This window comes from Apostichopus japonicus, chromosome 3 (genome assembly GCF_037975245.1).
Source record: "Apostichopus japonicus isolate 1M-3 chromosome 3, ASM3797524v1, whole genome shotgun sequence".
NCBI lineage: Eukaryota > Metazoa > Echinodermata > Holothuroidea > Aspidochirotida > Stichopodidae > Apostichopus > Apostichopus japonicus.
Window position 1 is genome coordinate 23,302,342 of NC_092563.1, and position 133,777 is coordinate 23,436,118.

Below are 133,777 nucleotides of genomic sequence, written 5' to 3' on the forward strand. Positions count from 1 at the left end.
TTTGTTCCTTTTAAGAACAATGCATGGCTTTGATTAATGTTTTATGGGGATTTTTTTCCCCCCCTGTACCAGTGAGGGGGAATGCACTTTTTACCCAGTGACGTATTTAATAAGTAGAAAAAGAAAGTCTGTAATTAGTCCTTATCCACGGAATGTCAGAATGGTCTTTGCCATATAGCAAGATAGGTTACTGTGGTGATCAAGCCATGCATACTTCCTGTAATTATAATTAACTCATCATGCACACATGATAAAGTTTTTAAAAATAATACAATATCAGGATATGAAGCATTACGACTGCTTTTATCAACCCGTCTGCTAAATGTTTGGACTATTTAAACCTTAAAAAACGAAAGCAGAAAGGCAAGAACAGGAAACGACCGCTAGACTCTTAAAATAGATTTCGAACGATGAACATTGGTCATCTTCTGTGGATGAAAGTTGAAGTAATATAATAGATAGAAATAGAGGGACCTGGGGAGGTGGGGGATAAGGGGGATTTGGAAACCAGGAAAAAGGGGGTGGGGCGTTGGGAGGTAGAGTTCACTATGCCCACTGGAATGCAGCTGAAGAAAGCAATGCAGTACATATGAATAAAGCACTATTTGTAAAGTTAACAACATGAATTTTAGCCTACTAAGTTCTTACTCCCATGTTAATAGTAATAGTATGCAATAAACGAATAGACTTTATTTCTTCAATAAGCTTGCATGTCTTCTTCTATCGGGGAACGTGATACCACGATTTCTTCCAAATGGAATATTTAGTACCTTTGCAAGTTACTGAGTTGCGTAAAACCCTTTAAATTTGTTTCAAAACTTCCAACGAAGATCATGTAGATTTTGCATTTCAGTTGACCGTCAGTTGTTTTTATACAACCGAATAACATCAAGTACTAGACTATTCATCTACCTGTATATAGTTTGGTCAATTATCGTTATTCAAGTGAGAATGTAGGACGTAAGCATATGTACATATTTAGGGTCTCCTACACTTTATTCTTGTATTTGCTTTAACCTTGCATTAGTATACCACCTTAAAGTTTAGACCTTCAATATAAACTGACCAATGCATGTGCAGATGATCAACTTTGTGAATATGATTCACAAAATACATTGAGACTTCACTGACCATCAAGGTCGTCGTCGTTGTCGATGTGGTTTAATAAATTAATATGATCCCGATATATGATAGTTATAAGTCACAGATGTCTTCGTTGCATTTCCTCTAGGGCGAATCCTCTCAAATTACATCCCAAATGTTTTTAATACTGGACATCTCATTCACTGGGTCAACGGACCATTGATTTAGTGACATAATCAATTTCTTCAGTCAATACGTCTGGGAGAGGATTCATTAGGGGAAAACAATTGTTTTAACCTCCAGATGCTGGGTCCAGGCACTATGTATATATATCTATAGAATCAAGGCAAAGTTGTGATTGTGTGTCAGATATTCTCGGTATATAGTGATAGAAAAATATATATATATGTATAAAAAAAAAATATGCTGTTATAGCTGATAATGAATCTAATTATGAAATGGCATCATGTACCTATCATAGGTATTCGTTCCCCCAATCACGGTTATTAAGGCATCCGAAACGCCACAAACAGAGTAAGAGCTTGTCGTAACAATTTCTTCTCTGTAGCTGTGGTTGAGGTTGATATTTTTTGAAGGAAATTTCATTCTCAGACGTGACATGATTTTCAACTGTACAGACTGATTGGAATTCTTTAGTGTTAAATTGACTGAGTCTTGGTGTGTCGGTGAACCTTGCAGTAGGTTTCACAAGGAATGTTTCATTTGACACATGTATCCACAGACCGTTCAGTGACTTCTGGAAACTGTATGCCAGAGATATGTAAATGTAGGACAAAAAATATCATCTTCCCGACTTGAGGGTCAGGTCATATCGCAAACTCGTGTCGCTAGCTCGTAGCGGTCCGACATAGATTGAGGCGTGGACTTTGGAAACAAACAAACAGAGACAAAAAACAGACGATAATCGAAACTATTTAAACCCTAGTTTGCTAGCATTATACAATTGAATGAGAACTATAGGAATGGGAAACTTTGAGTAAACTTTTTTATCAAATTACTGTAGTGTGACAGATGCCTGAGAAAGTCACTTATGAATGAGAGTTCAGTTTATGTGTCTGTTTATCATACAGCAATGCAAACTGTTGTTGACATGTACGGGGCATTGTGGAGCAATGAGGGGGGCATCAACAGAGGGTAGGAGCAACTGAGGTGTGGCTCTGAGCTTAGTAGAGATAACAACAGGTGTCTTACTACTGTAACACTTCATCTAATGGAAATTCTTTATACAAAGGAAAGAAACTGAATTAGAGGCAGGGTCACTTTTTAAGGTTCTCTCTCTGACAACCAGGTCACTGAGATCGGTTGTCCATTTCTCTCCCTCCCCATCTTTAACCTATCTTTGCCCTCCCCTTCTCATCTCTTCCTCCTCCTCCTTACCTCTCTCCTTACCTCCCTCCTTACCTCCCTCCTTCCCCTCTCCTTCCCCTTCCCACTTTTCTTCATCCCCTCCCAATTTCTCTACTTTTATACCTGTCTCCTCCATGTCTCTCTCCTCTCCCTCCCTACCTCTCCCCTTCCTCTCTCCATTTCTCTCCTTCCCCTTCCCACTTATGTTCTTCCCCTTTCAATTTCTCTACTTTTACCTGTCTCCTCCATATCTCTCTCCTCCCCCTCCTTACCTCCCCTCCTTCCTCTCTCCATTTCTCTCCTTCCCTTCCTTCTTATTTTCTTCTCCTTTTCAATTTCTCTGAGCTTAGTAGAGATAGTCTTCTGTGTATTTAAATGTGTACTAACAATTTGTCTGAATAATCTGTTGGAAATTCTTTATACAAAGGAAAGAAACTGATTTAGAGGCAGGGTCACTTTTTAAGGTTCTCTCTTTGACAACCAGGTCACTGAGATCGGTTGTCCGAACAGCAAAACTTGGTTGTCCGACAAAATGTAGCAAAGAATTTAAACAAAGAATGGTCGATATGGACACTGTAGAAGAGATGAGTACAGGTTAATGTGGTGAATGTACAACACCAGTGTTAGGCTAGATAAACTCACCTTCAGGTGCATCATAGGCCTAAACCAAAATAGTTGTTTTCTTTGACAATCACCAAAGTGATGAAAATGTAACCATTTCCCCTATTTGGTTATATTTATTTACAATGCAATCTGAATTTAATGTAAACAACTAAGTGGTCCGCGGGACATCCTCTTACTGATTCCGGTAATCCGAACAAAAACTTTGGTCATTCCTTATGACAGGACGACCAATAAAAATTACCCTCGAAGGTCTAATTTCTGATAAAATTTCTCAATAGGCTGTAGACTATTATTGCACTTCATCTTTTAGAATGATTGATGTTAAAATGTCTTTACACCAAAGAAAGAAAAATGTGTAAATGTAAAATTGCTAATAATTTTTTTTTTATCAATATACTGAATATACTGATGTGATGAAAAAGTGACTTTGAACCACAAATCTGCAATGTCATCTATTACCAATAGCCATGCAGATGTTTGTAAGTTAATGTGTGGCAAGTGTGGGATGGAACGGAACTATAGTAGGCCATAGCAACGGTGTGCGTGTGTGAGAATTTAAGCCAGGAGGGAAGGGGAAGATCATGTAAAGCACCACATTGTTATCAAATGTTTCGATAATACTAATAATAATTATAATAATAATAATATGTGAATGGCCTCGTGAAATGTATAGAGGTTATAGTGATTGATGATATCACCGACAAAAAAAAGTTTAAAAATGTGAATAACGAAAGCCCTAATCGAGGTTTTTGTCAATTCCTGTCATCACATTCTTTTAAAGATTGAGTATTTGATCCTGACATCTGTTTCCAAGCCATTAAGTCATATAGCTTTTATGGATGCCTTTTATCAAAGTAAATTTTGCCATTGGCTGTAATGCAAAAATAATCCGGGCAGATTCATCTCAATTTTACCGGGCTTTTAAAAAAATGTTGCTTTTTGAATATTTGTTCAGGTGGGGACTTTTATCATGCATTAACCTTTTATGACAGTGGTTTGGTTTATATACAGTACAGTTTATATCCAGCTGTGTATATAATGTCGGCTATATGTAGGAGACAGTGTTCTGCCATCGATATTTTGGTAGTTGAGTAAATTGAGGTTTGTTTATAACCCAAATACTAAATAGACATTTTACAAATCGATGAAAGGGAAACATAGGTGTGGTATATAGATGTTCCAGGGATCTGTTTGGTTCTCGCAGAAAGTCAACCACAAAATTTTTTTTTATAAAAATGCCCTAGCAGTTACATATGTTTAAAAATAACCAGTTTTCTTCAGCTGCGGAAATTTACATTGCTTCTGTTTATTTGACAGTCGAACGATGTTGTCAATGGGCATGATGAAATTCTGTAGGTCTTGTAATATTAGTATTTCTAGGAATTCATCTATATGTAGACTAATTGTAGTATTTATGAATACACCAGCATGAGTATGGGTACAACGGCATGAGTATGAGTACAAAGGTATGAGTATGAGAACATCCGCATGATGAGTACCAGTACAACTGTATGAGTATGAATACAACAGCATGAGTACGAGTACAAGTAGAGTTTCCCTTGGTTTGAGTACACTGTACTCCAGTACAAGAACCATTCTCTAAGCAACAGTAGGAGTATGAAATTATAGTTATTATATTTAGAAATGCACAATTGTGTACTCAAAAGCGAACAAATCCACAAGTTTGAGTACGGGCGTCATAACTATATATTAGAATACAAGTAGCGACTCCCTTCAAGTGTGCAATGTATGTGATATGTGATAAACATGGGATATGTGATCAATGCACGAATGCAATCCTGTGTTGTTCATATTCATATGTGGTATATCACCCCCGTACAGTATACCTCTGCATGGCAACACCCATACTTGTGCAAGAGCAAGCACACTATATATAATATGTTTCTACACACACATTATCTAACTTAAAACTTCCAATGCTCAAAATATGACATCATGGTTATTGGTGGGTGTCTGATGCTATGAGACAATCTTAGGTTTATATATTATTATGCTATGTAACAGACTTTGAAGGAAAGCAAGGGTGTCATGTTTCCTTGTTTAGGTATATGAGTTCTTTCAAACAATCAAGTAGAACACAGTCGACGTAGAGTATTAACACATAACATGTTATTATTTATTGCGTTACATCATGCTGTACAGGACAGATATATAGGACGACATGTCCAAGGTTACTTGTTGACAGATGGAGAGACAGGGTGAACAAGGACGAGCAGACGGCATGCTTTAACTTATATATCAATATGCAAATACACAGCTCATTAGCATACAGGTGCAAATTATATAACGTAGTGCACACGTACATGTGAATGCATATTCAATAACATTACAAAGGGCGTATGCTATCATGGGTGGCAAGTCTCACACTATGGAACAATGGTCCAACTCCTGCCCAGTCTACCCCAGTCCACCCCCCCCCTTTTCCTCCCTGTCTTACTATCCTCTCCCATCTCAAATTTGTTCCTGTTGTCATGATTATAGGCTCAAACTGTTTAAATTAGGTAATTCATGAATCAGAATTTGAAAGTCACATATGTTTAGACTGATTCTGGTGTGATTATAACTGTGATCAATCAGCCAGTCATACCAAATTAGCTGTATCCTGAGAAATCTGTGACAAGAGGTATATATAAGGTATATCCATGCCTATATGTGTATCTATATACTTCCATATGTATACAATTTCTTTTGCAACGTATAGTGAGGCGAAAAGTGCTACATTAAACTTACTGATTTCAGTTGGGAGGTGCTGTAACATTAGAAAGTTAGACCGGATATAGCTGTAGCATCACAAATTTAATTAATCAATGATCGACAGCAAGGGGGAAAAATTTGTAGGAGAGTAGTAAAAGAGGAACGCGCAGGGGAAAATTTTAATTTAATGTAATAAAGAATTACTATATACACGAGTACACTGCCCGCATCTAAATTCATGTTTGTCTAGAGTGAAGTAGTATTACATGATTCACTCCATCCTCTGCCCCCCTCCCAACCCCCTCCACTCCTTCTGGCTTCTTCTCTCCCTTCCCCTCTGTCCTCCTATCACAATGGAGTTTATTGACTTTTAATGATAAAGAAAATTTCACCTTTCTTTTTGAATATCTTAAAATTGTCTGTTTGCAAGTTTTTTACAATAAACATATATGTAAATGTAAAAAAACACCTCAACCTAACCTTAACCTAATTTTTTTTTGTTTTATTGTAGTATAAATACTCAAAAGGATTGTAAGGCAAAAAAGAAAGAAACTGGAGTCGACTAACGACAAAAACTTGCTTTAACGACATTTAACAACATTTAAGTCCTCTTCGATTCTTTTCTCTCTGACAATTTTGCTTCCCTATCTCTCTGACCTGTTCATTCCAAGTCTACATATTCACTATTCTATAGATACCTAAACTACAATATATACGTCCCATCCTTGTAATTGCTATCACATCATTGACTTTAATAATATAATTTGCATTCCTATATATGTATACACCCCATCACAACTTTCTTTTGCAGAATGTGAGATCAGCTGTCACTTCAACCTCAAAAATGTTTTCTCTTCACCTTAAATATGATTTCATCCTTCAAATATTGATGAGATCCAGATCGAAAAAACATTACCTAAACTTTGCCCAGCAGGCAACATAACTGCGGGTATTATCCTATACCTCAATTGCCTATAACTGTAGGGTCATACCTCTTAAAGTGATATAGTGACCTTACCCTGTATTCTGTCTAGTCGTATATCCACTATCTGTCCAGTCTTATGAAGAATAAAAGAAGTAATTTCATCGCAACTTTTTTTCTTTTAAAGAAAAAAATCAGATAATAGATGTCTTGCTTTGTTAATTTCTTTTTTTTGTCAGTATATTCTGGAATTTAAATGAATCCATTATTACTTGAAACAATGATAGCAAATATAATCAGGGTAACATGGTTTACAGTCTTGGTGTGACGGGACTGGGGTTGCGAGCGGATAAAGTTCTTTTAGTTTTGTGCACAGGCTGTAACTTGGGTGACTTTTCTAACGTATGAACATATACTCACACTCTCAAAGACTCGGTCATTGTGACATTTGTATTGCCTTGAACTTGTAGCATGGTGTAAGGTCTAATAGTTTTCAAATATTTATTCCCTGGACTGTCCAACATAGACTTGAAGTTAGCATGTACCTTTCCTTTATGTGCATTCTATATAACTTCATGAAAACTGTCAAGTCTGTGCAAACCAAATTCAGTGTAAGAAAAAAGCTTAAACATCAGTTCCAAGTCTGAGGTAGTAAGAGAGTTGTCAACTTCCTGAATTTTTTCCCATAGAATACAAAAACAAAAATAAATAAATAAAAAAGCCCATCTATATAAAGGGAAGATGAGACCACAGTAAGATAAAAGGCAATGGGGTGGTAAAAGTACTAAAGTCAGTCTTGTCGAAAAAATATACCATACCTCAGAAGTTTGTGATACATGGAAAAATTAAGTGAAAACGTGACATATTTTCTATGACACAAATGGAGAACTTTTCTCTTTGTCGCAGCTGCATGTCACTTCGGTTAATTTTTAATCTGCATAAAAGGTTGTTGAATATTTAAGTGCCTTCCATTCCTTATCATCCTCCTTTCTTTGTTTGCATCAGCTATGACATGAGATGTGTCAAGTTTACTTGAGTTTTTTCGAACGAGTAATTTACGCGAATTCCGTAAAAGCACAATAAGATGAAAAGTGTAATGATCTTTGTTTAAATGTAAAAAGCTTGTCTTTCTTTTTTTCTTTTTTCTTTTCTTTTCTACGGTGGATGAATTCCTTTGCAGTAGTCACAAAATCAGGGTGGCATCTCATTGTTTCTATTGATGAGTTGGTTTTACAGTAAATGTTCAACAGGAACATATACGTGAAAAGCCCCAGTGTTGTTTACAATTAATCGTGTCTATACTGTTATTGTTGTTATTCACTTAGTTTCAATAATTTTGTTTTCTAGTTTTAGTTAATAATTAATTAGTCCTATCGTAGCTGTTAAAGCAATCATTGCTACCTCAAGAACTCACAGGTCTGTAATAAACCAACACTTTAAGACCACATTGCCCATCATCACTATAGCTTTGTGAAATCAGAAAAAGTGAACAGATAGGAAAGAGACCATTCAATCCCTCCCCCCCTGGAGACCATTCAATCCCTCCCCCCTGGAGACCATTCAATCCCTTCCCCCTCAAATTGAACACCTTCTTGTTGTATAATAATCCGATAATTCCAACTGTTAAGCTTGTAATAATCATCAGTTACACAAAGACTGTACAAACAATGGAATCCATGGTAACAGTATATAGTATCCATCATCATCTTCCATATAAATATCTCCTCTCTCTCACCTTCCCCGGTATCTTTCCTTACAGCCTTCCCACTTATACTTGCAAAGTTCCCCGCAAGATTCCCCCATGTTATTCCCTTTGCCCCTGCAGTCATCCATTGCAAGCTTCCCTAACACTCCTTGCTTCACCTCCATTGCTCCTTTTACTTGCCCCTTTCCTTATACCCTTTCCCAATATCCTTCCCTGATGACAGATCCTTTATATCCTCCCCCCCCCCCCTTCTGTTCAATGCACTCTTCCCCAGTTCCCTCTGCTCCCCCTTTTGGGTTACAACTCTGCCTTCACCCCTTACCCGCATTTTGTCTTGTTTGATTTGCAGACGACTGTTAGCAGGTTAAATCCAAGCAATATTCAAATTGGAGACTTTCTCCTTGGTTTCATGTGTATTTATTTGAATGTCAAGAAATGACATTCAACTCTAAATATAATCTACTTGCCATATGTTTAGATGCTTCCACTAGGTTAGGTGCTTAAATTCTGATCACCAGATTATAATAACTACTTCTTCATCAGTTACGTCTTAATTGAGTTTGACGCGTACGTACTGCTGCTTTAATATATACTAGGGGGAAACTCTAGGTAATTGTCAATAGGATAGAAGGAATGATTTATTAATACTGACAGCTACACCATCAGGGAGGGATTTAAGTTGGCTTTCCTTCCTTTTTTTTTAAGTCCCTAGCAAATCATTTACAGCTATATACGCCATTCAAAACTTTGTGCTTCAAAAAATGCTATCCTTTTGTCGGAAGGTTTTACCATCGTTACATTGGAGAGACATGGATCCCAAATCTAGGAACTGCGTGGAGAGCACTTCAAAACTGAGGAGCGCAATCAGCGATAGATCGTGAACATTAAATAAAATCTTGTTCATGTTACTTCGATGTATGTATCTACTTTCAGATGTGAACATTTCCTGTCAAAACTTCGATTTTCAAACAACCTTTGGAGTTTGGAATTTAAAGCTGCCGTAAGGTATTTCTTTACCTTTGTAAGGATACAGTGTTATAGTTTTATCCTATGGAAAAGGGAAAATCATGATTCATTCCTTTGTCTTTTTAGGAGAAGTGAGGTTTCCGCTTTGAGTTGTGGTATTTACTTTTGATGACGGTTTTTATCTCTTTTAAATAATAATATGTGAAATCAAAGGTTGTGTTCAACTTTGATCTTTGTCACCACTCATTTTTTCTCACATCTTTGTAAGATGGATGCTATTTAGCAGTAATATAGTGCTCATCATATGTCTGTTCTATGGAGACTGAAGGAATTTCATTGTTAAATATAAAGCCCTTCCTTACAAGTGCCCTTTTTTGTCATTTGGTCTTGTGGAATTGCACAGTTAGCACTGGCAGGTGAGTTATTTGCCTTATATTGCATCCAAATTGTTGGCAGACTGCAAAAAAATTGCTGAGAGTTTGAAAATATTTTGTTTATTGACTCTCCTCCCCACCTCTCTCCTCCTCCCCCCATTTCATTCCCCCCATCTTTAACCTAGCTTTGCCCTCCCCTCTCCCTTCTCATCTCTTCCTCCTCCTTACTTCCCTCCTTCCCTTCCCCTTCCCACTTATCTTCATCCCCTTCCAATTTCTTACTTTTACTTGTCTTCTCCATATCTCTCTCCTCCCCCTCCTTACCTCCCTCCTTCCTCTCTCCATTTCTCTCCTTCCCCTTCCCACTTATTTTCTTCGCCTTCCAATTTCTCTACTTTTACCTGTCTCTTTCTCCATATCTCTCTCCTCCCCCTCATGGCCAATCTTCCTTCCCCTCCTTACTGTACCTGTCTCCTTATCCTTCCGTTTCTCTTCTCCCACTCCTTACCTGTCTCTTCCATATCTCCCTCCTCCCCTCATCACCTATCTTCCTCCCCACCTTATCTCCCTCCTCCCCCACCTCATCTCCCTCCCCCCTCCGTATCTCCCTCCTTCCCCTTACCTGTGTCCTCCCCCATTTCTCTCCACTCACTCTCCAGCCCACATTTCCATCCTCTCTGGACAATTATTAAATAAGCACCGACAAATAATTACCAGTTATTGATGAGGATAAAATGAAACAAATGTCCAAATGACGAACATAGATTTTATTGAAAATATTTGTTTATGGTAATTAAATCAATATATTTGTTATTAAGTGTATAATTAACTGTATAATACTCTAGGGTGATCATTTTTAATAGCATAGTTGAGCAATATCGTTTCACTTTAACAAACTTGTTTACATACCTAAGTAACATAATCTGATTATTAACAATCATATAAATTTATGACATCCAAGAATCGAGAAAGGAATCTAACACTGTGCAGTGTAACTAAATTCCGCTGTTTATACCAACCGAAAAGTCTCGCGGTAGTTTATCAAAAACTGTATCCTGTCGTCAGACATAATTCAATATTTGAACAATATCATAGAAACTTCCATACTTCAAACATTATATTAACTAGAGTAGACATATGAATGTTCTATGTGCAAACACTGCTACTGCAATATTATCTTTCTCAAGAATTTTTGTATGTATAGCGGTTATTGATACTGTTTTGAATATCAGATTAATACGTTGCTGTACCACTTTAATATTAATCGTCATCGAGTTTAAATATGATCTGAAATTCTGTGTGTGCAGTGCTGTCTACCTGTTTCTTCCCTGTTGCCGGGCACGGCGTTCTTCGAAAAGGAGCATAAAATTTCAGTTAATTTTTGTGTAATTGATTATTTTATTCCAATACTGTTTGAAACAAATATCAAATATCATTGGACATTGTTCATGATTTCTGACCATATAAAAGTTCAGTTTCAAGTGACAAAGTGCAACCTTTAAATAATAAAGTATGAGTACAACATATAAATCCTGATTAATACTTGTTAGATTTGGTCAAAATTTTTGACCAAATACAAAAAAAATAGATGAAAGACAGCAGAGCTCTCTGTATTGATAACATCCTTCTTGTGAAATTTATTTCAAAAATAGAAACTTATTTAATTTTAGCAGCAAATACTGTTGGTTCATCCACCTATTATCCTCCAACCCAGATATTTTGTAGTTTTTTAATATTCTAGTCACACCTTTAAAGTTGACGTATCTAATATTAATCATATGGCACCAAAGTATGTAAGGAAATCATCAGTTTCGTTATTATTGTTTTAAAAATGTGTTTTCTTTTATTTATTTATTTTCCATCTTTTCTATCCATTCGAAAGCAAGTTTTCAGATGACGTTGGCAAAATAACACTTTTATGACTTTTTAGTATATCAAATACGAATAGTATAAAAGAAATTAACATTTCATGCAACAACACCCATGAAATCCATTTAACAGGAATGGCTTCAGGAATTGTGGAATATATAGATATGTATAAAGTCAAAAAGAGAACAATGCACACAGGTTGTGATATATGCATTGCTTCGCTGGACAAGCTTTCATCCACATTTTCAGGCAATCCTTTTAACTACTTAGTATAGACATCTTATTTGCAGTAATATGGATATCCATTTTGTAACCAAACTTGATGTGATAAATATGTTTTAACAAAGTGTATTATTATAATAATAGTAAAAGACATAAAATTGCCTTTTTACGCCCTATCTTGTACCCCAGTTGCAAATAAATGAACAATATGATAAGCTTTTTGCCTCAAAGTTTACACGTATTGCTAAAAAAAATTATATGATCTTATTTTTATGATCAGTTTTTTTTTCATACTTTATGCACACAAAAGTTGCTCAACCAAATATACTGGTAATAAAGTTTGTCAAGACTGATAGTTTTGGTAAGGAAAATCACATATGTGTGATTTTATTATGATTACAACATCTTATATTGTAAACGTTAGCAACAAAGGACTTTTTCATGACAGTATTATATATTTTAAGTGGATACTTCTCTTAGAAAATTGAACATTTATGAGAATGAATCTTTTGATGTTCCATATTACGAGGTCATCAGTATACCCACAAATATGCTAGAATTTACTTCGCTCCTCGCTTACCTGTCTCCCCACAACCTTAGCACTCTCGTTCTACCGTTTCTAGAATGAACTGGTAACCTTTTATCACTGTGCGCCCTCTGTGACCAGACCCCTTCGGTCAGTTCTGAATGAATAAGAGATAGAATAAACTTCCCACACAAAACGAACGTCTAGACACTTTGGGTGGTAGAATGACAAGGGCATTGACCGCAGAGGTCTGGCCATAGAGGGCACAGTGTTAAAAGGTTACCAGATCATTCTAGACACGGTAGAACGAGAGTGCTAAGGTTGTGGGGAGACAGGTAAGCTTGTCACACGTAAATATCCAAACCAGTAAGTTTTTGAATAAGTCAAATCATGGTCTTTCATGCTCATGCTCAAACTTCATCCAGCATATTATTTCTACACTCAAAGCGTCAAATTCTCCCAGTGAGAAATTTAATCCTCTACGATTTGAATACTCAACAATATCTGTGCATAATTTGGATTGTTTAATTTACCTGTTATAAGACACAAAATTTGGAAAGAAAATCTAGCAATTTGAGCATGTTAAGATTTGGAACCATGCACTGATGAGGTATAGGTTTGTGACTTTTGTGGAGATGTATTCATTTGGAGATAGACATGTGCGAATGGCTTCCCTTGTTTTGCATAATTTGCAAAAATAAAAGAAAACAAGAAGATGCTTACTGTAAAAACCTAACAGTGTTGTTTTTTATTTTATTATATTTGTATATATTGTTGGAAAGTTTAGTTGGAAATGTCATGTTCAAGCTGCTCTAAAACAGCTTTTTGCATTAGGTCAGCGACTCTTCCAAAACCATTTTCCCCGACTTTGTGATGACCACTAACTTCCAAGTTACAGTTTGCATTGCATGGGGTTGTTAACTTGGTGGTCACTTCCACCATGCAATCAAGTATAAATATTCACAAAGACTTGGATCTCCCTTGCTCTGACCGATAGATAATCTATATAGCTGCCACTCTAATTTGGCTGCTTCTAAATTAAAGAGAGTACTTCAACGGCATCGAGGCCAGTGCAGAAATGTTTTGTGTCGATCATGGCACAAAGTTTGTGCAATGTTTGATTTTTTTTTCAATTGCAAGCCCCTGACGTTTATAAAACTAAGTCGACCGATTGTTCCCATTTCCATTTCAGTGTTGTCAAAATAAGTGACCAACAGTGCTCTGGTAATAAATCTCTCCGTTATCGGTCAATCACAACACCACATGATTTTATCAGATTATGCAATACCAAAATGTAGTCGATAAAAGTTACGTACCATGTAGACGGTAGTTGATTCAGAGATTTCAGAATGTGACCAATTTGTCGACCGATCACTCAGGTATGAAATCTGCCAGAAATTGATACTCCTTAGGGTTTTTTTTCTCTCTCTCCGTCGACATACATACACTGCGGTTAATAATTAAGGGCTAATGATTATAGAAGCCGAGTTTTTTGACGTAGATCAAATAAAAGTGACATTTCTCTTGATTCAAGAGTTAATTTCCCATCTCTGCAGACACGGGGGATTACGGAGACCCGGTTTATGTGAGCATCAGTTCCTTCTCTGATTACATCTGTAATAATAAGCTGCTTTTGTACGGCTAGGGTTTATTGAATTTGGAAAATCCATCCGAGAGGTATAAGGAGCCACAATAGTAGGCTAGTGGACCGGTGGTTGATGTGATTACGGAATTAGCCGGTAGTTGAAAGCGTTTCCTTTTTTCGTTCAGCTCTACATGACTATATAACCTTGACGGCTGTCCGCTCCAAAGAAGTTCACTCCAGTGATCTCTGCAAAGAGAATCGACTAGTCTTAATCTGGTTCCAACATTTCCGTCCTACTTTTGTTTTTCCTGTTGTTTTTCCTGTTGTTTTTTCTTTCTTTCTTCCTTATTTTTTTTTTTTAGTTTTGGTCATATTTTGTGTCATCGTCATGGTTTCCTCTTTCTCATGCAGATTTTATGTCGAGTCTATTGAGACTGACTGGAGGTAAAACAAGCCTATTGTAAGGAACTACTCAAGATATTGGATACAGAGGTTAGTTTTATGTTACAACTTATTGCTTGTAGTATAGTTACTCAATGTCTGGCGATTTAGTCCACAATATTGCTATATATGTCTAGGTTAAAACTGTGTATTCCATCTTCGGGGTCGTTTTTGTGATGTGGATTGTTGGGGATGACAATTACGACTGGCATTAATATTCATTTGCATCTTATGGTTCATTTTGTCAGCTTTTGGTAGTTTTATGTCTCTGTTTTAGGAGTACATACATACATGTATGTATACGGCTGTAAATTTTGCATGAAGCTTTAGTATGTTAGGTTACATGAAGCAATAATTATCCTCATTATAAGACTCTGTGCATCATTAGGTAGCTATAGAGTCAAAGAATATTCAAGGTCTAAAGGCAGAGAAAATTATATAGGCAGAAGTCAAATGAAGAAAGGAAATGTTCTTTGAGATCCAGTAATTGTGTCTGCATCATGTGAAGGATTAATTGTGTATTGTGTATTGCGTAGTTAATGTAGTATGTATTTCTGTTGTGTACATTAACTTTACAAGTTGTAGAATTTCAAAAGATATATGGTCACATACCAGAGATTGTTTGCAGCATTTTGTCAGAATTTAACTCTATGGCATAGAGCAATAATGATTGTTGGATTTGTGTCTCCTAAAGTGCAGTACAGAGAAAATGAAGGCCCTGATCTAGGAAATGTCCAAACCTAAGAAATACCGCCACAGCAAGATTGCCAGAATGCAACTTATGCAATTTCTATGGATTTTCCATTGTGGTGCATGAATACAGTTTTCACTTTGAGTGGTGGATTCAAGTACTCATCACATTTGCAATTATGCTGGTAGTAGGTAATTAAGGGCACTACTTGACTTATTGTTTATTAAACAGTTATTACCTAAAAACTGTTTGAGATTGTTCAGAGCTTTGCTTAAACTTTAGCTCAGTACACAATGTATATAGTCTAGCTGCCAGCGTCAAAAGCTGATGAAGAACCTTGCAACCAGCAACAGGGTGGGGTGATAGTACTGGACGTCATAATTTGATATCATTGTAATTCTGTATATATAGGCTCGAGTCGGAGGTATTTATTTCAAGAGGTATGGATTGAAACTGTTCAGCAGCTGTGTTCCTGGAGGCTTTTACGTTTCTGAAGTGTGTTTATTGTAGTCAGAGGGACAGAGTTCTTGTTAAGAGATACTAAGACTTCATGATGTTTAGTTAAATTAGCGATTTCAACAGTCGTATAATGCATGGTGTACTTTTACCACCATTCATCGTCACGGCTACGCCCAAGCAGACTTGTAATGAGTCGTGGATTAATTGTAGAAAAGAGGATCAACCGATCTAATCCTCATGGCTTGCGATGTTTGTTTTGCAAAGGGGTATCATGAGTAGGCTAACAATTTTTAAGAGGGGCACCAATGAGGTATTCATACATCAAAGGGCTCAATTGCACAAATTATTAAATTTTTCAAAGTGCATTGATGGTGTATGTCCATATGCTTGTACGTGTATTGTAGAATAATTGCCTATATTTGTACCTTTATGAATATGTACTCTTGCCTGTGTACTGAGCTACACAGACAAGAAGATTCCCCAAATATGTCAATATTTCTGGTAAACCAGCTATACGCACTTACTCTCTTACTAAGTTGTGGCTTTCCCGATATCTCGATAGGCTTTAATATTAGAACTATTAATACTTTTAAAGACTTAGACAAATTATGTACAATTTTGTCATTTTGATTGAGAATGCATATAGGAATGCCAAGGCAACAGCTCAAACATATATAGGCACTGTGACATCTATTGGATACTTTCTCTTGAGAGGCAAACAGATTTGTTGTTGAGGCTATAGAACCTGAACATGTTAAGGTTGACTTAGGCAGTTGTTGTGGTTTTGGAATCTGTTACCCAAAGACAGAAATAAAGAGAAAAATCGAGCAAATATATGAAAGGCATTCATTATTTCCGACTATAATCATACTCCTTTAAAGGAAACAAATTTGGGGATAAACATCACTTTCTTCCTTCAACTTTTAAACTCAATATCTGATCTTATCATACCATCATATATCATCAGAGCACCCTTTTTACCTAAGGGTAGCCTGGAAAGAAAAGAAAAAATTCACAGAGTCATGTAATATTCATGAAAAAAACCTTATAAAGTCCCCAAGATACTGTCTATTACAGTAGGATTAGTTCTTTGTCATTCAAAAAAAAAAAAAAAAAAGAGAGAGAAAAGTCAAAGAAAAATCCTGATGCGAATATGTTAATTATAGTTCCCTGATGTTGTTTGTCTTTTGTTTTCTATGCATCCTGTTTACTCATTTTTGTTTTTCGTGCTAGGTATGTACAGTAGGCAGACCTGTATTGAGTCCTTATCTGAACTTGTATTGTACCATGATTGACTGCATACTGTTACCCTCCCTCCCCACTCCCTTTCCACCTCCTGCCCTCCCCTTATGAATTTTTACTCAAACCTAGATACTTGGATCAGTTCTAAAATCTAATATCTAGATGCAAACTGATTACATATAGTCTCTTAGTATAGAGTCAGTGGAATGGTTTGCCTGAGAAATTTGTACTTGCAAGTAGTGTGAATGGGTTTAAAAATGCTTCGGACAAGCACTTTAAGCATTGTAATCGGGTCTGAGTGTTTGTGTCTTCAGTTTTTTTTCTCTCCTATAGGGGGACTTGAGTGTCCCTCCTGATCCTTTTCTCTACTAAACTATTTAACTAAACTATACTGATATTTGTATTACAAATTAGGCTACAACTCAGGCGCGTAGCGAGGAATTTTCCAAGAGAGGGGCAAAACTGTAGGCAAACTATCACAGCCGTAGATAGGGCATTGCAAACTATCTAATTGTAGCGCCACCATGAGTTGGCGCGAAGCGTACAAGAAAATTTTGGCTGAAAATGCCTCCCAGATCGCTAGAAATGGCACTTCCCAGGCCTTGTAAGTTGCATCTTAGCATTTTCTATTTTGAAATTACTAGCGATATCATAAAAACATACACAAAAAAATATGCTCAAGGAGGGGCGTCCGCCCCCTTTGCCCCCCCCCCCTTGGCTACGTGCCTGGTACAATTGTACTTTATCCTCATATTGTGGCAGTTGCATTATATATTCAATCACTATTCACTAGAATAGAAGATGTGGTGGTCATGTATGTGATGATGTCCTTCATGTTTATATATATTTATATTCAATCTTGTGATGGAAAAAGAAATAAATGAAATGAAAATGGGACTTTCAGTTTATACAAACAGTGTACACAAAAGTAGTGTTCAGTTTGGAAATTAGTACAAGCCCTGCATTAAACTTTGGCATTAATGAGAAACATTACATTAAATGTTGGAGGAGGAGGAGGGGGAGGAGGGGGAGGAGGGGGAAAGATGGAGGGTGCTGGGTGGAGAGTGAGAGGTGGGGAAGAGGACAAGGGGAGTTGGACCAGCTTTGGTGTTGCATAATTTAAACTGAATTTATTTGTTCTATAAATAGCATATGATTTTATATTCCTTGGCCATTTCAATGCAGTCAGTGGCTAGCTAAATTTAAATTCACTGGACTGGTAATTGTACCGTTTGGACAAAGTACTCATGCACTTTGGTTAGCTTCAACGATTAAATCTTGGTGCGGGGGTGGAGAGAGAGCTTTGGGCGTGAAGGAAGGAAGGAAGACAACAAGGAGGAAGTGGACCATGCTTTGGTCTGACAAATGTTTACTTTAAACTGAATGCATCCGTTCTTTAAATAACATTTCAATGTTATTTTATATTATATTTTCTTAACATTTCTATTGCCAATCATCATGCAGTTGCTATGAAAGCTTTTTGAATACACATAAATAGTAACTAGCCATTCTGGAAATGGAACTGAATGGTTATATATTTAGCTTCTTGCAATTAAATCTCGGAGATGGGAGGACAGGATGCGTTGGAGGGAGAGGAAGGAAGAGGGAAAGGAAGATTGGATCAGACTTTCAGTTTTTGTTTTATGTCTTTCATACCGTTTGATGTTTTTGTTAAATTCCTTTACAGCATGATCAGAATTAAAATAATGCTTGTACATATATATATATAAATTTATATATATATATATATAAATATATATATATATTCCTTGACCAATTGAAAGTTACTAACTTTTAAATATGCCAGAAAGGTAAAGTCTATATGGTCACACTTGTAATAACAATTTAACTTAATTTAACTCATTTGCACTCGCTTTGCACTTTTTGCCACGTTAGCATTCTCCATTTCTGAAGCATCTCCTTTCTCCCTCTCCCTTACATTTTCCATTTCTGAAGCATCTCGTTTCTCCCCCTCCCTCCGCCTCCCCCCCCTCCCCACCAAAAAAAAAACATCCTGGGAGTAGTTTTGAGAATTTAAGAACAAACTGCTATTTGAAATTTTATTTTAAAGGAATATTGAGATGACCTTTAGAAGCCATTTTCTACCATTCCATTAACTTGTATCACTTTATTGACGAAAGTGGTTGTTGTGAATGTGCTTCGTGCCCTGTGCGAACCTGTTCTCATTCCCTGGAGGTATCTCAAAATAATTAGTACATATTCTAAATGGATTTTGATGAAGACCGCTGTTAGTCTGTGAAAGCAATTTAATGCCATTTCCTTGCCTGAAACAATAAAAGTTGAAAAGGGGGGGGGGGGGGAGATAATAAAAATAATAATAATAATAATATATTAAAAGTGAAAGGAGAAAGCAGGAAGAAGAATAATAGTACATCCTGTCAATATTAAAAGGGGAGGGATCATTTTATGGAAAGAATGTGTTATTATGTTTAGTTCTTTTAAAAGGATACTATTATAAGTCATAATTCATTATGATTGCATTCTATTGTTTATATATATATTTTATTCATCATCAGCCATTTGATTATAAGGATGTCATCATTTGTACATTAGCTGGCATTTAAGCCACCAATTTCAAAGATTTCCATTTAGGTTTGATATTTAGAGATCGACGACGCTGTCGGAGAGAAGTCGATAGAAAACAACTAGATGTTTGTTGTACAACTGCATTTAGTTGTTGATAAGCTTACATTTATAAGCTTTTCAACGTTGGGATCGACATAGTGTCGAGTTATTAAGACTCTGCTTTGGTTAATATTCACTCAGGCAGCAGGCTTCCCATCCTCCCTTCCAACCCACCCACCCACCCACCCACCCTAATTTTGTTTGAAGAATTGCTGATTGGGAAGTCATTTACAATTTCTAAAAATTCCTATCAAACTAATTAGGCCTGTTAGTTGATTATCTAAATTAGATTAACATGAATTATGAGCTATTAATATATCAATTGCAGGAACATAAAGAAGGAAATGTGTTTATAATGTTATGCATGGAACGATAAGTATTGATGTTGATATGGTCTATCAATGCCACTTTTCTTTTAGGGTATCATTTAAATGCCTTGGGAGGGGGTGGGGAGATTGAGTGGGAGGGGTGAGAACACCCTTGAAGCTGTTGAGTCAGCTGCTTAACAGCAATGTGAACACCATGCAATTTGAAACAATATATTATTTTCTTCTAAAATGTGTGTCAACTTTTTTTTTTAGGATTTATCATATCAGAATTCATCAATTTGTGTAGGAACACGCATTATGAGTGTTAAACATATTTGTCATATTATTAATAGATGGATTGATTTTGGTGCGGGTTATATATCAATTGATGCCACTTTTTCATTTATGCAGGTTTACATTCCCTGGGCAGGGGATGGTGGAGGGGAGAGAACCCTGTCGAGGGTTTTGTGTCGGTTCCTGACCAGAGCTATATATAACCACAGTAGTAAAAACTACGACTTGTTCACGTACAGTCAATGAGTGTGTTACAACAACAAAAATTCTCAGTATTTGTCTTGGCAGAAATTTCTACGTTTGTTGCCTGGTCATCATCGTTTGTGAGGAACTAAAAAAAATAGTTGTTAACAGGGTTCGATTTCCATAACACAACAGGTGCTATGCACTTTTGTATAGCAGTTCCCATAGTTTGATTAAGCAATTTTTATACCAAGCAATGACAAATTTCATCGTAGTTGAAAAAGATATCCACCCATTTTTTTTTTGCTGTGTGATAAACAAAACTTTTTTATTTATATTTTCCTAAAAGAGAACTCTTCTGTCTCTCTAACCATATTATTCGAGTGTTTGTACTCTGTATTAATACCAAACGATTATCAATTTGAAAATGTTTCAATGAACAAAATAGCAACGACATACTCAGGATGTATCATGTTTCGATGAATGACGGACGAAACATTGCGATGTTTCCTTTTTCACTAGATAAAGTTATAGGAGATGTCCCATTGACTTAACTGTATGTGGGTCAATTCACACACTAATTCGGCGTTAAGAACATCGCATTCCCCGATTGGCTAAACATTCTGTGTGCACATGTACTGTAGTCTGCTTTATAAAATCTGGTATTTTAGAAGTGCTTGTGAAAGAGGAATCTCAAGTTATATCCTATTTTGATGTTGTAGCAGTGATTTTATATACAACAAAAAAAGCTAGGTTAATGCTTCCTTCCCATGAAGCTCTGCAAGTCTATACCGGTACTGTAGAATACTTATAATGTGGTTGCCCAACTGTTTGATTTTGTGCGTTTTGCGGAAAAATGGGAGGTGCTTCGTCATTTCAACACGTTCAAATGAAGGTCCGTTTTGAATTATTGGAAAAAAAATTCTAATTAAAGAGTTCATTATTTAGTAAACTTTGCTTTTGTGATTATGTCGGTAAATTTTCGTGACTTTTAGCATTTAGGATTAAGTGCCATTATCATAAATTTGTGACCAGAATTGCATTCGTGGAGGTGACTAGCAATTGCTCCATTTTGCTCTGCATTTTGGGATGCGATACCGGAGAAATCGAACCCTTGTTGTTAACGGATTTGTAAGAATTTATAGAACATTTAATTAGCATAGACAATTAAGCCCCCCTCATCCCTATCCCCTCCCTACCCCCCTCCCTCCCTCCCTCCCATATCCATCTGGTTGTTCACCGCAGTTGCTAAGTTTTGATTGAAGAGATGAATGCACATCACATTGTGTGGTGTTTTTTCACTCTGTCTAGACCCTGCAGTACATACGTGTGTGTTATAAAGATGCAGTTTTAAAGAAAAAACCATCTTGATATTACTTTTTTTTTCCCGTTGTATTTTGGGGCTTGCTAGACGACTAAGTTTACTAAAGTTTGATGCAATTTATAAAGAAGGAAAAAAAGCAAGACATATGAAATTCTGTTTGCAGTTCCATCAAGATAAATTGAAGGGGAAAATAAAAAAACACAGTTGTTTACTTAAGAACTTTCAGATATGAAATAGATAATTAAATTTATGAGTAACTACAGTACCGTGAAGTGTGTTATATAGCCTTAGGTTCTCCTGTTCATGCATACACATGTCATAGTCAGGAGTATTTTTGCTTCTAGTTACTTCTTCTTCTTCTTCCTCTTCTTCTTGTCATCTCAATGCTGGGACAGGGAGCTCCCGAACGTGAAGAAATTTTGAAATCCAAACCAATCAGCTAATGTAGAGAGATTATTCCAAAAACAGAGTGTGAAACACACCCAAAGGAAATTCAGTACGGTGTTTTAAATTAATTAAAGAAAGCTGTTTCTCTTTTACATTTTTATTAAACCTTTGAAATATGGATATGGAAAGCAAACATGGTTATCCATTAAACTGCACTATTTATAGACACACTGTTTGATAATTGTGTGTTATAAAGTCAGAGCCAAACAAGAAAAAAAAAAGGAACTGAATTTGTATAGAGATTAACACGACGACAGTGAACGTCACTGATTGTAAAACATGATTAGGAATTTATTTAGTGTAAGTCTTAAATTTTATGATTTCATAAGGTTCTTACAGTAGCTGTGTGTTATAAAGTCAGAGCCAAACAAGAAAAAAAAGGAACTGAATTTGTATAGATTAACACGACAGTGAACGTCACTGATTGTAAAACATGATTAGGAATTTATTTAGTGTAAGTCTTAAATTTTATGATTTCATAATGTTCTTAGCTCTTTGTTGAGGTTGTCGAAATATGATTCAGAACTCCATAATATTTGGTACATATGTGTGAATATAAGAAATTGCAGCCTGGATGAGTTTTATATAAATTGTAATAGTGGTGAAAAGTTTGTAAACCATCCGGCATTTAAGTTTAAAGATTGTACGAAAGTAAGAGGATGCCGATTCCTTCCCTTTCACTTATCATTTGACTGTCTTGGTCCAACTTTATTGATTTGTTTAATTATCTGTCAAATTTGCCTATTGGAGCTCAATGTTCTCTCTTTTTCATTTTAGTCTGTCTCTGAAGAAGATCCTGCAGACTCTTTTTCCAGCAGACACACAGTTTTGTTGACCATTTTGCAGACTGTTAATTTATGTAAGCAGATTTGCTGTATGCTCCACACTAATTACTAATAGCCAAACAACATAAACTTTCCCATCTAATGTAATCTGTACAAATCGTTAAAGGGTGTGAAGACTCGCGCAAAAAAGAAACGTCTAATGCCGGTAATCTGACCTAGTTTCGAATGAGGTGTAACAGAAGTGTTATAGACACCACCATCGATCCCAGCAAATACACACGCAGCTTGCTACCGTCGGTAATTTGACATTAGTGTACAGTCAATACATACAGCTACGGTCAATACCCACAACACAGTGTACAAACGATGCAGCGATGGACATCTCATGTCTAGATAAAATATAACAAGGTATCACTTTTCATTACTGTCTGCATTTTTGTAGCGACAAGCAGAAAACTTCACTTGCAAGCAACGGAAAGTTAACTTTTCCAGAGCGGGGCACATGGTTTGGGGCGAGTCTTCAATGCCTTTAAAGATTGGTAGTGTTTCTAGCCACCCTCTGGTACCATTGCGCCCTCTCTGTGTCGACTCACTTCCAGGTCGACATCCATTTACCTTCCTTCCGTATTTACCAAATTTCAGCGGTACATCATGCACGCACATAAGAAGTGTTGCATACAGAAAGTACCCAGTGGAGTTTTCGTTCTGGTCTTTTTTGCATCAGAAACAGATCTCTGTTATCTGAAATAATTGCCATGTTTTAAATACATAATTGTAATTGATGTAAAGTGGGAAATTATTTTGGCTTATTTTTGTTCCACAAGCGTCAATGAAGTGTGACCGGGTTAAGCATAACTTTTGACAATTCTTTTATTTTCACTAGTATATTCATACTTTAAAGAAGCCATGAGTAGTCTCCAAGTAGGGGACGGGTTAGGGATAGAGAAAGGGGTAGGGGTTAAGGGTTGTCTATTACTGAGTGCTGATGTGCAGCAAAATACATTATATTGATGAATGACATGATCTGTGAAAGTCAGGTATTTGTCAGAATTATTCTTGATTGTTTGAAATAAAAATTGGATTAGCTGCATTAATAATAAATTGCCTTACTTGCAACGAAAGAAATCTCAGAGAAACTGGAAAGAAAAAACAGAAAAAAAAAAAAAATGAACACTTTTTGAAACATTACCATCACATGGCCGAAGAAATTATTACAATTGATTGAATTTTGCAGACATTATTACATACATGTCATGTTAACAGACAGGTGTGCAATTTATTGAAAGTTAATTTGCTGAAATTTTTGTTTGTGTGATTCAATAAACCATTTTGGTGACAACGATTGTCAAATGTTAACCATGATAAATAGCTAAAGTGATAAACCAAGATGAGGTTTGTCTCGAAAGTGGTGAAGTTTTTTTTCCGTAGGCAAAGCATAATAGTACAGTCGTAGTTGTATGACTGTATGTACAATCCAATGCTGGTATGCTGTTGGGTTTTATTTAACATTGGGACTTGGGGAAAAGAAGGTAAAAAAGAAAAATATGGATCGAGACAACAAAAAATGATGACCAGGAAGCAATTTTCTGAGTTTTTCTCTCATCTCTAGTGATTTGAATGTTGTCAAACTGGGTCAAAAGTATGGGAATATTTATGAGGTCAGACTGCCTTAGAAAATAAAAAGGGGGTGGGGGCGGGGTACAGTAGGTCCGGTTTGGATTTATGTAGATACTAATTGGCATGGATATGGAGTTGTTTTTTGGGGGGCAAATATACCTTTTGGCATTAGTCTAGATATTTTCAGTGCTCTTATAAACAGAGCTGAAAAGATGGAATTTCTTTGTCAATCTAACTTTTATTCAATTTAAATTAAATGCCAAAATGTGAAAAGTTCCTCTTCCACCTCCCCACCCCTCCCCCTCTATCTCTCTCCAACATTAACTGAATCTATTTGTGTTGTAGCATGCAATTATGCCACATTCATAATTATAAGTGAATTAACAAACATTGGTATCATGCACTATTTGTCATGCACAGCGGCTCTGAAGGCAGATGTCTCATATTAGTCTGTCGTTTTTTTTACTTGAAGTAAACTAGGTTATTATTTTATTTTTTCACATTCATAAATATCATTTTACTGTTGGATATAACATAGTGAGACTTAGGTGTAGAGGGGAGGGGGGGGGGGGGTGAATGTGAGGGGTGAGATCAGAATGAAAAAAATTGGAGGACCATGCAGTTAATATCGTTGCATTAATTACCAATGAAACTCGGGCTATATCACTTTCTATCAACTATTTGCTTATCATAGTTTGTTTAGTCAACAGTGAACAAAACCAATACTAAATCATAGACAACACATGTATATATAACTTCATGAATATGTTCTTGTGTATGAACGGTTTATGCAACAAGGAAGTTTTACGGACACATCCATCTCTCATCATTTGTTATTGCTCTTACAACAACACAAACGAAACATGTTTATCTCCATGATTCAGATGTACAATATAAACTATCATTTGTTAATGAATCGTCCTGTGTTGCGTGCATGGTGAAGTCTTAATTGATACCTTTGCGAAGCTAATTATAGTCTGTTTTGAGGAGAGCGGTAAAACCCTGTTTATCCAACATGTCCCAAATATCGCATGCTCTTACCTTGCCTTTTACAAGTCACTAAAATGCTTTTCAAAGCAATCTTTAAAGGACCTCTCATTCATCGTCGTTTTATCGCTTTCTTGAAAAGAATAAAATAGGAACTTACAGAGAGGAAGACAAAGAGCATTAACTAATTTAAATAATTGAAGATAAACACATTTCCTTTATAATTAAAGATATATATAGAAAGAAGAAGTTTTTACCTTCCTCTTTAACTTTGTGTTCTTAAAGATATCCTGTTATTGCTGTCATAAGTGCATTGTTGGCAATATCCATCCATTTCTCTTCGACTCAAAGAAAGGAAAACATCGAGGAACCCCCGAACTATTTTAGGCTTTAGCTGACGAGTAATGAGCCGGTCGTACGAGGTAAATGAGCTGGTCGTACTAGAACTAGTCCGTAGAAGATTTCGCTGGCCAATTCTGTACGGAGGTGTTTTTCTTTCTCGACGGGAGTGTCGACATTCGCTGCTTCAGGTACGAAGAGAGACGTGGTTAAAATTATCGCTTTATAATTCCAAGGATATTTGCCTCACCTACTTTCCAGTTTTGACTCGAGGAATGTCGTGGCTTTCACCTTCACTGTGTAAGATTAGCTTCTTTTGAGGTGTCTAGATTACTTTGGGAGATTGACGGCACAAGTTCAAAATCAAAACAGGTTAATTTTAATATATGAAATGTTTTCAGGGTTAATGAGGTGTTCAGGATAACATCTTTCCAGAGCCTTTTTTTTTCTTTTAATAGCTAACAGGGAATTTCGATATGAAACGTTTTCTTCGTAATGTGGCGGCCTTGACAATGTGCAAACTTGCTCTCCTGTTGTCACAGCTACTGTAGATGTATATATGTGTATGTGTTTGAGAATTTGTAAGGTATGATTTTCATTCCTTGCCATTATTCTTACATACTTGTATATATTTCCTTTGCAAGTATCCATTTATGGAACAAATTAAAATAGCACTGAAATTGATTTCATCTTATTCTTGTGAAATAGTTTTGTGATCCTTTTCGGATATAAATTGTGTGGATCGAAGCTTTTCAAGGAATATTTTGATATTCTGTGAGTTTCACACCAATTGGAATATATGGAAATTCAAAGGGCCATTTTGTGGGGGGGGGGGGGAGGGGGAAGAAGACAAGGGCTTTAAGATTCCATGACAAGGGCATTGCATGAACTGTGTGAATTTCTTTTTAATTGTTATAAGTTATGACTAAGAAGCCCCTCCAGTAGTCTGATTTGTAAATTGATGTTATTAAAAACTTAGAACCAATCTCAAAAATAAGAATCAATCAACCTGTTTAGAATATATCTTATTTGTATTAAACTTTTACAAAATTTCTCTCCCCCCACCCACCCCCAAAATAAAACCAGAGGTTAGAGTTCCACAGAAGGTTACCTTTTCATCTAATATTAAGTTTTGTATTGAAGATTCTTTTAGACTTATGGAGAGGGGCTTTGAGGAGGAAGGTGGAGGTAGTAAGGGAGGTTGGGGATGGGTGGGGGGGTGGAGGAAGGAACGCAAGTGGAAAGATTGTTAATTTACATCTATGCATGAGTTTCTCCTTGGTCTGAATATTAAGGTTTTGTTATGAAAACCCCTTGTAAGCCATATGGGGAGAGGGTTTAGGAAGGGAGATTCAGCGAGTTGTAGGGAGGGAGAAAATTTGGAAATGGGTGTCGGAGGGGGCTAGGAGTAAAGAGAGCAATTTGATTGCTATTATACCATCTGTTAGTTCCCTGGTGTATTGAATGCTCCTTTAGGCAATCTTGCAGCAGATTTAAGAACACACACACAGTCTATAAGTGCTAGGCATGGTTAAGTAATCCTATTTTGGTCAGTTGTAAGCCAATAAAAAGTTTCTAAATTTAGATTTTGGTACTTGGCTCATAAAAAGCAGCTGCAGGACTCTGTTCTTTGTCAATGGAACTTATCTGAGTGGATGAGTACAACTTTCAAGGTCTGCTAATTGTATTTAGTTCAAGCAAAGTGAAAAGAAACTCATCTTGGAATGGCTGTAATGTCAGATATTTGAAAGAGAGCAGACTCTGAATTAGGAAAACTTGGTCTTCTAAACTACTGTAAGTAAAATACTATCGAAATTCTACTCTCTTTTTCTTATTTTAAATATACAAACAATCTTTTAGTCAAGCTTCTTTTATGGAATAGATAAAAGTTTATGATAAATGTTTCGGACGTAGTCTTTCCTGTGAGTTTCCGTAATATTCTAAAGTAAGAATACATCCATCGTTCATTATACAATGCAGGTGTGCACGTTGGCAAACTCAGATCATGTATGTATATTTTTTTTAGATCCTCCTGCAAGCAGGAACTCGCGAAGAAGCCATCATTGGCTTATCAAAGCCGCAAGCTGACTGAAGTCAGTCTCTTAGATTCTTGCTTTAACATCCATGATTATGAATTGTCAGTTGTCAACAACTCTGTATTACTGGACCGCATACATTAATCTTGGAGTGACTCGAACTCGAACTTATAGGTGGAACTCGTATGTAAATGGCTGTTGAGAGCATCCATAGTGTTAACTAAGGATACAGTATATTTTTTGTAAAGAAATGGAAACTCAAAAGAGTCCATGGTGTAATCAATAATTTTAATATTTTATGTAAATCAACGTACAACTGAAACCTACAAAATATACGATCACAGAAAAAGAGGGGAAAATGGGAGAAAAGTTTGGCTAGAAAGGGTATCAGACCACGCAGTGACCAGCTGAGAGCACTGGGCTTCTATAACCCTGAGGTCACTGCTTTCGTATCCCCTTTCTAAACAATTGTTTATCCATTTTTCGATTGATAATATTATCTCATAAATGTTCATAAATTTGTGATATCAGTTTTGGACAGTAGAATTCAGCTTATGAAAAGTAATTGTAAGGTGTTTGTGTTCACTTGTCTTTGTTGATGACGACCCTATATGACATCACAAAACAAATGTACCATCTGTATTTCTACATTTTCATTAGTAAAATCAAAACTTTCAACAATGGAAAAAGCTGGAAAGATGAAACAATGGGCTTCATGTTTACAACCTCTGTATATATATATTTAAATAAATAGTACTTTGTTCTACTTTGTTCATTTTTAGCTAAACTGTTGGAACCTTATAGTATTCCTTTGATGAAACAATGATGAAACAATGGGCTTCATGTTTACAACCTCTGTAATATATATAGAAATAGTACTTTGTTCTACTTTGTTCATTTTTAGCTAAACTTTGGGAACCTTATAGTCTTCCTTTGACGTACATAAATGCTTAAAGAGATTTATTCCTGTCACACCTTGGCAAGTTTTGTTATCTGACTGGATATTTAATAACTTGAAAACGTCACGCCTGGATCACGCAAATGATGGAAATATTCCTCCACATTTTTATTCTTCAAATGTTCCTTTGGTAATATTTTCAAATCTGTAATTTTAACCTCAAATCTATCAATTTAAAATACTAAGCATATATGCAATTTAGGGAAGTAACAACTCCCCCCCCCCTCCCCATGCACCCACCATCCACATAAAAAGAAAAAATCAATTAGGTAATTGTCTGCTAAAAAAGAAAATTATGAAATTAAAGGCAACTGCCTTACATATTGAATACTAGCAAACATGTTTACGTTAAGGTGATGATGTTTGTCTAATATTAAGAGGTTGGTGAATTAACTATTTTCTTCAATCGGATGAAATTTAAACCTTTGAAATCCTAGCCGGTGATACTGCCGCTTCTTGCCGATTCAATCTGTCGTTGTGAATCTTATATTTTAATTGGTTATCAGATTCCAGTATGTTATCGCCAGCCATGGGCGTCTGTAAATCACACTCTCCCACAAAGGAGAGATTAAGAAACTTGGCAAGTGATTGTTATGTTAAGTGCATTTTTTACACATTAGTATATAACATGTATATAACATTCATTATGAGATTATGTGTGATGGTATCAATATATGATATGTCCGTCGCTAATACTGTGAGTCTGCTGTTGCCAGGCCCTCACGTACGTGCAGGGTTTTCTATGTTGAAGAGTGTTTACTGAAGGTGTACATTTTCATTTGATAGCTGTACTACGGACAGGGAGTGGGGGGTTGCGTATGTACCTATTGTACCCCTAGCTTTCACATAAGGCCTAGTTGAACAATTGATGCACTAATTGTAAAGATTTTTAACAGATTTATAACATAACCTATAAGTATTTGTCCAGTTGCAACTGTCTGACTCATCTAGCTATTTACATAGAACTATCTGAACTACTTTAATATAATATATAGAAAAGTTAAAAGTTAAATTTTATTTTCCCTCCAAAATATTCGCCATTTATCTTGGCATGAAACTTGAAACTGTTGTCCATTACAGTATGTAGAAATTTAGTCAGGTTTGTCAGTGGTGCTGTTGGAACTTAATAACAATTTAGTCCAGTAATTTCTATTACTGAATAGTACATTCATTAGTAAATGGTTTGGTTGCATGTCAATTTCATACAGTACAGATCCATGCATGGTCCACTTCATGTATAACAATTAGATTCACTCAGGTAATGTGGTGCAATGATCCCATACCACGTGCCATGAGGTCCTATAGCCAGCTCCACCTGCCCATACCGGTGCTGTATGGGACTTGGTATATCTACTGGTGCGGGTGTTGGGGGCTTCAACCCCCCCTTCTGCCCATACTTGTGATATGGGGTCCTCTCTGCCAGCTACACCTATGATGTAGGATCCTTCCTTTGCATGTACAGGTGCTATAGTATCCTACAGTACATCTCCCCATACACCTAGATGTTGTTATGTTTTCCTCTCTCCCCGTAATTATACTATTGGGTTCATTCCCATCATCTGCCCATACAAGTGCTCGGCTATGAGCTCTTCCCTCTGCCCATACTAGACTTACTATATGATGGAGGTCCTTCCTGTCAGAACTGCAGTGCTATGGGGTCTTCCCTCTGCCCGTACCGTTGCTATGGGATCCTTCTACTTCCTGTATGACCTTGCCATCCCCATTTCCCCTATCCATCAAGTCTAATCTGTGTTTTTGAGGTAAATGATGCTTATTATTATCACTTTCAATCTAGATAACATTATTAATATCGCTAATATTTCTGCAATACAACCTGAACAGACAAAATTTTCATCTGTTCCATGTATTGCATTTAATTACAATCAATGTCACCTTGAAGAACTGCAGTATTGCAAATGACTGCATCAAGTAAAATGAACAAAAACAAGGAACAAAAACATCTTTTGAATCTGAGGTACTCATTTGATTGTATCTCTGTGTCGGCCTAAAAAGGATATTACTTCTGTGTTATACCTGTTGTAATTGGATTAGTATTCATAGTGTCTATGCTGTTAGTCAGTCCCAGTGAGGTTATCTTACTGATCTATGTGGTTCGTAGATTTAGGTCACCATACTTTATCTGATGATTGAAACTTTCTGTACTGAGGCCCGAAGGTGAATCAAAACATGAGTAATTAATTAAAGAGATATTCAATCACCGACGATGTGTCACTTTATATGGAAGAGAAGAGATACACATATTTACAGTTGTCGAAATTCCCCATCACAACCTCTTGTTCCTAACTCAACTCAATGGTGATATGGCCTATTGAATGTAATGTATTGTAACCTATTTCGGGCCATGGGGGAGGGCATTCTGGGGCAATGATCCCCCAAATTTCAGTTATGCTCCCTCCCAATTTTTTTTTTCCTTCAAATTTATGGTTTCAGTAACGGACCCCTATGGTGGAGCCATGCTAATTCCCCCCCCTCCCCCTCCTCCCCCTCAAACCAAAATTCTGCCCGACCAAACAAACACTCTGTCCCTCCAAATTTGACAAGCAGGCTACAAGCCCGACCTATTTTGACTCCAGGAAGTGGAACATAGAAGCTGGTCTGTGATGTCATCAGCATGGGAGATGATCTTCAAAAGCTTTACTTTTTTCATTGTATGATACTTTTATTAATTTATCCTTGAAATGTAAAGAAATTTGAAAGTTTGCTTTATAGCTGTTAATGTTCTTGAGAAATTGCATCGGTATGCAATCTTTTAGTAAGAATATGTTTTGTTTAAAGTACTACAATTTGCCCCATATTCAGTAAAAAATGTCGAAAAGCTCTTTTTGATTCCAAGATTTACACATTTGAAGTTTTGATAAATCTCAGTACTGTCAATTTGTGCTAACTATGATTATGATTATTTTAGTCATTAGTAAATTAATCCCTAATTGCAAGCCCACATATATCAATTGAATAATGTGATCTTCCGCTTTTCAAAGAAGACAATCAAATATTTCAGAACATTGCTTAGACCACAAACCTGTGTTCAGTTTCCTTGAAACAAAGTTTGTGAAATCAAAGGGATAACGTAACAGAAAATGAGACAGTCACTCCCTGTACATCATCAATGTACATAATTAGATAATGTTTATCCATAAAATAGAATTGAACTAGAATTGAGAAAAGACTTGAAAAATTGTCAATCATTGATGGATTTTGATGGGCGTTTGCAGCTATCCAGGCTTTCTAATGCCTATGAGAGTGACTAGGACAATTTCCAGTGGAGAAATTATTTGTGATGAAGCAAAACAGAAAACTTGTACAACGCAATTGCCGAGTCGACATCTGAAACTCCATATGCAGCCATCAAATTTCACCAAGTTTTTAATTTTGGTATTTCCATGACACAAAATACTAATGGGCTTTGGTACCTTTTGACCTAAAGATAGTAAATTTCCAGCAATTCTATATTAAAGTCTCAATGTGTGTTTGCCAAATTTTAACTTCGACCTTTACAGCTAACTGCCCTAAAATATCAGTGAAAATAACACCGTTCTATGCAATTTTCATATCAATATTCATTATTTTTATTGAGTTATCTGTCGTTAAACATTTTTTGGCTGAGTAAAATTCGCCAGATTTATTAACGAGTCCGTAGATTCCACAAACTTCAATCAAAATTTGCAAGCCCCGCCCAACAGATCATGCACCAATCAAATCTCTGTTTTGTTTACGACCAAGTTAGGTGGCTTAGGCCTATAGGACTATTTTCAATTTCGTGGCTAGCCTGTGTTAGGTTTCTTCTCTTGAATTGTATCTTTATTTTGGTCTTACCGATGTAGCTTGCAAAATTGTGTTATTTCTTTCCATTTGCATTGAATAAACAGGTGTTTTCAGACGTTTCCTCTGTGGAATTTGGTCAAAAAAGGGGATGGTACGAGTATCAATTAGTTACATTTGTGTAATGAACATGTTGATATGGGCGGTCGCAGTGATTTTACGGTAAACTGTTCGCACAATAAGGGCAATAGAAAAATAAATTTCTTGCTTTCGATTGCGACAGCTTTTTTCAATTAAACCCACCTGGTCAGGGTGCATTTAGAATAGGAAACATTGAATCTGCTTCGAAAGTTTGTTTTCCGAAATTCATGAACAAACATGTATTGAGACTTTAAACAATGAACTGCATTCAGCATTAGTATATCCCTTTAAATGCACAGTAGTAAAGTCAGGAGGCTGCGACTCCTTATCTCAAAGAGAGAATAAATCTTCAACTCCTTAATAATTAGATCTTGGAATCTCTTGATGATTTCTTATCTGGACAAGGGGGGAGAACAAGGCCTATCAACTCACTTTCAGTGTGTGTGCATTGATAGGCTTGATGAAGACATTTACACATAAAAATGACACAGAACTTAACCAGTTATCTGCATTAATTACCTCACATTTTGATCGTATAAACATTAATGATGCTGTATTTACCCTGCTTAAATTAGCTGGATTTACTTTCTGGTGAATCGTATATGGGGTTAGTGGATTTAATGGGTTTGGCAAACTGTCGTCACTTCCAGCTAACGAGGTGAAATAAAGGTTTGTCAACTTCATGGTACACAAAAATTATGCATATCTGTGCCATAAAGGAGTCATTTAAAGCAACAATAGAAAAACGGGAGTTTTTTGGCCTCAAATATGACCTGGTTTATAATGTGTTAGAATTTTGTCAAGGAGAAATAGCACAAGGTTGAAGCAAGGTACCATGGTCATCCCAAGAATTTACCATGAGGACAATGTTTAAAGAGGGAATGTTTGATGGAACAAATGTTCCTTTAAGTTAATATTGTATAAATAATTCAAGTTTAATAAAAGTCACACTTAATTATTTGTTTTAAATTTTCAATATCAATTTATGTCCTGCGAAAAGCCCATTAGTACCATCTAAGAAAATGGTTTTGGACAATTGAGAACAAAATCTGTCGTAATTGAGATTATTTAATCTGTCGTAACAGATTCTTTATTCTGTCATAATAGATTATTAAATTTTCGTTTCATCTGTCGTAGTGGATAAATAAAGTGTTACGACAGATTGATATCTTTTCCTTCCTTTTCTTGAGGGGTGGGGGCGGGAAGGGAGACTAATGGGCCAAACTGTGTTTGTTTCAATAGCAATCTCCTCTTTTTTTTATGTACAATGGCAGTATAATGGACTCGTGATTTTCCGAAAGTTTTTTTTTAAGGGAAGCAACATTGGCATCATTAGCAGGCAATTACTGTGTGAATGAGAGGGCGGGAGGGGGGGGGGGGGGGGGGAAGGTTAGTCAGATTTTTTTCCTGAGGAGTATGTTCTATATTTGCTATTAATTGGCACAGAAATGAACTGCACCTATGCAAAACAATCTTTCCTCAGGTTTCAAAACACAAGATGCATTAACTTGTAGGCCTACTTTCATGATATTATTGCATAAATTCACTGTGATATATGAAAAATATGCTTTGTGCTATGAAAAGAGATTTTAACTTAATTTATCATTTTAGCGATTGGTATTTTGTTGTCATCGTACTGTTTTATGTCATAGTATGATTTGTCCTTTGTGATGTCACACATGGTAGGAGCAATATGTTACCACAATTAGCTGACAGACACTCCTCATGTACCTCCTCCCAATTTGAGAAATACTTGTTGTTGACAGAATTAAGAGGAGAGGGTTTGCCAAAGAACAGAGCTAGCATACTGAGGGAGATGAGGAATGTATCAGGGAGAAAAAGAACCCACAATAGTTGACAGATTGTCACATTCTTCTTGAAGAAGGACATTAAAGGGATCCTATGGTGGAGGACAATTAATGTGACACTTTGAAGGAGAAAATATTCTATTCTGTAGTGAACAAAAGCAAAAACATGTCAACATCATGTTCCTAACTCTAGAATTGGTTGTTTGAATGTAAAATATGTTTGACGAGATAAAATCCTTCCTTGTTCCAGGGAGTGGACCATATATAGTATAGTAAGTGGCCTAGCTGGGATATGGCCAGGGTAGGTGTAATTCAAAAATGTTTACTTTCCGTTTTATGAGGTAGTTGGTGATTTATTATTGAAATGTGATACATTTGAAAAGAATATTATTTTTCCTCATTGAATAAAATTATCTGCACATAATATGAATAAAACCCAAAAGGAAAGACTTGTTTTGGCTATGAGTTGCCATGGCAATTCTGTTGCCAGATGGTATTCATAAAATTGTAAAAGAGTTTTATCTCTGACTGATATACAAATGATAAAAGTGTGTCGTTTTGATCGAAATATGCAGACAATTTTCCAGCAAGCTTTGATAAACGATGAAAGTCAGCAAAATAAATCAGAGTCTGTTGCTTAAGAAACGATACTCGTGACCAAAATTATCACATCTCATGGGCCAACTGGTGACAGTATCTTTGTCTAAAGTGTACTACCCACGAGGGTATTAATTCTCACCGCCAAAATTTCTGTTTTTCCATGTCTTCCTCTTTTTTATCTGATTACATGTTTGGATATAAATTCCCTTCCAATAATTTGTTTATCTCTTCGAATGTATACTTGAGGGATTCTTTTGGCATCGTTGGCCGGTGAAATCTTTGGGGCCGTCTGACGATGTTCCGTTTCATCCAGTCGTTTGTTGATCATCAAAGTAATAGGCCTCTTTGTTGCAAACCTTTCTACTTCTTTTTACGTTTCTTTTTAATCAGATAAACTTTGAGAACTCTTGTCAAATTTACTTTAAAAAAAACAAATTGTTTCCCCCTTCCCCTCCCCCTCATTTTCAACAACACATATATAGCAATTTTCACTAAAAACTGTCGATTATCGCTCGAAACGAGATACATGATTTCAATATAAAATGAATATTCATTAGCGATTAATTACAGACTCTGCTCGGTTTCTGAAGATATTTTTTTCATCGAAACAGCTTTGCATACATTACTGTATAATTATGATTGTTGGCGATATTTGACAAAGTATTAAATTGTTCTGAATTGAGACCATATGCAGAGCATACTGTAAACACTGTGCAGTTTAATATGAATTTATATAGACAAAGTCATTCCGATACATATTATTTTCATCAAAATTCAAATAGTATTGAAGTTAAAAATCATAAAATGGCATGTTTATCATTCTCATTTGCTTCCATCCCCTTGTTTTCATTTTTTAGTGACCTTCCAAGGTCTTATGAATTATCTTGCTTTATGTTTTGTCTGCTTCATCTATTGATTTAACACTTTAATTAAAAACCAAACAGTGCGTCCCTAACGATCGATCCTCAAGCCAAAAATCAATAAACCCTTGTCCGACACTAAGATATATGTTGGCTTTTGTAATAAGAGAGGGTGATATCGGGACCTCCCGAGACCAGGACTGTAGGTCTTGACTGTCGACTAACGTCCACTCTGCGGTAATCTAAATTGAAAAATCGATATATCTTTGACAAGATCAGACCGCAGCAGGTATTCTTGCCTTCTTGATTTGAGATGTTCATTTTTTCGGTGGATGCTTAGTTGACAGGTTCAGACTAATGAAATCATGTTTATTTAATTTTCACATTGTTGTGATACAGTACTCTATACATTTGCTTCACTAGATACTTCTGAGGTTATGGATAAATTTCATATACAGTAAACTGTTAAATACAGTAGTGTTGGATATGATATCCAAATTTAACAGTTATATATGTTTGTGCACTTTGTGATGTGGAGGGGGTAGGATGGAGGGGTGGGTTGGAGGGGGGAACTCAAAAGTAATATAATCTCTTTTACATTTACGATGTGATCATGTGGTGGATTTTGAAGCATGATCAACTTGGGAACAAAAATTCATTTATCAGACAAGATGTTGACGTCAAACTTTAATGTACAATATTGTGTGGATATGGTATAAAGACATTATATATTTATCTGTATGGTGGGGAGGGATGTGGGGAGGTGCAGTATTTGCTAAGATTATTACCCTAACATCTTGGTCTTGTTTAATCACAAGGAAAAATATTTAATTTTAACTCAGCAAAATGCTATGCAAAGGTGCAGTCATCACCCTACATATGTTAACATTGTATAACAATTTCAGGAAAAATCTTGAAGGTTTTTCCTGGTTTTTGTCTTTGGACAACCAAGCCCTTACATTTTGGTTAGCAAAATTAAAAGGGAGCAAAATAACACAAGACCATGCAATATGTACACTGTAGGAGAGATGTGCAATTTGGTGAACAGAACAGCATGTGGTATGGTGTGGTGAATAGAATACCAATATGTACACTGTAGGAGAGATGTTTGGTGTGGTATATAGAACACCAATATGTACACTGTAGGAGAGATGTGTTGGTGTGGTGTGGTGAATAGAATAACCAACTTTGGTGTGATACCAATTTATCATTTTTCCTGTAGTTTTAGTTAGTTTACTGTACAACAAAGTCTGAACTTGATGTACTAAAACAACTAGTCATCCATCAAACAGCATGCAAATCTGATTTTGGTTGACCAAAGAGAAAATATGTATGTCCAGACAACCTGATGACTAGACGATCATTAACAATTTGCCTGAATTTGTAGACAAGAAACCTAATTATATTCAGTGTTTGATGGAGATTCCTATCCACTGCTATAACCTTCATATATCATGAAGCTATAAGCAGTCAATATCACTACCTAGATGATAGTAACTATTAAACAGGCATGGATTCACAGGGTCATTCTACAATCCCTCCCCCCCCCCCTTCCCAGCCTCTCTCCAACCCCACTCAAAAATTCAAAAGTATCATTTGTGCACAACCTTGCATTTAGACCTCAAGGCCAACCCCTTCTCCCTGCTAGACATTTTTTCTTCAAATTGTCCTATAAGGTATTCTAGTTGCATATCTCTACCTTTTCAAAACAACGCGATGATTATTTCTACCAAATTATTTTAGCTAAGTTGTTGATCGAGGAAGCTCTTCTTTCTGATAGATTAATGTTGAAACATTTGCAAAATCCTGGATGATTTCACAGTGAAAACAATTTCACAAAAAGCACACACACATACACACATATATAAATATATATACAGTATATATATACAGTATATATATACAGTACATATATATTATATATATATATATATATATATATATATATATATATGTATAGCTTAATTACTTTCACCTAAGTGATAAAGCACTGAAGTACAGCAATAGAATTGTGTGAAGGACTTATTGCCAGGGTACATTTCCATCAATTTTCATCAGTTTGTACTTTCTGATTGCAGATAATCCTCTCTAGAGTTAAGGTGTACTCTTGGAATGGATCTAAATTGGGGATTAAGTATTCATACTGTAGCATCTAAGTAAATTTGATGTATCTATTACTTCGTATGATAGTGTAGTGGAAAAGTGTTTTTTTGTTTTGTTTTTTTGATGGCACCTTCAATAACTGATATTTGTAATCATTTGCCTCAATGGGTTTTTCGATTGTTTTATTGAGAAAATATAGTCGTCGAATATCTGCAATACAATAGAAGATCAACAATGAGACAAGAACATAGAATTGTATATAGACAGAAATGATAAATACCTCGGACAGTTTAGGGAGAGAGGCAATATAGTTTAGTTCAAGGAGATCGTTGTTGGAGTCGTCGCATTAAAGGATTTGTGAGATATTCGGACCAAAATGAGGTATTGTAATTGAAAACGTGACAAATATAGAGACTAATTTTGCAGAGATGGATAGCTTCATGGAATTTACAAGAACAGGCGAGGGTTATTGTAAACAATAACAACATCCATGCAATTTAGAATGCAATAGCTGCCTATTAGCCATGATTGGAGAAGGAGGCCTTTGCATTTTAAATTCTTTCCAGCTTAAATGCAGAATACTATATCGGTAAGGTTTAAATATTAAGGACAAAACCCAGTAGAGACCCTGTAGCATTTCTAAGGGTATCATAGTGTGTATAGAAGTATTTATTTTTCTCTATGTAATACTGAGTATTGTGAGAAGTCACATATGTAATGTTTGCCCTAATTATGGAAAAGTATTGCTGTTAACAAACTTAATATTTTTCTAAAATTTATTATTGTGTGCATTAATTCTAGGTAATTTCCAGTGTTCCTTTGGAATAATATCCCATTCATGAAGCATTTTGAATGGTCCATTTTCTTTTCAAATACTGAAAGAAATTTAAAAATTGATTGCAGTTATTTTTCTTCTCCCTTTTCCCCCCATGTCACTTAACACTAGTTAGTTAGGAGAAGTTTCCGTAGAATGAATAAGCCCCCATGTGATTTTAACACTAGTTAGTATGGAGAAGTGTCTAGATTTAATAAGAACTGTCTTAAATAGAAAATTGTTTCTCCTCACTAATTAATCATTATTCATTTAGTGATGTAATCTAGCTTGTTGTCTTTGCTTGATCATTTCAAATCTTGGGGTTGACTTGTATTGTAGGTTTGATGAAATTGCTGGCAATATCTCATGACCAGCTGCAATCATAAAATAGCTGAATCAGGCAATGGGGACACAACATACCTTTAAGTTAAGCTCCCGATGGAAAACAATCATGCTTATGTATTTATAAACAAAAAAACATTTCACAAGCTTGAACAAGATACTGGTAAGGCCAATTTACAGATCTTACATTGACGTGCATTGCCGTGAGATATCGTGTGGGTACTTTCAATTGAAGGAATAGGTAAGATGAGAATTTTAATCCGTTACATTAGTAAGTTCTCTGAATTAGTAAATTAAGGGTTAGCCAGGGGGATGATAAATTAGAGACACATGGTCTGTTAGGCCAATACTAGTAAACATCATTAAATCAAGGCACTTGAATGTGGTAACAGCGATTAGCCCAATTGACACCTACCTTGGGACCTAGTGCTGACTATAATACATTATACAAATATAGCTAGATATGCAAGAGTGGCTACAGAACATCTAGTGTACCTCAGTCAACTGTCAAAAAAAAAGTTTTGCAGAAACAATACGGCTTGCGTTCGACGTATTTTGACGTTTGTACCGAATACAAATTCATGTCACATCTTTTTTATCTGCTATAAACTTTGCTGTCATCAATTTTTTATTTCCTTTTTACCAGACCTTAGGTGTGTGTCATATTTGTCAAAGACTACATACTTTTATATATATCTTCTGTATTGGAGCAGGAAAAAGAAAAAACTTGGGCCTCTACTCGTTACTTTACATTTTCGGCTTAGGGTTAAATTTCCCTGCAACTGTTTTGATTAGAAGTATTAGGCTGATCGATGACAAGAAGCTATCAGAGCTTCACTCCTTTCTCTTCTCCCAGGGCAAGATTTGTGGCAATGTTATTTCAGCCACATTAATGCAGGCTCATAAGCTAGAGGTAGACATATGTGAGCCTTCTCTAAACATGACTAAACATTTCTTGATTTGTAATAACTGATGTTTAATAATGGGAGGGGGGAGGGGGGCGGAAAGAAGTTATCACAATTGTCATATTAACATTTCCTAGAGTATCCTCATTTCTGCCTTCTCTGTCAAAATTGCCTGAAGAAATCAATTTTAATAATGGTAATGTGTCATTTTTACTGCTCTGATGTGTTTGGAACTTTTAAACCTTGCAAAATAGCTAGCTCGTCTGTCAAAGTATTTTTGTACAAATTCAGTGTGTGAATAATACTACATGGTGGTGTTCTTCCCATTATTAGAAACAAAAATCGTCAGGCGTGTAGCCAGGAATTTGCCAAGGGAGGGGCAAAAACTGTAGACTCGGCATTGCAAACTATCTAAGCGTAGCTCCACCATGGTTGGCGCGAAGCGTACAAGAAAATTTTGGCTGTAAATGCCTCCCAGATAGCTGGAAATGGCACTTCCCAGGCCTTGTAAGTTGCATCTTAGCATTTTCTCTTTTGAAAATACTAGCGATATCATAAAAATATTAAAAAAAAAAAAAAATATGCCCAAGGGGGGGCGGCTGCCCCCTTTGCCCCCCCCTTGGCTACGCGCCTGGTGGTCGTAGCGTGCATCCTTTTGTCGTACACGTCTTCGCTGGTTTTACGTAAGTACTACTAATTTTCCATCCTTAGATGTCAACTTTGTTTTGGATGATAAATACTGACAGTCCAGAGCTTATACATGTAATAAGTGTAGCAGATGGTAGAAAATAAAGAAAGCTAGAATTTGGATGCATTTTATTTGATTCTTATCAAATGAACTTTATATTCTGACAGAGTTGTAACTAGATCGTTTTCACTGCAAATGTTTCGTTGTGTTTTAATGCCAAAACAAGAAGACCAAAAGAAAAGGTTTACCAAGGATACTGTGGCCTGCAGAAGTGTGAAATCTTGGGACAAATATTCTACCAGAGCAGTTAGTGTGTACATGGGAAGTAGAGTAACTATAGCAACAAGCTGAACTGAGCGGTAGTTGGAGTTATGAAGGATATCTAACATTGTTAAAAGTTTGAATTAATCATGTGCAGGTTACAATGTTAACCTCCTTCACATCCCCCTCTCCCAAATACAATGGCACCATTGTAACAGTCCATGTGCACCATGTGCACAATGCACCATTTGCACCATTGTAACAGTCCATGTGCACCATTGTAACAGTCCATCTGTACCAGTGCACCATTGTAACAGTCCATCTGCACCATTGCACCATTGTAACAGTCTATCTGCACCATTGCACCAGTGCACCATTGTAACAGTCCATGTGCACCATTGTAACAGTCCATGGCACCATTGTAACAGTCCCTCTGCACCATTGTACTAGTGCACCATTGTAACAGTCCATGTGCACCAATGCACCATGTGCACCATTGTAACAGTCCATGGCACCATTGTAACAGTCCATCTGCACCAGTGCACCATTGTAACCGTCCATGGGCCTTCTAGTTGCAAGAGTACACAACACAAATTGCGTGAAAGAATTAAATGAGGGAAGGTAACGGAATTAGGGTTAGTTGTGTGATATGTTCATAAATCATTTCATGAAATACTGTACACTGTGTTTTCCAACGCTATCATTGCTTGCTCACAAAAACTAGTGGAATCCACATTTAAATATCTTTTTTATTGTAGATCTCTAAAGTTTAATTATCTGTAACAACCCAGTATTAAGGGTGGATGGGCTCTTTTTCATGTTTACTCTTGATATATATATATAGTTTTTTTTTGTTGTTGAAAGATTCCACGAGTGTGGACAAGGGGATGGCTAAGTTTCTTCTTTGACAATCAAACCTAAACTCAGGGGAGCGAACTCCGTCCGTGACATCTGATGCATTTAAAAGTTGAGGCAGGGTGCCTCTCAATGTCAGCTAGAATTGCTTCCAAAAAGGATAATATGATATTTTATAATTATTGAACATATATATACCGATAATCTGCAGAGAGATTAAATGTCATGATACAAGTTATACACCCTTGCATAGGCCTTCAAATCTAACACTGACCTGCATAAATCATACATTATTTGGTTGAAAGGGGATAGGATGAAACCTATTGAGGCACAATTTCCTACTTTGCAAGATATGATGCAAAATGTGAGGAAATTCTCAGTTTAATTGTAAGCCTTGAATTTCGATATGATAAATTTTTCTCATTTTGGGAGATGAACAGCTTACACTATAAGCTGCTTACAGTAGTCTGAGTTATGCACCACCTCATCAATCTTTCATGAACTTTTTGCTTTGTAAGATGTACAGTATTGCCTTGCTTTGTATGATTGTAAGATGGCTTATTCCATAAACTAAAAAGAGGGGGGGGGGGGGGTTAAGTTTGTGACATTTGTTATGTAGAGTTTCAGTAACTTGCTGAACCAACTAACTTTATCGCATGTCATCTATTAAATATTATTTAAGGGTTTTAGCATCAAATTACTCTTTGTTGCTCTTTAATTTTTAAAAGTTAAAAATGTTGATAAACAAGTATAGATATAAACTGGGACATAGAAGATTTTTGAAAGTTTTGAACCCATACTCACATGGAATGTCCCTGGGGCTTAATTTACCCTGCAGTGTCCTTTTCTGATCTTTGTTTACTGACTCTGTTTATTTGTAATCTACCTTTTCTCCTACCTCTCCTCTTCCCCTGTTGGTTTCTTTCTTTCTTATCTCCATCCCTTGTCTACTAATCCCCTTAAATCTATCTCTTTGTGTTCACCATGCTCATTTACCTGTCTGTATTCTGTGATTGTTTTTGTTCCTTCTGTTACTGTTACTCGTCATTTAGCCTTTGAAGAAGATCCTGCTAGGATCGAAACGTCAGGCCAACTTACTTTTACACATATTTTTAATCTTGGTATTTTCTATAAATAGGGATGTGATTTTGGGGACACATGTTCTATAGCAATTACTGAGCTCCTATCCAGCCCTCAGTTGGTGGCAACCCCCCCCCCCCCTATTAAACACATGCTCTTCCATGCAGGTGCAACTTAACTCACTCCCTTTGCTTTGGTTTCATTAGATACTGGTACCGAATATTGTAACAGCAGTTTTCAAGAAAATTTTCCCTCTTGTAATTTTTTTGTTGGTATATGCCTGTCATCACTACTGATTGGAGTCATTTGTTGCTCATTAGCAAAAAACATTTGTCCCCAGTTTTTATTTTTTTTAAAGGATACGGACAGCCTCCATCCCCCACCCCTTCCCCCTCCCCCATGCAGACTACTGCAATCCCTTATCTGAGCCACCATCATGTGTACAAAACCTCCACAGCTTACAGCTAGGACACAAGATTGTTGTGCCCCTCCTTAAATTTTTGGTGCCCTTCCAAATTCCTGGGCTATACCGGCCTCGGCCATGACCCCTCGCTTTAAGATCATCTCCAAATTCTCTTGAATCCTTCACATTCTGGTAATTTGGATTGTTTCCAAACCTTCTGAATGGTCTTGGCTTTCTGTACATGGTGCCCTGTCATTTTTCGTCTGATCTTCATTGAGGATGCTTATTGTCTATTGAATATTTATAACCTCTAAGTTTGAGTAGCTTGGTTCCACCCATCTTGGCTGATAAATCCAGCACTTGGGACAATGACCAGCAACCTATCTAGCTGTGAATCTAATTAAAGACCTTTTTCTTTGAAAGACCACATGGTTGAAGAATGTTAATGGTGCAGGCAACAAATTTTCTAGCAGTTGGTTTATCCGACTGTTATAGTTGAATATAGCTCACTGAATGAAAGGAGAAATCATAACGTGCATACTGCATTCTCAGAAAACAGTTAGCATATATGTTTTAAGTACAGTAATGAATTATTTTTCTTCGCTTTCAAAATCCCATTGGACACACTCTGTCTTTATTTTCTAAATATCTGTTAAAGAATTTTGTTCCATTTTGAACGGATCTCCATATGACAAAATGAATGTCCAGCTCTTTACTTGTATCCATATTTTGCCTATGTTGGCACTTTTGTAGTACTGTAGAATTTTTCAATTTCTTAAAATCTCTCTTTCTCCAAATTAATTTGCCTAATTCTGAAATGATTTCATCGACTTGATGTCCTTACATTGCAGAGTGACAAAGCTGGCCTACCGGAGCATGAGAGAATAGTCAGGTGCTGCGAGTGTTTCCTAGGATAGACATACATCGCATGAAACTTGAACCGCTGGCAGAAATAGTCGTGCTTTTCTTGTATGAACTTACGACCAGGAAATACGTGGGTACATGATGTCAGTGGTGTCCTCTGGTTACGATGAATCATGAACAACATCACGGAGTCTGCCGACACGACGGTTCTCGGAAGAGATGAAAGTCGAGAAGGCGGTATAAAAATTATTTAAGAACAAGCCTTACTATAAACTATGCATAGAGATTAGATTTCAATTTTTATCTATCGGAAAGTGTGTGAGCGCACGGAATTGTAGCAGCCAAAAAAATGGACAAAGAATTTTACCAGATGGGGGAGTTCCACGGAGATACGGTCAGCTTTGCGCCGTTGGACGAGCTGCTTGAGGAGCAGGACCGTGGGTCCAGCGGATGCGTCGACTGCTCCATGCTGAGACTCAAACATAAATTCCGGAGCATGGACCTGGAATCTCTCTTTATACGTTACTGCACGCAGCTGAGGAAATCCCTGGTCGGTATGCTATGTCTGGTGGGATTCATCCAAGTCGCCGCCCGCCTCGCTGTGTGCATCTTCGTCGATGAGGTGAGTGAATATATCTTTGTCCGTTTAGATTTAAGGTGTTAGAGGTTAGATCGACAATTTTAATATTAAGCTGCTGGGAAGATTATAGTCCTTCATGCTTGGGGAAACTCGAACATGGAAGTGATGTTACATTCTGTTTTAAGGGTATTTTAAAGAATTTTCTTGTGGAGATAGAGAGGGTACTGGCAGAAGCTTAAAGGATCCAGTGGTGACCTGGAAAAGATAAACATTTTGTTGTGCTTGGTTGGAGCTCAGAAGAAAGACACTCCACTGTTTGAATGACCTGGAAAAAAATCTGGGGACCACCAACGGATATACGCTGGTAAAAAATCATGCATGCTGCGTAGTGTTGACTTCTTTGTAGGATCTTCCCAAGAAGCAAGCACGCCAAATATTATTCTGTTAACGACAGAAAATTTAGCAATCATTTTGCAAATAATACTAAGACAGGCTTCTAAAATCATTACTATAAATAAAAAAGTGGAGAAAAGTTGGGACTGGGTGAGTGATCTAGAGGAGAGGTCCTTGGAAGGGGCCAGGTTGGGAACGAGTTGTCTAAGGCCCTGGTAGTAAGTGCTTTAGCTTGGTGACCCCAATCTTCCACCTTCACCATCATGGCTACCCTCCAGCAGTGTATGTTGTGGCATGGGAAAGGGGCCCATGGCAAAGAGGTATCCCCCACACATTTGAGGGATTTCGAAGTACTTGTGTTTCAGATTTTGTTTGTTTGTTTGTTTCAGATTGTGTTTAAGATGTTTCAGATTTTTGCTTTTTTCTTCCTTGAAATATCGGCAAATGTTTTGTGTTTTTTCCCAAAATATTTCTTGCAACCCACCAAAACATTTTGGTGACCCAAGCAAAGGGTGGGCTATAACTGCCATTTTGAACACCAACTGGGGTCTAAAGGCAAACTCATATTCTACAAACTTTCTGTTTATAAATGTTGTCTTTCTTATTTCTTGTTCCATTTCCAGAGAGGCGGATCGTCTATGAAAGACTACTTATCTGAAATATTCCTCCTGATGGCCTTGCTAACTCTGTTTTTACTCTTCGTCGTCACGTGTGCCGACGCCGTGGCCCTGAAGTTCTACCGTCTGATGGGGCTGCTGATTTGGCTGTCCCTGATGGTAGCCATCTACATAGTCTACGCGCTCCACCTCAAGCCGGACGTGTTTCCCGTGGGCGATTTGGGCCTGATCATCTTTACCATTCTTACTCTCTACATGATGCTTCCCCTATCTACAAAGGGGGCCATATTAGCTGGCTGGACCACGTGCATCCCTCATATCATTCTCATGTTTGCCGGAGAGTTCTGGATCCCAGCCAATCAACTCAGCAACGGGACAGATTCCAGCCAGAACCAGTCTATACCAGAGCCGGAACCAGAACCATCGAGCACAACACAGGGATGTGCATCAAATGTGCGTACCACACAAAGTAAATCTGTATTCTTTCCTTCCTTTCTTTCTTTGAAGGTCAGGTTTAAAGTTTGGAGGCAAAAGACATGTGGCAGTTTATATACTATTTATATATATACCATTTAGAAAACTTATTATTTTGACCTACCTGTTTTCATGATGGCGTTACCATTGGCAACTAGTCTTCTACTCTACTCCATTCAGACTAAATTTTCAAATATGATTAATATTTTATAAACAAAAAAAAATTGACGATAATGAGAAATATGACGAGAAAATTATAGGCCCTGAGAGATAATTTGTTTGCTTGAGGAATGATGTGTTAACAGACGATTAATGTTTACAATGATAACTCTGTCACCATACAACAATTAGTTTGGTGCGTATAATTTCACTACATGTGTTAATAAACCAAAGCGATTTTAAATGATCAAAAGAATTATCAGCACTTCGCATCGCAGTCCACTAATATACTCATGAATGCTAAGATTGCAAAAAGCATTTTCCTATCTGGTATCTGTATAATACAGCATTGTCTTTCACTTGGAACATTATATTGAATAATTTCTCCAGAAATGTAGGCCTATTTGAGAAGTTTCACAACTTTTTAGCATGCTGTACATTAGTTTAGAGTCAGTACTTGGCAACCTTTAGTAACAGCACACCCACTGCACAATGTTAATATGTCAGTAGCAAATGAGAGAGGGCATCTGTGGCATAAAATAACAATGTATTGTCAATGTATTCAAATATATTCCGATATATTCAATTGTATTCGAATATATTCAATGTATTTGAATATATTCAATGTATTCAAATGTATTGAATGTATTGTAAAGTTTGATAGTGTTTAAGTTTGTCCTACTGTATCCTGGCTATTATGTGAACATTTCGGACAGAATAATTGGAATATCTGAAGCAGTGGATGAACATTTAATAATATAGGTCCCCTGAGCAGAAGAATTGGTTTCATTTTACAAATTTGCCTTAAAGGAGCATTCCAAACAAATAATTTGATAAAATGATAAAAATCCAAAATGGCTGATCTGTGCCTGTTTTGTTTTTCTTTCTATTTCGTGTGGATGTTGAAAAAGGACACCGTAAAACTATTGAAACTCAGCTAATAAAATGAATGTTTCTTTGTTTGTGTATTTTTTTATTAAATGCAATATAAGGTTAAATAGGATGGTATGATTTTCTTTTCTCAGTTTTCTGTGCGACTGGTGATTAGCATATTGCTCCTGATTTGTGCAAATTTTGTCGGCTGTTGCCACAAGCTCCTCCTCGATGTGGTCTTGAGGAAGACATTCTTTGACACAAGGACTTGCATAGAAAGTCGAGTCAAACTAGAATACGAACAAGCACAGCAGGTAAAAGTCTCATTTCTATCTCTTATTTTTCGTAATTGTAACTTAAACAAATCATTTTGCAATTTTGCCAGCGTTTGTCTTTCTCCATAAAAACAATAATTTTCATCACGTGGGAAGAAAAGAAGGGAAAAAATAACAATCTTTGGGTTTATTATGAGTTTCATTTTGTTACGAATATACCAAGTTTTCAAGATTTGCCCATCAAATCGTGGAATATTAATAACACATCCAGAGTTGAGTGGCCAGTTTTGTCGTATTGCGTTGATGAAACTACTGATCAACATACTAATGGTAACCCAAGGTAATGATTAGGAGATCGAGTAGAAGGCCAACTTGATTATTGAAAGCTGCTGATCGAAATTGGCAAGTCTCTACCCAGTACGGTACATATCCATGCCTTCATCGTTTTCTCTAAAATTACCGTTACGATCTCTCAGGAGATGAAAAGCGATCAGGCAACTTTTACCGTCGACAGCCGAGTAGATCTCTAAGTTTCGTGTGATGAAGGATTGACAAAAGTTAGTTATCGCTTAAGAGTTTTCCGTAGCTGGGTATTTACTCTGTAGTCTGTAGACCGAGGTATGTTCAAATATACAGGAATTGCAGAAACATTTTGCAAAATAAATGAATTTACAGAGAAATGAAATTCATGTAGGTACAGTGAGATGATATAAATAGTAATTTGTAGGTTTATTACTCTGTTGTTAGTTTTAGTGTAGAGCTCCTAACAAGCCAATTTGGGTACAAGGAAATATTTCTGTTTTTCCATTGGGAAAGAGAATTTCACTCAACTTTAATTTCCACTGCATTTTATGTTGACAGTTTATATACATAATACACAGTGGAATAAGAGTCTGTTAAAATATTTTGTATCCAAACCAGTGATCCATAAAGATGAAGACGAATAAATGATTGCAAAATGTACAAATTGCTTTACCATTGCAAAGAGGTATATCAGCCTTTGTACATAGGTGGTCTTGTACATGAGACCAACTAAAACTTGGACTAATCGAACCTTCGGTACTGAGCCTGTACAACATTGTAACGCTACATCATTCCCTGCAGAGGGTGACAATAACTGTTTGCACAAGGATAGGAATCAACAAATGGAATCCTTGCGGAAATCGACACTAAACACCCCGTTACGCAGCAAATATCGCTACAAAATAAGCACATATTGCGCTAACTCTTTTCATAACTTTCTGAGTACAGCACTCAGAAAACTCTTTCTTATGTCATTTTGAAGAATATTGTGTCCTCTTTACAATGTTTTGTCGTGATTTATTATGCGTGTGAACTAAACCCCGTACTTTTTAATCTGAAAAAGTAGAAACCACTTCGGAAAGCAGTGAAACTCTTCAAAATGTCCCTATCTCTCAATGCTGACATTGTGCTCGATGGGAGTGTGATTGCATAACCAATTTCAAAGAAAAGTTTGTTGACTCTTCTCTATAGTGATATAAAATTCGACTTGATTGGTCAATATTAAGGCTCGTCTTTACACGGCTATAATCTGAACACAGCACAGTATGCAATGCTCTCACAGCAATTTCAGAGTGAAAGCAGTAAAGCTTCCTGTGCGTATACAACAGCATTTAATTCTCTGACAACAGGCCGTTTATAGAGCAAAAATCTCCATATATGTTGTAGACATGCTGGTAGGCCAACCACTGTTTGCAGTAACTTATGAGCGATAAAGGGCCACTCTTATCTGACTTGGATTGGCTGATAAAGTATCGTTGAAGGTCTACGGACAGCTATGAACAACATTGTCATCAACACTCTAATAGGCATTAGAAATCATGTAAATAGCTGCAAACTCCCATTAAAATCCAGCAAAGATTGATCATTTTACAAGTCTTTTCTCAATTCTATGTTTATTTATGAATAATCAATTAGCTAATTATGTACATTGATGATGTAAAGGGAGTGACTGCCTAATTTTCTGTTATGTTATCCCTTGGTTTTCACAACCTTTGCTTCAAGGACACTGAACACAGGATTTTGGCCTAAGGCGATGTTTTGAAAAATGTCATTGTCTTCTTTGAAAAGAGGAACATCACATTATTCAATTGATATATGTGGGCTTGTAATTACGGGTTTACTTATTAAGGGCTAAAATAAGAAATTTTGATGCTCAGCGCAAACACTCCACTTCATAGTTTGCCAATATTAAGTGAGATTTATCGAAACTTAAAAAAGAGCTATTGAAAAATGTTCTACAGATTTTGAATGAGATTATCACACACAACATTTGTACTGAATATGTGGCTAGGTGTGCCTAGTACTTGAATCACTTCAATCACTTACAATGATGGTAACTGAAAAATACATTTATCATGCATAAAGACAACCTCAGGAATAGACTGTCTTAACCAATTTGGGAACTTGCGTATCAATTCCTTGTGGCATATATACTTAAATCATCCAAAATGTCAGAGTTATCAGTTAGATCTATGACTCATAGCTGCTGTATGTAAAACCTACAGTATGGAGTCAACAAATGCACACTGCATTGTTATAGTGTATAAATCCCCTACACTGACATGATTTGGAGTGATTTAATTCAAGCAAATCTAAAAGAACTCCCGATTTGCCAATGTCATGTCCGGTAGAAAATTTCAACCAAGCAGAACCATTGTGACATTTTCTGAAAGACAACTTATCTATCTCTCCAAATCTGTTTCAAGGAAATTGATAGTCATTATTAAAGGGGAAGAGCAATGCTGTTGAGACAGCCTGCCCTCTAAAAAGGATAACCATAAGCATAGTTCACTCTGCAGATTGAATAGGGAAGTCTGGGTAAATGGATAGCATGGGACTTTCTCTGTCACCCTCCAAGTCCGGTCGTAAACAGTCTTTGAATGTGAGAAAAGTTAGATGATTGGAAAGATAGCCTTTTAAGAAATCATTTTCCATTCCAAGCTTAAAGAAAAGAAAGAGTCTTAGATGTTAAACGGCAAGTTGAAGTTGGGTCTCAATGATGAAGCCACAGGAAGCTGAAGATGTTTCTATCGCTTCAGCTCGTTGCTGCATGGGAGAGAGCGAAAGGAATCGATGAGAAATATATTATGAGGTTCTTGAAGTTGCTGAAATGTCTTTAAAAATTGCATAAATAATGACATTAGGATGCGACTTATATTTGGGAATCATAATCATTGATATTTCCAGTTGTTGTGTTTCCTTGTGAATATTTGCCCATTCGCAGAGATTGAGGGAATGAAAACTTCAGACAAAAGACTTTGTGTCCCGTGTCTGTAGACAAATAAGAGAAACGCTCAAACCAAGATCAATGCGAAATTGGCTTAAAAGTACATCATTGTGATTATGCCATTATTTACTACGCAATAGTAAAAAGACAGATTCTTATGTCTGTCGAGATTGCATGCGTAAAGAGGCTTTAGTTTGCTTAAAATGATTATTTATATACATTAATGTGACATTAACCTTTATTTTGCGATCTTTTCTGGATCTGGAGTTTGAATGAATTTAAAAAGTGGTTTTTTCTAACACTTTGTGATATTTTATAGTGTGTGATATTTTACGATAGTCATATCTGACAAATGTTCCAATAAGGTTCATTCCTATCGGATCCTGCTTTTTTATTTTAGAAAGGATTCGTTCAGTTAAGGTATACAAACCAGTCCATTATATCAAAACAAACTCAGTTGAAAGAAAAATACTAAGATTAGTTTCTCTGTCACATATTTTTTGATATTTATCCTGATTATATTTTTACCTGTTTTTTTTTTTGGGGGGGGGGTGGTTTGGTTTGTTTGGTGTCATGGTAAATTAAAATACTGCAAAAAACACTGGTACTGATTAACTCGGATATAATTTATTTACTTACCATTCGCATGGCCAATTACAGTAAGAATTTTAATGGTTTTATCGTATCGTATGTAAACGTGAAAGTATTAATGTTGGCCGATCTTGTATACTGAAAGTTGTATATTTTCATTTGCATAACAATTTGCTCATTTTGCATAACATTTTGTGATGCCATATACCAGATTGAGTTTATACCTGGGTACCTGACATTTACCAGTAAATCTGTTCCCATCTGTCATCTTCTCATAGATGTTATGCTCTGTTTAAACTATCATTTGATGTGTATCAACTTTTTTGTTATGATGTACCTGATAATCAAAGTTAGCCCCTAAATTTATTAAATTTAGATTTGGGTGATTGATAAAATAGTATAAGTCTTTGAACATTTTGATCAGTCATAGTGTAAGTATTTTTCTATGTCACATATTGGCATAGGCAATTGGACATAGGCAAATGACGGATTTGAGGAACGGATTGGAACGGAAAGTGGAGAGGTTTGGTGGAGGAAGAGAGAGAGAGAATGTCTTTTAAATTCTGCCATGTTAGACCAAAATTGGAAACTTAGGCCACTCAGAGGAGCAAAATCATTCACATCTGCTGTACCTTGGTTTCTTTGTTCCCCTTATCCACTCTGGTTCTCCTCCCATTCTTCCCTCTTTACCCCTCTCTCTCCCCCTTTTCTACTCCTTTTTCCTCCCTTTTCTCTACTCTCCACCCCCTCAATTCCCTTATCCAATTGTCTCCTGCCTCCTCCTCCCTCACCGCCTCCTCTTCCCTCCCCTATGGAAGCACTGTGATGCTACCCATTAGGTAACTGAAATTCTGCCCCCAAATCCCTTATACCTTCCCTTCTCATATCTTAAACTGTGACTTTTGTTCCTAGCTATAAATTGTAGTAAATTTTCTTTTTGTTACTTTAAGGCTGTTTCAATTCTAGATCTGTATTTATATGCACTAGCCTTAAATATTTTCAATACTTGTGTTATCGGTTAACTTAACATTCTCTTCTTCTGTGATGGTTACGATCACCTTACACTGAAGTACAGCTCAGCTAGTAGTTCTTATGGAGTTATTCAAAGTGACAATATACCACCCCCATTGGCAATGTTTGTTGTATAACACAGCTATAGTGCATTCTTGGCCTGTGACCTGCTCAACTTTTAGTTTAGAGTCGGGTTATTTTAATGCCATTATCTGTTGGTTTTAATTAACCACATCAAACTGACATGTCAAAGTCGATCAGATGTCATCAAGATTGATTTTGTTATGGAATGATATCCAAAGGAAGAAAAACCTCTGCTGATCTTCAGCAGCCCACAGGGAGATTTCAAAAGAAATTAACAGATATTTGGAACTATTTATGTCATACAGGCTTTAGCTTCCTGACTGAACTTAAAGCGACCTTTTGGAGTTGATTTTCATAAAGTTTTGGATGAAATCTTGTAAACAAATTAGTTGTATATTTAATTGAATATTCTATTCTCATGTCAAATATTGACAGATTGTATTCAGAGGTACAAAGCCAGTGTGAAAATTAAGGCAGTCCCAGGCTTGAATGCAGGCAGATGCATGCTAAGCCCCTGGTATTCAGTGTGGGGTTTGATACCCTTCACAGGGTCGCACCCTTCGCAGGGTCGCCAACGATTCTTCGATGGTTGCCAAAAAAGTTGGATGGAACAAAATTGAAATTGACGATATTTGTGATGAAAGCTTGGAAAAATCTCGAACATATGTATCTACTTCAAAGCTGCAAAATATCATGCACATTGCAAGTATTACCATAGTGACCCCTAATCTTGTAACCAAAGGTTTCAGCCTTGGCCTCCTTGGCAAATAGAGGGCTAATGCAATTGTTGTAATTGTCATGATGAATTACAAGCTGAAACTGCCATGTTTCTACTTGATAAATATTTAAATTGGAGTAACCAAAGCAGATCAACTTTAACGAAAACTTTATAGTCTTTGAGGTGGAAATGCAAACTCATTAATTTGTTATGAATTCAGTAAAATGGCAACTGCTATAATAGCAGTCTGCAAAGTTTACCACAATCTCAATTATGACAGAGATAGAAGCTTGAGAACTTCCTGTCCTTTCTAAAAGGGATAAATTTACCAGATTAAATTAATAATAAATAATAATAATAATAATTATAAATAAAAATTAATTCCCTGAGTAAAGTCAGGTAACCCATCATCCCCTTAGAGAGCGTGGTGGACGATTGGCTAAGGCGTCGGACTCGTGATCCAAGGATTGCTGGTTCGACTCCTGCCTAGTTAATTGCGTTGTGTCCTTGGGCAAGATGCTTTAATCTCAATTGCCTCTCTCCACCCAGGGGTTAAATGGGTACCTGTGAGGTAACTTGTCATTGGGCACAGCATATAACTGCAGCTGCCTGGAGGGATTGTCTCTGGTACAGGTTTCATTGACCAGGGGTAATATAATGTCTGTAAAGCACTTTGAGACCTATTGCTGGTATAAAGCGCTATATAAAAGTGGAATATTTTTATTATTATTACATTACACTAAAAAACAAAAGATAGTCAACTTTCCTGCATAGATATATAGATCCAGAGCACAACCTCCTCACCACTCATGTCTTTTAAAGTAGACTGCATGTTGATTAATTAAGTTACAGAACTTTTTGACTTTTGCGGTCCCAAAGAAGTCTGCTTTGTTCAACATGACCTGAAAGCTAACTTTTAAGTGACCTCTTCTTAATTCTATTTTGTATCTTACCTCCCACTGCACTTCCTAACTTTCCTCCATCCCTAGCACCATATCCCCTCACCCCATATCTTCCAACATGGTGCATCCTATTTGAAGACAGTTGATGTATCTCAATTTCCCACCGATGACAAAATATGTTTAAAGTTCTGATGTTTTCTTTTCCCCTCCAGTAGGCATGTGAGAGTTGAAATTTTTTGGTATCGTCACATTGTTCAAGTATTACTAATGGGATCCCGCCCAGGGAGAACAAAAATTGTGAAATAATGATTCGTTAAACCTTGTGAAGGAGACTCCCAACTTGGTTCGACTTTGAGGAAACGGTGAAAACGTACGAACCATACCATAATTTCTAATATTTCTGGTTTACTAAATCCTCTTTTTTATAGAGTAATATTGACTGACAGGGTATGATTTCCATCTATTCTGTATTTTCTGTCTTACCCACCACCTCCCCTCTTTTGTGATCCACTCGGATGCATTTCTTTGTCTTAACTAACTGTTGCAACTTGTGTTTGATTCCCTTCAAATCTCTTATTTTTGGTCATAGGAGCAACTTTTGTTGTCTGTGCTTCCAGCCCACCTTGCTGCAGAGATGCGTACAGAAATGATGGAGAGGGTACGAGACCCTGCAATGACCCCGATGCCCCCTCGCCAAAACCACAGTACCACCCACTTTCATAACTTGTACATAAAAAGACATAAAAACGTTAGGTAAGTGAAGTTCCATGTCTCAATTTTCGTGCCGATAGTACCGTAACCGAAGAGCAAGGCGTTTGCCAGCTACCGGTTCGACAAATTCATTCCATGGACCATCACCAACAAAACTTCAAATAGCAAAAAAAATCTGTACCAAAAAGACGAATCTAAATTAAGCCGTTATAGTCCAGGCCATCAGGGAGAGATCGCCATTCTCCAGAAGTTTTCTGTGTATTTAGTACCTTAGATTTCAGATCAGAGTTTGCAGTTCATACTTTTATTTTAGCAGAGCTGTAGTAACTGTTTACTTGCACTTGTGTATTTGTATGTGTACGTTTGACACCTTGGATATATAGTATAGGCTCTGTTGCAGGATCAAGCACCCCTTAGTCACACTTCAAACCTTGTCCTTGTAATTGTTCTGATCCCAAGGGGAGATCTACTCGTACTTGTACTCATACTGTCTTGATGTCTTCCTGGTTAGTACAAATCTGGCGCTCAAAGGAAGTAATGTTTTGTAATACACAGCTTACTCTGATTTCATCTTCTTTACGTAAATTACAAATGTTAGGATTGCCTCCCGGGTCACTTTAAGGTTCGACGAGAGTTTACTCTACAGATTTGGAACCGGTGCTCCGAGTCGAACCGACGTTCCCTGCCCAGATTTGAAATATCCGAAAATTTTGTTTCCGAATCAAAATCGCATTTATTTCACTAGAGCCTCGAATATACAGTATGGTGTAGACATGCAGGCAATAATGAGGAAGTGTTGAATGCTTTAGGAGGATGATGATGATAGAATCTATTTCTTTGATACATTTTGGGCGGTATGGTAGGGTCTAGCGTTATTATCAGTGTATCAGTGTAAGTATCGAACATACATACAAAGTACCCACACAGGGTGTATCAAATTTTATCCACACAGAATTTTGGATTTGAAAAACGTCCATCAAAGCTCAGTTTATATTTCTATACACACAGTTTACACTGTATTTGAGCATGAAGTAAATGTGTATGTGGAACAATGAATTCACTTTGTGAGGAAAGATTGCAGTCTCCTCAAGAGAACATTTTAATAAAGTCTTCCTTAATAATGAATGTGTTTCGGTGGAATAGAAATCCCTAAGGTAGGACCCTAAACACATGAATGTCCTCGCGTTCTATACCGCAAGCACTAATGGTTTTAGAATCCGCCGATGTGGAAACGATGGGAAAAGCAAATACGGGTATGTTTATTTTGCATCGTGATCTGCCTGTGTAAAGCTTTAATCTGGACTGCAACTTTTTCAAACCGGCATCCACATTCACGATAAAACTTTCGTAATTTCGCCTCACAAGCTTTGAAGATCAGAATTTGTTTAAGACGGAAGAAGTCAAATCCTAACCATGACTTCTTTATGGCTTCCTTTTAATTCTCCATTTTTTTTATGATTGAGGTTTTCCTTTTTTTTCATGGCATAAATTCCCAAAGCTTTATCTGTAAAAGGATTAGATTACATAGGCCTTCTAATATCCATACCGAGTTTTGTCCTTGCGTTCTCAAGGATTCCTGATGCCAAGGGAAGCAGATGGCGAATGGTCCCCTGACAAATGTTTGACTGCAAAACCAGGGTATAAGAAACATCTGCTAGCGAGAGAATAATTCCATCATTAAACCGGTCTCTTGTGCATGCAAGTTTATACTCTTAGTGCCTTATAGTCTAGCAAGGCTAGCCAAGCGCAACTTGAATATTAAAGTCAGGTTCAAGCAAATTCTTCATATCAAATCCCCATGAAAGGGATCTAGTTTAATCTGAAGGTACGAAAACTTGTGGTTTTGTCGGGAGAATTTATATTAATTTTTAATTTTCCTCCTTCTGAATATTGCCTCGGTTTTATAATCGGCGTGTTTTTAAATTTTTTTTGAAGAAAGCAGGGGTGAAGCCGAGAAGAGATCTGTTAGCATATTTAGAGGCTGTCAGTTTCTAGAACATTTATGCGTAGAAATGTGATTCCAATAATTTTTATAGATAGATTTGAAATAATTGTTTTATACTAGTTATTAATGAAATCAATATGTCAAGTTAATGTGGGGTCCAAATTGTGACAATTTTTTTTCTATTTTTCGGAATTTTATATAACTGTATGATTGTTTTTGTGTTTACCAAAATCTTATGCAGGGACTTACAGGCTGCTACATTCCAAAGTCAATTAGCCATCCACAACCCATTAGTCTCCTCAATGTTTGTATGTTTGTGAGTCATGACTACTTGTTGCCATGGTGACCACTACAACATGCATATGCATGCAGTAGACGTATATATACAAATTGATATGTTGTTTTTGCTTAAATGAAAACTGGAAATCCAAATCATTATTCACAATAATTTTTTTTTCTGCCTTTGCTTTGTGCTTATTTGTTTAAGTATTAGACATGAAAATTAACATATCTAATGTTAGTATCACTGATGAAATATCATGATATGAGTTTGTTATTCACAGATTCTGGAAGCTCAATGCCTTTCTTTTTCTCTTTTCTTTGCATTCATCTTTGCCGCAGTATTCTCTATGCAGATATAGTAGGTTTTACTGCACTGGCCAGTGGGTGCTCACCACCAGAATTAGTGAAAACTCTCAACGAGTTATTTGGAAAATTTGACCAACTAGCTGAGGTAAGATATAGATGCATATTCATATATATAGATGCATATTCATATGTAGATTCATATTTCCAGCCAGTTGGGACAATTTCCTAATGCTAATACCTCTCTAAACTGGACTCCAATATCATGTTTCAAAGCACTGGTATTGTCAGTACAAACAGTTCCTAACCTTGATCTGATAGAAACATGATATTCATACTGTTCGTACTGACAATACGAGTGCTCTGAAAGCGGGACATGACACTACAGTATAGAAAAAATTGTCCCAACTGGGTGCATATTTCATTGGATTATCAAACAGATACAAAGTAACTCTAATAGGTGCTATCCTAGTAAAAAAAATGTTAGGGTGGATGGAGGGGAAGGGGTGGGGGGTGAGGTGACCTGGCCAATGCACTAAATATTTTATTGGGGAAAGATTGAAATTTCTCACCACTGAGTATTTCATGGTTCCCACAAGTTTAGTCTGGAAAAGTAAGGAAAAATCCTCATTTGAACACTTCTCCATATCAAAATGACTTTTAACGGCATAAATTAACCTTGTGTGAAAAGATATGGCCAGAGAATGTCATGTTCAGGGTTCATGGCTCAAGAATAAATTAATGAAATGGTGTTACCATACATTTTGCAAGAGTTACAATGGTGAGGCTTACTGTAGGTACAGTAGCCTAACATTAGGTCTTAGTAGTGTGTAGGCTTCATAGTAAACTGCAAGACATGGTTTGGTCTTGAAAAGGTTTGGAATTTCACTTGTTTAACAGTACAGTGGGAACCATGGTAATTCATAACGATGTATGTCTGACAAAAAATATCTTCATCTTGAGTTATAATGCATCTTGATTACTTGATCAGTCGAAGCTTTGACAGAATCAGAAATAATAGCTATTAAATCTACGCACAGAGAGACATACTAACATAAGAGAGAATTATGCACTGCCACCTATTTCGGGTTTTGTGATTGACGTTCTCATTCCTTTTACAAACACATGTTTACATTCAGCAACAATTTCATCTCAGTAACAAGTAATTATTCTTCCATAACATGCTCAATCAATCCTTATTTTATATTTTTTTCGGGGGGAGGAGAGAAAAAAAGGAAAGTAGCCCCAGAAAAGAAGAAGCAAGCTAAAATGAATCAAAATGTAAATAACAAGTGGGAGAAATTCATCCCGTAAATGCCTCAATACGTCCGTTAATGCCTAGCCATTCTACACGCGACAGTTTTCAATTTTCTTTTTTTCGTTTTGTCTTTTTCTTACCTGGGGTTCTCTTGCTTTTAATCAAATAAACCCAACCCAAGTTACACCGCGAGTCGATCTAACACGGCCGTGTTTCATACAATTGCAATAAATTTAAATTGTCAATAATAGAGGCACATTCCTCCCCCCACCCGTCATTGCGAAAGAAAATGAAAAGATATCAACCAAAACACAAAAAAAAACAAATGGGAAAAAAAAGAAAGAAAATTTGATGAATACACAAGGTGGGCAGCATTTTACCTGTCAGTAATAATTACATCAAATTGTGTTGTACCTCGACAACTCTGATTGATTTGATATTTGTAAGGGCTGCCAGAAGTATTGATGACTTTCATTTTTTTTTTCCTCTCATATTTTCATTTCTATTTTTTTTTTGCTCGCTCGCTCGTGCGTCGACAGGCTCACAACTGTATGAGAATCAAGATTCTAGGGGATTGCTACTATTGCGTTTCTGGCCTGCCAATCTCCCGACCTGGCCATGCTGCAAACTGTGTACAGATGGGTCTGGATATGTGTCAGTCCATAAAGTAAGAAGAAAGCTTATAAAATATATTAAAATGCGCTATCACTTGGCTTTAGGTCAGTCAAGCTATAGCCTTTTGATTTGAACTGTTTTTTCTTTTCTTTTTCTTGGTTGGGGGGGGGGGATTCAAAATTTATGCAATGAATATCTTTCATTTAGATCTTGCAAGTTGTGAAGATAAATCCCAGTGACAGATTTAATTAATACAGTATGTTCTTGTATTTTGTTATCCCTTGTTGTAGGATAACAAAATATTTTCTTCACAAATAAGACCTGTAACAGGTTGAGACTGTGCATGAGGAACTCACCTAATAGTCTGTGTGTTAGGCTAAGTAGTTCAGTCACTTTCATAGATGGGCATCAGATCTTTGAGGGGGTCAATTCTCAAAAGTTATCACCTGGACTGATAGCTGTGTTTTGTAAGGACCGGTTACATAATCTTAGTCAGCATTTAAAATTAAAATAATAGCAAGGAATGCCGGCAGGAAAAGTTGAGTGCTGGTCACCTTTCTTCAATTGTCCTGGCTCATATCGACACTAATAAACGGTCACTGCCTGATGGTTGTTACCCTTTGAAAGGAGCACAGCAAACAGTTAGTCCCAGTTAAAGGCACATGCTCTGAAATATCCCCTGAGTCTGTACACAAATACATTCACGACTTAATTGGACTACTCAGTGCTCACTGGATTAAACCACAAAGGAGAGTTTGCAAAGTCCCATTTTGCATGCCACTATTGTGCCACAATATAGTGATCAAAATAAAATAAAACTGTTAGCAAACTGCTTATCCACTAGAGAGCCTGTGTAAGTGAATGTGTAAAAGTAAGTTGGCCTGACGTGTTGATCCTAGCAGGATCTTCTTCAAAGGCTAAATGACAAGTAACAGTAACTGTCCTTCTCTAGTTTATTCCCTACCCCCTTCACTTAATCCTCTCTTTGTCCCTGTACTGTTTATCTCCTACCTCTCCTCTTCCCTTGTTGGGTTCTTTCCTTTTTCTCTCCATCCCTTGTCTACTAATCCCCTTACATCTATCTCTTTGTGTTCACCATGCTCATTAACCTGTCTGTATTCTGTGTGTGTTTTTGTCCCTTCTGTTACTGTTACTTGACATTTAGCCTTTGAAGAAGATCTTGCTAAGATCTAAACGTCAGGCAACTTACTTTTACACAATATAGTGATGAAAGAATCATAGACTTCCCTATGTCTCAAACTGGCTAATATTTTGAAAATGGAAGGAGATATCAAATGTTTGGTAGCGTAGGGACTTTTTAAATATATTTAAAGTGCACTCTTTGAAATCTGTGGTATTTCTGTGTAAGTTTGTCGTCATTTTGACCGCGAATGGTCTCGGTTTACTGTACCAGTTCCACGAAGTTCCACCAAGAACTTTGCAGCCCAAATAATGTTATCATAAAGTTATCGTAAAGTTTAATCTCCCATAAATGATACTTTGATTAAGCTTTCAGTTTTCTCAAAACATTTGATATGATTATTTTGAACCGGATATATCAAAATGTGCAAATGATCGTGCAAGACAAACAGTAGGAATATTCACTTGACAGATCGCGTCAGAAAATGTTCTTTAATCTTTGTCCAAGCAGAAAAAGATGAGACCTTTGTAAAACTGTCAATGTATTCAATCATTTGAAAAAGAATTGACAGTATTTAAATTGTTTTTCATCTTCAGTTGTGTTCGTGATGCCACAGATGTGAATATTAATATGAGGGTCGGAGTCCACACTGGCAACGTCTTGTGCGGGGTTCTGGGTCTCAAGAAATGGCAGTATGATGTCTGGTCACATGATGTCACTTTAGCCAATCACATGGAAAGCTCAGGAAAGCCAGGGTTAGTAGATTACAAAACATCAGTTCTTATACAGACTGTGTAAAGTTATGCGAGGCTAACCCTTCAGTAGAAACAGATCTTACTGGCGTTGAATGAATTTGCTGTGAAACCTCTCGAGTTTGTAGTTGTTGTTAGTACATCTTGTGTACACGTCAGTGACTTGCACCCGACAAAGGCCCGCATTTAAATCTAAGAGAATGTCACACATTCCTTAATTGATATATTAATTATCTATTTTTGAGTGGATGGTTTCCTGTCCAAAACACCAGTGCCAATACATGCATTCATCATGCATGTTGTTACACTTAAATTGAAATCCGCAGTGTTTGCACTCCATCATATAAGCAAAGACAAGAAGTCTAAAATCATTTAATACTGACATGGGACAACTTTGTTACTGCTACGGTGTCACATCGTTTGTTACTGTGTCACATCGTTTGCTACTGTTGCTGTGTCACAGCATTCACTACTCTTGCCGTGTCACATCATTCACTACTGTTACTGTGTCACATCATTCACTACTGTTGCTGTGTCACATTGTTCGCTACTGTTGTTGTGTCACATCGTTAGCTACCGTTGCTGTGTCACATTACTGTCTCTCATGGTCATGCGTTTTACTGAGTAGCTCTTAAATCGATTGACACTCTTTTCTGACAGCATACAACAGTTTTGAGTTGTCAGCTTAAAGAATAACAACCAAAATTCTCATCTTTCATCCTTTTTAGTGTGATTCTGAATGAATAGCGAAACTAAGAAGTTAATGAGGGAAAGTCTCATCTTTGTTTGCCCGTTTTTATTTCAAAACTGTAAAAATAGAGATGAGAATAGATCAACCTAATAGCCATGGTTCTGAAATGAAATAGGAGACTTTTAAGTAATTCTAAAAGAGTATCGTACCGCACGGTTATTTGATGAAGCCATATGCTGTAGTCTGTTTAGATAATGATCATATTTAATAGCATTCCCACACCTTGGGGGAAAAAAACACATTTCCATGTGTTGATTACAGCAATTCAATGGTACGATTGGTTTTTAGGAGGGAGCTGCACATCATCAGTCACGCTCGGCTTCCAGCACGTGTGTAATGAACTAGCGATTAAGTGCAGTCATATCACAGGCTGTTACCCTGTACATGCTGGATGAGTATTATTGTTAGAAGTACATCATGTAAGCAAGGTCTCTGCTGAAAAGTTACTTATGCAAGACCTGTTTTGTTTATCTCAAAGCATATGCCTGTTTCTAACATCTTATATTTCCCTAGTCAAATATTGACTTTGCATACACTTCAGCACATTTCAGTTCTGTCCTAACATAATTCTGTGTCTTAGTGTAAGCTTTGCCAAAACTAATCATGTTCAGGTTGAAGAGAAGGATAATGTCACACCATCAGAAACCATAGCAACCTATTAAAAAATAATTCCCCAATAATTTTTTTTTCTTTTCTACCCATCATCTCTGCCCTTGGGGGTTTCTTTTCTGCGATATCTGACATCCTCCCTGTGTTTAGTAAAACTCATTCTGAAATGTCTTAAATACACAGGGAAAAGAAAAGAGACAAAAACAAATACTGTATGTATTATCGACTCTATACTACAGATAGCTTCATTCCATCTCTTCATGTTATCATTTCGGTCTGAAAGTTTGTAATTTTGTCTGCAGTGCGTACTCACATTAACACATGATGGGGGTGAAACAAAAAATGTATAAACAAGAAAAAACAAAAATGATTACGTTCAACAAATAATACGACACAAAAGTAAACATGTCGTAAAGGTAGTCGGCGTCTTTGTTTATCCTTTGCACGGTTGTATGGTTTATAGATCAATTATTCATACCTCACCTCACAAAGGAAGTCACCTGGTAAAGTTAATATTTACTTTTAATACTAGGCAGTCCAACAAGGCTGAAAGGAGACACAAACCCAACCATCTATTTCGGTCTAAAGATAACTGTCTGAACAACTTTCCAAAATAAGCTAAGAAATATCTTCTTCTTTCTTTTTCCATTTGGGAGATATTAAAGATTTGAAAGTTCCTTGAAACAAAAGGCTGAAGACTTGATCAAGTATAATATGACATCGTCGAGCCATAATTGCCTGGGATTGTTTATGTGTTGCTTTATCTATTACCATGTCTATTTTCTGTAATGGAGGTGGGTTTTGCCAATGCTGAATCTGGAATATTGAAGAGCTTCTTAAATAGCATGACCTAATGATGGGCATTGGTTTCAACCTCAAATTTTTTATTTAAAAAAAAAAAAAAAAAAAAAATTATTTAATTTTTTTTATTTTTTATTTAAAATATGTTGAAAATATGTAAAAAAACAAAGAGAAATTAGAAGGTTTCAGACCGTAGTGTTACTATGACATCACAGACTCACTTTAATACAAAAAGACAGCTCCTTTAAACTAGGATACCTCCCAAAATGGAACATTGTAATATTTACTTTTGGAATTTGAATGTTTGTTGTACATCTTTGAATCATTAGTTAGTAAAAAAAATAATTTTGTACTCTTGAATTGCACTGTTGTCAGTATTGTGTAGGATAGTCAAGTTTGTGCAGTTAATAACTGCCACAGATATAAATTAGAAATTTTGAGTATCTCTTGGAATTGGAAAAAAACAAATTGAAAGTAATAACTTGCTTAAATTATTAATTTCATGCAAACAGCTTGTTGACGATTTTAGTTGAGGAAAAATTTCAGAAAGCTCTGCAATCCATCAACTTCAAATGTTAGCAACCATTAATTTTCATTTAATTTGTTGCCATGGATTAATTTATTAGATTATGAATGACTTAATCATTGATGGTTTTTTCCCCTTTATATCTTCAGTCAGTTTTACTTAATATTTATTAATGTTATGTTGGATGAGGAAGGAAGCTCTCAAGGATGGATTTGCCTCCAGCATCAGACATTAGTCTAAAAGCATCTTTGCATCAGTTTCTTTGGTTCTTATTTGAAAATATTTTGTGTACTTTTGGGGAGAGGAATTTGAAACCTCAGGAGTCAATTACACCGTTTGAGATTCTTTCTACGAGCAGCGGCACATCGGGTTCATATTCCTCAGGAAGACACAAGAGATCTTCAGTATATCAAAAGATGGATATATGGAGTCATTGTAAACAAAAGAAAGTCATAAACACCAATGAAGTATGAAGTTTGGCATTTATAGAGAGCTTTGATGGTAGTTGGAAAGCAGCAGAATTAAACCACGTATTGATAACACGTGTTGTTTAATACCGAATTCTTCTGTATGCTTTCAACAGGAGGGTGCACATCACTAAAACAACCCTTGACAGCCTGAACGGCAAGTACGACGTCGAACCAGCCTATGGCAGAGAGAGAAGTGACTTCATCAAGGAACTCAATATGGAAACATTTTTCATAATAAATCCGAGGTCAATGCTCAGCCAGGTTAGTGATACCAAACCCAGAAATTTAAATGAGGGCATGGGGTTGGGTGGGGGGGGGTGTTAGGGGCATAGAGGGGGTGCATTTGGGTTTCTGCCGGCCTTTTTTTGGCATTTCTAACATTTATGTAATTTCTCTAGTACTGATTCAGGTGTTATTGTCAGTCACATTGTTTGCTGTACCCATTTCTGATGTTTCACCCCAAGTTCTTGTCTCTCGTTAGCTAATCGTGAAGAGGTATTTCTGGAGATAAAGAGAGGATAAGAGTTGAATCAGGGTGGCATGAGGGTCAGGTGGAAGGGGGGGGGGTTGAAACAGATTTGTTTTTGTATTTGGTCTTTGCTGCTAATTTCATCAGTGTCTGTGTTGATCAGTGTGTGCGGGTGCGTGAGCGAGCGTGTGTTTGTGTGTATATAACTTGCCTATCGAGTTCTAATCAATATCATTTCGACCACGATACAGCTCCTGGTAAGATCAATATTACACTACCCTCTTCTATGAATGATCTGTTTCAGAACAATTCTACGGAGGGCGTGATGGAGAACGGTCATAACGGCAACCATCAACAGATGAGCAGCCAGAGGGCTTCTATAAGGATGGCCAGGTATCTAGAGACCTGGGGCGCAGACACGCCCTTCTCCACGGGTTCCGTGGCACCGATTCCAAGGGGTATCGGAATTTCAGTAAGTATAGCCGTGACGTCATTGTTTTCCCCATCGGCCACCCCAGTGATAGTGCATGCAGACTGTTGGCTCATTTTGACTCAACCTTCCTTTCTTCTTATTGTGCCAAGATCGTTTACAAATATATGCACCAGTTTCGTCCCATCGAAAATCTGAAAAGCAAAAGAAGAACTGCTGGGATTCAGTAGAACTATTTTTGTATCCTCCTTGGACCATTGTGACTATATTTTAAGTAAAAGTGTGTAATTTTGAGAAAATTGATGAAATATATGAAGGTATAAAACTGGTTTTAAAATTGCATCTTATGAGTTAAATTTGGTGGTATACTGCCATGGCTTCATTTAAGCTCTCATTAAAATTTCTTTGTCCATTTCCGTCAGAGTGGTTTGAGGGATTTTGTCTTTCCAGTTGGTAAAGGCCAACATGCGAATGTGGTATAAAAATTTCCCAGAGAAATTGGACGTTTCGCTTGGTTTTGTAGTTTCATTTAGGACAAAAGTGTGGTATTATAAAGTGATGAGGTAAATTTAGATATGGATTCTTTATGGCTCTCTATAATTATTAATTGTTTCAGTGGTGGTATGGTCATTAATATCACTTCTATTAATACAGAGAATCATTTTAGTGTTCAAATTTTGCGTAGCAGTTTTTTTGAAGGCTTTCAGCTCTGTCTCCTCGAAAAATACTAATGGTTTCTGTGTACAAAAACTGCTATGTGTCTTTGCAATTGCATAGCAATTTGCTCATTTTGCATAGTATTTTGCATAGCACTTTGCAGAGTATTTTACGATGCGATAGCTGATAAATTATTCCCTGTAAATAACAACTGAATTAAAACTGGTCACTTTGTGTCAATCTTTCTACTGTATCGGTTTTACTAAAGGTGTTTTAGGTCATTGTCTGTAATTCGACGAAAGAACCTCAGACACTAAAAGAGGTTTTCTCTAAACCTTGTATCTACACTTAGGTATTAAAGTGTATACTGCTAGATAGCCGAGTTAAATTCAGATATAAAATGTCATTTAAATGGTCATCGTTATTGTCCTCAAATATGCTAGAAATTAACACACACAAAAATTGACACTCATACTCAAATTTCAATGATCATTTTGTTGCCATCCTGGAAACAATTTCCTTTATTGGGGGTTTGGGTTTTCTTTTTCTCTAATCCTCTACAATTTTTAGGAATAAAATTTGGAAGGGTAAGATCCCTAACACCCAGAAAGGTACTTTGGAAAAGTTTAAAGCAATTTTTATCATATTCAAGTTTTGTGTTAACATTAATGAAATTTGAAGTGGGTTCTGTTTAGTTCATTGTGATGTATTGATAGGTTTTTGCCTGACATTTGATACCCTGTATACATGAGGTACTCTGTTGTTATCTCTTACAGGGTCTGACGGTCCTCAATACTTGCTTGTTCCCATACACTGTTGCTGATCACAGTACAAGGTATGTTACAGTGTACTATTTAAGTTGTTAACCCCAAAATGGCAGCCATTGCCATGGTGATATGGATGGGATTTTCCAAAGGATATTGCTTAAAATTATGACCGATTCCTTGCATGAGAGAAGAGACGCAGACAGCAAGATTTGTTGAATTCAGATAACTTTAAGCTATGTCTATTTGTACACTATTGCTTAGTTGTCTAGAATAATAAAGCCTACTAAATGTTAATGCCGGTGCCTTTCAATCATAAGGTCCCCGGTTTGAGTCACTCCAAGATTGATGTTTGTCGTCCAGTTACAGAGTTGTTGACAGTTGACAATTCATAATCATGGATATTAAATATGAATCTAAGAGACTGACTTCAGTCAGCTTGCGGCTTTGATAAGCCAGTGATGGCTGCTTTGCGAGTTCCTGCTTGCAGGAGGATCTAAAATACATAAATGTGTGCTCCTCCCATAGCAGACAGCTTTAAGCTCTGTCTATTTGTACACTATTGTTTAGGTGTCTAGCATAATAAAGCCTACTAAATGTGTGCTTCTCCCATATATGTGTATGTTATCACTAGGATCTAGGATAGTGAAGCCTGTTACACACTTCTTCTCATGTCTTTGTGTACACCATCACTGGTTTCTAGGATAGTGAAGCCAGCTACACACTTCTTCTCCTGTCTCTGTGTACACTATCACTTTTATCTAGGATAGTGAAACCTGCTACCCATGCTTCTCTTCATATCTCTGTGTACACTATCACTAGTTTCTAGGATAGTGAAGCCTGCTACACACTTCTTCTCCTGTCTCTGTGTACACTATCACTTTTATCTAGGATAGTGAAACCTGCTACCCATGCTTCTCTTCATATCTCTGTGTACACTATCACTGGTTTCTAGGATAGTGAAGCCTGCTACCCACTCTCATCATATCTCTGTGAACACTATCACTGGTTTCTAGGATAGTGAAGCCTGCTACTCTACACTGATATGATCACAGTTCTCCTTTACACTACTACATTCGTTAATGGTTCCTGTAACTCATGCATCTTTTCTTTCTTCAATACCCCCATGCCATGTATGGAGTTCTGGGAATACAACACCTTCCCTCCTTTTCCCTCAAATTTTGTTTGAAAGGAGTCTGAATTTTTCCAACGAAAAGAAATTACGTATAAGAAAGCTCAAGTTGTATAATAAGGAACAAGTCACATGTATCCAATAACAGTGTACATATACAGACTATGACTAGATCACTAAAATGGGGTCATCTTTTTGAATGTCATGCCAATTTCCTTTCAACTCTTCGGTTAGATGTGTATATTGATGTGATTGGGTCTAGTAGAGGCATTGAGAGGGTGAGGTCACTGCCCGGCTTTCCAAGTTATTTTCGGAAACTGATATGTCGTTGTGGCAGGTGTGATGCATTGTCAGTGTCTTGTCATTAGAGGCAGGTGGTTGTTTAGAAAGGTACGTGTGGAGACTTGGGAATTTAGAGATGGACTTTCAACTGACTAATAATAACAATAATACATACATAATTTTTATATAGTGCCAAACAAACAATGAAATAATTCTCGTGGCGCTTAACTACTAGACTACTGGAAGATGCAACAATTGTTGTACATTGGAAATATTGAAATGTATAAAGCAAGATCATTGGCAGGTCAATGTGAGAAATTGACAGGTGAATATCAAAAAAAGTGGTGATAATCAGAAATGGAACTGATATTAGTGGATGACAGTTAGACAGTTGAAGTTGCTATATGGCTCTTCATAGGTAAAATCTTACATGACCTAAAGAAAGGAATCTTGGATTTTTCAAATTTCTGACCCTTATTAATATAAACCAGAAAATCGATTTAAAAACTGTGGATTGATGTTTTCTCCAAACTCATGAAATTGGTCTTGTCACTTTAAGGAATAGGTTTGTGTTGCCATAGTAACAAAAGGAAAGAAGGCATGCATCAATTATGACATCCAACATTAAATCGTTGGTTAGCTTTGGTTTTATATACCCCTTATGGGTCATTCCCCCCCCTCCCCCCTCTTAACGAAAAAGATAAATTATTGCAAAGAAAGTATCATTTTTCATACAGACATTTGATTCTACAGTCTTTTATCGTAAATTGGAATTGTGTGTTGTTGCAAGGAGCAAAAGATATGAACAGAGATATCATAAATTTCAGCCCTTAAGTCTTGAAGTCTTCACATTTTCTTTTGATACAACTTCCAGTATCGTATTCTTCCTCTGTCTACATAAGCCAATGCAAAGTCATCCTGAATCAAACCTGCCAACTCTCGCAGTTTAAATGAGAGATTCACGGCTTTATTTATCAGTCTCACAGTGGGATCTCTAAATTTCACATGCAAAAAAACAACATAAAAGTGGTAAAACAAAGTAAAGCAGATTTACATGGTGTTGTGAAAAAATGGAAAACTTGTACTTTTGAGAAAAAGTCCTGAGAAATCTGTCAAGGAAAGCCTAGTAGTTTGTACACAAATGACTATTTTAGAACGTTTCTAATGTTGAGATTTTTTTTAAATTAGATTTTTCTGTAAAATCTCCAGGGCATGGGCATCAATCTTTCTTCTTTGTTTCTTCTCTTTGTTTGGGTGGCAAAATTGCAGATTTACACCTTTGAGATGGCAAGTCTTGCTTGAATGGTATTCTGCTAAAATGTGTCGAGCATTTTCTCCACAGTTTGGTCTCAGCTTTTAAGTTAATGAGCATGTAACTTTAATTTGTTATTTATAGTTCTATACAGCAATCTCTAGAGATTAACACCCTCCCTCCCCCCCCCCAGATGCATAAGCATGCAGTCCAAATACATCCATCTCATGTAGGACAGGAAAGCTACCTAATCTTGATTGATCTGTCCGTATCGCCGATGCTCGTCTCTTCTTCATCATCTTCCTCTACAGAAGAGGGAATGATGAGGAGGAGGAGTTCTAAATGTTATTGGAAAGATTCTAGGCTACGGAATAGACTTATTTACATCTGATCTCTTTTCCAACTTCCCTTTTATTTCAGAATACACCGCAAGTCTGTCATGTTCGAGAAGCGTGTCAACGAGAGGTTACTCGAGGCCATCGAAGCAATCAACTTTAAAAAGTAAAGCATTTTGTTGTTATTTTTTTTTGCATCAAGAAGCTGTACAGAGTTTTTAAAAAAAAAAATTTTTAAATGGTTTTACTCGTCTTTGGTGGTTTAATCTCTTTGATAAGTCAATAGGCAATGGATTAATTCCCACCTGTGGCGGACGACTTCTGTATGATTTTACCAAATTGGTCTCATAACATATCGAGGATCTCCAACAGAGTTGTAAATAGGTCAAACGCACATCTCGGTTCGCAAATGAAAAACGCTAGGGATTACACAAAGTGGTCAATCGACAAAGCTTTTCAAATGGCATTTTTTAACGCTTTTAGTGGATTAATTGGACTTTATGGACAATGGTAGTAGCCACAATTAAAGTTGGCACAATATTCGGCAAACTTCAAGAAGAAGAAATTTTGACCGTTGAATCTAATGAAGAGTATTGGAACTTCTTTTCGGTTATGTGAGAAATATTACATACCTTGTATGCTTAACTTAAGAACAAGGTGAGTAGGATATTGGAAGCTAATGCTCTAAAGTAGCTATACAGAGCAAAGAAAATAATTTACAAATTAGGAGCAAAACCTTTATAATTGATTCCTTTCCTGCAAATGTTTGTCAGAGAGCCAGAATTCCTTATAAACACAAGGTGCCTCACGTTCTTTCGATAGAGTACAGGTGACGTTCTCACTGGTTTGTGCTTTTGAAATCGTTATTTTAAAGCAGATTTTCTTCTTAAAGTAAAAAAATATGGAATCAGGTATTAATTTGACGACATTAAACCCACGGCAAGGAGATAAGAATGTATAAATGTGGGTTAGGCTACCTTAAAAGATGAAATATGTACGTGTCATTCAGATAATCTTAGTAATAGGGTATCGGGTTAATTGCTCAAAGTGAAGTTTCGTGTAGATTAGTGCCGTCAGCCAGAATACCTTGACATCGAAACCTTGAATTGTTTCATATTTCAGATTAAAGTTCACCATTAAAGTTTCTGGGTCAAAGACACTATTAGGTAATATAGATTTATAGGGTCATGAAACAGATTACCTCAGATGATTAACGACAGTCATTAATTAATGTAAAGTCCACGATTCGATTTAGTTTAAGCTAGAGTATTGTTCAAACCTATAGCTGTGATTCATATCAGGTGAGATATAAATTTTACCATCGAGTTGGTGATGGAAATGCTTAAAACTAGAGTCGTTATGTATATTAAAAAGATATGAGTTCGCCGTTCTGGTTATTGGTGACAGTGCATAAAAAGAAATATAGGCGTGTTGTCTCCTGGTTACCTTTAGAAAAAAATCACTTGGGTTACCCTATAGAGGTACGTTGTAGGTAATACCCCAGCTACTCATTCAAATTATACCCTTCTTTTCCTGCAATATTGATTAGTTTTTTTTTTAAACCTAAAGGAAGTTACCACAAATCAGGAAAAAATATCCAATGGATAAGTAAGTTTAAGGTTTCATATCATTGAACTTAACACTCTTTCACATTAACATGGGATTGTTGTCAGGTGGGAAGTACTAATTTCTTTCATATATTGGTGAACAGGGATTCGTTTCATTCATTAACCCCCTGACCCCTCCCTCACCTCCTTCCTCCACCCTCAAAACTATAACTTGGAAAAAAATTGTCAATGTTATCGGTAACATATTTTGTATTAATAAACTTTATGAAGACTCCTTTCCCAACCCCCACCAAAGTCCTGTTGACCCCCCTGAGATGTCTCTTTTTGTTGTATAGCAGACTGTTTTATGGAAATGAATTATGTTTTACTATCTCCATCATTCCAGTTTTATGTAACTATGTCATTGTTTGTTTCATGAAGGTGATACTTTAAACTGGGTTAGCTGTTTTATTTGCCTACACCATATCAGCCATTACATAGAGTCATATGCACTTTTTTATTACCATCCCCTAAAATATTCACAGAAGGAATGGTACAACGGTGGGCAGCTACTTCATTTGGGGGGGGGGTTGTATATGGGGGCTGTAATGGGGGGCTGTAATAGGTGGGAGGAGGAATGGGGGGATAATAATTGGCTGTCATTTCCTTGTAAAAGTTGGTATTTGTTGGAAAGAAATTGCAACCGACTTACCTGTGAAAAGTTTGGTACGACTTGTCGATGAGCGTGAATTCTGTCACAAGGAAACCCTCCAGCAGGCAACACTACAAACTTCTTTCCCTTTTTCTCAGAGATCTAAACATCGCAAAATTTCTTAATAATATTTATCTCGGATTTTGCCTAATCGAGAGGTTACTGTTATCATTTCCTTTCTGAAACATTTGGAACTTTTAAGATCGAGTCATTACATATACTTTGGAAAAAGGAGTTTTATATATTTTATTTACCATGGTCATACTTACTGTCAATCTATTCAATCAGTCCATTTTGGAAATCTTTGCCGTTTTGTGTTTACAGATTCTACATTTTGGAAACTTTGGTCTAAATGTCTCTGTGTTGATTAGAATGTCCAGCCATCTGATTTTTATCACCGTATTTAATGGAACCATAGTTTTTCACGTCATTGTGTTATCTTGGGACAAGCATGTACTCACCGGGGTGGGGGGATGGGGTGGGGGGCACTAACATCTTGGAAGACAATACATGTCTCTACTTATTACTCTGAACTTAACAATTTTACTGGAAAGACATTATTTGATGAAAGTGCATTATTTGAAAGTAGGGACATTTTTTTTCAGTCGATAGATTATATCGTGGTTATGTGAGAATTCATTCTTCTTCAAGATATACTTGGGTTTATTCTACGAGACAACATTTTTTTCCGAACTAACAGCCAACTACAAAATAAACACAGGATTCCGGAAATTGACCAACAGCTAACAATGTCTCATTAGTTTTTTTTTTGAGCTCCTAGAAATACAGAGTTACCATCATTCATTTTAAATCAAAGCTCCTTTCTTGGTAAGAAAAGTTTATAAGGAATAAACAGACCTTTTGGGTTTTTTTTGTGGGTGGGGCGGTTTGGGGTGAGGGGGCTCAACAAAAGTGGCAATTTAGTTACATATTGGCTGACACTCCTTTAATTTGTCATTTGTTTTGTAATGTTTCTGTCGTTTAGAATTCTGAATATATTCCCGTTTGATGGTGTCATTGGTTACATGATTCTTGAAGCTGATTCAAACCTTGATTCCTGCTTCATCTGACCTTTGCCCTTAACGGAGAGATCATTTCATGCCACGGAGTATCTTCTATTGTCTCTTTTTTTAGATTTATCTTCCTCTTAACGTGTCACTTTTCTCTTTATTTTTATACCTTGGAGTAGATCTGAAGACATACACAGAGGTACAATGCTCTTTAGGCAGCCTAACTATGAACAAAAGGTAAATAATATTAAAGACAATTAATATGCTCAGTCTCAAGTTTGTATAAATAGGTCATTTTAGGAAAAGTCACTTTTATTTCATTTATTTTTATATATTATTGTTAGAACTTTGTTAATATTTTGGGGGTAGTTTTTGTCCATACTAGCTGACCAGGCTTGTGGATTTCTGGTTTACATTCCGTCAAACACATTTTCTCATTATTTTGTATCTCTGTTATCTCAAGTTCTGAGGCTCAAGTTTTGATATCTCGATCGAATCCAGGCATTCGTTAACATCCTCTGCTGCTTCAGAGTGGACCCGATCATCAAGTTGCTCCTGAAATAAATCTCTGTTTTCAATTTCCGTGCGATTCTGTTAAACTCGATGCTTAACTCATGTTTCGTTTTAGTTTTCCAGACTTCCAGATCCGTTGTTCAGATATGCCCTCCTGGCGCTAAACGTGGTTCTGCTGTGTATTCTCGTGGGCCAGGGTCTCAACTACCATTGTCATGACGAACATCTTCACTATGCACTCGGTTCATTTGCTCTTGTCTTTGTTGTTTTCGTCACTGTCTTAGCGTTCTCCAATTCATGGAAGGTGAGTCATTTTTACCAAGTACTTGACAGTTGAAAGGAAGAATGAAGGATTCTGAAGTTATTGATCTGCTACTTTAAGTCACCAAAAGTAACACGAACAGTAATAAAATATTGGGAATAATGTCAGAAAATTTGCAAATTAAAAAAAATCAAATAAATTTAACATTGAGTTCTGTGGGACACTAAATTTATGCATTCCTAATGAGAACTTAAATGTAAAGGAATGATATGAAGTTAACCACATACCTGTATTCGTTCAGATTAAGGGCATCTAATTAAATTTTGTGTTTTTAATTACATGGCGTGGTCGGAATGGTACAACCTTCTTACTAACCAATTCTAAAAGAGTGCTTTCATGTAAGGTTGCATTGAAGTGCGGTTGATATCAGAGGTCCACAAACTGTTTGGCCCACGACCCAGGATCTTCCGTGAAGACTGAAATCACGAACCGCCAGAGACACCCACTGGACCCAAAGTGGGTCTTGCCGCTTAGCTTGCAGACCTTGCGTTTACATCATCATAACCATTTGTGGTTTTAAGGCTCACAAGAATGTTTCATGTTAATTCTAACTTTATGTTTTCCTGTCCAGGACCTGGACCGTTCTTTACAATCCTTGATAAACATCGCTTACTTTTTTTTTTCCAAATATCTTCTCCTTGTGCAGTGTCTGAACCATTCTTGCTATAAAAACATCACTAATTTTTTTCTCATTCTTCTGCAGTGCCTGGACAACTCACCTTTTCCAATCTTTGCTAAGCATCTTGCCAAGGATAAATGGTTACAGAAGGTCTTAGGGAGTGTTTGTTTGGTGCTCATTCTAGCTGTTCCACTCATATACTTGGTAAGTAATTAATATATATATATATATATATATATATATATATATATATATATATATATATAATTCTGATTTACATTTCATTTTTTTCTTCTGAATTTCTCATTGAAATCCCTACCCTGCTTCTAATCTTGATTGAATAAATAAAGCAGGTGGTGTGTTCTACAGTTTAAATTTTATTCCAGGGAAATGCAGCAAATAAACGTAAGACCAGACTGGTATTGGGACTTGTAACCCCACATTTGAATCTTGTTCCAGCCATAGATTCTTTGATCTTTTTTTCGTTGTTTGTAATTTCCAAGTCAGGTTTTCCTTCTTCATGTTTTTTATATGAATTGCTACCAACCCCCCTCCCAACAATCCACAGTTTCTCTCGCAAATATCCACAGGAGGAAAACATTCCTTTAGTTTTTTTTAAAGTATATATAAGTTTTTGAGTTCATGGCAATGTATCTTGCCTTTGGATTTGTCAACCTGCTACAAAAGGTGCATGAAATAAGATAGGTCGGATAAGTGAGTTAATTACAGCTAATCTCAAATTCTGGGACTTGAATCTTGATCTAGTACCTCATTTTAATTCTTTTGCTTTTTGATAACTTTTTCTAACAAATTGTTTCCTTTTCCCATCTCTTTTCTTTCACTTCAGGGGCTCAATACTCCGGATCCTGAAATGGTAAGAATTAAAAGTTACATTTGATTTTACAGATCGATGAGTTGACAAGCATTGTCACTTGATATCTGCTAATATCCGTACGACATTTAAAAATTTACGGAGGTCCATCTAGGGGGAATAAACTGCTTTTACTGTTAAGAATGATTGTATCTTCATATCTCAAAGTAGATTTGAAATTGTTAACTTTTAGAGCACCCCTGACTTGTTTAATGTTTACCAAGAGTATCAACAATTATTTTATATCTATATTTTTTTGTGTTTCAGAATAAGATTGTAATTAGTCAAACTAGCACATTATCTTAGAACTCTACATCAAATGAACATCAATTAAGTAGCTAGTTATTGGTTTAGATTCTTATATCTATTTTATCGGCCAGGCACTTTCATCTCCGTAATAAATCACATCCAAAATTGCAAGAGTTTTTGACGTTTCTTTCTACAATACTCGGACTGAATTTTGGTTAGAGTCAAACAGATGAATGCGACATCACATTATCTATGTACTGCCTCAACATGTGGTAGCGGATTTTTAATCCTGCTGTGGAGTTAAAGCAGTTAAAACAAAAGCAGGGTATTAAACAAATTAATCCCCTGCATATGTAAACTATAATCACATTTATTCACTTCTTTTTTTTGGTAATTTTTTTATATTTTGATCTCAGGTTTATCCTCTCTCAGCCATGCTGGGCCTTTCCTCCTGTCTTCTTCTTCTTCATTTTGGTTTTTGTTTGAAGGCCGTGATCATGACGCTGGTTGTCATAGTCTACGTGGTTGTACTGGTTGTCAAATCAATGGATGTGTGAGTAAAGTAATGTTTGCTGTCACTTGGTCTGCATACTCATCTCCCACTCCTACCCACCCAACCCCCTCCTCCTCTCCTGCCCTCTGCCCCACCCCATCACTATTATCATTTATCCCTTGCAAGATCATCAGGGCTGTTCGACCTTTGACCTCCCACCCATCCATTTCCTACCTCCTTGCAATACCCCCCTAATCTATTTTCTTTTTGTCCTTGTGAAACTTTGTGATTAATTTTATTTTCCAGTGTTGTGCATGTTCCCCCAAAATTTAAAAAAAAAAATATGTGAATAGTTATGTTATTTTGTTGTATCAAAATGTTTTTATTCAAAGAGCTGCATTAATGCTTTTATAATCTCAAATAAGTTTCTTCTTCTTCTTTTTTCTTTTTTTTTTTCTTTTTTTTTGCTATTTTAAAATTGCGGTGCTCCTCTAAAAAAATTGAAACGATTCCCTAAATAAAAAACTTTTTTGGAAAAAATTGTGAAAAGAAACAGGCATATGTTACTGTTTGTTGAATCTAAGTGTGGCGAATGCTACTGAAGCCAAATATTTCTGGGAATCTATCTTAGATTTGCGGCTATTTTTCCTTTTTCCTTCCAGTTTTCTTCAGACCGGCCTTCCTGCTGTTCAGCATATAGTCTTTCTTTGCATCACTCTTCTCTTAATTGATCACAGAGTAAGTTCAAATTCCATCTATTCTACCATTAACCCCCCTCCCCTTGCCCCTTCCCTCTTCTACGCTCCTCCCAATTCACTCTTTTTCACTCAAGTCAATTCATGTGACTACATTCGGTAGATCTGTGCATGGGAAAATTTTAAAGGATTTTTCTTTCAGATTGTCTCTCAGACAACTAGGACTTTACTTGTTTTAGCGAAACAGCAAATTTGGTTGTCTGAAAAAATGTAGCAAAATAACAAAGAATGACCAATATGTACACTATATGATAGATGTGTAGATTTGGTGAATACAAGACCACCTTGGGGGGGCAAGGGAGGGGTGAAGGGAGGGGGTGATACCAGTTTATCATGCTACCTGTTTGGAGGTATTTGTCAGTTTCAGTGCAATCTGAATTTGATGTAAACAACTAGTACTCTGTCAGATGACTTCAAAGCTGATATTGGTTGTCCGAACTGAAATTTGGTAATCTTGGACGACCATTAAACATTTGCTCTAGGGTCAGCCCAGGTTCTTGCCGATGTTGACCTGGTCAAGTGTTCAGGGATAAGTTGTTACTTTCAACCGAGCCTCCCGTCAATACGCAAGCAACTAGCTACGTTGATCATGTAGGAAGTCAGGAAACGCTAGAATTTCCATAGTATGACAAGCTCTTGTGACTTGAATAATATTGCTGACCATTAAAAGTATTTAATATGGTAGATAACATTTCAATACTGCTCAGTATTTAATATGGTAGATAACATTTCAATACTGCTCAGTATTTAGTATGGTAGATAACATTTCAATACTGCTCAGTATTTAATATGGTAGATAACATTTCAATACTGCTCAGTATTTAACATGGTAGATAACATTTCAATACTGCTCAGTATTTAATATGGTAGATAACATTTCAATACTGCTCAGTATTTAATATGGTAGATAACATTTCAATACTGCTCTGGTTTTTTAAGTTACTGCATAGCAACTTTGACTAGCTCTCTCAGAGAACAATTTTAGTAACTTAACTGAATGCTCTGAGGTAACTTTCCTGCTCGGTACCCGACTGGGGTTTTCACTACTAGAATTATTTCATGTTACTACTCTGCCCAATAATAGTGGACTGGTTCCAATCAATATTATAAAGTATTTCTTTCCTCTCACCCAGAAAGCTTTTAGCAGCATTCAGTTTATAGTCTCACTAGCTGAATTATGATTCAAAACATTCTGACCCAATTCTTAAATGCAAATTAGGCATTTACGTCTATGATATAACATGCCAATGATATTATGTGCCTATAATATAACATGCCTGTGATATTACATGCATATGAGATTATGTGGCTAAGATATGTGCATTCTGATCTCACATGTTTATGATATTACATGCCTATGTTACATACATGTGATATTACATGACTATTGCTATTACATTGCCTATGATATAACATGCATGTGATATTACATTGCCTATGATATAATATGCCTGTGATATTACATGCATATGAGATTATGTGGCTAAGATATGTGCATTCTGATTTCACATGTTTATGATATTACATGCCTATGTTACATGCCTTTGATATTACATGCCTATTGATATTACATTGCCTATTATATTAAATGCCTATGATATTACATTGCCTATGATATTACAGTACATGCCTATGATATTACAGTACATGCCTATGATATTACAGTACATGCCTATGATATTACATGCCTGTGATATTACATGCCTTTAGTATTACATGCCTGTGATATTACATGCCTGTGATATTACATGCCAATATACATTTCTGTGGTGGCAGCAGGCAATATTATGCAGCAGCTGCTTTCATACAAGTAACCAGGTTACACAGCAGTAGTCGATTCCACTGTCTGTCAGTCAATTTTTATCCAACAGAATACATGCTGATTGTCATAAGGTGACATTTATGTATTAACATTCATCTGCCTGGAAGCGTGTGTTTTTTAAGGTCGTGATGTGAATCGGAATTACCACGAAACAAAAACTGCCTTAAGGTTAAAACGCTTAAGTGTTCTACTCTGAATGGTTAAAAGGAATTTGATTTAGCTGCTCAGGAGAAGTTAACATTTGGATCTTATCATATTAAAAGTAATTAGAGATGAAAGTTTCATTTAGATTTTAGAAGCTAATAACATATTGACAGATGAGCTAAATCTTGTTTGATAGTGAAATGTCCGCATTTCATCTTAGCTTTTATTGATCTGGAATATAGCCTTGTTGCAAATACATCCTTTTATTTGGGACTTTAATATGGAAAATTTACCCTTAAAAGGTGTAACCTAATTTGTTAAAATATATGCCAATAAAGTTGACTCAAACTTTTAGAATTTGGTTTGAATTCTTGTATTTTTGAATCAAAGCCATGTCATTTCTAGATAAAAACTTGAAATCGTACCATATGAAAAGTTTTACTTTCATTGGATAAAACAAACTTTAGCATATAAAAACTTATGTAACTTCCTTGAAGATAAAGTGAATTATATTTTTCAATCTTTCTTATTTCTTTTTAAATAGCGTAAACCTTACAATAGGAACATGTTATTATCTCTATATAAAGTTAACCTTAACATTGTACAAACTATTTTGAAATCTTTGGAATAATTTATATATTTACAGTCTTTGTTAATCTTGATAAAATGAACCCTAAGTATCTACAGCCTTTTCTATTATTTTTTATAGATAGAATATACTTCCCGGCTCGGGTTTCTATGGCCCTTTTCTATTATTTTTATAGATAGAATATACTTCCCGGCTCGGGTTTCTATGGCCCTTTTCTATTATTTTTATAGATAGAATATACTTCCCGGCTCGGGTTTCTATGGCCCTTTTCTATTATTTTTATAGATAGAATATACTTCCCGGCTCGGGTTTCTATGGCCCTTTTCTATTATTTTTATAGATAGAATATACTTCCCGGCTCGGGTTTCTATGGCCCTTTTCTATTATTTTTATAGATAGAATATACTTCCCGGCTCGGGTTTCTATGGCCCTTTTCTATTATTTTTATAGATAGAATATACTTCCCGGCTCGGGTTTCTATGGCCCTTTTCTATTATTTTTATCGATAGAATATACTTCCCGGCTCGGGTTTCTATGGCCCTTTTCTATTATTTTTATAGATAGAATATACTTCCCGGCTCGGGTTTCTATGGCCCTTTTCTATTATTTTTATAGATAGAATATACTTCCCGGCTCGGGTTTCTATGGCCCTTTTCTATTATTTTTATAGATAGAATATACTTCCCGGCTCGGGTTTCTATGGCCCTTTTCTATTATTTTTTATAGATAGAATATACTTCCCGGCTCGGGTTTCTATGGCCCTTTTCTATTATTTTTTATAGATAGAATATACTTCCCGGCTCGGGTTTCTATGGCCCTTTTCTATTATTTTTATAGATAGAATATACTTCCCGGCTCGGGTTTCTATGGCCCTTTTCTATTATTTTTTATAGATAGAATATACTTCCCGGCTCGGGTTTCTATGGCCCTTTTCTATTATTTTTATAGATAGAATATACTTCCCGGCTCGGGTTTCTATGGCCCTTTTCTATTATTTTTTATAGATAGAATATACTTCCCGGCTCGGGTTTCTATGGCCCTTTTCTATTATTTTTTATAGATAGAATATACTTCCCGGCTCGGGTTTCTATGGCCCTTTTCTATTATTTTTTATAGATAGAATATACTTCCCGGCTCGGGTTTCTATGGCCCTTTTCTATTATTTTTATAGATAGAATATACTTCCCGGCTCGGGTTTCTATGGCCCTTTTCTATTATTTTTTATAGATAGAATATACTTCCCGGCTCGGGTTTCTATGGCCCTTTTCTATTATTTTTTATAGATAGAATATACTTCCCGGCTCGGGTTTCTATGGCCCTTTTCTATTATTTTTTATAGATAGAATATACTTCCCGGCTCGGGTTTCTATGGCCCTTTTCTATTATTTTTTATAGATAGAATATACTTCCCGGCTCGGGTTTCTATGGCCCTTTTCTATTATTTTTTATAGATAGAATATACTTCCCGGCTCGGGTTTCTATGGCCCTTTTCTATTATTTTTTATAGATAGAATATACTTCCCGGCTCGGGTTTCTATGGCCCTTTTCTATTATTTTTATAGATAGAATATACTTCCCGGCTCGGGTTTCTATGGCCCTTTTCTATTATTTTTTATAGATAGAATATACTTCCCGGCTCGGGTTTCTATGGCCCTTTTCTATTATTTTTATAGATAGAATATACTTCCCGGCTCGGGTTTCTATGGCCCTTTTCTATTATTTTTATAGATAGAATATACTTCCCGGCTCGGGTTTCTATGGCCCTTTTCTATTATTTTTATAGATAGAATATACTTCCCGGCTCGGGTTTCTATGGCCCTTTTCTATTATTTTTATAGATAGAATATACTTCCCGGCTCGGGTTTCTATGGCCCTTTTCTATTATTTTTTATAGATAGAATATACTTCCCGGCTCGGGTTTCTATGGCCCTTTTCTATTATTTTTATAGATAGAATATACTTCCCGGCTCGGGTTTCTATGGCCCTTTTCTATTATTTTTTATAGATAGAATATACTTCCCGGCTCGGGTTTCTATGGCCCTTTTCTATTTTTTTTATAGATAGAATATACTTCCCGGCTCGGGTTTCTATGGCCCTTTTCTATTATTTTTATAGATAGAATATACTTCCCGGCTCGGGTTTCTATGGCCCTTTTCTATTATTTTTATAGATAGAATATACTTCCCGGCTCGGGTTTCTATGGCCCTTTTCTATTATTTTTATAGATAGAATATACTTCCCGGCTCGGGTTTCTATGGCCCTTTTCTATTATTTTTATAGATAGAATATACTTCCCGGCTCGGGTTTCTATGGCCCTTTTCTATTATTTTTATAGATAGAATATACTTCCCGGCTCGGGTTTCTATGGCCCTTTTCTATTATTTTTATAGATAGAATATACTTCCCGGCTCGGGTTTCTATGGCCCTTTTCTATTATTTTTATAGATAGAATATACTTCCCGGCTCGGGTTTCTATGGCCCTTTTCTATTATTTTTATAGATAGAATATACTTCCCGGCTCGGGTTTCTATGGCCCTTTTCTATTATTTTTATAGATAGAATATACTTCCCGGCTCGGGTTTCTATGGCCCTTTTCTATTATTTTTATAGATAGAATATACTTCCCGGCTCGGGTTTCTATGGCCCTTTTCTATTATTTTTATAGATAGAATATACTTCCCGGCTCGGGTTTCTATGGCCCTTTTCTATTATTTTTATAGATAGAATATACTTCCCGGCTCGGGTTTCTATGGCAAATGAACCCTAAGTATCTACAGCCTTTTCTATTATTTTTATAGATAGAATATACTTCCCGGCTCGGGTTTCTATGGCCCTTTTCTATTATTTTTATAGATAGAATATACTTCCCGGCTCGGGTTTCTATGGCCCTTTTCTATTATTTTTATAGATAGAATATACTTCCCGGCTCGGGTTTCTATGGCCCTTTTCTATTATTTTTATAGATAGAATATACTTCCCGGCTCGGGTTTCTATGGCCCTTTTCTATTATTTTTATAGATAGAATATACTTCCCGGCTCGGGTTTCTATGGCAAATGAACCCTAAGTATCTACAGCCTTTTCTATTATTTTTATAGATAGAATATACTTCCCGGCTCGGGTTTCTATGGCCCTTTTCTATTATTTTTATAGATAGAATATACTTCCCGGCTCGGGTTTCTATGGCAAATGAACCCTAAGTATCTACAGCCTTTTCTATTATTTTTATAGATAGAATATACTTCCCGGCTCGGGTTTCTATGGCCCTTTTCTATTATTTTTATAGATAGAATATACTTCCCGGCTCGGGTTTCTATGGCCCTTTTCTATTATTTTTATAGATAGAATATACTTCCCGGCTCGGGTTTCTATGGCCCTTTTCTATTATTTTTATAGATAGAATATACTTCCCGGCTCGGGTTTCTATGGCCCTTTTCTATTATTTTTATAGATAGAATATACTTCCCGGCTCGGGTTTCTATGGCCCTTTTCTATTATTTTTTATAGATAGAATATACTTCCCGGCTCGGGTTTCTATGGCCCTTTTCTATTATTTTTTATAGATAGAATATACTTCCCGGCTCGGGTTTCTATGGCCCTTTTCTATTATTTTTTATAGATAGAATATACTTCCCGGCTCGGGTTTCTATGGCCCTTTTCTATTATTTTTTATAGATAGAATATACTTCCCGGCTCGGGTTTCTATGGCCCTTTTCTATTATTTTTTATAGATAGAATATACTTCCCGGCTCGGGTTTCTATGGCCCTTTTCTATTATTTTTATAGATAGAATATACTTCCCGGCTCGGGTTTCTATGGCCCTTTTCTATTATTTTTATAGATAGAATATACTTCCCGGCTCGGGTTTCTATGGCCCTTTTCTATTATTTTTTATAGATAGAATATACTTCCCGGCTCGGGTTTCTATGGCCCTTTTCTATTATTTTTTATAGATAGAATATACTTCCCGGCTCGGGTTTCTATGGCCCTTTTCTATTATTTTTTATAGATAGAATATACTTCCCGGCTCGGGTTTCTATGGCCCTTTTCTATTATTTTTTATAGATAGAATATACTTCCCGGCTCGGGTTTCTATGGCCCTTTTCTATTATTTTTTATAGATAGAATATACTTCCCGGCTCGGGTTTCTATGGCCCTTTTCTATTATTTTTTATAGATAGAATATACTTCCCGGCTCGGGTTTCTATGGCCCTTTTCTATTATTTTTATAGATAGAATATACTTCCCGGCTCGGGTTTCTATGGCAAATGAACCCTAAGTATCTACAGCCTTTTCTATTATTTTTATAGATAGAATATACTTCCCGGCTCGGGTTTCTATGGCCCTTTTCTATTATTTTTATAGATAGAATATACTTCCCGGCTCGGGTTTCTATGGCCCTTTTCTATTATTTTTATAGATAGAATATACTTCCCGGCTCGGGTTTCTGTGGCAAATGAAATTTCGAGTCGAACGTGAAGAAGTGGAAACGATGGAATCGTTAAACAAAGTGCTCTTAGAGAACATGCTGCCCAGACACGTAGCGGAGTTATTCCTAAAAGAGAAACAGATAATGAGATCCAATGTAAGTCATGCAGTAGCAATTTCACAACTTACTGTAATCACAAAAACAGAATTATGCAGTTTCCCTAAATCCCTCACAAGACTCATTTCTGCAACTGCACTCTACATTACAACTGCTTACCTGGTAACAAGAAAACAAGTGCTAACTGTTTGTGAAATATCCCTTTTTTGGGGGGAGGGGGAAGGGAGGGAGGGGTGCATGTCTTCCCGGTAGTTAAAAGGATGGTTTACTAGAGTTTATTCATTCTCTTTCACTGAACTAGTCGCACTTGAAGAATCATTGATTTCAACCACCAATTGTTGCCTTTAACATCCAGAATTTGCTTTTCTCCATCCTTGAGAAGGTAGAGCACCCCCCCCTCCCAACTATCCATATCAGTCATCTGGAAGGCTTAGTGATCCTTCCCCCTACCTCCCCCCCCCACCTCCTGGCATGACTAGAGTAATTCATGTCAAACTTTGGTACAGTTGTCTCCTGCCATCATTTTATCAACCCTGTTACCGTTATCTTTGCAGGAGCTTTACCACGAGTCCTACAGTCTGGTCGCTGTTCTATTTGGTTCCATTCCAAACTTCAAGGAGTTCTACTCAGAGAATGACATCAACAACGAAGGACTTGAATGCCTTCGTCTCTTGAATGAAATCATCGCCGACTTTGATGAGGTAAATCCATCTTTTTGCATTGAGACTGTTAGACAGGCAATGTAAACTGCCCGTTGTTGTTGTTGTTGTAGTTTGGTCTGTGACTGTGACAGGGGATATAATATGACCCATCTCTACATTCATATATACAGTCTGCTGTCAGATTCTGTGGATCAGTATATGGGACATGATTGCCAAGTTACAGAGAATCACAAATATGTAGGAATACATTGCATAGAAACAGGTTAGCAATGCAAATATTTCCTAGTGCTAGTTGTTTTTGAAAGCAATAAATTCTTACTAAGGTATTTCCTGTTTCACCCTTTAATAGAAATCTTGAAAGATTTGAAAAAGATCTCATACAAGGCTTTTCTAATAAGCTAGGAGATGATGTAATAGTTGTAATGAAGGCCAGTGTTTTATTGCAATTATCCTTTTTATGAATCATCCAAGAGCCTTTGCAGCTCAGATTTTTTTTTATAAAATAACGGAATAAACAATCTGCAAGATGTTAGAAACTGCAGCTATATAGTTATTGTATATCTAGCTTCAAACTGGACGTGCCAATTTAAAATTCATACTTGACGTCGCATTCATCTACAGATTCTCTCCAAACCAAAGTACAGTTGCGTGGAGAAGATCAAAACTATAGGAAGCACGTACATGGCCGCAGCCGGTCTTCACCAGAGCCGCGGCAGAGGGAACAAACAAGTACTATATTACGTTGGTGTATTGACGGAGTTTGCAATGGCGTTACAGGACAAACTCGAGCAAATAAACAAACAGGCCTTCAACAACTTCAAGTTAAGGATCGGTTAGTTTGTAATATTTTATTCTTTCATCATCTGATACTGACGTGATCATATGGAATGGACATTTTCAGGTCAAGATACGTGATATGTATACAGAAGTTACATAGGCAGTGGGCTTCTTTGCTTGTTTTTAAAATGGGCCTATATTCCATTTAAGAAAGAAATTACCATTTGACAATGCTAATTTCCCTTAATTAGCCAAATAGCTTTAATTACCACACAAAAGGAATACATTACAAAATGTATATGAAAACAGAGAATGTAGAAAAAAAAAGGTCCATTGCAAAGATATGTTAGGATTTGTTCATACTTTTGATTCTCGAGTAAAGCAGGGAAAAAAACTCTTAGTTCTAGTAAACTAATCCTACCAACTCTTGTTGTAATGATCACTGCTAGTGATATTGGATGATTAGAATAACTATAGCCAAAGAGGCTTTATAGTTGTGTTATCAGTGGACAAGAGTATGTGGGTGGGGGAGGAGGAAGGGACCATTGTGGGGGTGCATCTGGTCTGTAGTCAATCCTCTAACTGTTGACAGAGTAAAATCCAATAATGAAGAAGCAAACAACAGTATGTATTATGAAATACCTTTATTAGATACATCAACCTCTTCTTGAAAAATCACAGTCTCGACTTAACTGTTGTGTTTTTCAGTTCTTCTCATCAATGCATTGTCTGTTACATCAGCTATTTTTAAGAAGTATTTGTCATTTTATTGGGTTAAGAGGGAGTGGAAGAGGGTTGAGTGCAAGAAGTGGTTTGCTTACTTTCTGTTTACTTTTTATTGTTTTAATAGGTATTAATCATGGACCATTAGTAGCAGGGGTGATTGGAGCACGGAAGCCACAGTTTGATATCTGGGGTAACACCGTCAACGTCGCTAGCAGAATGGACTCTACCGGGGTAATCGGAGAGATACAGGTTAGCCAGAAAATTTATTACTGACAGTGAGGAGAGAGAGAGAGAGGGGTTGATATTTACTACTTAAAGAAAAGAAAACATACAGGGAATTTTAATTACATGACAAGTATTAAGCACTTCAAATCCAAGCTCTGCTGATTCAAACCCTTTTATTGACCCATTCAATTCAAGAGCATAAATATTGATCTTTCTCATCTAGCACACATTGCCACTTTTTGGTCAAAACTTTTAAACCAAAGTTTTACAAAAAAGAGACATATTTCAAATTGAAATTTGCCGCATCAGAAAATTGTTCTTGCTTTTAAGGAAGATGTATAAATATGAACAGTTTAAATGTGATCTTCAGAAGAGAGAAGTTGATTTTTGATAAACATGGTCAGGTATGTTTAAGATGTCTTGTTACAGTACAATATGCAGAGAGACAAGCTGAGTATATCTCTACTCGGGATGAATCGCAAACAACCTTGTATTACGTACGATTTTGTATGCAAGACTTGATGTAACCAGTTGCAGGTGTGACAAAACTGTGTATTGAGCTATCCAACAGTCCAAATTGACTTAGTCTCTAAAATACCAATGCATATACTTCAATAGGCCAAACTGGGACAGTCGCAACTATGAACTGGTTCCATGCAATAACAACAAAAAGATACATTTCTGCACATCAGGGAGCTCATAAAATTCTGCATTACAACCAATAGAAATCATGTGTTGTTTGTATTTCCTCAAGGTCACCGAGGAAACTGGTAAAGTCCTAACCGAGCTGGGATTCAATTGCATTAGGAGAGGCTATGTGTCAGTCAAGGGCAAAGGTCAACTAATGACGTACATAGTGCAGAGACCATCCACCTCCGTGCAGAAGGCAGCCCACCTAAGCGCCGTCTACTCGTGACCAAGAGCATGACGAAGAATCCACTCATGATGAAGAGAATCCAACAGCTTTTTATGTCAAATGTGGAGGGAAAAAAATTCCACAATCACTGTGCAATCGGTTTTACGTTTATCCAATTAGCAGAGGATACATACATACTACCACTGATAAATTATAGAGGGGGACATGTCCAAGAAATGGAAAATCTTGAAGAGCAGTATAGAACATTTCTACAGCGAGAGAGAGAGGTTGCTTTTGGTCTGTCACATTTTTGTGGGTGTATGCTGAGGGGATCGGGGACAATAATTACTCTGGGTGTTCTAGCCATAGTTTGAACATTTATCTCATCACTGCAGTACTTTTGATTGTATTCTAGCTTGTTTATGGGGGTGAGTTGGGCTCAGGAGCAAACTTTAGGTGGGAGTATTTAGTATTTCATGAGTATTAATTAGTAAAGCCTTCTTTACTGCCAACTTCCAAACAGACTTTTCTCCTCTGGACCCTTTTTTTCTTCTTTTCAACACTCCCCCTCTCTATCCAGAGAGAGATTTGAGAGTTTTATAATGTTCAGTAAACAAATTCCTCTTGGAAACCCATATCAGTGTGAGTAGTTCTGGGTGTAGTGCTTCCATTTAAAAGTCCTTGACAAGATTCCAGTACCTCTCCATGCTGTGTGGAATGCTCTCTTCGAATGTCTTGTTCCTCTAAGGCACATGGCCCTACTCTTCACCTCCAGTTCTGTCAAATTAAGCATTAACAAAGAAAACAATAATCATCCAGCATTTATACAGGCATTATGTATGCTTTCCCCTTATTCCAACAATGGCAAAACTACATAATTGAAGGAGGTCTGATGGTGTGAAATATTTAAAATTGTCTGCCCATTCTGCCAGATATCTTTTTGCTGTCGGAAAGACTTTGTGGACGGTTGGCATCTGTAGCTGGTGATACACAATAGACCTCTTGCTTCACCTCTCTAGCTGTATCTGGGTATTAAAACGTTTGTATTTTTTCAGTTAGAAGTTGTAACTTTACAATATGTTTCTATTTGTGTAATGTTATGACAGCCAGCAGGGAGAATACAATCATTCTGTCTGCCTGTTCATATTTCTCCCATGATGGTTTTACTAATGTTAGTGATGGTCAACATCTGTAACCGGTAGGATACTGCAGAGACACTTTCATGGTGACCTTTAACACGACTTTTGAAGTTGCATCTGGGCAACAGTGGGTAAATGCTACATTTCTGCAGTGTGGGGTTATGGCATGGGCAATATAGGCCATGGCATAGGGCACAAAAATTTTGGGACCCAGCACCTCGGCAAATTTCCTGCAAATTAATGTGATGTTCCATGCATTGGGCAGGTACAAACGCACCCGTGTTAAGTGTGTCATGTATCATCGTACAAAGCGCCAACCACCCACGCACCGCTGAACCGGATTGGACGTAAAAGATCGACTTTCAGGACATTCACTGATGACATTGAAAAATTGAAGTCCAGACAATGGTTAATTTGATGGCTATGCCATCAGTCATGGGTGAATAGGCCCCTTAAAATATTTATGGCCTATGGGCCTGCATAGGTTTAATCTGGGCCTGCATAACTGAGATCTGTTCACAGTGGTATATACTGTGGGTTTGTTGTCTGTCCTATTTGTAAGATGAATTGGTATGTAGTACTATGTACATTATCATGACCATGATGTAAAACCTTCTGGCAGCTATCTGTCCATTGTGCCTGACAGTGCTGCCAGAATGGTTTTTGATTATACAACTTTTTTGCCGATGTCAGAACCTTGGGACTGCCAACGGGAGTCGAGCAATTCATTCTTATTTGGAATATTTTAGCAAACTAATAACTGGTCATTCCATTCTGGTCATTCCCAAATATCAATTTGAGACCTAACCCAGCAGGTTTGGAAAATGGATGAAATGAATTTAAAGATTACTTTCAAACCTGCACAGTTCAAACTCCCACTCATTAAATCCAGATACTTAAGTTAGGGGTGGGTGGGGGTAGTGGGGGGGGGTCATACTGTCTGTCATTTTTCCTAACCATCTAGAAGTCTTCTTTTTTTTTTTACTGTATATAGACAGTGAAACAGTTCCATATTTCGTCGAGACAGATCTGTTGACATTTCTCGACAAGCAGAAATCTTCATTCTATTTCTTGATGGGATCATCTCTGTCATACAACCATTGAAATGATGAACAGAGTTGGATACATAAAAACTTTCAACATTTTTATACTTCTCGGATCAGTAAATCTATATCTATGCTCACTATCATTTAATTTCACTTTAAGAGAGGTTCTGCTATTGACTCTTAAATTTTTTTAAATAATGCATTTGATTTAACCTAATTTTTGTTTATAGAGAAATTATTTTTAACGAAAAAAAAACCAGTTGCTATCCAGTAAATGAAGCACAACATTTTTCCCCCCCTTGATTTTAATAGATCAATCTTGGCAATAAGTTTCTATTTTTTACATTACTTTTTGGAGATATTTGTCACCATTTCCTTTGTGCAATTTTTGTAAAAATTAATCAGTTTTTTTGCTTATGTCTTTGTTGTATTGTTTTTTTCAAAAAGGCAATTTAATAATAAACAGCTGCTTCACGATAGCATTACTATAATTTCAAAGTTATGGTTTTGTTTAGTCTCTTTCATCAAACAAATTACGAAGGGGTTTCCAACGCACAGGTTAATCCTTTAATCTGACACAGATTAAAGAACTCCAAGGGCATGGAAATGTATATGTATATATGAGCAGGAAAATCATAAAAAAAATTATTGCCTTAACATTTGCGAGTGGATTAAAATTGGCTATAACCCAATCAGAGGAAAGTATTCTTGCTATTGTTGTCACAATATACAGTAGTCACTTTAATAAACCAGAAACAAATTTGTTTTGCCCTCTGTTCCCTGTGAGCCAATGAGTAATCAGGTTGAAAACCCACCCTTCCCCCCGGGGGTTAGTTGCCATGTTAGGAACCTTAGAACCAGTATTCAAAATGCCAGCTTAAAAAGCAAACTTTTAACAAGAAATTCAACAGTCTTAGTGATGCCTTACCACATTGTGTACAGTATATGAGAACAGTTATGATATATCACTGCACACAAGATTCTTAAATGTTTGTACATTGTGTTCAGCACTGTTTCTGCATTAATATTGAAAGCTACATATCAATTGCGATGAAGTCATTCAAGTTGTACTTTTGGATTTATTGTCTTTACAAGGCTCCGTTACACACAAATGCACACACACACACCAAACTTGACTGTCTCCGGTTCTTGTCTGTCCGAGTATTAAAACAAGAACTGATGAAGCCTCTTGACTGCAAAAACAACATACCAACTATCGCCCTTGCAATTTTGTCTTCAACAATTGAACCAAAATTTCAAAGAAATCTGGAGAAAGAACATTAAAACCCTGGATTATCTGATCTTAGCTTGTCGGGACTCTGGATAAATCCACATGCAATATTCAACCATTCATAACTGTAGTGGAAAGTTTTATATGGTTTGCTATGTACAAGAAAGTGTGATTTATGCAGTTTACTATATACAAGAAAGTGTAACACAAAGAGACAAGTGTTAATGCCAAAGCAACCGTAAACTTCTCTTTTAAGACACATTTAACAGTCTGTTACAACAGCGACTACGCTACAGGACACTTGCAGAACCATGGCCAGGTAACGAAGGGAAGTGGATCCCCTTCCCCACCCCTGCAGACTACTGTTTCCCCATCCCATATGAGCCACCGTCATGTGAACAAAACTTTACAAGTTGTTCGTTACAAGGGTAACCATCAATCCCTGTTTGTCAGGAAAATCTATGTCAGGCTATAATAGGTTTGGGAGGACAGTGTCTTGAGTTTACCTTCCGTATCCCCTTTCACATGTCAATCGTGATTTTGTCTTTTATTTTTCCCTTCAGAGCTCTCTCGCTTGATTTCAGCCTGAAATGCTTGCCATGGATGGTCACCACCAGCTCGTCGACCACAAATGTGAACTCGCAATTGGCTTTGGGTACCGCTGAAAGTTTAAAAAAAAAAAAATGTATTGTACAGCAAAACATCCAAACAAAAGGATAACAAACATAATCCTTGAAAGAGCAACAAAGTTATTCGACACAAGGAGATTCAAACCACTGGCATAGAGAACTCATGTTTTATCCTTCAATCAACTGATGTCCAACTGATGTATCCAACCATATGAAGTTGGGTTCCTTAGAGTGAAACCACTTTCTAATCTGGATGTCTCGGTCAGAAGGTTCCATCTGAGGAAACCATCAAGGTTTTTCCTTCCTGTAACCCAGAAACTGGAAGTTTTACTCTTTCGGGGGCATAGCACGTTTTACAGGTTTCGTCATATACTACACTGAAGAATCGAGCACGTCTAACGGTGACATCACAGAGCAAAGGTGACATCACAGAGCAAAGGTGACATCACAGAGCCGCTAACACTAATGCCGGGCATTTTCAATGTTTTTTTTTCTATTCTTATTCACTATCTTATTTTCCTTTCTAGTATATTGATCACTAATTGTATTATCCCTCATCATTGATTGCAGTTAGTTTATATCCTTCATCTATATATCTTGCTGGTATTACTTCATTTCAAACAAATGATTTGTGAAACCTACAAGAAATCCTCAGGCTGTTTATGTCATTAATTACAATTCACAACATGTGAGAGGAAACGGACGGCACATCTCTAAACCAATCAGAAGATTTATAACAGTGACTTTCACTCTCCACATATTTAAACAAACTCACTTACTCTTGAGTTGATCAGTCTGTGTGATTATTTTGAATGTATTTTTGGTTTCCTGGAGGAGTATGCCACACATGCCGATGTAGGTTGGACAGGTCGACTTCGTAACTGAAAGACAGAAGATATAGAGAAATTTAACAAGAAACAGCTTAAGAGAACCAGATGAAAGTATTTGCACTTGACTAGAGAGAAGAGTAGGATACGTTAATCTGAACATGCAAGGAGGATAACTAATAGTATATGTATCTAGATACGTATATAGATCAATACTGCACCTATACCACGTACGCAGCCTATCAAACAAAGTATACTTTATATGGCATTGTAACATTATATCACTAAACACTGTTGGGCATATGCTCAGCGTAATGTTACCCTATACCATGTAAACAGCCTATCAAACAAATTATATGTACCTTCCATGGCATTGATACATTATATCACTAAACACTGTTGGGCATATGCTCAGCCTAATGTTACTCTATACCATGTATGCAGCCTATCAAACAAAGAAATGTACCTTCTATGGCATTCACAACTAAAACTGCACAGTTTTCACAAATGTTACCAATCACAGGGTCATAAGTTTTGCATGCGACCTAAACGAGCACCGGTCGTTTGCAGAAAACAGTCGCTGTGAATGCCCATCAGTTGGTCAGTGTGCAGGGGTCAGTATTAAGACCATGGGTTTTCCACTATTGGAGACTAGGTCAAAACGGTCAAGTTGAGTCCGTATAGTCAGGAAGGGATACACCTGGCTTAATGTTACACAACATCATGTCAATCTTAGGCGGGAACGTGTTCGTCTACAGTCTATTACAGCAAATATATATCCTATTGTTTTGTTTTGTTTTGTTGCATTGGATCATAACAACTTATGTCCTATGCAGCGTCCACTTTACTATAGGGCATATATGCTAATAACAGCAGATTCCCTCAGTCGGTCTAAACAAACCAAGGATCTTTGGCAATGTTACATTTCCCTTGCCCTCGGGCATCAATGTGTTCAATTAAGCCAGTAATAATAGATCAAACACTTAGTAGAGGGACCATATCGATTATTTACCTTTCATGAAGCTGCCATGGAGATCACACTTTAGAAGCTTAATACCCTGAGCTTGCGCAGAACTGCAGAGAAATTTGAAGTTATACTTAATATTGATTTAAAAAGAAAAAACAACAAATGACTGGAGGTGGGGGGTGGGGGAGGGGATCTTGTCAAAATATAAGGATGTTTACTAGAGAATCCTCTATACAGTAAGGAATTGATTTGAAACTTTGAGAGGTCAATACACACATTCTTACTCTCAGCATTTCCAAGACTTAACATTAAATAGTTTGAGATTTCATCTGATGTTTTAGAAATTTGCAACAAACAACTTAGAATTGTTATATACCTACTTTTCATCGTTATTGCTGAAATCTAAAGTACTCACTTCATTGACAACAATAAATTAAATTCAAATAAAAGTCGAGGATTGACATTTTCCACTTACATAGGAGGTATTCGGAGACAATCTCTCATATATGCCAGCCAAAGATGATGGAGTGGTTCATATAGTTTGTACCTACAAGCAAAAGGAAGGAAACTGTAAACACCGGAACTCTCAATCAGACTCAATGTATTAACTGACTGTGTCGTAGTTGAGTCCAGAACATTTAATATTGACTACAACTCATTTATGTCATAGTCCTAGAATCGTTCTCTTCTAATTCTATGTCCAAATCCCAGCTTTATGTATAGTGTGAGTCCAAGTTTGAATTCTTCGCATCCAAGACCAAATTTCTGAATTACTACCTTAATACCAGTTAACAAGTATTTATATGGTCAATTTTAACATGATAACACACAACCAGGGTTCAAATACATTGTTTTGTTAGCACAATGAGCTGTATGTTGCCGGCCTTGTTTATATAGCCCTTCAAGGGTGACATATTGGAGAGAATCTAGGGAAACAGTGTTTTTGTTAAAGAGCATACAAATTACATGCCTCTACAAGTTTGATAAAAGTATAAAAATGACAACAATCAGACTGGCTCACTAATGAAATAGGTTTCTTATGTAACCACTGTCAAGTGACATTTCTTGACCAAAATTATGCTAAATTATTCAGGAAGATGACAACATCATGTATTAAATGAAGGAAACACTGATGACAGTATGTGTGATGAACTGGTTCCAACAGTTGACAGCACTGTAGCATGCATTGCTCATGTCTTTGTACACTGTTGGGGTTTTTTTAGTTTTGGAGAGATTGTAGGCTTTTTCAGATATGGTCCCCGTTGATGGTTCATGGTCGTTACGGCATATTCTTATTTCATATGCCCCTCTGAAATTTCATGTGTGTTTTTTTGTTCATATTCTACTGTTAGTTTCAGTTTTGATCAAGAAACACCTTTAATGGATACAGTATTATGTGAGATATTATTTTTTGTGGGAGGGCCAATCAGTGGGAGATGTCTCTTACTGTTGTCATGATGGACTAAAGGCTTTCAAACTGAGGCCAATTTTTCACCAAATTTATATGCGACCTGCTTTCACAGGGTGATAGAAGATACAGACAATGTCGACAGTCTACAGCCCAAAATTCAACATTTCATTTTAAGGCAAAACCTTTGTTCATTCTCCAGTCTGTGTTTTTAATTGGGAAATCCAACAATATATACTTACTTCTGCTGGTCCTCTGGTATATCAAACAATTTCAATTGCTTTTTATCAGCAGCAGAGAGAACTTGTTTCTTTCGCAAGTTGGCGGCTTTCCGTGGGGTTCTTAGTTTCTTCCTACCAGTCTTTTCAATGTTCAGATACTGACCAAAACGTGCTTCATGATGAGGTATCCTCTGTTGGATGAAATGTTGTATGTATTCTTCACCGTCCTTATCAGTACCAAGCTGCAATGGAAGAAGACAATTCCAAGGATTATGACAATGATTCTTGCAAAGCCTTGACCTGGTATTAGTATAGCCAACTGACACCTGTATAGTGCTAACCAAATTCTTACCAAAAATCTTCACTTTGACCTAACAACCCTCTTTGGTAATATTGGTACTGCTGTGTAATAACCATGACAATCTAATTTTTTGCCAAAGTTTTGCCCATTCTCAGAGAATGTTTACAGAGATAGCTTGAACCTACAGTAATTATGCTATGATTGTTTACAACTACAAATGTAAAGTTCATTCATGGCTCTTAGATAAAAGTGACACAGATCATTGAACACTGTCATTTCCTAGCTTGAAATTCATATGAAAGCCTCATGTTGCACTACATGCTGAATAACGAGACTTCCAGTTACCATTATGTTTGTTGGGGAAGTAATACTTGTTTCTGGATGAGGCGTTTGAACTTTGTCATATCCTTGAAACATAGAAGCACCAAAAACCTCAAGTGATCCTCAAAATGCCATCCTACCTTTTCTCAATGTACAGTGTGGTGTACTGACCAAGCTATGTCAAAATGGAGGTGGAGAGGAGGGGGGGGGGGGAATTAAATTCATGACAGATTTCCTGTCAAACATTTGGTCACCTTAGGTTTGTACTTGTCATCAGATTGTAGGTGTTTAGGCCTCCTGAAATATCCTATGCTATGGAATACATAATGGCTTAAACTGCGGCAATTCTCGAGTATTTGCCTGGATTAGCCAAAGTAACACCTTCTTGTTTTTTAATTGATGGTGACATACACATAGCAACCCTTCTCATGTTTCATTCTCCAGTCCACTGTCCTTAGCTTGTTATAGGCCTAGCCTGTTTGATTGATATGGCAGTCAAGCAGTGCAGCTTGAGTAATGTTAATGTTGAGAAAGGGACATTCACATGACAAAAGTAAGTAACAATTTTGAAAACGTGTTTAAATAAGTATGTCTAGGGGTAGGCCTAAAGATAGGAAATATTTTAATAAATCATACTCAGGGAGTTGTTTTAATGTTAGGACTAGGAGCTGTCAATTGGACTTAAGTTGATGCATAGTATTATATTATCAGACGAATTTCCACGGCGATGGAAGCAGCTTGACAATAAAAACATGATAGCCTGGGCTGGAGCCTTGGCATGCCCGCCTTGGCCTATCGTTGGCTAAATTAGCCTAGCCTAGGCCTACAGTAGTCTACTTAGACTTTTTAGAGTAGACCTTAGCCTATCGGAAAGTCTAACTTAGAATTAACTTCAATAGTATGAATAAGATTTTCTCCTAGATTGAAGTTGTACGTGTCAATGCTTATTCATTCACACACAAAAATCACCTCTTGTACAAGTTTTTCAGATGGAAGATTTCGGTAAAGCAACGAAGTCTCCATTTTTCAAGCTTTTTTCGCCTTCAGTAGTTTCAGTTTATTGGAAGCCTTTCGCGGAACCCGTATCATGGACTTTTCTATTCGACTTGAATGAGCGGGCGCTGTTACTCTTCTGTTCTGATCTTAAAGTGGTTTGCCAGTTTCGGGTACGGTGTACAATGCGAACATCAACAACTACAGGAGCCGTATCAAGCAACAACAATAAAAGAAGAAAAAGAACGTCGCACGGTATGAACTAAGAAACTTCCATGAATCCGTTGTTAGCGTTTCACTAACTCCTTCCGGATCCGTCTGCTGAATTTATGGAAAAGAAGAAGTTACAGTAAATTTCACGAAAACTCTCCAATTTTATCATTGCACGTACGTAACCTATCCTAAGCTAATAACAATAACATTAGTAGTGAGCCTAATTTACTTTTATGTCTACAAGTTAACAGTATACATACAACACATAATTGGTAGGCTAAAGCCTTTTGCTTCTGCAGACGTGGTTAATATAATGTCATGCCTACCCGATTTTATGTGATAATCTACTGGCAACACATCTGAGTTTTGCCAAAGTACATTGAGAAATGAGCCACGCATATTTTGTATTTCACTCATTTCCAAAAATGTTATGGACCAAACTTTTACACATATTGCGGTACTGTGGTTTTCATTAACCTTGGCTGACTGATGTGCTATCATCCTGTTATATCTAACATGCTTGATATTTTCTAAATTTGCAATTCAAACTTTAACTTTCAACCAACTTTAGGTCTGATAGTTAGCCTACTTCATCATGTGTTAAAGTCTTAGCAATTATGAAAATTCAGAGTGCAATTTGCCAGGCGTGATTACTACTGATTAACTGTCTAAACGCTTGAAACACATAGGCTCATACTGTAGGTCTGACTAAGTAGTGGTTCCTTATTATATGGCAATATTGATAGTTATGTCTTTTATATCCAATATGCCATTCTAATTAAGTGCTTGCATGAAATTTTGAGTATTCATAGTTCACAGAGCTGTGGTCATATAGTCGGGGATAAAAAGATAGATCTTTTGTTTGTTTTGACATGCATTTATTACATGTATTGTCTCTGTATTTATTCACAGTGGTCATCAAATGGAATATACCTAGCAAAGTGAAGTTGCCTCGATTCTTCTGTACAGGCAGCAGTACGTAAGATGGATGCTGGATATTTCCATCTAGCTATACTCCATTTCTTCTTCTTCCTCCTGTTGATTTGCTCTGTTTGGTCAGATGCAGGAATTTCTCCCTCTAACAAAGATGAAGAGATGGCAGAAACTGATGGAGGGAGTTGGCAAGGTATCTCCAAGGCCACAGCTGAGAAGCTCCACATCTTGTATGGTGGTATAGGTAAGAATAATGACAAAATCGGATAGAAAAATGAAAATGGTTTACTGATAAAATTAACCACACCTAAGTGAATCTTTTGTATTTATTAATTTCTTATTAATATTATTTATTTATTAGACTTATTTTACTATGAAAAACACAAATTTGTCAATACAATTAATAGTGATAATTTTTTTTATTTAAACTTTTAAATTAAATGTGGATATTAAAGGGAGTAAGTGATGTGAACTTTATGTAAAATTTTCTCTGGTTTCCAACCAGATAATGTGAACTTTACAAAAAATATATATACAGTACAATCAACGAAAAATAAGTATTGATGGTCTTTGTCGAAGACTTCGATTTCGAAAAGTGAATAAATGAAATAAATACTGTCAACACAATCAAATTGCTTACATCAGGAAGAGATTTGTGATAGGCAAAGTTGTTTTTCAACATGTAAAGTAAGATGATAATCTTAACATGAGAGGAAAAATATCAAAGCAAACCAAATTATCAATCCAAAGTAGTGGTGTTCATAAGCAGCTTGCACAATATTGGTAATTGTTCAGTGTTATGAAAAATATCTGTGTGACACAAAGTCATTTATAGCCCTTTCTTTCTTATCATTGCCACCCCCCATCACCTCCACCCCCGTACCTCCAAAGCCCTATCTGGTAGGCCCATAAAGAAGTTCCTAATGAGGAGGTTTTTATTGTTCAATATTTTTTTCAATTATGATAAAACCAAATTATTTTATTTGACATTATTTTTAAAAAGGCCCTGTCATTATCCCAGAAGCCTTTGCTGGTCAAAAGGATAGCTCAGCCTCTAAAGGAGGCCAGAGTGTGGTCAAACGATCTGCCGAAAGCTCAAATATCGAGGAGGAACTTTCGAACAAACCAGAGCAGATTCACCTTGCATATGGTGAAACTCCATCGGAGATGGTCGTCATGTGGTCTACAGGATTAGCCGGTTTAACAGAAGTGAGGTACGGCTTGCTGGAAAATAACCTGAACATGTCAATGACGGGAGAACATGTCATATTTACTGAGCGGAACTCAGAAGGTGTCAAATTTGTGCACAGAGTGAAGCTTGCTGTAAGTCTATGGTAATTGTGTTATTGAGAGATGATGTAGGGATGGGGTTGGGGGTGGGGATCTTGGGAGCAGGAATGGTAAGAATATGCACACTTTTGGAGTTTTTATTTTTCTGAATTTGCAAACCTTCCTCTAGGTTAGAGATTGTGGACTCTTTACTTGTTTAGGTGGACAATAAGAACCTTTGTCTTTCAATGCAGAAGGGGGAGCATACTTTGCTGATGAGTACAGTCAGGTGTAATGAATGTTTCTGAGTGATTGGTCAATGAATACAGTAGCTAGAAGTGAGGAATAAATTTAAGCATTACAGGAAGTAATTATATGTGAAACGCAGGAAGATATTCAAGCAATGATATGCTGAAACATGCGTGTCTGCTTCACCTGATTTCCAAAGTATGTATGGTTTATGTGGATTATAGATTTTATTTCCCTGCATATTTATATCGGGTTAGGTTTAATGTCAAAACTCTAAATGGGTATTTCATAACAAAAGATTGATGATTTATTTCAAGTAGAATGTGTACACAGGTCATCATATACACAGTTTGGATAAAAGGTGTAACAGTGATCATAAATAAGGGCCTTAATTTAGGCCCTGAAGTAGGAGGACCTGCAGAATGAATTTGCTTGACCTCACATGTCCTTTTTGTTTTAGTTTATTAATTTAATACAAAGAATTCTCTTCGTTTATAGAATCTCTTACCCGGTACTCAGTATTATTACCTCGTCAAGACAAACGACCAAGAGAGCGAGATCCTTCACTTTACCACTATGAAAGATGGAACTGTAAGTATCTCTAAGTTAGTTTAAATGTCAGATTGAAAGACCCTCCTCCCCCCCCCCCCTTCCCTAGCACCAAGTAACCCACAAAGGTATTCCATGAAATTCAATGCTAGATCGAAATTGTTTATTATGTTTTAAGCAACAAGTGTAATGTAAGTAAATCCAAAAGAAAACATATCATATGCTACAGTACAAAGTTAACTCTTACAAAACCTTAAGATGTCATGGTATTATCTTATTTCAGTACTTAAAAGTTCCTTTGAGGGGGACTGGCTCGAATCCCATTCTAGCCAAGAAACTGCTTTACTCTATTCAAGTTTGTTTTAATATTTCTCAGCCAGTTTTCCATGGTTTATTTTCAGTTTGTTAGGAAAGCTTTTTTGATTCAACTTAGCAGGAACTACGCTTTTATAAATCTAAACTACTGTGCCCCTTCAAAAAGATTTGCTACACGTCTAGAAAAAGTTGCTTTTGTTCCTTGGTGATGGAAAAAGGAAACCCCCCAATTCCTTTGTAATGTACACAAGCCTTTCAATTTGATTGTTGTGAGATTAACACGATACAGGTATGTACAGTCAGTTTTTTAATAACATTTCTATGTAACATGTTAAACATCTTTTACAAATTTTTTTTATCTCTTAGTCCACTAGTTTAAACTAAGTATTGTTTGAAAGTTATTGTTTTGCCCCTTTTCAGGATTGGTCTCCAACAATTATCATGTTTGGTGATATGGGCACCAGAGGTGGGTCTCCAAGTCTAAGAATACTCAACAAAGCCGCCCTTAGCCAATCAGTGGATGCCATCATACACACAGGCGACTTTGCTTATGACCTACACGAAGAAGGAGGAAAGGTAATTTCAAATTAGTGAAATGACCAAATTGTTTCAAAAGTAAATCTTTTTTTTCTTTTTCTTTGGCAAGCTAAATTAATTCTGATGCTGAATTATTCTTAATACTTAATGCAAGTCATCCAGACAGAAATATCTCTTATGCTTTCCCAGGAAACTAAGTTTATAATATGTAGGCATTTGAACCGACCAGTGAAAGGGGGATTCCAGTTTTGGGGTCGCCAATGTCAATCTGATTTCAACGAGTGAATCTCCATGTGAAGAAGCCGACCTTACTGGAACAGAGCATGGACTGTTTGACGATCAACTAAATAAGATGTTTTGGTTATTCCAAAGTTGTTTTATTGCATTCCTTGTATGCTGTTTAGATAGCATCTTTGTACTGTCGTATTCAGTAACGGATACTCAATTTGCTTTATGTAGGTTGGAGATGATTTTATGAACAGGATACAATACGCAGCATCGAGATTACCGTACATGACCTGCGTGGGAAACCATGGTAAGTTAATTTTATGAATAGAATAAATATGCAGCATCAACATTACTGTACATGACCTGCGTAGGAAACCATGGTAAGTTAATTTTATGAATAGAATACATATGCAGCATAAACAATTCTGTACATGACCAGTTTGGGAAACCATGGTAAGTTATGAATGAATTATGAATAGAATACAGTGCTGATGTAGGTAGGAGCTTGAATCTTTATGGGAGGCACCATGGGCCAGTCTCATTCTTCCTCGACTGTATATATAAAAGTCCTCCAACTGAACGATTGATGATTGAAATGGAGCGTCATGTGTATATAAACATCTGCTGTAATTTGCCTTTCATGAAAAGTATCTGTAACGATGTTAAGTTGACAGCATCGATTACATTATGTGTACAATGTTAAGATCATACATGAAATGTGTGGGAAACCATGTTAAGTCGTATTAATGAATAACATACAGTATACTACGTCAGTGTAAACCTTACATAAAGTTAAACAAAATGTGGTTTCTAATCAAAAATAGATCTGTTTACTTACCCCTGTACATATAACATAAAATACTAGATATCCCTTCAAATCCTCTGCCTGCCACTTTCTATGTATCACATGACACTGGAGTGTGATCCCTGGGTACACAGTATTCAAGGTACTATGGCTTGTAACTGACAGCCCCTCACCACCACCCCAAACATCCCCAAGCAAAGAAATGGCCATATAGGGATTGCCACCAATTACGAGCTGAATAGCTCAATTGGTAGAGTGTCGAATTTGTGATGCTGCGGTCAGTGGTTTGAATCTCATTCTAGCCAAAGATTTGGGTACTCTTTTCGATTTTTTTTCTTTTTTGACTACAATTGTTTTGTATTGTTGGAGGGATATACAAGATGAGGTATGAACCTATGAATGCATGTGCTCTGCACTGCAGAAATTGTTTTTCTTCACCAGCCCGCCCCCTTGATGTTCGCTGTTCTTCTTCTTGCAAAGAGTTTACCTATACCACACAAATTGTGCAAATTTTAACTATATTCAACAGAAATTGCCTGGGACACCTTTAGTCACTATCGGTACAGATTTTCCATGCCTGGAGTGGAATGGCCCACACCAGTTGACAGATTATTTTACAGTTTTGATATGGGCCCAGTTCATTTTATTAGGTGAGTTGTTTGTATATATGTATATACCAGACTGCTATACCTGGGTTCTTTCTTTCATCATATGCTCTTTCAGTCAGTAGCACCCAACGATGCAACGCTTCTCTCAGACTTTCATAAGTCTGAATAAATCTATTCCAATTTCCCTGAAAGGTGTATCTGCAATGTAAACAATGCCACTGGTGTAATGTTTCAATAATTTAAAAGTAATGTAAACGATAGATGCATTTGTCAGAAGAAACGTACCGTTCACTTTCTGGCATTAAAACAATAAGAGACCCACCCACAGCTCCGTTAACAAACTTACAGTTTCATTAAAAGACTCACAGATTATCATATTGATGATCCCCTCTCTAGCTACTCCACAGAAGTTCATTTTGCTCGGGAAGGCAGAGACATCGCCAAGCAAGTGGCCTGGTTACAAGAAGATCTTCAGGAGGCTAACACCAACAGGAACAATAGGCCCTGGGTGATAGCGTTTGGTCACCGTCCTATGTACTGCTCCAACAACGACCGAGACGACTGCACAAAGGAAGACTCTAAAGTGAGACAGGGGTGAGTCGAGTTATATTTGGTTCCATCTTCCCAGTTTCTATGATAAACGGCCTCGGTAACACCTCACCCATTTTTAAAACTTTATCAATTTCTTATAACAGATGATAAGAATTTTTGTTCATGTAGTAGTGTGGACATTTCTTCAATAGTGCAATGGTCTGGTCGTAAACCGATCATTTCTGCCTTCAGTGCGTAGCGTATGTACAGCATTGAAGACTCGCCCCAAACCGTGTGCGGCCATCTGGGAAAGTTGCTTGCAAGTGACGTTTTGTTTGTGTCGCTACAAAATGCAGACAGTAATGAAACGTGATAACTTGTTATCTTTAGCTGGACCTGAGATGTCCATCGCTGTATCGTTTCTACACTGTGCTGTGGGTATTGACCACAGCTGTATGTACTGACTGTACACTGGTGTCTAATTACCGACGGTAGCAAGCTGTGTGTGTGTTTTGTGGGATCGATGGTGGTGTCTAATACTTCTGTTACACCTCATTCGAAACTAGGTCAGATTACCGGCATTAGAAGTTTCTATTTGCGCGAGTCTTCACACCCTTTAATGATTATGTTATGGGTGTTTTTGCTGCAGATTTGAGAAGCTTTTCTACGACGAAGGAGTGGATATCATCGTGGAGGCGCACGAGCATTCCTACGAACGTTTCTGGCCGATGTACGGAGGGGAAGTGACTCAGCGCAATTACACAAACCCTCGGGCTCCGGTGCACATCATCGGCGGTGCTGCAGGGTGTAACGAGTTTGACAAGGTCTGCATTAATCCAATATTCGGACCAAAAGGTGAGAAAATATCAATCTCAGATAAATATGTCTTTTTTAGCTCCTTTAGAAAGATCACAAACCCTTTTCATATACGTATATAGATCCAGTAGGTTAAAATATTTAATGTTGTAAAGTACATCTGGAGTCGATCTATCCTGAATGGTATTACCGATCACTATTGTGATTCGGGATGCTTCACCTTTCCTCCAAAAACCTGGATAATTTAAAACCCTTAAGAAGGTTGGATAAATTGGATATACTTACTGCCCAGTAGTCACATGATTGCAACCTGTACCTCTACAAGTGTCAGAAATTGATAATTATGGCTAGAAGATGATTTGAATAAGTGACATCATCCAATTTTGGGGGCAGTAGGGATTGAAACTAGGGGCGTGGTCTATGTTTGAACATAATGCGTCGCAAGTTATCATGACATCTATCCGATGCCTCAGCAAAGAAGTGGTTTATGTATGGGTCGCCCCCCTCCCACCCCCCCCCAAAATAATGGCTGGAGGGCTCAATTTAAAGTAAAGCACTGGAAATGTAACTCTTGAGTTTACTTATTGAGATCCCATTTTAGCCTTCATCTTCTACTCTCCCTTAAAATTTACAGTTGTCTACACAACGACAAAAAACTACAAATTTGACTGCATTTTCAAATTTTCTGGTAGAGTCGTAAAATACTGCCTAGACACACAGTTGAGGTGCCAGAATAATGTTCCTTGTTTTGACCCGAACAATTTAGAGTCATCTGTCTAAGATGCAATAAGACACAAGATACAACACGACACAACAATTTCCATTGCACTGTCCAATCCTGATAATCCTGCTTCACAATGGAGCTATGCTGTACAGAATAGCTGCATGGTATCACTAACATGTTTCTGACACATCATTCTGTTCTTTCATATGTACCACGTGGATGTGACATTCCCTACTTTCAAATATATCTATCATAAAACTACTCCTCATCAGATTTTGGCAACTTAACTCTTCTTCTGTTTAATGTATTTCTTGACCTTTCTTGCATTTGACTCGTCTTTGTTCTCAGGTCCTTGGTCAGCTTTCCGTTCCTGGTTTCCCGGTCTGTACGGTGTCGGTAAGCTTTTCGTGGTCAACGCAACTCACCTTCACTGGCAGCAACTACTGGCCTTAAACGAACAGACGCTGGATCACTTCTGGATACACCAAGAGCACCACGGACCCTTTCCACACAGAACTGAAGAAAGCACCATGTGAAACAAAAAATAACATGCTGGATGAACCAAGGCACTGAAGAACCATAATAGTGATTCTTCAGCTGTGTGAACCAATGAAGAACCACAGCATTGGGGGACCACGGTTGAGATGTTTTGATTAATAGTGAACATTAACTGGGTGTGCCATTACCACCTTTACAAATCAGTCAAAGTATATATTGAAAAGCGAGTCAAGGAATGGCAAGATATCGTTCACGGCATTGAATTTAATTTCTAGTCGATAATATCAAACTAATAATTTCATACGGTACGTCAAAAATCCACAAATCGTTTCAATTTGATTACGCAAATGCGCAATGACACTCCAATTTTGGTAATCGATCTAGAATTGCGTATTTCGCCATAAATAGCTGAAACATCACCAGTTTGTGCCAATTCTGGAAGGTGAAGCTGTGTCGTGATATCGGACAACTCATGTACAAACTGCAGTTTGATATCGAGATATGTCACCTAGTTAAACAAAGCTTTGTTGCAAGTACTGGGTCAGTCATATTTTAACTTACCATTTTATGTCAATCAAATCTACATGCAGAGTCTTGGCCCAAGTTCCCCTGTGCGGCTGAAAAATTCTGCAAGACGAGTGTAAACATTTAGACGATTAATAACTAATAACAGAGCCGTCCATATCTGCCTTCCATTGTCTTTGTGACGTAGAACTGGTTGTTTGAGGTTAATTTAGGGGTAATTATTTTATTTTCGGCCAAGAATTATTCAGTAAATCTTTATTTCCATGAGCAGAGATATTTATTATTTCTCTTCCCATTCGATGAGTTTAATCAACATGTATAATACTGGGGTAACAAAAAAAATTTGTTTCAGTTTAACTTCTCTTTTCAAAGCCAAATTCTTTTCATACTGCCCGTTAAAGAGTTACTTAACATGAAAGCAATAATTAAAGGCCAGATACATATCATGATAATTATGATGATACCTTGCCAAAATGTCAACTAAATCTCAGGATTTGTAATCCTGGGGTGACTGGTTCAAATCCTACCACAAATATTCTCTTCCAAGATTTCTAGAAAGGTAAACATTGGTCACATGTGGTCCCACTGTTTGTGAACCTGCCAACACCACACATGGAGAAAATTTGTCTCACTGAAATGTGTTGTTATCTATTGTGACCCACCTCAATATCTAGGGACAATATGATGGATTGATGAAGCTTCCAGTCGAAGGCTTTTTCAATTTTAATCCAATCAAGTTTTGCCAGTTTCGTCAATATGGATAACATCTTCAATGTCGAATTAGTAGTTAAACATAATAAACACTCACTGATGAAGTTTATCAAAGATTTTTAGTAGAAGAAAATTTGATGTTTAAAAAAGTGCAATATTGAGTCAAGATGTGTGATTTCTCAAAAGACGTCATATCTTGATAAAAACAGAAAATTTACAGCGGAAAATGCTTTCCTTAAAAGAATGTACCTCAAAATAGTAGATACATGATTTTTTTTCTATATTATGATTTTTGTAAAGTTAGAGGCATACATAGAAATGGTACATTGATAGGCTATTGAAACGCCTGGCTCTCTGATGGACAACTGTCATTGTTGAAATCTTGTGAACCAGCAGTGCCTCAAGAATAAAATTTGAATTTGAATATGATATTTTATTATTTATTTATATTGAATACTGTATGATGTTCATGTGTGAATGTTCATGTGCATCTAGGCATGTGCATAGTTTGTACCTTTGTGTGTGGGAGGGGGAGGGGGAGGGGAGGGATGTGGAGTGGAGGATGGGCACACTGTTCAGGTGGAACCATATTTTCTAATTGTATAGCTTTGAGGTTTGGTAGTGGAATATATAAGTGATTCCAGGATTAATTTTTGTCTTCCTTTTTTTTTTCTTCAAAAAAAAGTTGGATTAAGAATTTTCTTTAGGAGTTTTTTTTTTATTGTGCCAAATATTGTGTGATAATAATAAGGGGGAGGGCAGGGTGAGGTACATAATTATATTATCATTATCAGATAGTATGATATAGGCAGGAATTTAATACCAAGTTGTTTCATACATTTGGATATATAATTAATCATAACCTTCATTTTCCATGAATGACCCGTAAATGTTTGCAAAACTTTCATACTGTTAATCAGCCAATAAAGAAAAAGGTAATACCAAGCCTTATAGTTTTGTTTTTATATGATTTTGATATCTGGGTGAGCATATATTTTAACATTGCAGTCACCTTGTTAAACTTGAATGGCAGAAACAGGAGAATTGGCAAGGGGGACGGGTGAGGGGGTCTCATTTCACTATATTGACCAACCCATTCAACTCTCTCCCGCCCCTCCCTTGCTATTTCAATGAATAAGATGCTGCCGTAAATGTCGAGTATTTAATGTACGGGTGCTCTTAACTGACATAATAGTGTTTTCTAATATAAACAAATAGAATTGTGTTTTAAACTAGCGCCACTTTTTCTTAAAAAGTTTCTCTTCTTTGGTTCGTGGGTTCACAACTCACTTGAAACTTTTTTTGGTGGGCTTAATTGAATGTTAAGGCATCATTTATTGTTGGCCGTGGAGCTACAAATAAGCTGTTACGGGGACGCAGGAACCTTATTAAAATAATGTAGATACACTAGTTAACTTATATAACATACACTGATGAACAACCCCGGTTATACCTCCTTTTAAAATAGATTTATTTGAACTCTCTGTCGGATGATCATGATCTTAACAAATGGACTGAGGATGCATTCAACATTTTATAAGTACTATATGCTTTAGACCTACCTGTTGTTGTGCACGTCAAGTGAGTTCTGGTTGCCATTGTATTTGTTCTTTATGTCAATGGTGTTTACATTCTGATGAACCATGAGATGAACGGTATTGAAGGCATGCAGCAGCACCAGCAGTAGGTGTACGTGTAGTAAATGGCGGTTGTACATGATAGTATGTTCCGGTCAGCTGCATCCGTAGCGGAGTGACGTCCCAGCGGATTATTAGTCTATAATTCTCTTTTATATACACAAGAGAATGCCGACGGTTCTTTGAGGACTATGGCAAAACAGCAGCAGCAGAACCATGAGAAGCTAGCATTACTGGAATGACAATTGGCACAGATTATGGCCAACACCTGTAATGGGCTGTAAATCTCTGTCGAAAAAAGTTCGATATTTTGGACTATAGCCTTTTTTATTACAAGCTTATACTTCAAACTGTAGAATCAAAATAACGTAAAGCTAAAGTGGTTTATGTTTACGGACGATGTCCATTACCTGTAATACAATGTTGTATTGCCCAGACGTGTAACGACAGGAGATTTTAGCAACAGGTATACTCCAGAACCCCCCCTGAAAGTTTTACGTTTAAGTGGCTTTGGGTAACACTGTTCATTCTAATGCTGGATATATACAGAATGGAATGCAATAAGCCGACGCATGTAGTTCTTCTATTTAAAGGTAAGAGCTAGATTCCATTTACTTTCAGTTTGGTTACAACTGCCATTTGCGTTTTGATTTTGTCGAAATCTAGTAATGCAAAAATTCGTCATCTGAAAGAAAGGTTATATCCCTAAACAAGGGCGTAGGAACCGGGGGGCTGGGGGCGCCAGCCCCCCCCCCCAGTGAAAAATGTGGAGGGGCGGAAGTATCATTCCGCCCCCCCCCCCCGCTTCGCAAGTCAGAAAACCCCTTTTTCATTTCCAAATCAGAAAAAAAAAATCTCATTTGGAGCACCAAATTGCATCTAAGGCCTGGTGAAAATACAAAATTAAGTTTACAAAATGGAGTGGGTGTTGAAGTGTGCTATATTGCACCAAATTGCATCTGAGGCTACCTGGAAATGCAAAAAATTCCCCTCCCCCAGGCCGGCCATCAGTCTTCAGCCCCCCCCCCCCCACTCAAAAGTACCTTCCTACGCCACTGTCCCTAAATATATTACCGTAATGTAATATAATGATATTACATCGAAAAGGGACTAGGAAAATATGAAATTAGACATCTTTTCAAATGACATTTAGACCTTTTCAAATGACATTTAGACACGGAGGGTTTTATGTATTGTATAAAACGGCTAAAAGGTAGCGATAGAACTATGAGTAGTCCGGCTGAACCTGAAATTCAAGTTGCAATCTTTTCAGAGCTCAGCAACACACAACCCCAAAACAAACAATGGAATGACCCTTTACTGCACTTTTGCGTGGTCGATATGCTTATCGGAGCGTGTATACTCCTTAAATAGGGATAATTTATTCACTGAAGTAGTATTAATTTGAGTGGTGATGGAATTATTGATATGAGTCTGGACAAACATGTCATTTATTCTGAGGCACACACCTTAAACAGCTCTAAATAGTCAATAATGGTACTAAATAGGCACCGTAAATAAAATTAACAAACAGCAAGTACATTAATATAAACTAGATTATTCGTCTTGCAGTTCCACTGTCATGTCGTATTTATTTCCTATCATGTGCGTGTGAGTGCATTACATGCATAGGCGCGGATCCAGGGTTGTATACCTTCCCCCGCCCCCGCCCCCCACACACACCAGTGGCGTAGGAAGGCACTTTTGAGTGGGGGGCTGAAGACTGATGGCCGGCCTGGGGAGGGGGTGTCCCCCTCCCCTTTGGAATTTTTTTGCATTTCCAGGTGGCCTCAGATGCAATTTGGTGCAATATAGCACACTTCAACCCACCCACTCCATTTTGTATATAATTTTGCATTTTCACCTGGCCTTAAATGCAATTTGGTGCTCCAAATGAGATTTTCTTCTCATTTGTAAATGAGAAGGAAATATGAAGGACTAAATCTCGTTGATGCTTAGTTTGGCGGATGGGATAAACCTTCTGAGATCACACCGTGATATACCTAAGCAGGCTATCCAATATCAAAAATATCAATTTATTTCCGACCCCGTTTCGTCTACTAATTAATAATTTTAATTGTTACTCAAAATTGATAAAACCATAAGGCTGTCTAGTATTAGAGGAATGTTCATTTCAGCCGCATATATGAAGTTTCATGAATTAAGCCTACTTTTGTGTGTAATAATTAAAATGAAATAATTGTTTGTTTAATGAAGAGATCTCATAATTTTGTTATAAATTTGTCATAAATTTTTCTCTGACTTCCCAACGACTACCGTAGAGTCTAATGTCTTCAAACAGAAATAGTATATTTTTATACTAATAACTGTTTTTTTTTTTAAAGAAGGGACATAAAATAGGACAACATTTTTCAGCGATGTAAATTGAACATTGTAGTATCGTAAATCTGTTAAAGATTTCAAATTTAGGAATCCATCTCTGACTTCTCAACGACCACCGAAGAGTCTAATGTCCTTCAAATGGAACGAAAAACAAAAAGAATATATTTGTTTATACTATAATAATTGTTTGTTTTTAAGAAGGGACCTAAAATCTGACTAGAATTATATCAGGGATGTATGTTGAACATTTTATAATGTCCTTCAAATGGGAAGAAAAACAGAAAGAATATTCGTTTATACTAATAACTGCTTTTTTCTTTCAAGAAGGGACCTAAAATATGACAAGAATTTTATTAGGGATGTATTTTAAACATCGCTGTATCTCAAAGTTGTATTATTAGAGAGATTTTAAAAGTTTTCAATTTTGACTAAAACATGAATAAAACGACAAGGTCTAAGGGGAGGGGTATCCCCCTCCCCCTTTGGAAAATTTTGCATTTCCAGGTGGCCTCAGATGCAATTTAGTGCAATATAGCACACTTCAATACCCACTCCATTTTGTAAACTTAATTTTGTATTTTCACCTGGCCTAAGATGCAATTTGGTGCTCCAAATGAGATTTTTTTCTCATTTGGAAATGAAAAAAGGGTTTTCTGACTTGCGAAGCGGGGGGGGGGGCGGAATGATACTTCCGCCCCTCCACATTTTTCACTGGGGGGGGCTGGCCCCCCCCCCAGCCCCCCGGTTCCTACGCCCTTGACACACACTCCTTTTTCAACCCACCCACAAAATAAAAGTAGTTATTAGCAAGACATTGCGAGTAGACTAATTTGCGTATAAATACACCTCAGAATGGACCATTTATGGTCTATTTTTATGGGGGAGGGGAGGGGGACCCCAGACCCCCTACATGACAGACGGTTTCAATTATCACAGGGTCACACTACCTCCTTTCTACATTCCAGTGCATGGTAATGTAATGCGTTATAGACGATTTCATCCGAATGTGCTTCAACATTTATCGGTGTTTCCATCTAGTCCGGGTGAATTATTCTACTGACCGTGCTGCCTAAAACGCCCGCACTTTTATTAATTGACAACCCGGGCGTGGACATTAGCTCAAAACGCGTATGCGCTCATGCAGGGTGTTATTCATCTTTACCATGAAAAATGGGTAAATTGTAACACATTGCGTGTGACAGTTATACACTGTGACAGTCATACACACGGAACCAATTTCAGTGTATCGTAACAAAGAAAATATTTAAACCTTAAAAGTCCTACTCAAACTGGATCATGAGTACTAAATTATTTCCTCATTATGTGTGAATAATTAGGAGGGGAGAATGGGAGAAAGGGGGTGGGGGGGGGGGTATGTTTCCTTCAGAGGAGTGGTCAAACTTGATTTCATTTAAATCGATGTTTTCGTGTGCGTTATCATTACCCAGCCCGAGATAGTAAACAACTTATATGTATATTCTTACATGACCTTTGACACTAGCATACTCCTCAAAATTACAAACCAAACAATCAAAATGGACAAAATTTGCCAAAAAGAGACATCAATTTTTACAAAGAACGGAAACGACGTATGAAAATCAGTGCTTATCTTACTAGTTTGTAAATAGAACAGAAAGCTTTTACACTCTATTACAAAAGAAAACTGTCTTCACAGTTAATTAACGACGTTGTTCTAATATGTTAATTATATATTTCAAAAAGGAAAGTGACAGGCGGAAGGACATATTCGCACGCGAACTATCCTAGAATCATTGACTCGTTAACATAGTGAAAGAAGCATAAATAGGTTAATTTCTTTTGTAGTATAGTTATTATCTATTTCCGGAGGTCCTCAAGTAAAATGTGTTTTTACAGCCTATGGCGTCGTAATGTGAAATGAGAATTAAGAATTAGATGACATGAGAGGCTGTGAGGTTTTTAGATGGTTAGGACACTCGATTACCTTTCCCTAATACATGTACCCATTAATATATGCAACCTCCGTCTCCGTGGCTGCACCAAGGGTGCATTGTGGCATATTTCCCTAAACCCCCTCCCTATCATGATGCATTCCCCCTCCCCTGTCACCATCCGATCCACCCCCAATCGGCTCCGATAAAACAATACTGGATAGTGCAGGGGTAAGATCTAGTAAAATCTAGGAATATTGTTTTGAAGGGGATAGGGGAAGAAAGGAAAGCCGAAAACGTGAATCTTAGATGCGGGTATAATCCACAGATAATAAAATTTTGGAGACTGGCCAGACGATCAGATCTGCTACATATTTTAAATGATATGACATTATTATTACTTTATTTTATGTGACATAAAAGGTCATTTATGACTTTTAATTTTTTAATGCATAAATCATAAATAGGCTATGTCATAAATATGCATAAATATGCATCAAATTCACTCAATGGTGATAAACCTTTAGTAATATGACATTAAAGGCATTACACAAAGCAAAATGTCAGGTTGCCAGAGGTGTTAGGAGCTAAGTCGGGCCCGGAGGACAACAAGGCTATTTCACCCGGGATAGCTCCTCTTTATACTCCGTTCGTATTCCTCTTAAATTATAAATATGAAAATGATAATACACTTTTCTTTATCCAATATTTTCCCGGGCCCCTCGGCATTCTCCTAGGCTTCCTTATTGACCCTGCAGGCCCAAGGGCTTTAGTCTATTCTGACCCGACCCAACCCCTTCCTCCTCCATCGTTAAGCCTGAAGTTTACCCGAACACTGCCAACAACCAAGCATGTCGTCACTGCGATTGACTATATGTATAGCCTATATGTATAGACTATATGTATAGACTATATGTATATCTATATGATAGACTATATTATGTATAGCATATAGGCTATTGGAGGTGAATGGTTCTCGTTAAAGTTATACAAGAATATCAATCAAGTAATGAATTAATCATGTGAAAACCATATCATAAGTTTTCCATAGTTTTGTCATATATTTATTTCGAGAGAAAAAAGAAGATAATAGATGACAAAAATCGGAAAGAAAGAACGTGTTTCGTTTATGTGGTGTCAATATAAAACAATGGTTTCTTGAATTGGTCAGAGTGTATCTTTCGATCTTAGGAAGGTCTTTATTAAAGGCAAATTGCCAAACGAACGAACGAAAGAACGAACCAACGAACGAACGAACGAACCAACGAACGAACGAACGAACGAACGAACGAACGAACCAACAATTTTGTGAGCTTTTATTCAGTGTGAAAAGAAGCACATGTTAGGATCTCATTGACCTTTTTTTAATTCATAGAGGGAGAGAAATCATTGGCTAGAATGGGATTTGAACTCTTACCTTGGGATAATAAGTTCTCGTTAATCCTTATGTTTCGGGGATTTTTCTATTGCATCAAAATACTTACTATAGTCACAAACATCGGCTGCACAGGAGCTAGGGCCAATAGCATCATGTTACTGGATACACACTCGTTATGATCACAAATATAGCTACAAACCCCGGTGTACATGAAGTAGCTTTGGCAAAATGCATCATGTTACTGGATAAACCTTTCGTTATGACCTCATATATTTCACAAATCTCGGTCCGTGTATAGGAGCTGGGGCCAATGGCATCATGTTACTGGATACACGCTCGTTATGACTACATATGTAATCACAAACTTCCCGGCCCGTGTACCGGAGCTGGGGCCAATGGCATCATGTTACTGGATACACGCTCGTTATGACTACATATGTAATCACAAACTTCCCGGCCCGTGTATAGGAGCTGGGGCTAATGGCATCATGTTACTAGATATACCCTCGTTATGACACATATATTATCACAAACTTCCCGGCCCGTGTATAGGAGCTGGGGCCAATGGCATCATGTTACTGGATACACCCTCGTTATGACTACATATATAATCACAAACTTCCCGGCCCGTGTACCGGAGCTGGGGCCAATGGCATCATGTTACTGGATACACGCTCGTTATGACTACATATGTAATCACAAACTTCCCGGCCCGTGTATAGGAGCTGGGGCCAATGGCATCATGTTACTGGATACACGCTCGTTATGACCACATATGTAATCACAAACTTCCCGGCCCGTGTATCGGAGCTGGGGCCAATGGCATCATGTTATTGGATACACGCTCGTTATGACCACATATATAATCACAAACTTCCCGGCCCGTGTATAGGAGCTGGGGCCAATGGCATCATGTTACTGGATATACCCTCGTTATGACCACATATATAATCACAAACTTCCCGGCCCGTGTATAGGAGCTGGGGCCAATGGCATCATGTTACTGGATATACCCTCGTTATGACACATATATAATCACAAACTTCCCGGCCCGTGTATAGGAGCTGGGGCCAATGGCATCATGTTACTGGATACACGCTCGTTATGACCACATATATAATCACAAACTTCCCGGCCCGTGTATAGGAGCTGGGACCAATGGCATCATGTTACTGGATACACGCTCGTTATGACCACATATATTATCACAACCTTCCCGGCCCGTGTATAGGAGCTGGGGCCAATGGCATCATGTTACTGGATATACCCTCGTTATGACACATATATTATCACAAACTTCCCGGCCCGTGTATAGGAGCTGGGGCCAATGGTATCATGTTACTGGATACACGCTCGTTATGACTACATATATAATCACAAACTTCCCGGCCCGTGTACCGGAGCTGGGGCCAATGGCATCATGTTACTGGATACACGCTCGTTATGACTACATATGTAATCACAAACTTCCCGGCCCGTGTATAGGAGCTGGGCCAATGGCATCATGTTACTGGATACACGCTCGTTATGACTACATATGTAATCACAAACTTCCCGGCCCGTGTATAGGAGCTGGGGCCAATGGCATCATGTTACTGGATACACGCTCGTTATGACTACATATGTAATCACAAACTTCCCGGCTCGTGTACCGGAGCTGGGGCCAATGGCATCATGTTACTGGATACACGCTCGTTATGACTACATATGTAATCACAAACTTCCCGGCCCGTGTATAGGAGCTGGGGCCAATGGCATCATGTTACTGGATACACGCTCGTTATGACTACATATGTAATCACAAACTTCCCGGCCCGTGTACCGGAGCTGGGGCCAATGGCATCATGTTATTGGATACACGCTCGTTATAACCACATATATAATCACAAACTTCCCGGCCCGTGTATAGGAGCTGGGACCAATGGCATCATGTTACTGGATACACACTCGATAATCGTTTTGACCACTTATAGTTTTATGCGACGATATGATTGCATGATTAAATAAAACATACATTTCATGATGGAGTTTTTTACATAAAGTACAGGCTATTCCGCTGCTCTGATGCTTAACTTAAAATCATTAAAAAAAATTGATGATTTGTTTCGTTTGTTTGATGGGACTTCATTTTGGAATTTCCCTAAGCTGCAGAAACATAAAAGTGATTTTAGATTGATTGATGTGTTGTTGCGCAAGGTTGAAGTGAGCGATGAAGGAACGCCGTTCAACTATAAAGTCCGTGTTGACTTTTTATTCCGCAAACACTGTCGTAGGGCAATTTCTTTGACCATCGGGCGGGGTGACTGATATTGTTTTGAAGTCACCGTCGAGAAGATTTTTAAAATGACCTACTTTTGTAATATGAACGATGACCGACTTTTCAAATTATATAATAATGATCAGGGTCAATACAAGTTGATTAATCAAACCTTCAAGTGGGGGGAGAACAGAAAACTTTAGGCCTACGACTTTCGGTTAGCAACAAGTGAAATGCCAATACCCGGTGATATTTTTCAAATGGGCTCTTGGGAAAAATATGGTATGAGCTATCGAAACAATTTGCATATATTCTCACGTTCAAGCTTACCTTCCAATTTCCCGCAAAGAGACGCCAGTTGCACAAAACAGCGACGACAAAGAAAAAAAATGACCCCTGACTTGGACTGACCTGAGCAAAAAAAAATGACTCGTCTTCGACTTTGTATTGCGATAAGATCAGTTGACTTGTGACTTGACTTGACAAGAAATGACTTGGTGACGATGCTGTTCATTGGTCACTTGTAACCTAGACCGGCATGAGCAACAAAGAAAGCCGTTGTTTACTAATATCATGCCTAGCTATCTATCACACGAACTATCGCGCCTTGTAAATTAACACATGGTTATGAAAGTGTCGTCTGCCATAACTTGTTGAGTTGACTGTCGAACCTTTAAAAGTGTCACAGGCAAGCCACTCAGAGATCTTGACTTTGAAATGCCTAGCAACCGACTATTTAATTGCTCGTTAATGGTTGCCCTCGCAGGTGCAGAGATACGCATTCACATCTTTCTCTTAAAGTGTGTCTTTCCATATCCTAGATTGATGGTTTTATATAGATATATATATTTGTGTGTGTGTGTTTGTGTGTGTACATATTATTAATATATATTTAACTATAATCGTGTCAGCAACTTGAACCTTCGTTAAAACACATTTCTTAGCCATCACGAATCATCAGAACGAGTTATAAATTACCTTATACGGGGACCACTTCCTTGTTTCGAAAGCTCCCCCATCCTCCTTCACGTGCAAGCGCATGCAGGCCTTGGTTAAACACTTAAAATTTACGATGTCAGGCTGTTCTTTGGTTCAGTATAACGAAATGCGATTAAAATGTAAAAAGAAAGAGAAAAAGAGGCTGCCATGAGCTTCCGAGCTTATACAGAACACAGGAAGATAAGAACATGTAGTCGCTGTTATAGTCAATGTTATTGTACAGTCAATTTGTTAAGTTTGGTCAGCTTTGATACTGGTTACCATAGACAGCCTGAGATATGTATATTTGTAAGATATTGTAACTATTGAATGGGTAAAGGATTTGTTTGTGAATGTTCTAATGTTGTTTTGTATTTGCTGTGTAAAATAACTTGAGGTTTGCCACATAATTTCCATTTTTAAAGCCTAGCCATTATAGCTCATCAACTGTAATAATGGTAAATAGGACGATTATAAGAATTAAATATATATATATGCTGATAGCGACAGCATTGCCAATTGGGAAAGGCATCCTTAATAAAGCTTCGCTTGAATTAATGGCTGTGCAAATAAGTATATGTCGCAAATACATTCACGAAATTAACCAACAAATTGATCCCAAAACTTCCCCCTTCCACTCTGTTAGTAACCTTGGATGTTTCTTCGTTATACACAATTATTCCTAACGAAGATGGCATTTCGGCCCGCCTAATAATAGCCTTCACTACTGAAACGTGGTAAAAACAAAAAAACAATAAGAAAGAATTGGCTGAGTTGATGCAACTTTTATCTTGACTAGCAATAATCTGGTATTTGGCACAAACACTACCTCCCATATTCATGACACAGCAATGGGTACCAAACTGACCCCTTCTTTTGCCAACATCTTTATGGGAATCTCGAGAAAGAATTTCTATCTCGAAAAAAAAAATGAAAATCACACACGTGGTTACGTTTCATTGACGATATCTTCATGATATGAACCTATGGTGAGGCAAAACTAAAACTATTCATTGATGACATTAGCTCGTTTCATCACAAACACAATCAAATTTACTTCAGATTTTTCTAGACATGACGTTCATTTTCTGGACACCACTGTGACCCTTCAAAATGGCTCACTCAAAACAGACTTGTACAAGCACAACTACCTCTTACCAAGCAGTTGCCATCCACGTCACTGTACCAGAAATATTCCATACAGTCAAGCGTTGCGCGTTCGACCCATCTGCTTCTCCAAATTCGACTTTGATTCTCGCACCAAAGAACTGTCATAAACCCTCTTTATCAGATAGTTTTATCGCGGTTCTATTGAAAATGCATTAAAAAAAAAGACAAACGCAAACCTCGCACTGAAACGTTGACGTATATACAAAACTCGTCAAACCAGTTCCACCAAAAGGGTAAAATTGGTTATTGAATTCACCCTGGTCTCCCACCACTGGCAAATATCATTCAGAAGAATGTTCACATACTTCAGAGCATCCAACTTCTGAAATTAGTTGGGTTTTTTTTCAGAACCACCCTATCATTTCATTTACAAGACCTAGAAACCTGCGGGACATTTTAGTTCGGGCATTTGCACATTGGCTCTCATAAGTCATGCCAGCAAAGTGGTGCTCAACATCATGCAGTCACGTCTTCAGACTAATCTCGACGATGTAAGTGAGGTGCAGTTCGGCTTCCGCTCCGGGAAGTCAACCACAGATGCTATCTTCGCTCTTAAGACTATCACATCTGCCTACTACAGAGCCCACACCCCACTCCATCTCATTTTCGTGGATTACAAGAAAGCTTTTGACAGTGTGAATCATGCCCTCCTTTTGGAGAAGCTGGAACAGATGGGCGTGGACAGAGATGTCATTAGACTCACAGAGAGTCTTTATCACGATGCTGGCGGCGTCTTACAATGGAAAAATGAGACAACAGATGCTTTCAATACGCCTGTCGGTTGTAGACAGGGCTGCCCACTTTCCCCAATCCTCTTCTCTCTCTACACTGAATGCCTTATGAGGGAATGGCATGCAAGGGCCGCTGGTTTGCCTGGTGCTACCATAGGAGACCGCACAGTGAAGGAACTGAGATACGCCGATGATCTTGTCCTGTTTGCGCTATCCGCTGCGGAAGCAGAAACGGCTCTCAACATCTTAGCGGACGTTTCCAAGCCCTATCAGCTTGTGATTCACCCGGGAAAAACGGCTCACCTTGTCATCAAGACGGTCCCGAACTCTACCGATACCATCCACCTGGGGACCTCCATTATCCCCAACGTTAACTCATTCATGTACCTCGGCTCCACCATCACCCACAACACTGATGATACTCCAGAAATCAGCAAGCGGATCGGCATAGCCAAGACTACACTCCGCGAGTGAAAGTACCTCCGAAGCCCACACCTCTCCGTTGCGACTAAGCTTCTGGTCATCAAAGCCCTAGTAATGTCTAGGTTGACCTATGGCTCTACTATATGGTCGATTAAGAATTCGGATGCAGCCAAACTGGACGCTTTTGGTCGTACCGTCTGGAGATGGTTGCTAGGTGTCAATTGGAGCGACCACGTTACCAACGAGTCACTTATGCGAATGATAGACGGTAGATGGCTATTCACCTATGACACTATTGTGCAGAGAAAAATGGACTGGTTCAGCCACATCGCCCGTCAACAGGGTCTCCAGTGGGACCTCTTGTCAGGTGCCGTTCTGGGCACAGTGAGTAGTCGTGGGCGGCCTCGGATGACCTGGTATGATAACATCAGAGCCTCAACCGGTCTCACCTTGGAGGAAGCAAAACAGCAGGCTCTTTCCCGAATTCATCTGCGGATACGTGGTCACCAACCAGCTCCACTTCGCCGGTCATCTCGCATCGCTTTGAGACAGCGTCCACGGACTCTTCAGAGTCTATGACGATTAATGATGATGATCTGTTCAGGATGACACCTCATCAGAGGAAAACAAAACAAAAAATACAGGATCATCGCGCCCTGTGAACAACATTGCAAGACGTGTTTACTTGTCGATTCTACTGCATGGGGCCTTTCAGAGCAACCAAACTAAACGGAAGTTCCGAATACGACAGAATATAAACTGCCTATCTTAAAATGTCATTTACCTCATCTACTGCAATAGTTGCAACTTACAATACGTTGGAGAGTCGAAAAATACGCTCATAGGATGACAATGACTCAACATAGATCGGCGCGATCAAAACAAAAAAAGATCAACCAACTGTTGCGAATCACTTCAGTCTCCCAAATCACTTGCTTGAGAATTTACGTGTTTTACCCATTGACCAAAAGAAAAAGAAACTTTCTGGGAACTAAACCGTAAAAACCACGGCACCATTCGGTTTAAACATCAGAAACGGCCTGCCGTCCTATATATATATATCTATATATATGTGAAAACAATTCCTATGAAGTCACGACGGAATCGGCTTAAATCTAGCAGAAATCTGAAAGTCGCATTGACTTCACTGCCATGCCGAAACTCTTCTCTACAAAAACAAATTCTAATTCCTGCTATGTCTTTGTCACTTTCGGTGACCATGCACTGAAGAAGAACTATAGTTTTTTTTTAGAAAGCTCTTCATAACAAACAAACATTGGCTGTTGTACTTCTAATCACTCACTTATATAATCGCAAAATCCACCTCCTTTCCTTTTGGTTTCAACCTATCCTCTCGCATCATTTTCCTCTTCGTTTGAATGATAATAGAAGCAGTTAAAATACAGAAACTTTCCATTTGACCAACAAAATAACATTCTTTGAAAAATCTATTTCCTCTTTTTGTTTCAATTTCTGACTAAGTTACCTTTCCACTCTTCCTAACAAAGAGAGAAAAAATACTAGAATGAAATTATTGTATTGGTCACGACAATTAATTACGCAAGGACATCTGCATTCGTTTGGGAGTGTCTATTAGCCATGTTAACCTGAACTCATTCTTCTGTGATAAAATGTTGTGGCACGTTTGAGAACGGTTAGAACTATGGCAGCACTTCGGTATGAGAGTGCGTAGACCTCCATATATGTGTATGTTCGTGTGTATGTGAGTGTGTGTTCATGATGTGTTGGGTGGGAGGGGTTTTGACAGAGGAGGATACATTTATAAATGATATTTTAGTGTAACGTTCGTCCGCTTATTTCCTGGGAAGAGGGGCTTTGGAACTTCATTTTGATGAGTAAAGGCCCTTCCTGGAAATTCAGACACACTTACATGTGTGAATTTCAATTGATTTTTGTTTTGTTTTTTGGCGAGAGTATAAGAATTACAGTTAAAAGTTAATAGTTCGCGGAAATGCTTCGAATAGTCGCGGGTCACACCAAATAAACAAACAGAATATAAAAAAAAACAGAATAAAACAAAACCAGGGCATTTTAGCCATGCATCTTGCTTATGATGATGGTGAAAGTTTATTGGTTGTGTGTGTTTTCGTTTGACAGTTTTCTTGCTAAGAATTTCCTGCACAATATTTCCACAGCGTCGTTACTGTGAGATCTATATTTTTCAGATATTGAATTATTATCATCTTGGCATTGTTAACCTATATCCTACTATGAACACGCTCCAATCCTTCTGTTCTGATACAGCTAAATTAAGTACGGTATTATAGTTTTAAACCCTATACCAGAGATTTTGAATTAACTTTAGGTATGCCGGAGGTCAGAAGGGAAATATTGGTTGCAGCAAACGGCTTTAATCAGGGCCGGGAGAACTGCCCGGTGGTATAAATGTCTACCGGTCAGTGCTCAAACTGCATGGCGGTGAACCGGGGCAGTGAAACCATTGGCGAAAGTAACATCTATCGTGAATATGAGAAAATATGCGCCTTCGGTAACATGGACCCAGCGTCGCACCGGTTCCCAGCCGGTAGGCTTATCCGCTCCTGGCTGGAACCAGCATATCACTAAACCTTGATTTAGCAATGTGCAGAGTATAGGGCAGTAGGCCGTTACGGTTCTCAAGTCTAACGCTTTAAAAGCCCGCTTGCCCGTTTTGTTGTTAGATTGGGAACCATTTCTTTGGGGGGGGGGGGGGCGGTAACCGATTGCCCTGTTGAATAGTCATTTTTTACAGCGTCACGAAAATGATATTGAAATCCATATAAATGGTTATATATATATATACCCAACACTGCCCTCCCACTCCCATTATTAATATTATATATTACATTTTTTTATTACTGTCTTTTATTACCTTTCTTGAAACGTAATTGTCTGGTACCGTATATACTTGATGATGTGTGCAACCTTAGCCAAATAGGGTTGGTCACTAAATTGAAAAGGAAAAGAGAAAAAAAATGATTGAAATATCAATCCAATTACTATAGATTAACAGCCCCAAACTTAAACGTACGTAAACAAATGGCACAAAAAGTATATGGTACTGAGTCATAGATAGATTCTATTATTAACTAATAAGGACTGGCGCCCTCTTTTTTATTTTATCACTCGCAAATCGCAGAGTCGTTGGTTAAATATTTGATACAATTAGTGTGACGTCACATAGCAGCGCCCATAGCGGCGTCCAGTTTTACTTGCAAAACTTTTGTACACCGTCGTAGGATTGCAATGGCGTTTGCTTCTCTTTCTCTTTGTTTTATAATTACAAATTCTCTGCCCTGTTTAAACAAGGACGTCAAACCCATTACCTTTTTTTCACCAGAAGCTTTTTCATGCGACCCAGTCCATAAACTTCTCAATAAACCGGTATGAGCTTAGATTATTTGAAAGGCAAAGAACACGGAAACTAGAAAAGTGAAATGTAACGACTTTCACCACATCTGTGTAATACATATTAAACGCCTAAAAAAATTGAAATAAACGTTTTACAAAAAAAAAAAAAAAAATAGCTGGACTGAAATATGTAGTCTTAATTTTTCCAAATATTCCAACTGTATTATGAAGTACTTTCAAATATAACTTAACTTCATCTGATATTAGTACATCAATAGAATTCAATACGTAAATTCGGACGCATTATTATGCTCATTTTGGGGGCTAATCGTTCATAATCATCATGGTAACTCTAAAATGAAGGTCACAACCAACCAGCATTTTACACCTGTCAGTGTTAAACTTGTTACCCTGCGTGTGGTGACACAAACTTAAGAGCAGACATACGTATTCCTTAGTTTAAAGAGGGAAGGGTATATCCAATCAAATGAATCCATGGCATCGCTTAGTAAAAAAATAAGACAAAATTACCGAAGTTTTTTTTTTTAAACTTTTAAAGTTCCAACTAGCTTCCTTTTCGGACTATAGTTTAATTTCCTACGAGACCCTCTGTGTTGTCAAGGAAATGACTTGTTTCCAAGGACACCAAAGTTTTTTTTCGATTTGTACAGTAAAAAAAAAAAAAACAGTTGTAAAATATAACATAAATGTACCAAAGTATATGATATACCTTGTGGTCATGTATTTGTTTTGTCAGCAGATATCAGACTGGAACAGAAACAAAGCGTTTCAAGTTTTTAATCATTATAAATATCCTCTCATGCAAATCACCAAATCTCTCCGCTACATTGGACGACATCAAACACGCAAAGTTATGCCTGGTATTGATGACGTCATCCGGAGTGCGCTTTTGTTTACATCACAATAGTGACTAATATACATCTGTATGTTATTATCCGTTTTTACTCAGTGTCGGGGAACCCCTTCCGGACTCCCCTAATGAATCATTTTCCTCAACGAGGGTATGAGTCACACAATTGGCTAACATTACACAGACACCTTGCACCGGACACTTTGGTATGCCAAATGACTTTTTGCCAGCTTCCAGTACGCATGGAGGCAAAGGTCAAACCATCCTGATAAAAAAAAAGACCGGTGACATTAAGGTGCACTTTTGGCGGACAGTTTTGTCTGTTCTCCTGAAATTACCCGGGCTATAAACTTTCTTTTGTTAATACAAACAGAAATCAGTGTCGATAGAATGTTGCGACTACGGAGGGAGAGGGAGAGGGGGTGGGGGAGGGGGAACTGCTAGGAGCGAGAGGGGAACCCCACATGTACCCCCCCCCCTTGTCATGCGGTGATATAGAGAAAGGGAAATAAGGTAAGCATGACATGGAAGGTGGAATGTGTGTAATATTTATCGTAGTGACGTAGGCTATGTCATTGATAACGTGTGCGTCCGTGATGAACACCCTTCCCTTACCTGAGACACGGCTGTTAGGGAAGGAGATGGGGAGAGGCGAGAGGAACATCTTATATTATACCTATAGCAAGTCAGTTGCGTGTATAATACCAGTACCAATGCCAGTATAATACCAGTTAACCTTCTTTTCTAATAATTAAGAAGTACAGTCAGTGTTCTTTTACACAATCTGTGAGTTTTACGAGAAAAGTCTGTTTTTTTTGGGGGGGGGGGGGCTAAAACAGCATTGTTATGTAACTGATAAAATTCTTAAAACATGACAGATTTCTTAACATTCTAAATGTCGATTAATGCCGGGAGGTTTTATACACCATTTATGGTAAAATTACAATTTTCGAAACTAATGAAATAATTGTTCGTTTTTTCTTCGTATTTTTCTAAATCTTCGTTAATATGGGCTACACATTTATTACCTAGCAATTAAAAACGAATCACTCCTCAATTATAGCTACTCATTGTTTTGGTTGACAATAATTCGGGATATTGTTTTAGTTTGATCGGTATTATATAAACCATTATGAACTCAAGACACTTGTCTTTCTTTCTGTCTGTCTGTCTGTCAGGTTGTACAGCTGTATGACTATCTGTAAGTCCTGGCAAACTTGTTTATAAACGACCTCTGACTAATGGCGTACATGGGTACAATGCCAGCTGTGTGTATTAATGGCATGTGTACACCACAAGGCAACAGCCATTGGTAGTAGGCCTACATGTATTTTCAAATTTTCTTCTCCTTCTTGTATTTCTTGTATTTTCTTAATTATTCTGCTAAAAGTTCTGACCGTCTGAGCAATTTTAAAATCACTGAGAAAGATTTCAATCAGAAACATTAAATCTCTCATTGGTAAATACGATACTGTTTGTAATTTGGCAATGAGGAACCATGACTTGACACAATCTAGATTTTTCTTTATTTGTTTTTATGCTAGAAACATGATGATAATTGGATTTTCATTACGAAGGTTAAGATATGAGTTGACAAAAAAAAAGTGTTTTTATTAAGAGAACCCAAGGAACATAAAACACTTCCGCTCTCTTAGCTGAATAACTGAATTAAGGAACAGTTCTCATAAGGCTATATTTAGTTGTTCCTCTGTCAAGGAAAAGGTCCGCTTTTTTGTACCGCTTTCGGTTAACCCAAGGGAGACGTCCCCCCTCCGTCACGTTGCCATGCACATCCGGAAAACAAAAATTTATGTGCAAAAATACCATCTTCAAGCTACCGTTTGCATGTGGCACACTATCAGCCATGTATTTCTGCAAGGATAGCACATTATAATCTTAGTCAGGTGCATTGAATAAACCAATTATGCACATCATGGTTTCTACTTGGTATAGACTTATAAACAGGCGCGTGATTTCGTGTCACCTGGGATCGATGTACTTTTAACCCCCCCCCCCAACTTGGAAGAGGAGGATCTTGAAGGGTCGGGGTGGGGGGGGGGGTTCTGGGCAGGGAAGGGAAGGCAACTCCAATGTTAAACGTCACATGAAAACTTCAAATGTTATTGTTAAGACAACCTTGCGTTTTACTTCATTATAGATCTGTTTGATAGTCTAATAATACCTCAGAATCCACTATGGCAGTCGGCTTCAAGGAACCCATGGCCACACCCTTCCCTTATAAAGTCCTGGATCCCGTCAATGCTTGGAGTCCATTCAACAGGGCCGTACAGCCACGGGAAGGGGAAAGTCTAAACGCCCTTTTTTCAGAATTTCTTCCAAATATCTTACTTTTAATAACTAAATTGTACTACACAAATGTAGTTAAAATGATGTAAATTATATCAACATTTTGTATCCTTTTCCACTTTTGTCGAACAAAAACTTCTCACCCCACCCTTAGACCATTCACACACCCCTCCTCAACACGTATACGTCAGCCAACATTTGTGCCCCTACACTTAAAAATTTATTTAAAAAAAAAAAGGTAATGGCCTGGTGGGAAAATGCTAAGCGGGTGGTGTTGGGGATTAGCACACGCGTTCATTAACACGGAAGCTCTGTGACATTCGTAAAAGATTTATATGATAGAGGGGAAGTGGGGGGAAGTGGGGGGGTGGCTGAAAGAGTTCATTTGGATACCATTTATATGTACACCATGATTGGTGGGTATGGTGATAGGCTGATTACGTCACCCGAGTTACGTTGCCCGTCATATAGATATAGTAGACTAGTGATCTGTTTTGATACTTAATGATACTTAATGATACTTAATGATACTTAATGACGTAAGCGATCATGATCATACTAGTTCTCCTACTCCACTCTACTTCACCGCTCTTCACCTCACCTCACCTCACTTCAACCCACCAACCCACCCCACCTCACCCCACCTTTGCGTTTCCCTTCCTGAACCGTATATACCTGATTCTTCTTAAACTCATTTCTTCAACTGTCATATAATATTGCACCGTCTGATTTATTTAATGTTTAAAACGACTGAATTCAAGGCTCGAGAATTTTCAGAAGTATCAGGTGGGAATACCTACCCATCCTCCTCCCCCACTCTCCTTTCCCATCTCTTTCCCACACACGAGAAGACAAATACAGGGAGAAATATTTGTTCACCCTCCATAAGGTGTATGACGGAAGTCTTTGCCTTCCCGTCACATGCTGTTAACAACAGATGGTAGAATGTTTGGTTTATTGGGCTCCGCGACACCACACTTTACAGACATGAATAACTATAAGGTCAACCAATGCATTACGCAACATATAGAAATGAAACCGGCGGAGAAATATCGAAGTATTAACCAATATGTGGAAGAAGATGAAGCAAATAAAGTGTTTGAGGACACCATCCATCCATCCGTCCGTCCTTCCTTCCGTCTGTCCGTCCGTCCGTCTGTTGTTGTATTGTAAACATTTACCGCGCGATATGCCATGCCATTGGTGTATCCACCAGACACGCCTACAACTAAGTTCCATATTTGCATACGAGCACCTTATGCACCCTAGCAACACATCATCATTTTTGTTAACAGCAGCGACGTATGTTGTCAGTGCAGCGATATCTACTTAATGACGACGTATATTTTAGTAACAGCGACATATATGTTAGGTACAACGACATATATTTTCAGTACGACAACGTTTTATGTTCGGTGCAGCGACACGTATTTTAACACAGTAACGTATATTTAAGGTGCGACGACAAACATCGTGGCCTTTTTTGCGTTCCATACATCACTATTAGGAAAAATGATATATATAACAAACAGGTCATTTTCACAATACTGTACTCTCCCGGACGCTATTGTTTTTATTTTGCATAATGCGTAGTGATAAAGAAAATGTCACAGCCATGTGCCCAAACCTCAACAACCGTGTTGACAAAGATGCACACGACAACACACACACACAGACAGACAAATACATACACAAAGAAAGGATCCCGGAAAGGAGCGAGGGGAAAATCAGGCCATGACTCCTGGTAAAGTTCATAATAAGATAATCGTAAGCATAGGTTTAAACTGAACAATAGGCATCCGGTTTGCTGGGTTCATTTGTGCATGTCTCATCAATTTTGTGGTAGCATTTGATACTTAATAATGTAAGTTCAGACGTGTATCATGGTTACCAACACACGCAATATGTAAAAGAAGCTAACGATAACATGCTTTATCTTTAATTCAAAACGGGCGAGTATTTACACGAAAATATATTATTATGTTACCAGTATTGGCCTCACATGTTAGCATGTTAAATCATTTCTAAAAGGGTGTTGTAAATAGTATACTTTCCTTAGTGGTACTGCATCTCCAAATTATGCTAGATTCTAGCAGTAACACCAATCCAATGTCCCTCAGGGAGAAAAATGCTTTGAGTTTGGCAGTACGAGGTTTATGCATGTGTGACCACTATTCGACTTTCTAGCATATTTGGGGTCAAAACTGATGACCTCATCAATGACAAGTTTCAGAAGTATAGAAAATCCGGTACATTTTCGATATACTTGATGCTAGATATTCCAAAGCGATTTCAATTCATTTATAGACTGAGTTAACCAAACTTCCTTTGAAATTATGAAAAAGGAAATGTCCGAGCAATTAGGTTCGGGTGACGTAAGTTTTAGAATGAAATGGAATCTCTAATTACTCGGCAATTAATGTTCATTTACTGAAAACAGCAAAAACAACAACAAAAAAAGCAACAACAACAAATTATTGGATGTTATCTTAGTTTGATTACATGTAAACAAAGTTTGATTAATAATCGATGTCTGTTATGAAATGCAAACTGCAAAGTGAAATGAAATCACAGGAAGCCAACATCACATTCAGACGACTGGGCGAGGCTAAATAGGTTTTGCGCTACGACGGAATCCACGAGGCTCTCCTAGCCTAATGCTACACATGGTATAACGTAACGTGGAAAGGGGAAGGAGGTACATTGGGTAAGAGATGGTGGAAGGAGGGGGGGGGGTAGTCGAGAGATGGAGTGTGGGAAGGTGGAGGGGAAGGATGGGTTTATCCAACCTCATCACCAGCTCTCCATACAGAGAGCGTTGTAGAAGGCACGAGTGAGACGGAATAGGCTTTCCTCCCCCACCCCTCGCCCATTCCCCCCAAGGAAATGGTGAACAGACTAACAAATTCACTTTTCAATTACAAAAATCTACTATCAAGCAACAACATAACAATATAGAGATGTCAGTCCTATACTGACGTTACCTGCGCAACTTGCTTTCAACTTTATTGTCGCTAACAGGCTACCCTTGATCTCGGTTAAGGTAGACCCTCTACTCAGGCCTATCAAGATGGCTTCAGGTGGGTGGGAATGCAGCCATGGGGGGGGGGGGGGTCCAGGTAAATACGGTATTACAGAGTCATGGTATTCTCATTTCCATAATATACATCGAGGTGGGTGGGAGGGGGGGGTGAAAGAAGACGTCAAATACTTGAGCCCGGTTTTAGAATTGGCCCCTAAGGCATGGCCTGACTGAGAAACTCCTGCAGGAACCGTGTGTTGGTATAAACTGTTACACAAAAATAAATCATTGTTTTTAGGGGGAGGTGAGGGGGGGGGAGGGGACGATCTGAATCATGAATAAATAGATCAGGTAGACGCTGCTTGTATGGCTATACGCGTTCATTCCATATCCCTCTCCTCGAGGTCAACGCATTTGAGCCCATGTGATGTAGGGTGTGCCACATTTAAACGTGTTGTGCATACTGGCTACGGTACTATTATAGCTGAGTATAGATAGAGTGATGTCTCGCCTGTAGTTCGGGTAAGAAACAATTATGGTTGACTTGATCTGAAGTGTTTCCTTCCTGAGATGCTTCATGGTTCGCCGGGTAGCTTCTTTTTTCTGCGAAAGAATTGAAAATACGTTTTATCCATTAGACTTAAAGCAGATATCATCACATTGAGAAAGCTGCTCCCTTGACAAATTTGTCTATATAATTTTATGAAACTTCAATCCCAAATGCATTGTTATAGCTATAGGACTGGGATTTTTTCCAAAAACATTGTCTGATTTGCTCTTCGTATACGTGATAAATATTATCTAAAAAAAAACAAAGTGTGTGTGGCGACAAATTGATCAGAAAACAACAAAAAAAGATAACCGTTTTAAGTCGTGTAGGTAGGTCATTCACTTCGACTTGAGGGTGCCAACCACCAAAATTACCTCAACATTTTTTTTATGCTAAAATGAATGTATCATGTTTTGTATTCTGTACCAGAAATGTCAGTATTGGAATATGTTTCAACAGAAGGGCGCTAAATCACAAACAAAATTAATTTACTACCAACAAGGGACCATTTTTGCAATAATTGAATTGCGATATAAAATTGATATTACAATACACAGCACCAAAAGGGCACTTTTTAATTACAATCATGGAAAAAAGGTGGGCACTTTTCATTATTAACATTGAAGGGCACTTTCACGCTTTTAATAACAAAGTAAGGGCGAGTTCCCACTGTCACTGTAACCCCCCCCCCCCTCCACCGCCCTCGCCCATTGAGGGTAGAGTTGTCAATTTTGAAGAAGAAAAAACATAAAATACATAGCCCATCAATTCAAGCTGCCTCTTTAACAGAGAAAGCATTGTATCATATTATTATTTTTATTTTTATGAAACATAAAGAGCAAGAGAGTTCAAAGTCCTTCATTGTTTTTCTGTGCCATTTTATATGAAAACATTTACGTCCTGCAGTGAAAATTATGTTAATCTTTTGGGAAACATCTTTATAGTTTTATTTTCTTTGGATCGATTATCTTTGTTTAAATTGCAGAAAAGAAAAACAAAGAACTTTTAGAAAAGAGCGGAAAAATTTCAGGCCATGCATGCGTTTTGTCCTCGATCTCTGCACACATGCATGCAGGGAACGAAGAATAATACTTCATAATAGATGACACTTTCATTATATCAACTGTGAATCGCATCTCTCTTTTTTGACAAATGTTCTTTCTGTTTTGCAAAACTGTCTTGTGTTATGATTACATGAAATATTTTATCATTGTGAGAGTATATTTATATAGTATGTTGCCGATGATGATGATGTCAGTGGTTATATCAATGGGCCCTACACTGTAGCCTCGATCAGTGGTTATATCAATGGGCCTAACACTGTAGCCTCGATCAGTGGTTATATCAATGGGCCCTACACTGTAGCCTTGACCAGTGGTTATATTAATGCGCCCTAGACTGTAGCCTCGATCAGTGGTTATATCAATGGGCCCTACACTGTAGCCTCGATCAGTGGTTATATCAATGGGCCTAACACTGTAGCCTTGATCTTATAAACATGCCTTTACGGCTTCCTATCATCCAGTCAGCTAGAAATTAGAAAGCTAGCTGGGTGAGAGGCAGTTTTTTCTTCTAATTTTGTTTATAGAGTTATGTACGTTTTCATATCACTAAAATGAGCTCTAAAATGCTGTCTGTCTGTATGTATGTCTGTCTGTTTATATATTATACTCACTCAGTGATATCAGATTGGTTGGTGGGAGTCTTACTTGACTTTTGACCTCTTCTTGTACCGTCATAATCTAATCTATCTATAGCTCAGGTCCTCTATTATAGTTTCCGCCGAGGAATCGATAGAAACAGTGGTTGGAGCAAAAATGTCACTACTTTTTAAGATTGAGCAATCAGCAGAGTGGCAAGGTGGGATGCTCAAGTCTAACGCCATCTGACCATTAGGGCCTGCCTGTCCGCTCAGTGACAATTTTGTGAGCCGATTTGTTTTGCCGCGGGCTGAATTGGAATCTTCCGTGAGCCAATGAATTGGCCCGCGGATGGTCGCCTATATTGAGACCCATGAGATATAGTATACAAATATGTATATACTATATATATATATATATATATATACTATATATATATATACTATATATATATGTATATATATACTATATAAATATATATACTATATATATATAGTATATATATATACTATATATATTTATATTTATATATATATAGTATATATATATATATATATATATATATATATATATATATATATATAGCTCATATAAAAAGCTCATATATATATAGCTCATATAAAAAGCTCATATATATTTAGCTCATATAAATAGCTCATATATATATAGCTTGATAGGAGTATTTGATTGAGCTTCTTCCCGGACAAGTCCGTTGTATATACATTTTTGCAGTGTGACTGCATCCATCTATGACGTCATTAGCTAACTGATTCAGGGTTTTTGGTTTGATGCTCTAGTTGGTTGAGCTGCCATTATATCCTGAAATACTTCCGGATCATTTGTGATTCACCGTGAAATTCATCAACAAGTATATCAAACACATTAGTAACTAGACTGAAATCAGTTTAATCCTAGAGAGAAAAATAATAATAAAATGTGTATTAAGAGGTGTATGGTGTTTGTTTAAAAAATGAATGACCTAAAATAACAAGTTAATAAAAAAATAAAATAAAAAAATGCATTTTCAATTTTCAAGTAAATTTGACGAGAGAGGTGAGGTTGGGGAGAGGGGGGGGGGCATGGATGAGGGGAGGAGCGATTGCTAGGACAACACCTTGCTTTCTGCGCTCTTATGTATGGTAGCCCATGGAATTTAGAGGTGGAAATATTATTTAAAGAAAAATTTAGTGTATAATATATATGGTAATAATATGGCAAAATTATTAACATTGATTAAAGTACGGTTTTATTTCTTCCAGAGGCGTCGAAAACTAGCTCCGACCACAGGAGACAACCATGTCACCCGACCCCCTTCTTTTGCAGTCTTCATTTTCCCTTAAGTATGTTCTGAAAATGAAAACCCACCCACCACATTGTTCTTTATCGTACTTGTCCGTGACCCCACCATATGTTCCCGTTTCCCTTTTGCGCCCCTCCCCTACTTGGCCACCGGGCCTGGCTTTAGCTCCTGTCCCAAATCCCCTCCTCGTCAAACCTGGTTTTATTCTTGAGGTTCTTGAATGCACAGGTCTGGCCGTTTTTTTTTACCCTGGAAAGAATGAGACCAAGAGACTACTTTACTCCACTAGCCGAACTAACCCGTCACTAACAAATTCCATTCCTATAACATGAGAACCAATACCACGTGATCTCGGCGATGATGATAATACGTGGCGCATACATAGGCTAAAGTATATGTAAAAGGTGCATGTAAATATAAATATCATATTTAATGTTTCCATAGAATTGAGTAGATGTTACCTTTAGACTATACTTCGCACTAACATTACAGTCTTCTCCTCTTAGGCTATACAAGACGTATCTTTGTGTATAAGCGTTTCGTGAGCATATAAAATAGAGGGATAATAAAGGGTGGTGGATGGGCAGTGAGTATTAAATTACATATATTGCTTACCTTTTTCAGTCCAGTATTGTTGTTGTTTTCTTCTTCAAAATAAATTATTTTCTCTTGTGTTAAGTAAAAACGTCATGATCATTGTATTTGCTGAGGAGTAGACCACTGTCACCACACGGTGACTTGTAATAAAACTTCAATGTCATCATTTTATAACAATGAATAATAACAGATAATTAAACTAACAAACCCTATGATGATTGGCGGTTAGTCATCCACTAGTTATGATTCATGATTATTCATATGCAAACACAAAATGTGGAAGATTTGTCGCTAAACTTATTTTATTGATTTATTTTATATATATATATTTATATATATATACATATATATATATTATATATATACCAAAATAAAATAGTTTCCTCCCCCCCACCCACCCCTCCCTATTTTTTTTTTTTTTTTGTCTTTCAAGCTCGCTGCCCTAGATCGGTCGCCCTTGGCCAGAACCCATCTGGTTCAATGGTAAATCCGGGCCTGCCGAGAAGATGTACTACACGTAAATTGCTATATAGTTTTCTTCCAGATGCGGGGTATAGGTAGACACAATTAAGAGTAAAAAGAAATCTCTATGAATAACAACTTTCTTGGCCATTTCCTTGATCGCGAAAGTTATACACAGATCATCGGTTGGAAAGCAAGGATGGACAGGCTCTGCTCGAGAAGGGAGATGGGTGAGAGTGGGGAGTTCATGGGGACAATGAGCATTCTCCAACAGAATCTACTCAAAAAACGTTAAACAAGTGCTGAAGAGAATCATATAACAAAATGAATCATTATTTAATTTAACATATTAATTAATTAATTTAATATATTAATTATTAAAATGAAAGTTCAAAGCCTCATATGTTTTATCCACAGTTTCCGACGATGAACGAGGTCTGTTGAAAATTGCTTATACGTGCACAAATTGTCTTTATCTCATCGCTGCTAATGTTGTATTTCCTCACTTTCACGGCGTTTTCCTTTATTATTAGTTACTTTTACTTGAAAAGTTATAATAGTGGATCAGCTAATGCATGGACATATATCGTCAAGGTTTCAAATCACTCTCATTCTGAATATCAAGATCCTTAACATATACTGGTCAACATTTTCCACGAAACAAAAATAAGCCTTCCTTTAAAAAAAAAATATATATATATATAAATTCACTAAATAAAGTGGAAAATTAGTTACTTTTTTTTCTTTTCTGGATGTCTTATATTAATTCGAGCTTGAGTTGTAATGTATATTATTTTCTATATGTAGTATCTGTATTCTGTAACTTGCGACATAGGACGGCCTTTCAGATATATATCAACCGCATGTTACTACAGAGCGCTGCGTGCGTTATATGCGTAGACCTGTTGACTTTTGGCCCACTCAAGAGCAATTCTAATGGGCGCCGTTGAGTACTTTAAGTGGAGGACGTGACGGTAAAGCTAAAGAGCAGCTGACCACATACATATACTCAAAGCTGTTTTACTGGAATGTCCAGACAGCTATTCAGACAGACGTTAAGTTGGAAGGATTTTGGGCAAATCTTTATAGTTTTACCACAGGTATAGGCCAGTAAATATTAATCGGTACAACGGCAACGGCAAGTTTATTCCTTGTAACCATATAGTACAGATTACAAAGAAACGTCGA

At 37.2% G+C, this 133,777-nt stretch overlaps 3 protein-coding genes and 1 long non-coding RNA gene across 7 annotated transcripts; 2 read left to right on the top strand and 2 right to left on the bottom strand.

Annotated features, from left to right (window-relative positions):
* The first annotated feature begins 25,706 nt into the window (after positions 1 to 25,706).
* On the top strand, positions 25,707 to 89,738 carry LOC139965529 (adenylate cyclase type 2-like). 3 transcript variants are annotated; one of them, XM_071967969.1, is made up of 23 exons: positions 25,707 to 25,913; positions 44,208 to 44,842; positions 45,817 to 46,263; positions 47,469 to 47,630; positions 54,737 to 54,900; positions 57,425 to 57,536; positions 59,186 to 59,313; positions 60,999 to 61,157; positions 64,425 to 64,572; positions 65,085 to 65,252; positions 66,644 to 66,702; positions 69,718 to 69,798; positions 73,081 to 73,138; positions 73,530 to 73,718; positions 74,440 to 74,559; positions 75,203 to 75,229; positions 75,892 to 76,028; positions 76,631 to 76,706; positions 83,697 to 83,861; positions 84,377 to 84,523; positions 85,106 to 85,316; positions 86,112 to 86,236; positions 86,967 to 89,738. In XM_071967969.1, exons 2-23 carry the CDS (start codon positions 44,570 to 44,572, stop codon positions 87,126 to 87,128), a joined length of 3,318 nt encoding a protein of 1,105 aa, XP_071824070.1. In that variant the 5' UTR covers positions 25,707 to 25,913; positions 44,208 to 44,569; the 3' UTR covers positions 87,129 to 89,738. The 3 variants fall into 3 exon arrangements, with proteins under 3 accessions (XP_071824070.1, XP_071824071.1, XP_071824072.1); XM_071967970.1 differs by lacking the exon at positions 25,707 to 25,913 and adding an exon at positions 25,961 to 26,094; XM_071967971.1 differs by lacking the exons at positions 25,707 to 25,913; positions 44,208 to 44,842 and having other exon boundaries at positions 46,145 to 46,279.
* Positions 87,706 to 96,323, bottom strand: LOC139965536 (ribonuclease P protein subunit p29-like). The gene is made up of 7 exons (XM_071967983.1): positions 96,128 to 96,323; positions 94,558 to 94,778; positions 93,383 to 93,454; positions 92,953 to 93,014; positions 91,893 to 91,994; positions 90,991 to 91,145; positions 87,706 to 87,845 (listed from the first exon to the last, which is right to left on the bottom strand). Exons 1-6 carry the CDS (start codon positions 96,179 to 96,181, stop codon positions 91,006 to 91,008), a joined length of 651 nt encoding a protein of 216 aa, XP_071824084.1. The 5' UTR covers positions 96,182 to 96,323; the 3' UTR covers positions 87,706 to 87,845; positions 90,991 to 91,005.
* LOC139965532 (acid phosphatase type 7-like) lies at positions 96,295 to 106,607 on the top strand. 2 transcript variants are annotated; one of them, XM_071967979.1, is made up of 10 exons: positions 96,295 to 96,406; positions 97,277 to 97,541; positions 98,301 to 98,620; positions 99,314 to 99,406; positions 100,100 to 100,255; positions 100,676 to 100,751; positions 101,779 to 101,899; positions 102,254 to 102,451; positions 103,038 to 103,243; positions 104,277 to 106,607. In XM_071967979.1, exons 2-10 carry the CDS (start codon positions 97,349 to 97,351, stop codon positions 104,462 to 104,464), a joined length of 1,551 nt encoding a protein of 516 aa, XP_071824080.1. In that variant the 5' UTR covers positions 96,295 to 96,406; positions 97,277 to 97,348; the 3' UTR covers positions 104,465 to 106,607. The 2 variants fall into 2 exon arrangements, with proteins under 2 accessions (XP_071824080.1, XP_071824079.1); XM_071967978.1 differs by having other exon boundaries at positions 96,364 to 96,538.
* LOC139965538 (uncharacterized) lies at positions 105,190 to 115,874 on the bottom strand. Its single transcript, XR_011792280.1, has 2 exons — positions 115,518 to 115,874; positions 105,190 to 107,587 (listed from the first exon to the last, which is right to left on the bottom strand). It is a non-coding gene; the product is annotated as an uncharacterized lncRNA (long non-coding RNA).
* Positions 115,875 to 133,777: the final 17,903 nt, after the last annotated feature.

Coding starts and splice junctions, on each gene's coding strand:
- LOC139965529 (XM_071967969.1), top strand. CDS start 44,570: ATGGACAAAGAATTTTACCAGATGGGGGAGTTCCACGGAGATACGGTC. Junction 46,264..47,468: donor CACAGGGATGTGCATCAAAT/GTGCGTACCACA, acceptor TTCTTTTCTCAG/TTTTCTGTGCGACTGGTGAT. Junction 54,901..57,424: donor AAAAGACATAAAAACGTTAG/GTAAGTGAAGTT, acceptor TCTTTGCCGCAG/TATTCTCTATGCAGATATAG.
- LOC139965536 (XM_071967983.1), bottom strand. CDS start 96,181: ATGGAGACTTCGTTGCTTTACCGAAATCTTCCATCTGAAAAACTTGTA. Junction 93,455..94,557: donor ATACCAGAGGACCAGCAGAA/GTAAGTATATAT, acceptor TTTTGCTTGTAG/GTACAAACTATATGAACCAC. Junction 91,995..92,952: donor CCATGGCAGCTTCATGAAAG/GTAAATAATCGA, acceptor TCTGTCTTTCAG/TTACGAAGTCGACCTGTCCA.
- LOC139965532 (XM_071967979.1), top strand. CDS start 97,349: ATGGATGCTGGATATTTCCATCTAGCTATACTCCATTTCTTCTTCTTC. Junction 97,542..98,300: donor CATCTTGTATGGTGGTATAG/GTAAGAATAATG, acceptor ATTTTTAAAAAG/GCCCTGTCATTATCCCAGAA. Junction 99,407..100,099: donor CCACTATGAAAGATGGAACT/GTAAGTATCTCT, acceptor GCCCCTTTTCAG/GATTGGTCTCCAACAATTAT.